The sequence below is a fragment of the Biomphalaria glabrata genome, chromosome 3 (assembly GCF_947242115.1).
Source record: "Biomphalaria glabrata chromosome 3, xgBioGlab47.1, whole genome shotgun sequence".
NCBI classification, from domain to species: Eukaryota; Metazoa; Mollusca; class Gastropoda; family Planorbidae; genus Biomphalaria; species Biomphalaria glabrata.
Genome location: NC_074713.1, coordinates 16,641,764 through 16,770,482, shown reverse-complemented (window position 1 = coordinate 16,770,482; position 128,719 = coordinate 16,641,764). Strand labels below are relative to the sequence as shown.

The 128,719-nt window shown below is 34.7% G+C and overlaps 8 protein-coding genes, 1 long non-coding RNA gene and 1 other non-coding gene across 22 annotated transcripts in view; 4 read left to right on the top strand and 6 right to left on the bottom strand.

The window, feature by feature from the left end:
* LOC106073919 (maltase A1-like) overlaps positions 1-5,590 on the bottom strand; it is an 11,224-nt gene extending 5,634 nt beyond the window's left edge. Inside the window, exons 1-4 of the mRNA XM_013234598.2 lie at positions 5,010-5,590; positions 1,686-1,868; positions 1,011-1,144; positions 546-665 (exon numbers count right to left, since the gene is read on the bottom strand). Of these exons, the coding sequence (XP_013090052.2) occupies positions 546-665; positions 1,011-1,144; positions 1,686-1,868; positions 5,010-5,463 (891 nt within the window). The 5' untranslated portion in view covers positions 5,464-5,590. The remainder of the gene's footprint in view (positions 1-545; positions 666-1,010; positions 1,145-1,685; positions 1,869-5,009) is intronic.
* Positions 5,591-10,939: 5,349 nt separating this feature from the next.
* On the bottom strand, positions 10,940-20,618 carry LOC106073920 (nucleic acid dioxygenase ALKBH1-like). Of its 9 annotated transcripts, none has more exons than XM_013234600.2 (11): positions 20,479-20,618; positions 20,072-20,192; positions 19,061-19,242; positions 18,734-18,848; positions 18,196-18,354; positions 17,648-17,747; positions 16,423-16,585; positions 16,067-16,145; positions 15,105-15,298; positions 13,581-14,198; positions 10,940-11,984 (listed from the first exon to the last, which is right to left on the bottom strand). In XM_013234600.2, exons 5-10 carry the CDS (start codon positions 18,316-18,318, stop codon positions 13,601-13,603), a joined length of 1,257 nt encoding a protein of 418 aa, XP_013090054.2. In that variant the 5' UTR covers positions 18,319-18,354; positions 18,734-18,848; positions 19,061-19,242; positions 20,072-20,192; positions 20,479-20,618; the 3' UTR covers positions 10,940-11,984; positions 13,581-13,600. The 9 variants fall into 9 exon arrangements, with proteins under 9 accessions (XP_013090054.2, XP_055879688.1, XP_055879687.1 ...); XM_056023713.1 differs by having other exon boundaries at positions 18,734-18,821; XM_056023712.1 differs by having other exon boundaries at positions 20,401-20,592.
* Positions 20,619-28,566: 7,948 nt separating this feature from the next.
* Positions 28,567-50,482, bottom strand: LOC106073921 (PRELI domain-containing protein 2-like). Of its 2 annotated transcripts, XM_013234603.2 has the most exons (7): positions 50,352-50,482; positions 50,012-50,094; positions 36,870-36,927; positions 36,518-36,591; positions 36,089-36,249; positions 33,800-33,905; positions 28,567-32,094 (listed from the first exon to the last, which is right to left on the bottom strand). In XM_013234603.2, coding segments are annotated over exons 1-7 (561 nt in total). In that variant the 5' UTR covers positions 50,353-50,482; the 3' UTR covers positions 28,567-32,016. The 2 variants fall into 2 exon arrangements, with proteins under 2 accessions (XP_013090057.2, XP_013090058.2); XM_013234604.2 differs by lacking the exons at positions 50,012-50,094; positions 50,352-50,482 and adding an exon at positions 38,369-38,962.
* LOC129925148 (uncharacterized) lies at positions 42,810-48,221 on the top strand. The gene has a single exon (XM_056023710.1). The coding sequence runs from the start codon at positions 43,168-43,170 to the stop codon at positions 44,071-44,073; it is 906 nt and encodes a 301-aa protein (XP_055879685.1). The 5' UTR covers positions 42,810-43,167; the 3' UTR covers positions 44,074-48,221.
* Positions 50,483-51,224: 742 nt separating the features above from the next.
* LOC106073922 (PRELI domain-containing protein 2-like) lies at positions 51,225-57,021 on the bottom strand. Its single transcript, XM_013234605.2, has 6 exons — positions 56,507-57,021; positions 55,989-56,046; positions 55,095-55,168; positions 54,504-54,664; positions 52,648-52,753; positions 51,225-51,512 (listed from the first exon to the last, which is right to left on the bottom strand). Exons 1-6 carry the CDS (start codon positions 56,579-56,581, stop codon positions 51,447-51,449), a joined length of 540 nt encoding a protein of 179 aa, XP_013090059.1. The 5' UTR covers positions 56,582-57,021; the 3' UTR covers positions 51,225-51,446.
* Positions 57,022-62,731: 5,710 nt separating this feature from the next.
* On the bottom strand, positions 62,732-79,722 carry LOC106073924 (uncharacterized). 2 transcript variants are annotated; one of them, XM_056023706.1, is made up of 15 exons: positions 79,371-79,722; positions 78,560-78,811; positions 73,271-77,151; positions 72,812-72,910; positions 72,531-72,656; positions 72,171-72,244; positions 71,907-72,011; positions 71,319-71,388; positions 71,081-71,170; positions 70,051-70,185; positions 69,689-69,819; positions 69,531-69,554; positions 69,365-69,443; positions 66,804-66,961; positions 62,732-65,328 (listed from the first exon to the last, which is right to left on the bottom strand). In XM_056023706.1, exons 2-15 carry the CDS (start codon positions 78,772-78,774, stop codon positions 65,281-65,283), a joined length of 5,235 nt encoding a protein of 1,744 aa, XP_055879681.1. In that variant the 5' UTR covers positions 78,775-78,811; positions 79,371-79,722; the 3' UTR covers positions 62,732-65,280. The 2 variants fall into 2 exon arrangements, with proteins under 2 accessions (XP_055879681.1, XP_055879680.1); XM_056023705.1 differs by having other exon boundaries at positions 78,560-79,722.
* A 195-nt stretch (positions 79,723-79,917) lies between these two features.
* Positions 79,918-98,274, top strand: LOC106073913 (zinc finger C2HC domain-containing protein 1C-like). 3 transcript variants are annotated; one of them, XM_056023707.1, is made up of 6 exons: positions 79,981-80,068; positions 82,031-82,179; positions 82,838-83,133; positions 86,065-86,882; positions 91,250-91,882; positions 94,455-98,274. In XM_056023707.1, the coding sequence occupies exons 2-6, from the start codon at positions 82,175-82,177 to the stop codon at positions 94,707-94,709; spliced, it is 2,007 nt and encodes a 668-aa protein (XP_055879682.1). In that variant the 5' UTR covers positions 79,981-80,068; positions 82,031-82,174; the 3' UTR covers positions 94,710-98,274. The 3 variants fall into 3 exon arrangements, with proteins under 3 accessions (XP_055879684.1, XP_055879683.1, XP_055879682.1); XM_056023709.1 differs by lacking the exon at positions 82,031-82,179 and having other exon boundaries at positions 79,918-80,068; XM_056023708.1 differs by lacking the exon at positions 82,031-82,179 and having other exon boundaries at positions 79,971-80,131.
* Positions 80,491-80,563, top strand: Trnaf-gaa (transfer RNA phenylalanine (anticodon GAA)). Its single transcript has one exon. It is a non-coding gene; the product is annotated as a tRNA-Phe (tRNA).
* Positions 98,275-112,749: 14,475 nt separating the features above from the next.
* LOC106062000 (collagen alpha-1(XII) chain-like) overlaps positions 112,750-128,719 on the top strand; it is a 26,402-nt gene continuing 10,432 nt past the window's right edge. The window contains exons 1-6 of the mRNA XM_056023679.1: positions 112,750-112,896; positions 118,961-119,170; positions 119,460-119,669; positions 121,845-122,071; positions 123,125-123,467; positions 124,447-124,670. Of these exons, the coding sequence (XP_055879654.1) occupies positions 112,770-112,896; positions 118,961-119,170; positions 119,460-119,669; positions 121,845-122,071; positions 123,125-123,467; positions 124,447-124,670 (1,341 nt within the window). The 5' untranslated portion in view covers positions 112,750-112,769. The remainder of the gene's footprint in view (positions 112,897-118,960; positions 119,171-119,459; positions 119,670-121,844; positions 122,072-123,124; positions 123,468-124,446; positions 124,671-128,719) is intronic.
* Positions 128,509-128,719, bottom strand: part of LOC106062001 (uncharacterized) — a 6,430-nt gene continuing 6,219 nt past the window's right edge. The window contains exon 2 of the long non-coding RNA XR_001216731.2: positions 128,509-128,610. This is a non-coding gene — a long non-coding RNA (uncharacterized LOC106062001). The remainder of the gene's footprint in view (positions 128,611-128,719) is intronic.

Here is a 128,719-nt window from a genome sequence, read left to right as displayed (position 1 = left end):
CAAGACGTCTGCTGCTGTTGTTTTACTACTTTGCTAAATAAGCATCAACAATATCCTTGTCAAGCATAAATAAATGATCTAGCTATATTTAAGGTGTTTGTCACTATAAGCAAATCATTAAAACAAGAATATGTATAGTATATTTTAAAACAATATGCCAGCAAATCACTCATCAAAATATAAGGTTTTATAGTTATCTATTGTTAACTTCAAACTTTAAAGCGACAAAGTGCAAAGTATAAATTCAATTTATACTACCATATCAGTTATGTACAATTTCTTTCCCTTGTTCAATACCAAACAAAATAATTAATTATCAATAGTTAAGTAATAAGTTAATTTTTTTTTTATTCTTGTGTTGTCAGGTTAAAGAAAAAATTGTGAAAAATTTCAGCTTGATCCAAAATTGGGCGTGGGAGAAATGTGCACAAGCTTTTTACCAGACAGGACAGAGTGAGTTGATACAAGCTTTGTTAAAAACGCACACAGGTAGTAAAAAAAAAAAAAGAGCATTGAGAACATCAAAAAATCTTTTCATAATTTACCTTAATTTCATCTACAACTGCTGGATTTTTCAAATTCAAATCTGGATGGCTTGCTGAGAACTGATGCAAGTATTCAATAATGCCTTCCTTAGCCCAAAGTGAATTGTTTTTTTCATCTTTCTGTAATCATCAAATTTCAAGTTCAAGAAAACAAATATTTACTCTAAGTTCTTGTAACAAGATAAGTCCTCTTTAAATCCTTAACAATAAAAAAAAAATATTTAAAAAAATTACAAAATATACAATTTCCATCTACATACTATCAGTAAATTTTAATACAGAAAAAGTGTCCAAAACACTCCATTTCTGTGGTTGGCATTAGACACTAAGGTAATGACACTTCTGAACCAAACAAAATTAGCTATAAACATCCACTTTTCACAAGAGGGGATACAAAAGAACAAACAAAAGTCTAAATTTATAAAATACTGGATTGTAATGCAATAGGAGTTGAGTTAAACTTACCCAATTTAATGATTCCTGAGTCTTATTGCTAATGTAGTAGTCTTTGTAAGGAGCTTCACCTTTCAAGAATTTCTCAAACCACTCATGTTTCTTACTTGAATGATTAGGAATAAGATCCAAAATAATCTTCTTGCCTGAAAATAAGAAAAACTATAATGTTCTTTGCTCATTCTTATGTTTTCATTGTCATCCTTTAAAGCTTAAAATTAGCTTTCTTGTAAATTAAATCAAGTTCCTTATGTAAAGAGATGACATGGAAGCAGATCTGCTACAGGGTTAGGGCGTGGAGACGAAAGGCCCAGGAGATATCTGAATGGAAGGATGTGTTGAAGCAGACCAGAGCCCTTCATGGGCTGTAGCGCCACTGGGATGGATGGACTTGTGTAAGGAGACAACATAAGGAGCTTAATTTTTTCATTTTGATTTGGCTTTATCACTGTTCTCTAGAAAATTATAAAAAAATGGAATAATCTTATAACTGAAGACAAACAAAGATTACTTTTTTTAATAAAAAAAAATATTTTTTTTTTCATGTAAGCCCAATGTTCTTTATATATAATATATATATATATATTCAAACACACAAGTTTATATGTAAAAATATTGAAGTGACTAGCTTTATGGAAGTACTTCTAGTTAAGAATCAGAAATTTTTTTATCAATCTCAACACAAACCTTCTTTTCTCATTTTCTTTATCCAATTAATGAAATCAGCTTTATTAACATTCATTTTTTCACTGAGCTCTTTATGGTCAATAATACCATTTTCTCCATCATTATCACTTTTAAAGATAGAACTTATCCAAATTGCTTTAGCACCAAGTGTGTCAGTTATGTAGTTCAACTTTTCTAACATTCCTGCAAAAAGTAAAATCAAGCTGAAGTGATCAATTTTCTAACACTTGTACATAAATCTAAAAATATTAAGTTTTGTACAATTAAAACTTTTGGAAATTGATATTTTGTGGCATAATGTGACAAGTGTGATGACTAGGAATAGAATGCCAACCTGTTGTGATTTGACAGAGTTAAGGATCACCACAAATAAACTTATCTAAATAGTATCATAAGAATCTAGACTTTTGACTAGATCTTCTAAAACATAATAGGAAGAGTGAGAATACTTTCAAATTTCTCAAATTTGAAAAAGTATTGCCACCATCAAACTATAAATTTTACTGTTAGTATACATATATATATACTAAAATAAAGGCACATTCCTCGTCCCGTATGCTAGGACAAATTTGTACAAATACTCCTTCTTCCCTAGTGCTATTAGAGCATGGAATGGGTTGCCTGAGCTATCCAGGAAAACCAGTGACTTGCAGAATTTAAGTCATTGGTTAATATGCATGACTAAATGCATGACGCGTAGGACGTAATCATCTTCTTTTTTGAAGTAACGTCTGTATTATATAAGATAAGATAAATAACCTTGTCCTTTGTCAAAACAATGTACAAATTTATATAAAAGTTGTGTATGTTTACAAATGTGTGTTAAGTTACATGTTTGTTAATGAAAAAAAAATTATTTTTTTTAAAAGCTAATATGTTTAGTCATAGTATGCAAAAAGGATATATATATATTTAAAAACAAAAAATAAAAGGCAGTTTAAAACAAATTGGTACTAATGTTATCATTTCTAGTATGCACAGTTATTTACAAACAAATACAAAGTGAAACAATGTTAGAAAAAAAATTGATAGATGGCTAAAAAAAACAATGCAGACCTTTAAATTAAGACAATTACTGATCACCAGACACTATTTATCTAAAGGCCTTGGTTTGAAACCTAGCGACAATAAGGTATAGTATAGTGGAGAGGAGAAGACTAGTTATGACTCCTTCCCTGCAACAGAGGCAATTTTTTCCCTTCTACAGGTCATCATCATCAAACTCCATTAGAGTGAGGGCTTGAGAGGCTCAAATCCTCTCTTGCAAAAGCCCTGCGTAGTGCATAAATGTCGCCATACAGATTGAGAATTTTGGGTTTCCCAGACCTGTCAAGACGGAGATCAGCAAGTCTGGGGCAGTCAAACAGAATATGAGGCAGGGTTTCCTCTTCTTCCCCGCAGCGGGGGCACCGTGAATCAAAATTTGGCCATAGCCGCGAGAAATATGAGCCAACAGGACAGTGGCCTGTCCTGCACTGTGCTATAATAGCTTGCTCAGGCCTGGACAGCCTCCACCACGGGGAAGTGCGGTCAGGGCGCCTCATTCGCTCCCAGACTCCACAGGCTTTTTGGGACTTATCCCACCCTTCTACAGGTAAAACTGTGACCTTGATGTGACCTCAATTTCAAGCTGAGAAGGGAGAAAAAAAGCGCCCACCGGTTAGATGTAGATTCTGTACATCTAGATTGTCAAGCAAAAAAATTATTTGAATGAAGCATTAGGCTTTATAGCGCTTACTAAATTCTAAGACTAATCTATAATCTAGATCTAGCTGATTCTAGATATACAAAGAAACAAAGACCTATGCCTATAGTTATAGATCTATATTATATATATTCTATTTGAATTCAGTATTTTCATTTCGCACTATTAATGAAAATAATGAAGATTTCTATTGTGGGAATTTAGACTTGGCAAAACAGAAAATCATCAATGCGGAACATGAGCTAATTAAATGATTTTGTTGGACGGTTCCCATGGTTCCGCATAATGCAGGATGGTAGAATGTCTGAAATAACCATCAAAATAAAGAAGCATCAAATTGATAAAAATATGGTGAAATATCAAGGTCATGGGATACTAAACTTGACTAAAGGCTCTAAATTATATTAGTCTTAAGTCTAAAAGGAGGGGGTTGTTCTGTATATCACTATACTATATCATAGTATATGGATATATGAAAAAAATAGATATGTGAAAATTCGTAAAACCGGAAAATAAAAAAATGGCGTCAAATTTTGAGATCCGTTTTTATTACTTTCTGTTCATAGTTCCTTGATTAAAATCGATTACGATTTTAAATTCATTGAAATTGTTGCTAAAAGAGGTGAGTATGGACACATTTTATATTGAGGAACATTTTTTTCATGTGGACTTAAAAAAAGTGTATTTTCTTACTTTTTGTTTAACTTGAAAGTATATATTATATGTATTTTTCTTTTTACTGATACTCATTTCAGGTAACATTTTGGAAGTTGATTTTTTTTTTACTAATAGAAAATATATCAGGCCATATTTCTGCCAAGTTTTATCACAATACCTTTATTTCTTCAATTGTTATCGATTATATTTATAATGTTGAAACATAAATTTGCAGTGATCCCTATGGGATTTTTTATTTTTTACTAAACTATTTTAAGACTAAAATCTTGCCTAGGCTAGTAGATATAGCAATTATGCATACTATAGGTCTAAAAAGCTTTTAAAGAGTTTATTTTATATTTTCTTTTTATAATTTTAAAGTGCATTTGAAAAAAATTGTTTTAGACGATTTTTTAAATATTTTGTTATTTTCTGCTATCACAAAGCCACCATTTTGTCCACATCTAGAGCCAATAATTGCTTATTTCATCAATATTTACATTCTAAACAAGTGAAGTTCATAAATATAAATAAAATCAGATTTGTGAGCTAGAAATTTACTACGAATACTAGATCTACTATTAAATTTCTTATAATGTCTTATTTAATAAGTAGATCTATCTTCTACGAAACTCAAATCCAACTATTTGAGGGGGGGGGGGGGCGCGAGATGCTCTCATCTGACATCTCACTTGCTCCATGTCAACAATGTTAGGTCAAAACGACACAAAAAAATTGATAACTTTCTAACTGTTATACAGTCATAATTTATACACCATTGGAAAGTTTTTTCAAGTATTTTAATGATGTACTAACGAAAAATTTGTTTTTTCAACTTGATAAATTTTTTATTTCACATCCTGGACAATCCTGGTCATCCCTAATTAAAAAAATGTAAAATAAATCTATAGGAGGCAGCTTTACTTTAGTCTAGAGTCTAGATTCTAGGTAAATCAACATACCTGGGTGGTCACCTACACCATCACCATTTGAATCTTTAAATGACTTGGCCAAAACTTTGTAAACAGTTTCAGTGTTGTACCATTTCTGGTCGGGTCTTGGTGGGCAGCGAGGCGCCACTACAATAATTGTTATGGCCGTCACAAGCATAGCGATCCATCCAACCCAAAATAAGATGAACAAGATCCATCGCAGTCTAACCCAAAATGGATCATTGGCATACCTTAGAACTTCATCTTTTCCTAAGCCAGTAAAAGACACTTCACCATCAGAAGATGCAGGAGTTCTATCTCCAACAACTGTTGTTTTGTATTCGTCGACGTCGGGAATATCGCCTGCACCGCCATTTTTAATAAGATGAGCACTGGATTCGTCAGCATCTATGTCTACTCTGGTAGAATCATCGTTTAGTGGAGATTTTTCCTCAGATTTTAACACTTCTCCTGGCTCAGTCATTTTAGTTTGATCTAATTTTGTCACAATTACGCCCTGGACATTGGTCTCATAGACTCGTCTCTAGACCTCTATATTCTGATGCAATAGGTTTGCAAGGAAAATGTATTATCCTCTTACTTTATTCTGTGATCCGGGTTCACAGAGCTTGTTGTAGAAAAAAAACACAGAAAAACTTATCATTGGTGGAACATGATTGTCACGTGATAGTTTTGTGTGCGTGTGTTTTAATTCCTGTATTGTTTGTCAAGTGTTGAAAAATTCCGTTGTCTTGTTGCCACTGCATGTCCTGGGTCTCCACAAGAAAGGGTCCTCCTTAATAAAAATACAAGCATTTTTTTTTAAATTATATATCATATATTTGTAAACGTACCGTTATTTCTCTTACACTGACTTACACCCAATCTCGGATCAAGTTGAAATTTTGCGCAATATTTCTTGTTCCTGACAAAACAAGAATCAATATATAAAAAAAAAACACAGTTAATTAACTACTAGTAATTAGTTATTTTGTATGGTATCGAACAATGGAAAGAAATCGTACTTGACAGATGTGATGGTATAGATTGAATTAGTCCCTATGAGAAGGCTTGAGCCCTAAGCTGAGTGAACACGTTTTTTTTATTAATGCACTCAAAAAGCGATTACGATAACATTCACACAGCTAACCCCTTCTCCCCCCCCCCTTTTTTTTTTCCTAACTGGTGCAGACAAGTGATAAGATCATAGGACATCGAGAAAGTTAAAAGCATGAAATTGCGCTAAACAACAACAATTTGTAAAAATATATCTTAGTCGCACAGATTTATTATTGTTAATATAGATCTATTACAGATTTAGTTACATGACTGATCCAAACTAATTTATACAATTACACTTAATCTAAGCTTTTTTTTTTTTTTAAAGTTTTTTAAAATACTTTTTGTTTACCTATAATAGGCCTACTGGTACTTTAAATCTTACGGTTGGCAAAACTATATCATGGTTAAAATATGCCCGCTAATGTAGCGTGCTCGTAATGTATAATAGGCTACATGAAGCTCCGGATTTAGCCTACGTCAGTGCGTACGTCAACCATGACAGGGCCTTCGATCCTTCGGATCATCTTCACCTATCCCTTTAATTTATCTGTGTTGGAGCACCAAGGATCCGTTGATCGTCTTTCTCCATTCCTTTATGTCTTTTGCCTTGGATAGAATTTCGTTTTATGACAGGCTGTCCATTCATAGGGTAGGCCTATAATACACTCCAGAAGCTAAAAAAATATGCTTTTTTTTTTTAAATAAAATATAAATATTTTTTTAAAGAATGAAAATAAGGTTATATATAGCAAGCTTTTAGATATAGGATTATTATTAATAAGTGGATTTCTGTTATTACTTTTTAAAAGTGTATAGGCATCCTGCCGAATCCATAAAAATCCGGCCCAGGGTCTCCACATTCTTAAATCCGACCCTGATTACACATAAATCTACTCATTCTTTTCATAAAATCATCAAGCTCTAGAATAGTGTTTCATTAACAAGGCATGTCAATAATTTCCCTTTTAGTCTCACTAGAACATTTTTTAGGCCTATGTGGTATTTGGAGAACCCGAGACAGTAGCAGTCACAACAGACGGTCTGGCAGTCACCCGTTAAAAGTAAGAAGTGTTTGCTTTTTTTTTTCTTGGTGCTGTTTGTGGTTGTCCATAGAGATGCGGACTTTTAAAGGCATATTTGGAGGTATTTAGAGAAAGCGTACGGTAGAAAAATTCTTAGTAAGCGCCTCTCATATAAAAAAAAAAAACAATATCTAGGTGGGAAAAAAAACAAGATGGCCTATCCCACACGCGTGTCCGCATCCGGTTTAATCTGGTTACTAGGAAGTGTTGCATTGTGACGTAGGATAATAACTTGAAATATCCGGAATAGCGCGATCTAAAAAATCTATATCTAGCCAACTTGGGCACTTGGCGAGCGACACCCGAAGAAGTACACTTAGGTCCATAATTCACACACACACACACACACACACACACACAAGAAAAATACTTTATGCATCTAGAGAGTATAGAGCGATTATTTTGCTCTTAACGACCGATGAATGTAAAATAAAAGTAATACATTCTTTCCCCGATATATCGGTACAACTGTCAAATTTCTATGAGAATCGTTTGAGCCGTTTTCGATTACACAATATCTACCCATGAGATTCCATGTTTTACCAATATGAATGTGCGACCTGAATAGAGGAAGTGTAAGAAATAATGCAGAATTCGACCAAAACGATTTGATGAAATGTTTCAAGAATTTGAATGTTGCGCTCACCAATGGATCTGGTTAAGATACTGATCCGGATGATCCGAAGGATTTATGCAATTAATAGCCAATATTTTCCAACATTGTTCCAGAAATTTTATCGTCTTCTCTTGATGGTCCAGGTTTTATTTATCATTGTTTAAATACTATTCTGTTCCAAATGTCGCTTTTGCCAATGACTAGATCTATTGGATTTGATGAAAAAAAAAATATTCCAAGTTGAAATTAATTAGAAACCATTTTGAAAGATGACGCAAGAACGCCTGAACAATCTGGCAATGATATCTAGATCTTTTTCTTTTTTCGAGACGTAAGATATCTGAAAGAATGTCTCAGAACCTTACTGCGACGCTAGTTGAACGCTCTGGGAATTGCACTATACGAATTTCATTAATTTATTGATTTAGATAAAGATGCAAGTAGTTTTTTTTTAATTTAATGCGTTATTTTTTTTCTACGCTTTTAAAACATTATTTGTCTATATCAGTGATTCCCAAAGTGGTCTATATAGACCCCCAGGGGTCTACGAAGACTTCCAGGGGGTCTACGAAAGTGAAAAAATAAATTGGGGGTCTATGAGATGTCCACGGGGGTCTACGGTAATAGATTTCATTTAAGCAGTTCGTGACTTTAATTTTTACATTCATTTAATGTAATTATTTTGTAGACTAATATATGATGTGTACCTTGGTAAATCCTTTAAATATTTATCCTGCTAATCAAACCAAAGAATTGTAGTATTTAGTCTCAATACGTATTTAAAAAACTTCATTTTGTCTACATGTAACAAATGTTTAACAAAAAGAAATGTAGACTGTCCAGTGTTGGTTATTTAAAACTGGGATTCATTCCGTCCTTGTCAAACAAGCGGTTGCCTAAGTGACTTTTTTTTATAATGATACGAAACTATTACGCTGTAGGATCATCTGAGACAATATAAAATAGATAAAGATTTGAAAAATTTTCTAACCCTCAAGGATAAAGTTCTGAATAGACCCACACAATCTCTCTTCAACATCATATAGAGAAGATGTTGGTTTGTGAGTGTCTTACAATATCTCTTAACTTATAGCAAAATACGGAAAACACTATTGGTAAAACATGGATTTTACCAGCCGTTGTAGTTGTGAAAACTGTTTTACACACACCTACATCTGATATTATTAAAATAATTTCTTTAAGCAACAGTTCTATGGCACATCGGTGGCATGAGTTATCAAATTAAAAGCTTCTTATGTGATTCTTTGCAAAGGAAATATATATAGGTTGGGATCAGTGGCGTCACAGGCTGTGACAGGGTGTAGCGCTGTGTGCTGCAAACTGCCTAAGGGTCGCCAGCTCCTTATTTTTCCTCAGGTTAACCCACGTACTGGATTCTCAGACAATAGACCAAGTAGAAAATTTATATACCTTGGGAGTGTAGTCAGTATATGAGGTGGAACAGATGAAGACATTAAACGCCGTATAAATCTAGCGCGTCAGACATTTACACAGCTAAAACCAACCTGGAAATCTCCTCACATCTCAAACAAGACTAAACTATGAATCTTTAACTCTAATGTCAAGGCTGTCCTACTGTATGGTTCTGAAACATGGAGAATTGCGGAGGGGACAATAAAAAAGTACAGACATTCATCAACAGATGCCTGCGAAATATCCTAAAAATACACTGGTACGGTACGACAAAGTAGAAAACACCAAACTGTGGGAGATAAGTGGACAGAAAAATATAGAAGTGCAGATCTTAGAGAGGAAGTGGAGATGGATTGGTCACACCCTTAGAAAAGACGCCAGCAACAGAGCTAGGCAGGCCTTAGAGTGGAACCCCCAGGGAACAAGACGCAGAGGAAGACCAAAAAGAACATGGTATTAGTGTATTAGAAGAAGCCGAGAGGACCGGGAAGAGCTGGGAAACCATAAAAAAAACTAGCAAGAGACCGTGGAGGGTGGCGTGTTTTTGTCAAGGCCCTATGTTCCATGAGGAACCCAAAGGAATGATGATGATGATGAAACCATGACAGCTTTCCCATGTTTGGGTATAGTTGCAAGGCAGCAGCGTTTTGAATTCATTTTTCCTTCTGCTATGTGGCTAATGAGCCCTTCCTGCTTGAAGCCTACTGGCTAAGGCGCCAGTTACTCACCTTCACCCTTCTCCTTTAGTGAAAAAGGTTACGCGGACAAGTGAAAGATCAAGAAATACACGAGAAACTCTTTGCGAAAACTTTTACACTGATTCTTAATACAAATACATGAATTAATATTTAATGTTGGAATGTCTTCTTCATAGAATGTATGAAACATGACATCCGTAGGAACAGATGATAAGCCTGGGTAAAGAAACATTTCCAGTGTGTTTGATGACTCCAGCAATACATATTAATTGCTAATTTAATTGGTTTACATTTCATTTGAATTTAATCAATAAAAATTAGTTATTATTTAATACTTAATTTGTAGCTTTAAATTGCATTTTCACTCTTCAACTCACTAAAATTAGAAATTAGTTTTTTAAAAAATTGCAAAAAAAATGCAATATAAGTTAAGCAGGGGGTCTACCGAAAAGCAGAAAACATGGCAAGGGGTCTACGAGACAAAAAAGTTTGGGAACCACTGGTCTATATCATTTAAGGCCTCCAATTATAGCCTTCTAAGGCCGGCCCTGGGGTAACTCTAACATATTTGCTTATGCTAATTAAGGGGTTACTGGAGTATGAATTAAAAAAAAATTTTTTGCTTTAATTTTGTTTTATATTATATCATATGACAACTTAACGAAAAAAAAAATTTAAAATTGAGTAATGCTTCATGGTTGCTATGGTAATGGCAGCCATCTTGAATATAGACAAACATTTGTTCATATAGTAAAATTTTCAAAATTGATAAATTTCAAAGTAAGAATACTTAAGTCTTTAACTTTAAAGCTTTCTGGGAAGAACTAGCTAGATTTTTTTACATTTTTTTTTAATGTTCTGCTTTTTATATTTAAAAAAAAAGGATGAATACATCCTCATTTTTTTTAAATGATCATTTTTTTTAAAACTAGCTGAATCTCTGTATTATTTATCTCTGAAAAAGTATACCATATTTGACACATTTATTTCAATTAGTTCCAGAGATTTTAGAAATATTCTACGAGGGGGGGGGGGGGTTTCAACAAAAATGCATTTTGAGAAAAACGCTAAAAAAGATTTTTACGTATTAAAAAAATATTTATTAACCAATTTAACCGCTTTCAAATTATATATTTTTCAAAAATGTATTGATAAAAAAACAGTTTTAGCAATTAAATAGTCCACTGCATTCAGTAACACCTTGTCTTCTTGTTGGTATTTTGTTTTTAGGTGCCTTTTTTTAAGGATTCATTTTTCACATAGAAGCTCCAGACATACTGCATTTAACTGTTGATTTTGGAAAACTGTTTTTTCTAAAAAGAAACAATTATTCTACTAATGTTCAATTTATTTTAAACTGATGAAATCTCATCAAAGCCATCAATTAACATTGCTAATAGACACACTGCTATTAGTACCGTTGCTAAAGATGACAAATTTGACTTTGAGAATCTTTGCCAAATTATTGCATGAAAACTTTCATAAGCATTTTATATAATATGCATCTTACTAGCAAATGAGGAAAATAAGTCTCCTAAGTATAGGATAAATAAGTTCACATATGTCACAAGTAAAAGTCAAGAATGCAACTTCTTGACTGTTGCTTCAGAGCATGAGCTTTAAATAACAGTTTATAGGCTGATGCATTGACATAATTCCACAGAGGAAAAGAATTGAGCTCAATTTATTCCACATTCCTTGCATGCAAGAACAGAGTTCATCTTGAGGTAAGAAAATTTAGCAGCTTTTGATCGGCTGACCAAGTTCATCGCAGTTACAGCACAAAACTTTCATACATAATGTAAAGTCTCTTTATTTATTTTTTTTTTGTCTCAGAAGTCAATGACTCAATGATAAAGAAACTTTTTAAAACAGTTTGGGCGGTAAAATGATGAGAAGTAGCAAAATGTGCACTGAAGAATTGATAAGGTCATTAGTTGGTTCTGGTGCAACATTATCTTTTCTTTTATTTGCACATTTTGGCTGAATTGTTTGTAGAATAAGCAGGGTGATCATTTACTCTTTCAAATAGACAAATCATCCATTCCAACGCTGAAAACAATTTGATCCATCTCTCTGGTTGGTTGGAAGAGTATAGATCTAGAGGCTGACACTGAAAGGAAAAAAGATTTAGAATAGATATCTACAATTTAGAGATCTACATAATGAAAAAAGCACTTGTAGTCAAGTTAGCAATTTGGCAAATAAATACATCTAGATCTAATATTTATTTATACTAGAATCTAGATTTAGTCAGATCATTCTGTATCTAAAATGTAAAAAGACTTTAAAAAATGCTTTGAATAGCTTTATTATCCAAATGCTAAACTATCAAACAACACACTAAATGACATGACCTCCTTTTGCCGAGATATGTTGGCGGCCATAGAAAATATTTCAAACTGGGCTGCTCTTTCTCTTAGTTTTAAATTGAGATTTCTAATTGTCATTTGAAAAATAGTGGCGTCTTCAACTGCATTCTTATTTTCATCACTGATAGTGACCCACTTTTTACACATTCAAAGACAAAGTTAGTCTTCATTTCACTACGTACTTATATGTGAGCATGTGAAAAATAGCGAGCGCCTCTACAACCAAAGCGAAAGCCACCTTAACCTGCGATATTTGTGGATGGGAGCAGGGGCAGACTGGGTATCAAAATCGGCCGGGGCATTACCATATAATCCGGCCCACAATGGTATGTCATATCGTGTGCCTTGGGCTTAGCCAGGATTTTTTGGTGGTGGGATTTTTTTCTGTTTGAGTGTGTGTGCATTGAAAAAAAAAAATATGGTCGCAACCAGACCGGCTCATTCGGTGCCGGCCAACCGGGCATTTGCCAGTTTGCCCATATAGCCAGTCCGCCCCTGGATGGGAGTGTCTCTCCAAAATAGGGCTCCACAACCACATGAAAAAGTGCTCGAGATGAACCATAGTCGCTCTACGACTGAAAGAGGACAACTACATGTGAGCAACTCTGTTGCATGCCCTTAACTTCGACTCATATTCTTGTCCCCTCAATCCGCTAATCTCTAAGCATTACTTAGCAATCATTTTTTCGCTGCTCAAACTATGAATCTGCCATATTTGTTAATGTTTTTGATGTCAAAATGCTTTTTAACGTTACACAAAATTTAGAAGTACACAAATGAAAAGAAATGACTTGAAAAAGAGACTTTGGATAAAGCAGCTACTTATTGGAAAGAATCACTTTTCCTGTGTTATTTAGATTAAAGAGATTATCTGTTTTTAACAGGTGTTAACTGAAGTTGAATTAATAAATAGTCTGACTGTTGGTTTATTTTATGAATACAACATAACTTCTAGTAGAGTGTTAAGTTTGACAAGGTGGTGGTGGTGTCATAATTCATGATACTGTCTAGCTGGTGATATATTCAAAACAAAGACATCATTTCTTTGTTTCTAACGGCTTGAAATTCCATGGCACATACTATTGAATCATTTATATTATATCTCTGACCAGTGTCAAGAGTGAAGTCATGGAGTATTTTGCAAGACACTTGGGTGTTAATGAAAGTTTTTCCCAAATGTTCAATCTCACTATTTTTCAAGATGTTTACAGGAGCAAAAATGTAACTATCTTGATTGTTTTCTCATGAAACAAAATAAAGCCATGTGTGATGATAGTGGTGAAAAATATGATGCTGCAATAGTAAATGATTCACTTCTATGAATTACATATACATACTTGGCACTTGGATACTGAGTTCAAGTTGTTTCTGGCTTTGAAAGAACACCATGAAGGCTATTAACTCCATGAGGTAACACTTGACGTATATTAAGGTTTATTCTAGATGATCTGAGATATCTATTGAATGGCTCTATATTCAATCCAGGCATTAAAGAGTTAATTCTAGAATTCACTTCATCAATACATAGTTGATAAGTCTCATAGAAAATGAGGGGATTGTCAACACATGAAGCTTCTTTATCTAGCTGTTGACACGTGCTGTTTTGTTGTAAAAGTAGGTTAGTATCTACAACCAATGACTGATTGCTAGCAAGATCTTCTAAATACTTCTGTTCATGTTTATAACTGAGTTCCTGTATGTCAGAATTTGGAATGTGTGCATGAGGTGCTACTGTATGTTTTGAACAAACATCAGATATCTGACTGATGGATGATGTTTCACTGGCATTGCTGTAAATTGCTGGCAATGATGATGGCAGTATTTTTGGCACTGCGTGGTAAGCAAGTCGTGATTCACCACTCATTATACAAATATCTCCACTTCTCACATAGACAGCCATGGGCTGGACTGACTTGGTTTTACCTCCAAGAAGAAATACTGCTGTCTGGCCAAAACTGAAAGGAAAAGAAATAGAATTTATATTTTTTTAAAGTATTATAAAGCAATCAAAATAGTATCTTATAAATTGCACTGCTGGTTGTGTGTGTGTGCATGTGTGTCATGTAGTTCGTATTTGCATTTACATCATCATTATTTTAGTAGAAATGCACAGGTAGACTGTCACTGAGTTATTTTATATATTATGATTGTGGCTGTGGTTATCAATGTAGGCGTGGTGGTGACATTGGGTTCTTGTTACAAATCACAGAATAATGAAATGACGCTGGGTGTAGCAGACACAATAAGTTTAATATAACACCACATAGTGAATACACCATACAATTCGACCCAGGAATGGTCAGTATTAATCCAACAGTAATATACGAATATCACAACTTAGTACTTATTCTATAACCAACTACTTTAAACATCTAACTCTACTGCTTATATCTTAAGTGACTCAATACAAGTGCTTGCTACAAGATCTCTATGTGGACTGACTGCCTTTAACTCTCTGGTTCACCTAAGGTCAAAAGTGTTCACCTTAGTGCAACATGGGTTGTGAATAAGATTCACAATATGGAATTAACATATACAATACAGAATTAGGGTTTCTACTCTATGGCACCAACTTTGAGGTGGTGACATAGACATTTGTAGGCAAACTGAATTTCAATTAGTTTGGAACAATTAAAATTATAAAATATGGTTTTTATGACAGTTGAAATAGTTACCTAGTGAGCAAAGTTTTGATCTGGGTCCTAAAAGTTCATAGACATATAAATCCTTTTTTTTTTCAATACAAGGAAATCCATGGGACAGGAAATATTAAGTTCACATTTTTTTAATGTGCTCTTTTTTTTTTGAATATGGAAATCTTACTTTAAGGACTGATTAATGCATAAGCAAAACAAGCAAACCTTATTGAGAACAGAGGTGCTGAATGGTCAAACTCTGAGTGGTCAGTGTGTCCAGCCAATGTTGAGTCAGTGTGGTAGTAATTGATGATAGCTGCCTCTGATTTATAGTGTTTGAATCCTAAACTGGCTGCCAAATATTGAGCCAGGCAGTTGACATCTCGTGGGAACTCTGCTTTATTATCTTCCGCGTAGTCCTGTTCAATGTACAATGCTGTTAATCTTTACTCTAAGATAAATAATGAAACATGAATAGGATTGGTAGCTTTAGTTCTGAGACAAATGATGAATAAACATGGCATTAACATATTATGGTACAACTATGGTACAGTAGTTAATGAGAGATGAATGTGAAAGAATATGTTGTAACAAAGATAAGCCTTGACAGGAACTTAAAATCCCTGACTACAGAATATTTGAGTTCTTGTCAGAGCTTATCTATGTTTAATCATATTTTCTTTTGATAACCACTTCATCCTAGTGCTGCTCTTATATTTTAATGTCTTGTTTAATTATTACTGAAACTTAAATGGGCTATCTGAACTAGCTGATATGTCAATGCTTTACATGCAAGGACATTATGTAACAGTAAAAAAATAAATATATCTTTCAAGGCACAATGAATATTAACACAGTTGAAGAAGTAGTTCACTTGTTTTATAGCTTATGATTTATGAGCATGTGTGGGCCAGCAGCCTAGACAATCAGATATCCACCCTTTTGTAGTACTATTCTCTCAAGTCTAGATGACAATACATAAGTACAATGAAATAACACCTATTTCAACCAAACTATCCATTTCTTGGCTTTATTTAGCATGATTCATCTCCACAGTAAAAACATGTCTCACATCGCTCAAGTATGCAATGGACATGCACACAGAAAATAACTCAATTGCATTACAATCAGAGTTGTCCAATACTGTTGTGGTAAGAGCTCATATTACACAATACAGTAGTACAAACCTTTGAGGTCCAATTGTAGTGATAACCCAATGTAGTCCAACGCAGCTGTCTTAGAGGATCATCTTTACTGATACTTTGACTTGATACAATATAAGATATTTGAAACACATATATTAATACTAGATTGAAAGATATATTGGACATTTTATGTCTCTGTTGTTAGTTTCTAAAAAATGTGAACTTGAAATAGTCATGAATGTTATTTATTTATTGAAAGTATAACCTGCTATTGTATTGTGAACAAATACTTTTGTAAAGTTTTATATTAAGAATAAAGAAATATAGTATTTTGTCAAAAATATTTATAATACTTAAAAAAAAAAGTTTTAATAAAGAATAAAACATTTATTTATTACCAATTTTTGCCTACAAATGAAGTCCAAAAATTACAACCCTTTTCAGCTCCAAGGGCAGACAAATTGGTTTCATTACTTTTGTCAGAAGGGAAGTCCTGCAAACATCTTGAGATCCAGTAGTACTGATATTTCTCCACAAAAGGATTTGGTATAATAAAAAAACCTTAAGAATTCCAAACAAAATCATATTTAAGATTATTTTTTTAAAAATTCAATTGTACAATAATTGGGATGCTAGAATATGACAAAGGGGGCAAGTTAACTGACTGGTAAAGCATTTAAATTCCAAACTGAGAGATCCAGGATTTTTACCAGGGTCTTCCCAACCCTAATGGGTAGAGGACTTAAGATGGGGAAAGTAAAGGCAGTTGGTCATTGTTTGGCCCCATGACACCCTCGTTAAATATCAGCCATCATTTGCCCTATAGATCACTTACTTCACTAGTATATGACAGAAGCTGTTTTGGATTATTGCATTGTTTTAAGGAGTAATAGAAAATTATTAATGAAGTACTTCAATAAAAGTAAAGTAAAGTTCCCCTTTCAGACCTTGTGGTCTATAGGGCAGAGGAAGTAAAGGTCATGTTTCTGTGGGCTACCATTAACGAGGGTGTCATGTGGCCAGCACAAGAACCAACGCCTTTACTTTTCCCAAAAATAATGTCAGGTACCCATTAGAGCTGGTTTCAGAGGCGCCCCGAAGATCCCAAGATTAAAAATCCCAGTCTTACCAGGATTTGAACCCTGGACCCCGGTACAGAAGACAAGCGCTTTACTGCTCAGCCACTGCGCCTCCTAAATACTTCAATGATAATCACAAAATAACAGGCTCATGACTGCCAAATTAAGAAAATTTTATACATATATCACTTTAACTAACAATATAACATATAAGGAATCACTGTACCTAATTGTGTAAATATACATATATCACTTTACAAAATTACTTAGTATGTACAGAAACACTATAACTATGTGCAGATATCACAATACCTAATAGCATAAAATCTTAAGATATCATAATATCTAATTATAAATGTAAAATAAACAGACATCATTATGCCTCATTCGTGTCATGTTTCAGTAACAGAGGGTTATTCAGATAATTAATCAATAATAGGTAACATATTTATAGTTCTGTAACTTTAAAAAAAATATTTTAGGCTTGGTTTCAAACATTGGCAACAGTGAATATTAATTAGTTAGAATGTATAAATGTTGTTACCAGGATATTGAGAAAACTGGTAGACTTTCCACTCATGGCAAGGTTTCAGGCCAGCAATAGGCTTTAGATCTGTGGGATGTGGGGAAATGCAACATATATTCTGAGGAATAAAATCAACAACATTGTTTCATGATATAAAAAACATTCAAGAGAAGATGACACTATACTCTATTAATGGCAAGAATTTATATTGCCTCACTAAATATTACCATCACCATTACATTTAGCATTAGTTTTCATAAATAAATACACATAGACTTTTTCCTGAATTATGATATGACAGCCAAATTGAAAAATTAAGAATTTATAAATAATAACTTAGTATACAGTCATGGTCAGAAGAGGTGATAGAGTTGGTGTCACTCCCACCACAATCAACCTATCTTAAATTAGTGTTACACTATAAAAGCCAAAGTTATAAATAAAACTACAAAAGTTTGTTCAAGCATATAGCTGTGTAAAAAAGAAATATTTCCATTCTGATGTCATTCCCTTACAGGTGACACCTCTCTAAATAGGCCACTAATCATGATAATTTTTAATCTTACATCTAAATGGTTACTTTCCGCTAAAAGGTCTACAACATTGCTCAAATCAGGTGGTGGATTCTTTGCTTTATAATACTTGAACTCTGGTGTGAAGAGATCTTTGCTCTCATCAGGAACTTGCATTTTTTAAAATACTTATGACATCAAATTGAATCAAATCTACAATAAATTCAATAATACACTGAGTCAATTAGTAATAGTAGATCTAGATCTATAGTTTATACCAAAGGTGGCCAACCTCTGGCACATGCGCCAAAAGTGGCACATTGCACAATTAGAAGTGGCACATTTCACTATGAAAAGAAAAATCAATGAAAAGCATGCCTGTTGAAAAAAAAAACAATTTCTAAAAAAATTGGTTCAACAGAAATTTAATTTACTAGCTTATATGATGCCCAAATCAAGTAAAATATTTATAAAACTAATCAGACCAAAAAACACATAAACTTTGGTTTAATCTTAGTGTTAAAATTAGCATTGTAGTAAATATGTATGCTCCTTCTTTTAGAGTTAGTATTGGACATTTTTTTAATGTTACCTATTTTAGCTTTTTTATTACTGTCAAGAACTTGATATCAGCTCTTGATGGCTATACGTCTAGGATGATTCTTACTGATGTAATTTAACTGATAAAACACACACATCACAGATGACTATGGATTAAAGACCACAATATTCAATAATGGTATAAATCATGATCTCTAGACACAAATTTGCATACAAAAAATAAATATTTAATTAACAACTATAGTTACATATAATACGACAGTATATATGTAAAAAAACAACAACAAAGAAGTTATTAATTAAAATACTATTATAAAGTTTAACTCATGTGATTCTAGAATTAAAATTTAATAATCACATAGACAATGATGCTTGGCTGTAGGTCACGATAAACTCTCTCTTTCTCTTGTCTCTCTCTCTCTAGTCTCTGCATGGATCCTGGAACCCAACGTCACAGTCCGCTCAATACTAGAGTGATATCCACTTGCGTAGCAGGCAAGGATACACCATATATATAGATCTACCTTCTCTGACCGTCACCTAAATTATAATTAAACATAACACTAATAGTCAAGTATTTAAGCTTCATGCTTAAATATTACTTCTTACGTGTATTAAAACAAATAGATGAATAATAAATCATTTCATCTTACCCCGTGCTCTAAAAGAATGTGCACCTATAATGCTGTCTCTAATCAGTCACAAAACAACTGGCACTTGACATCTTCTAACATCGGTTTGGTCCAACACCAAGCTGTGGTTATCTCGTCTGCCCTTTTTCGCTCTAACTGTTACTGTCTTTATAGACCCTAAAGTTATGTCTAATTAATTATCTAATGATCATGTTATCACCCAGACTATTATCACAACATTTTCCCCTAGATAAACATAAGGCTTTGCTACATGTCCCACCCGTATCCCTGTCCCCAATTGTCTGCTAAATGACAGCATGATCTGTAAGAGACCGTTTTACCATGCTTACACAAATAAAATTTAATAACTATTCTGCCACACACCTGTGACAATTACCAGTACTAGAAAAAATTATGATAATAAAGTATTTATTGGCCTTAAGGAAGGCTTAAGTCCCTGAGACATATTTTACGTCTAAGAAATCATCAATCAAATAAAGTTAACTAAAGTATACTAAGCCGTCAATGACTGGTGGTAGAGTTACTGGAACTGTAATCTTGCTCAAAAGAATTTTAGATTGTACTTTTCTGAGATATCATTGCTTTATTTATACACCAAGTGGCAGACTGGCTATATTGGCACCTGGTGGGATGGTGCCTAAATGGACCAGTATGGCTGCCAAATGGGCCACTTTAAAAGTAAGTACATCAAGTAAACGTGATTTGCCTCGCCTTACCTTTTATAAAAGATCTTTGCAGACTTTACTGTGTAATACGGGTACTAGCCACATATTTCCATATTCCAAAATAATGGATTTGTTTGTACCCCTATGCCGTGCTTCTATGACTTTCAATCCTCTAAGAAAAACAAAAGATAACAACATAAGAGTAATAAGACCTATATTTTTTACAGTCCTATAAAAGTTGAACTAGTTTGATCGATTAGTTCCAGGATTTCCAAGGTATGATGAAGTCATTGACAAATCACATTAATTATTTAAGCAGTTAATTAAAGTTAATTATTATAGTTTATAACTTTATAATTTATATTTATAGTTAATAATACTAGCTTTCACGAAGGAACATTCATAACCAGATTTACTTCTGGAGATCATATCATGTTAGACGACATAGAAACACTAACTCATATCCACAAAGGGTAATCCTGTAGATCAGCGCCCCGCGTCATTTTCACGACATTCTTTGTTGTCAAGGCTTGATCAGCAACTTGGCTAGATTTTTTTTTGGCTGGGGGAGGCGTGTCATTTCGAAAGTTGCCAACTACAAATAAACATTTCTTTTACAAATCTAACTACTATTTTTTTTTATAAGAAAACGATTTTATTTTATGCAGATCTAAAAAAAAAACAATTTGATAAATTATTGTAAATATATATTTTTGTTTTTGTATTTTTATTTCAAATGTTTAGAGTTTTGATCTAGATCTATGTCAAATATATATATATATTTATAGGCATATATATATATATATATATATATATATATATATATATATATATATATATATATATATATATATATATAATATGCTCTTATGCTGTGATTGATTTAGATCTATGTCCAGATTTATTAGATACCCCACCAATATAAATAATTATTATGTCTTACGTTTTTCTTTAGGCTCTGTTACTCATTTTTTCCAGAATTTTTTTTTTTTTCAGAATTTAAAAAACTTAAAATAGTAAAATACTGTGATCAAATTACAGCCATTGACAAATATAAGATACAGAGATGTCAATGTTAGTAGAACTTTACCATGACAAGATTTTAGGAGACTTTAAGGATGGAATGTATGATCTATATGTATGTGCTATATATGTGTGATATTATATATATACATATATATTAACATATATATACATATACACATTTATATATTCAGTTTGTCCTGCCATGTTTGATGCATTGTAAAACATACACAAAACTATGCATTTTTCAAATAAATTATTGGTACTTGATTGTGAAAATAATAAATATCTTGCCAACATCCCAGCCAGAACAGAGAACAATGTAATCTTTTTTTTCCAAAGATTTATTTTAAACATCTCAAATATGTCGCTATTTCATATTTTTTAAATAAGAAACATTCTTTTACAGATGCCTTCATAATATTCTCTGTGGTGAAAATGTATATTTTTAGTACTTATATGTATCTTATATATGGTCATGGTGTGCATTTGTGCTAATTATATTCATTAGATTCTAGTGATTTAGCGTAAATCAAGACATTAAATATATCGAGAACATTAAATTGACTAAAATTCAAAGAGTTTTCAGGTAAGGTGAGAATTATTTTCACTACATCTTAGATCTAAAGGTAGACACTGTCACTAGGTAGGCCTAGATCTATGGACTGTCCACTGCTACAAGTAGCCCTAGATTTTAGGTGAGGGCAATTTTTAGGAGGATTTTATGAGACTTTTCATTTTTTAGGAGCACTACGAATCTTGGTGCTGTAAATGCAGGGGCGGATTGGCTATATGGGCGTTCGGGCAAAGGCCCGGTGGGCCGGCACCAAAATGGACTGGTGGGGCCACAGGAGCAAATGGATGCCACTTATGTATCAAATTGTTAAAATGTTTTATGATATATATGCTCTTATAAAAGGGACGCTCCTAATTCTACAGTGTAATACTAAATTAATGTAGGCTCTAACACATTTTTCGAAATAATGTAATAGCCTACATGCGTAGACAGTGCTACTAGTATAGGCTTAATCCTTTTAGGATCTACAGTACTACACACTGAGTGATTAAGATAAGGCCTATATTTATTATAAGGAATCCAATATTTGCACGCATACAGTTACCGATACATTATCAAACTTAACCTAATGATTTTGAAGACAGGTAGTCCTAGAATTGGAATCTCGTTCTATTATTAGATTTAATTAAATCAAGAAAAATTCAACAAAAACAAAATCGAACACTTAAAACACAATGTAAACCATGTGCAATGTTAATATTTATTTTACCATAACAATACTCTTTGAAATAAAATACAAAAATACAAGTTTATAAAGGTCACCAAAAAAAAAAATTATTACCTTATTATAATATCAATACACAAACTTATTTAGTTGATGTTTAAAAAAAATTTAAAGTTCTTGCTCTCTCTTTTCACAGACACATATATAAAAAACACATATGCCACACATACATAAACTTATATACATTTTAAAAACAGTTACTGACGTTAGCATCAATGCATAGGATATGATTCAGTAATCCCCACCAATAGTTCACAGAAAATATGTTTATGCCCTAAGGCAGTTCTGAACATAAATTCATTTAAATATGAATGGAAGAGTCCGTTGCTTGTTCCGAATTGATGTTTTAATTTTCGTTTTGCTCTCATCCACATATTCTCGATGTTTTGAGTGTGTGTGTGTATCGCTGTCGTTGGGGTCTACGAAGTTGTCTTGATGTATTACTACAGAATGACTGTAGACCCCATTATTTATGTTTGCTATATTAGCATAAGCAGCCCATCCATCAGATACTATGTGCGTACCAGGCAAAATGTGTTGTGTTATAGCTTGTGTTAACGTTGCTGCAGTGCGATCAGGCACTTCGACTAAAAAACATTTTTTGGAAAGTCTTTCAACACCTCCAAACACCCAGTGGCCTTCTCTCCACTGACCTCTATGGTATTTTCGATGAAAGTATTTTGTCTGATCAATCTCAACAACAATTGGATCTCCATTTTCGTCGATGCCACCAATTTCCAAAAGTCAGTGTCTTTCTATATAGTTTTCACATTCGTCTCTGCAAAAATTGCACCAGTCTATAATAGTTTTGCAAGAAATATTTGTTTCATGGATAATGTTAAACTGAGGCATGTCATAACACCAACAGTAAATCAACTGTAACAACTGTTCAAGTGCTATGCGACTACCACTGAAGAACGAATCGTCTCGAACTGATTTTCGAAAATCACATCCCCGGCATGACCAACGGAAGCCGTCGATTCCTTGGGTGGGCATAGGCGACCAATGTTGCTGGCTGATGACAAATGATACAGTCTCGTATGTATTTCTAATCAATCGACGTTTGGCTAACCAGGCCAGGCAGTTTTCTTTTGTATTGATTGCTGCTGATAATCTTGTTAAAGTCCACCTCTCCTCTTTTATCTGCTGATCAGTCATGATTTGATCTAAATTTACTATTCGAGTACGTCTTACAGCCATTTCTGTATTGTGCACTTATATAATGTGTTACAAGAACTTTTATGAGATCACAAGCACAAAGCAGATCGTAAAGAAGTACAAAATAACAATGCCTAACAACTGTTAAAAAAACTGTTGTTTGAATTCTAGAGTGCCGTAGTATGTTAAGATGGTTGTGAGTCTCTCTTGTATAGATTCGACTTGGTTCATTTTTTTTTTTGGGGGGGGGGGGGGGGTTGACTGGTGGGGGAAGAATGTTAATTTCAGAAAATTCATTTTCACACATTTATCTACATGCCGAAGGATGTCAACCGTCAGTGTAGATTTAGTGTATAGAATTGTCCCCTATCGTATGACTACGTAACCAAACCAGGTACAACTTTGTTCACTTTTTTCGATTCTTTTCTTACGGACTAGTGCTTCCTACCTGCAGGTTAGCGGTAGTACAGTTTCTATTTTGTTGCCCATCATTCGGAGCGGTAAACAATTAAAACTTAACATAAACATAGGGATGAACAAGGTAGTTTATGTGATACCCGTATGGCAAGTTTACAACATTAGAGCCGGTGGAATTTGGGGCTGGGCGAGGGGAGATAAATTGTGAAAGAATTCAGTCTTGGTCAAGTTGGGTGGACACGTTTATAACTGACAATCTTACTTTCGGAAATTCCCGAACGCGATAGTCATTTCAAAAGCGATCTAAATCTAGTAGTCAAGAAAATTTACATTTAGCCTATTTATTATTTACTTTGAAAAATTATAACGGTCAAACTAGAGTTTTTCCCATGTGCTAGATCTAGTATTTTTTTTTTTTTATCAGCGATGTACATCAACTTTTAATATTTTTAGTAAATTTATTTGAGCCGTTTTGATATCAGCGTCCATGCAGATTTCTGAAAGTTCCACGAAGTTCTGACATGAACAGAGGTATTGTTAAAAAAAATTCTCTCGACTGCTAGGTAAACACTAGTGAATTTGTATATGCAAGCTTCGTATCGTCACAAATGTCAAACACAAAAAGAGCGCAGATATCAATAGAATAAAACGCAATGAAAACGTGAAAAAACATGCAGCATGTTTTCTTAAATTTATATACCAAAGATGATCGATGAAAGCTGTAACATAATAGTATTATATGTACATTTGCACACTAGCGCGTCAAGCTAGACTACGGATCCATAATATATGGAGCAGCAAGGAAGTCGTACCTAAAAATACTGGAACCAATACAAAATGCTGCCCTGCGTCTCTGTCTCGGCGCGTTTCGCACATCACCTATCCCAAGTCTCCATGTGGAGGCTGGAGAACTCCCCATGGATATAAGAATGAAAAAGCTTGCAATGCAGTATATAGTCAAGCTAAAATCCAACCCCACGAACCCTGCTTTTGACTCCATATTTAACCCCACAGAGGTAGAATTATACAATCGAAGGCCTAACGTCATACAGCCGTTGGGCCTTCGAATGAGAGAACCCATCCAAAATTTAACCCCACCCATTGACCAAATCTCTAAAATAGAAACCCCTCAGAATCCTCCTTGGCTAATGAATAAACCCAAATTAAATTTATCCCTCCTTAATTTCAAAAAAGAAAATACAGACCCAAGCATACTACAAGTCCACTTTAAGGAACTGCAGGAGAGCTACTGAGATTGTGGCACCATCTACACAGACGGATCCAAAATGGATGGAAAGGTCGCGTGTGCCTGCTCCTTTCGGAACAAAACAATCTCCCGTAGACTCCCCGATGGCTGCTCCATCTTTACGGCCGAATTGCACGCAATATCGCTTGCACTTATGGCGGTAAAAGCATCAGAAAGGAGGAAATTTATAATCTGCTCCGACTCCAAATCTGCATTGCAAGCTTTGGGGCGAATGAAGACTGACATCCCATTGGTACATAAGAGCCTGAAGCTGTTGGACCAAATAACAGCCGACCGTAGGGATGTCACCTTCATCTGGGTCACCTCCCATGTTGGCATTGAGGGAAACAAAGCCGCAGACAGAGAAGCAAAGAGAGCCCTAAATCATGCGGTGTCAGGAACCCAAATTCCCTACTCGGACCTGAGACAAAGTATTGCCTCTGCCACCTATCGAGAGTGGCAGGACCAATGGGAGGCTGAGACTCACAGTAAACTCAGGCAGATTGTGGCGGATGTCAGGTGGCGGCCCACATCTAAGGGTCTGACAAGGTGTGGTAGCACGACCATGTCCAGACTTAGGATTGGCCACACCTACATCACGCACTCTTTTGTACTGAAGAGAGAGGAGCCCCCACTTTGTGAGTACTGTGACTCTCGCCTCACCGTGGAACATATTTTCGTTGATTGCCCCAGATGCCAGGATGTCAGGGCGAAATATTTTAGAGCCACTAATTTAAAAGCACTATTTGATAATGTCGACCCTGGGAAGGTACTGGGCTTTATCCGGGAAGTGGGGCTATCTACGAAGATCTGATTTATGAATTTGTGAACATGCACTATTTACATTAGATTTTTACCAAATATTTAAATTTTTACTACCTTTACTATTTTAACTGTGAATAGACCTTGATTTTAATGATATGACTGTATAGAATCTGGCCCTTGTTGTTTAGAGAGAGAGTAGTCCTTAAGGGACTGCAGGCACGACATGGCCTAAATTGTGCCGATGTGCCTCAAATTACAAATTACAATTACGGGAGGCTAGTTCAGTCCCCGTTTAGGTCTCGATAAGAACAAGTAGTGCCAGGAGTGTAATAGCGTAGTTGTGATGGAGTGAGAATCGGATATTAGTTTCGTTTATGGTCACACTAGTTTGTTTGTTATTCCTGTCGATTCGGGAGACTGTTGAACAGCCAACCAACCAACTAACCACATTCAGGCATCAAACAAATCAAATTAACCAACCAACCATCCTGTCATCCTACCACAACTTACCAACTACCAACACCATCAAACCAACTAATAAGCCATTCATTCAGCCAACCAACCAACACCATCAAACAAACAACTGCCAACCAACCATCCACAGCAAACATACAACATTCAACTATAAAACACCCTAACACAACCATCCAACCAACCCAAGCCAACCAACCACTGCTAATCCACAGCAAACCACCCACAACCAACAACCTACCAACACCATCCGACCACAACCAACCAACCAACACCATCAAACCATCCAACCAAACACAACCAACAACCACTGCCAACCAACCCCATCAAACCATCCAACCAACAATAACCAACCATCCACAGCAAACCAACAATATCCAACCAACCTACCAACCCCACCAAACCATCCAACCAACAATATCCAACCAACAAACAAACCTTCTAATACCATCAAACCAACCACAACCAACCAACCAACACTATCAAACCATCCAACCAACCACAACCAACCAACCTACCAACCCCATCAAACCATCCAACCAAAAATAACCAACCAACCACCCACAGCAAACCAACAATATCCAACTAACCTACCATCAGACACCTTAACACAACCTCCCAGCCAACCATCTATCCATTCAACCACAACCAAAAAACCACTGCCAAACAAGAAAAAAATCACAACCAACCATCAATCAAATCAACCAATAAACTATCCATCCAATCAACCTACCAACACCATCCAACCACTGCCAACCAAAAAAACACAGCAAAATAATAACATCCAACCATCGAACATCCTAACACAATAACCCATCCAACCAACCACAGCAAACCAACAACATCCAACCATCAAACACCCTAACACAACCATGCAATCAACCATAAATCCAAGCAAATAACCAACCACAAACATCCATCCACTCATCTATCCATCATCAAAATTTACCTTAGTTTCTATTATTAATTACTTTATTTATCTTTAGAACACTTGCAACAGCCTTTAGTAAACAAAATGTGAAAAAAAAAAAAAGATCCTTAAAATACTACAAGTTGGCAACACCACTGTACATTACCAACAAACAAAATGGCGGCGTGCAGGTCATATTAAAAGTCGCTAACGTACTTTATTTATGTCATTCAAAATGTAAAGGTTCTTTTTTTTAATCCAAATTTATTAAAAAAACACTAATTACATGCATTAAATGAATTAAATTTTATCCTGGCTAATTATCGACATTTTATGAACGCGGGACGCTGATATACAGGATTACCCCACAAAGATGCAAACTTAAACTCTCTTTAATTCTTGGATATGAATATGCGCCTAAGTTTTGACTTATTCTGATAATTCAACAATAATCACTTTTCGACGGGGGCTACCATTTTGAACACATCACGTGACCTTAGATTATCTCCCTTTACGGCCCTTCAAAGATCTGGATAACTGGACTCTCTCTAGATACGATTATCTACTGGCGCTGGAGCCATTTTGTGTTATATTTAGCCTACATTAAATTCTTTTAAAAAAAATTTTTCGATCTTGAATATAACAACCTGTTTTTTGTGTGTGTACGTATAAGTTTTTTTTTTTCATTTTATCTGCTTTGTGCCTGTAGCGCCATGTGACGCTTACAGAAAAGTGTGTGGGACAATACCTTGCTAATAATACTCTTAGTCTACCGGACTTTAGCTATACGGAAGTGAAACAGAAGGCAGGAGAGAGAGCATTAGAGTACCGCAACATTAGTAGAAAGAAGGGTGAAAATGCAACTGCGCCAGGTGATTACATATGCCCAACCTGTGACCTCAGCTGTGTATCAAGGATTGGTCTCTTTAGTCACACAAAAAGTTGCAAAAGGAAAAGAGCTTCTCTCAGGACGTAAAAGAGAAATGTCTAAATAGATGTCATTGTTAATGATTTATTTGTTAACCATTGTTTTAGTTAAAAAAAACTTTGTAACCCACTTTCTTAATTCCTTATAATACTGGTATCGAAGCTCAGAATATACCTTAGTTTATTACACCTAATAGTCACAAGTGCATCTCAGCATTCAAGCACAACTTAACCACAAGTGTCATTCTCCTCCAAAATAGCATATTGAATCTAATTCAAAATGCACCCACCAACGTAAAAGACAAAAAAATGGAAGTAAAAAAGGAAGTACTGTTATAAATTTTTAATTCTATTGTGAAATAAATACATTTTATTAATCACTGATTAGTTGTAAATGTCAATAGCTTAATTTTTTTTTCATTAATGCCCTTAGAATTCAACAGGTAATAGGACAATGAAGGCCTTGATGGAACCTGTTCATAGTCAACTCTTGACAAAAAGAAAAATACCATAAAAAGAATAAGGATAGAGCTAATCAAAAGGTGAAGGGAATGAGAAGGTAGAGAATCAAGGGTCTGGGACTCAGTGGAAAAGAGAAGTGAGATTCCATCAAGCAGATTTACTGAGGCCCAACCACAAGAGCTAAATCACTCATTGGAGATTTTCCTGATATTCTTCTCTCCTACATTTGTAGCATTACCAATGGATTCTTTCTATCTGGATCTCTAATTAGTGGTGATATAAAAAAAGAACTACAAAGAAGCTACATATTTTCCTAAATTTGCATATACTGAATATTAGTCTCAGGATGTAAAAGATTTCTACTGCTAACCTAAGGAAGAGGACCAAAAAGAAGCCCATAGACCATTTTGAACAGGTCAAACCAAATACAAACTTGCAAGTATGCGAGACATGCATTGGTATAGAATCTGCAAAAAAAGATGAAAAGATAAAAAACAAACTAAAAAAGTGCAGAATTTAGTCAACAGAACAAAAATACTTTACATACTATACTCTGAGATCAAATGAATTATATATAAACAATTTAAAATGTAATTATTTAAATTTAATACCAGATATATTTTTCTTTTTCAACTTTAATATTATCAACTCCAGGTGTTGAACACTATAAAATACTGAAGATCAACATAAAATGGAAGATTGAACAATTACCGGTGTCAACGGAGAAGAAAACAAAATCTCATTATAAATGTCATAAACACTGGAAGTAATAGGACATTAAACTTTAAACAACAATATTTAAATTCATACAAACAATTAAATAAATAATTTTAAGTAGTCATTAAGTCTGTCATACAATATCACTGAAGACTTTTCAAAACAGTTTAAACAAAGCCTGTTGGAAATATACAATGTCTACACTAGTAAGCGGTTTTTGTTTAACAAATTTCGTACATTCCTTCAGAACTTAAGATTGTTATGTCTGAGGCCAAACCTGCAGGGTTCAAACTTGGGACCATCATGAAGACAGACCCCAAGCACAAACCACAAGACCAGGCAGCCATCAAACTATTGTTGTTAGTACATTAAATAGATGATTTTTTTGTCAATTTATATGGGGAGAAAAAAGCAGGGGATAACTATCTTCTATCTTGAAGGAACAATCTTTATGTTGCCCAATGTATAACAGGATTCTTGTAAAATCATAACAGCAGATACAAAAAAAGTTTAATAGAATAACATGTCTTTTTGGTAGTTTGTTACTTAAGGAAAAAGCAAATAAATATGGTTTTAGAAAAGAAGATATACGAAATCAAACTCTTTTGATCCTAAAGTACCTATTCACAACCTAATAATTTAAAGATTAATAATAATAAAGAATTAATAAATACATTTTATTAATCACTGATTAGTTGTAAATGTCAATAGCTTAATTTTTTTTTCATTAATGCCCTTAGAATTCAACAGGTAATAGGACAATGAAGGCCTTGATGGAACCTGTTCATAGTCAACTCTTGACAAAAAGAAAAATACCATAAAAAGAATAAGGATAGAGCTAATCAAAAGGTGAAGGGAATGAGAAGGTAGAGAATCAAGGGTCTGGGACTCAGTGGAAAAGAGAAGTGAGATTCCATCAAGCAGATTTACTGAGGCCCAACCACAAGAGCTAAATCACTCATTGGAGATTTTCCTGATATTCTTCTCTCCTACATTTGTAGCATTACCAATGGATTCTTTCTATCTGGATCTCTAATTAGTGGTGATATAAAAAAAGAACTACAAAGAAGCTACATATTTTCCTAAATTTGCATATACTGAATATTAGTCTCAGGATGTAAAAGATTTCTACTGCTAACCTAAGGAAGAGGACCAAAAAGAAGCCCATAGACCATTTTGAACAGGTCAAACCAAATACAAACTTGCAAGTATGCGAGACATGCATTGGTATAGAATCTGCAAAAAAAGATGAAAAGATAAAAAACAAACTAAAAAAGTGCAGAATTTAGTCAACAGAACAAAAATACTTTACATACTATACTCTGAGATCAAATGAATTATATATAAACAATTTAAAATGTAATTATTTAAATTTAATACCAGATATATTTTTCTTTTTCAACTTTAATATTATCAACTCCAGGTGTTGAACACTATAAAATACTGAAGATCAACATAAAATGGAAGATTGAACAATTACCGGTGTCAACGGAGAAGAAAACAAAATCTCATTATAAATGTCATAAACACTGGAAGTAATAGGACATTAAACTTTAAACAACAATATTTAAATTCATACAAACAATTAAATAAATAATTTTAAGTAGTCATTAAGTCTGTCATACAATATCACTGAAGACTTTTCAAAACAGTTTAAACAAAGCCTGTTGGAAATATACAATGTCTACACTAGTAAGCGGTTTTTGTTTAACAAATTTCGTACATTCCTTCAGAACTTAAGATTGTTATGTCTGAGGCCAAACCTGCAGGGTTCAAACTTGGGACCATCATGAAGACAGACCCCAAGCACAAACCACAAGACCAGGCAGCCATCAAACTATTGTTGTTAGTACATTAAATAGATGATTTTTTTGTCAATTTATATGGGGAGAAAAAAGCAGGGGATAACTATCTTCTATCTTGAAGGAACAATCTTTATGTTGCCCAATGTATAACAGGATTCTTGTAAAATCATAACAGCAGATACAAAAAAAGTTTAATAGAATAACATGTCTTTTTGGTAGTTTGTTACTTAAGGAAAAAGCAAATAAATATGGTTTTAGAAAAGAAGATATACGAAATCAAACTCTTTTGATCCTAAAGTACCTATTCACAACCTAATAATTTAAAGATTAATAATAATAAAGAATTAATTTAGACTAGTTCGACTTGAACAACACTACATAATCTCACATTTATTGCACAACTAAATTGTCCTTCCAACATCGAAACAATTCATTTGATTTTGTATAAAGTATGGCCTATGTGTACTAGTCACATTTAGTATCAATGAGACTGTCAACAAAACTGAACACCATTAGAGAAACAAAATCCTATTTTTAAATCGTGTATATAACTCAACATTAAAAAGAATATCACATCATGCAAAAGTGTAATACATAATACAAACTATTAAAAGAAAAAGCATAACTCAAACATACGTATCTACTATATAGAATTGTTTAGTAGAGGCTATTGTTTGATTCCAAAAGATAACTGCATATTTTTATATTTTCTTTAGCTAAAGATGTTTTTTAGTTTTTTCTTAGTTTTCCATTTTAATCTGTTGGGATAATGAGACATTTTCATCATTTCAAAACTAGCATGATCTCTGACTTGTGTTGCCCTTTTCAGAGTGACATCTTTCATATAGAATTTCTTCCATCACCTTTAATGCCTATATAATGAAATAGAAACATTTCACATTAAACAAAATTTAAAAGACATTTAGTAATCAGTTAATTTATTTATTCTCCTTTGTTGCTTTTGAAAAGTTAGCCTGAACCACCCCCCCCCCCTTCCCTTAAGCTTTTCATAGAGCCTTTATCTTTAACATACTTCTGTCTGTCCTTTTGTCATAGTGCATAATAGATGCAATAGAAATTTGCTGGTGTAAACAACTCTTTATATTGATAACCAGAAATTTAAGAGATAAATCATACTCAAATAAAAATATTATATTCAGCATTCCAAGCTAACAAGCTTGTATCATTCTATTGTTATTTTTACTTTTCATTCTATTGTTCAGGGTTAGTAGCACTTTTCCATGACAAAATTTTAGGAGGTTTTTTAAGGATGAAATGTAAGATATGTGTGTGTGTTTTCCATCCGTTTGTGTGATACATAGTAAAACATACACAAAACTAAGCATTTATCAAATCAATTATTCTTATTTGATTTTAAAAATAATAAATATCTTGCCAATATGCCACAGAAAAAATGTTATCAGATATGTCCACAGAAAATGTAATGAAAGTTATCTTTTAATCAAGTAACAGCTTGACTGTCATCCCAAAACCTCAAACAACCATTTTTTTTTTTAAAGATTTAATTAAAAACATTACAAATGGTTGCTTTTCTACCTGTATGGTGACGTATAAACTATGCAAAACAGCAGTATTTCTGTCCAGGTCTTTTGCCAGAGAGGATTTGAGCCTCTCAAGCCCTCACTCAAATGGAGTTAGATGATGATTGTAGTGTAACTGAATTGTTTCTTTTCTGCGTGTGTCCAGCGTGCTAGAAGGTCATGTCCAGTGTGTGTGCATGTGTTTATAGTAGTTAAGCAATGTTGTGTGAGATGTGTTTGTGATTGTTCACTGTCTACTGCAATTTTGTCGAATAAAGCCATGTTATTGGTATTCTAGTACTTCTTATTCCATTACAATTTATTTGACAAGATTATGTGTCTGGATTAGTGTTGGAATTCTTAATCAACAATGGATCAATTACTCAGACCAATACTGCCATCACTGAATTGGTGACATCGGCGGCTCTAGAGCTGGAGACTCAGCCCCTGTTTTTACTTCTTGCTGTTCCCCCTATTGTACGTGTGTGTTGGGAGTAGCCATTGGTTATATAGTCACATGAAGCAATATGTGAAGGCCAGGAGTTGTACTGGTTATCAGAGGCTATTTGAGACACATCCCATTGGAATCATTTTATAGGTAGTGAAGTGCATATATCCATTTCCACTTTTGGCAATGACCAACTAACACAATTTTTTGTAATGCTTCATTATTGCAAGAAGTCTTTCCACTAAGCTCTGCATAATCAAGTTATTCTTTTAACAGTCCAGTTAATGGTGAAAATGTTCATGTACATCTATTTTTTTATTCAACTCTTTACTGACTACAAAGAAACATTTGAGAGGCACTAGTGTGGGAATTCCTGCATAAGCATGTTCAAAGTGTTCAAAATAAAAAGACATAAATTGTTATTTTTACTTTATCTTTAAACATCAATAAAAATTTTTTTTAAATTAAGTATTTAGAAAAATGTATGAGATTGAAACCCCCCAAAAACAAACTATAAATACACACACACATTTATCATGTACTGGTACCGGTAAATCTTAATATTTAACAGCTTAAACATTGCAATACCTTAGTAGCTCCAATAGTAAAGCATTTCTTGGCAAACATTTCCAAAACTCTGTTCAAAGGTCCTAAATGATTCACATTAATTCTACCATGCTGCTCAAATATGGTCCTATATCACAAAGGTTAAAAAAGAGGCCATTTAACAATAGCACATGACTGAATGACAAACTATCTGCTGCATGCCAGGCGTAAATATGAGTCAAAGCAAGACCAAAATACTAGTTCATAACCCAAGCACTGCACCTCACACAACCATTAATGACCAACCACTGGATATTGAAGACCATTTTTGTTATCTTGGCTCCATCAACTCCAAAAATGTGCAAATGGATAAAGACACCAACAACACGATAGCCAAGGGCAATGGGCACCATGTTACGGCTGCAGAAAAGAGTATGGGAGAATACCTTGTTGACTGCCAATACCAAAGCCCTAGTCTATCGGACCCGTGTGATGAGCACTCTGCCATATGGTAGTGAAGGTACCCCGTCAAAATAGCGCCGACAAAAATATATTTTAGTCATTTTGAAAGAAATACTTTAGATATCGTAAAATATGAATAGAGCCAAATTTTTTTTGTTTTAATGTTATAATTTTTCCGTCATTTTGCAGGAAACACTTTAGATATCTTAAAATATAAATAGGCAAAAATCATAATAAGGTAAACTGAATAATTTCAAAATATAGCATTTATTTACATTATAAAAGTGTTCTTCGAAAACACACAAAGACACTTGTCAAATATACACATACAAACTTTCACTAAGTTAAATTATAGGAAATGTCACATAGAAATTAAATCACTGGCTTGTTTCCATACATTGGCAATATAGCTTCAAGTCGTCTGTTAAGTTGGAGGTACTTTGTCTTACTTGCAGCTTTACTTCGTTCTCCAGCATTGTACCCCAGAATCTTGATCTCAGTGTTCTCCTGTTCTCTGAGGAAGTGAGAGATTAACTTGTACACATTAGGGTGATGACCATCAATAGACAGTTGAAATGCATGGTGCAATCCCTCCACTGAATTGTTTGTTCGTGGTAGATTGTCCTTGGAGTCACTGCGGTTTCGTCTCTGGCAACCAATATAGTTGTCCGCCCAATAGTCGTACAAGATGGAATAGACAACCGACAAGTCTGGTCATAGGGAACACTGTGCTTACTGTATTTTGACTTGCCTTCTCAAAATCTAACATCACACTCAGTTTCCAGAAGTTTCTTGAAGAGTCTAACATAGTCAGGACATTAAATTACTAATAATCCGTTACTTTTATACATATAATATATAAGTCTGCGCTATTTTGTCTGGAAATTTTGTGCTATTATGTCGGCGTTATTTTGTCCGCGCTATTTTGACGGGTCACCGGTAGTGAAACATGGTCAACCTACTCTATGCAGGAAAAAAAGCTGAATATTTTCCACCTCTGATGCTTAAGGCAGATTTTTAAAATAAGATGGCAAAATAAAATAACCAATGAGGAAGTGATGCGAATAGCAAAATGCCAGAACATCTGCGCAGTTATCAGCAGCAAACGCTTTGGCTGACTTGGTCATGTTCACAGAATGCCACAAGGTCAACTACCACAAGACATTCTGTATGATGATCTAATAGAAGGTAGGAGAGCTGCTGGGCAACTACTTTTAAGGTATACTGTTGTATTCAAAAGTGACATGAAGTTTTTCAAAATCAACACTAACAGTTGGGAAAAGATAGATCCACATGGAAAGCCAGCATAAAGGAAGGGTCCTGGACTGCAGATGACATACACACCAAAAGAAGAAAGATGGGTGAAAGTGCAGCAGAGCCTGGTGATTACAGATGCCCAACCTGTGACCGCAGGTGTGTACCTAGAATTGGCCTCTTTAGTGACATGAGAAGTTGCAAAGGGTAAAAAATCATCTCTCAAGAGGTAAAATGCAATAGAACATAATTTTTTAAAATTTTCCATTAGACTGAAACCAATAAAATAGTTTTCCAACTTTAAAAAAAAATATTTAAAGGACCATGTTATGTTGATTATCACAAAAAGAAAATGTAAAGACTGCTTCAGTTAAAAAATTTCCAAATCAACACTCCTATGTTTTATTGGTATATCCATATTCATTCTGTATGCTTTTCAAATTTTATAAAATGGGGACTATTGAGGATATTAATTTTAAACTTTTTTTTCTCTTATTAAGGTCAGTAAAAACCTATGGCATTTAATGTTATGGAAATGATGAATAACTAGTTAAAATCTATAAAAAATTATTAAAAAGACCACTAATACATAACTAGTTAAGAGAATACACTAACCAACTGGGGTTTTCAACTGAGGGTGTAAATGTTGATTCTTCACTCAACCTGGCATACTTTGAAAATGAAATGTTCCTAGACTCAATCCGCAAGTTACTGTTGTGTAGATTTAACCATGTTTCCTCTTCAAATATAATTTCTTGTTCATTTAGCACATTTATCTACAGAAATAAATAATATATATACACACATATATATATATATATTCATATCTTATATACAAACATTTTAATTTTGTTTTCTCAATGTTATATCCTAATTTTTTGTTACATAAAAAAACAACACAACATGATCTGAAATGGATCTGTGAATTGGCGGGAAACACATTAAAAATAAAAGATGCATGGAAAGGAAACATGAAAAACCAGACCTATCAATTGCAATAGCACAGGAATAGTATGTAATAATAATAATGATGAAATTCCTTACTACTCTCATTATCTGAGGGACAACATTCTGACAAAAAAACCATCGCCTCCTGTAGTCTGCTCCATTATTAAGATCTATAAAGCAGTAAACAAAATAAAGAGTTAATAATTCAATAATACCATTATAATCATGGTCCTTATTTTTAAACAAATGAGAGTTTGTACATTAAAATCTGTCAATATTTCTCCTTAATTAGATCTATTAAATGTGAATAAAATATGAACATTTTCTTTTGCAGTTAACTTTATATTTCATTTCAGTGAAAAAAATAAATTAATAATAAAGACAGAGAACAGTGCTGTAAGTAACCAAATTAAATATATACAAGATTATTTTATATTGATTATCTTACCAATTTTATGTTCCTTAGTCTCTACTTTAATTACAGTAGGTTCTTTGTCTGTGGGATACTTGCAAAGAGAAAATAAATGATAAAGAACAACCAAATTTTTTTTTAAAGTGGTATAATAGATGACAACATCATTAAGACTTATAGACTTGGTCATAAAAACCTTGCATGGCTATGTTTAATTTTAGAGCATCTTATTCTAAATGATATTCCTTGCAAGTTAATATTAAATCATTATTTTAAAAGGAAGTAGGGAAACAAGTGAGGGTGCCTTCTGTGTATACCTAAATTTACAGCTTATGGACTTTAAAATCTGAAATAGATGATAGGTATCAGCAGGTACTAGTATTCCTATGTTTCTGTCAAGTCTAAAGGCATTACAACGTTTAGGCTGGTTTAGCTAATCTAGAGTTTAACAGATCAGTTTGATGCCTGATTCTATTGGTTCAACAAGGGGATGAAATACCTTAATTTTGCTCTATCAAGGAACAGTCAGTTGGTGATAACCTTTGCATAATTTGGTTCCTGTCTTAAACATACTTTTCTTAAACTGCACAAGTAATCTATCTAGTGTTCTCCCTTCCTGACACTCTTTTGGTACATCAGTAGTAGCCTCCTTCATAACAGTAGAAGGACTCCCCCTTCCACAATTTAGAGCTCACTCACACTTCTTTGGCCTATTAGTTGTACATATTTAAAAAGAAAAAAAACTTATCCACTTGACCACTTTACACAATCACACACATAATTTATGTCATAAAACTTTTTTCATCCCATCATTTGTAGTTTGCAAGTGTTCTTGTTTATTTTAACTAGCAATAATAAATAGTTTATTTAAAGCAAATTTGGTTGTGTGGTATGCACTCTGGACAGTTGCCTCAATGTTCCTGTGTTCTAGCCCTGCCCCCAAACATCCGCAATCCTAGGGGAGATTAGGGCTTGGATGTACCGTAGTAATTTTCAATTCTGAGATTGGACCATGGGGCACTGAGCATGCTTATAATATGAAAGACACACATTACAAAAGAAATTTAAAAAAATCAAATGGAAAAAGTGCTTTTACATCAACAAGAGTTAATTTCTGTTCTGCTTCGATAGCAACATAGTCATAGGACAGATAGACAGCATGTTTAACATTCTTGAAAAGGGGCCATCGATGGAAAGTTTTACAGACAGATTATAAAACTAAAAGCCTATTTTGGATAATTGTAGATATATGTCTTTTTCTTTAGTTTGTAGCTAATAAAGGCCTTGTGGTCCAAATGTCCTTTGGCCCTGCCTATATTAGGCTTACGTACCATTATATGTTTACAAAACTTTTGCAAAGCAAATTAGTGTTATTCTTATTAATCTAGATATTTAGAACTAGAATATAAATGCCATATAGATCTAGATTATAATCTACAGTAATCTACACTATTCTACACACAGTGACTGTAGTCTACAGTCTTGACTCCTTAAGACTAGTCTAGTCACTGACACTGCTTAGTCACTGTGCTTACCTTGGTCAAGTGTATTTCTGCAACTTTATCAACTGGATATTTAAATACATGTTTTACGTTTATTATAGCGACCATAATTAGATCTAATTTTATATTAGCTAATCACGCCGATGAGATTAACTAAAAGTAATGTCTGATTGACTGAACTAGATCTATACAATATATATATAATACTTTTTTTATAGAGACTATTTACTATTAGATCTTAGTATCTAGAGATCTGTTCTAGACTAGATCTTCTAATAATTCTAGGTTATGTATTTAATATGAATTAATAGACTCTATATGTAGAATCTAGAGCATAGCTCTAACTAATGCTCTATAAACTCTATTCTAAATCTAAGATTCTTAGTTAGATCTAGATGTATTGTATGCATCTATTACAGTATCTAGAGTCTAGATCTATTCTAGACTAGAGTCTAGCTAGTTAGTAGGGTAAAACTTTACATCGCAGGACCCTAGTTTTTCAGGTCAATTATTTGGCAGCTGTCTATCCGCACGTATGATGACGTACTGACGTGACCTCACCTGCTCGCGCGCAGAGCGCGCCCGGTCACTGCCCTCTCTCTCTCTCTCTCTCTCTCCTCTTTTAGTACGTTAAATCGTAGATCTATGTAATATAGATTTAGATTTTTTTGTACAAATTATTCTTGGAATAACTATTAATGTTTAGATGGTATTTTATGTTTTTAATTGGGGAATTTTAATTAATATATTATTAATTAATTATAGACCTACGTATCTTTGCTAAAAAATAATATTATAAATCTAATCGTGTGTTAACTGTTTTTTTTTTTTTTAAATACGTTTTGAAATTCATTTGTTTCTGCCCTCGTTTTTTTTTTTAGAGTATGTAATCTTATTTTTCTACTTTAAAATAATTATAATTATTAAATATGCAAGCACAAAATGTGTATTTTTTATATTTTTAGGTTTGCGGAAATATAGGCACAGGATTGACGCACTGCCGTAAATCCATAACTGGATTTTTATATTACGAGTACGCTAGAAAAGAACATTTTGTTAACCATGACGAGGTTGCCGACTGTCTCCTTCTGTCTTGAAAGACAAAGGATGTAAATAATGTACTCACATGAAAAACTAGTTTGTGTTTATTTTTGAGTCCACGAACAATCGGATCCTACTAAGTAAGCCGATTCCGAAGCGGCAAAGTTAGCCACTGTTCGTATGTCTGAATGCTCCTGTTTTAGGGCTATCTAACAGGGCTGCTTTTTTGTGCATCCCCTTTTTTTATGGCAACTTCATTTCTTTTGCTATCGGCGAGGTTCGTACCAGCACGCTCAGTTTGTTCTGTTGTCCATCCTGCGCGATGTTCTCAAACTATTTGTTTATACCTGTAGTCGTCAAGATAGGGACGGCCCAGGAATATATGGTGCCGCAATTTGGAAGCAAATGTCAAGCAGATGGGCAAGACGTGGGGACAGTTGGAGAGAGTCTAACTTGACTCGCTGATTCTTAAGATGAAGGTTTATGTTTCTCATCTTTGCTGCCACTTGCAGTTTTCTCAGTCTCGTAAATGGTCCTGACGTTCCTTGTACTGATCCATCTTCTTCCAGGTCCGCTGTTTGGTTTTTTCAAGTTCTTTATTGTTTAGGTCAAGTGACCCTAGCATCATATAAGTAGATAAAATTTTTACGGAATAGGCTACTTCCAAATATTTGAAATAAACTAAGATACACGTCCAAAAATCTCTATAAAAGGTTTACAAAGCTGTGCGTTTTCTAGTTTGTGAACCTAGTATAAAATGCAAAGGTTTATAGACGCCAACTAAATTAGGTAACTTTTGGTGTGCTTGGAGTGAATGGAAAAATTCAAATCCAGCAGTGCGCGGGGACCTGGGCGGGTGTCTTGTTGGGGGGGGGGGGGCTGAGCCGCAAGGTTAAACTACAGGGTGCGTCAAAAAAATGGTTCAAAGTTCCTCTAGTCCTGTAGCCCAGATGGCCCGCTCTGAGTCAATCGGCTGGTCGAGCTGAGCTACCAGCATAGGTCATCGACCTAAAGGGTCAATCAGGGAGCTGCTGTATCGGACACACGTCGGATGCAGCAGCTGACTGGGTATAGCATCGGTATAGCCCTGGCGGGTTCATTCTGGACACCCGAATGGCTCGACCCCTTGTTGGACTCGATGGCGGGTGGGGAGCACAAGTGATGAACAGCCACAATTGTCTATGGACAACAGAAAAAAAACTAATTGCCCCAGATTTATGTCTGGGCAAGAAAGGAAGAATGGAAGAAAGAAAGAAGGAGGGCACAAGAAACTCTATCAGGCTATCATTTCTGGTGGCCAGGTGTACAGAAGAGGGGAAAAGCCTAACAAAGATGAGACCTTTTCTCATCTACAAGGCATTTAAGGCAGTAGATGGAGAGTTCAAGAGTGTATCAAAGTTGCACGAGTCTTCTGAACTTCTCGTAGAAGTTGATAGCAAGATACACTCTAATGGGTTGGAAGGATTAGTCCTCCCGTAGAGCCTTGGCGAGAAACTCTGCTGTTAGACGTAGTACCTTCAAGCTCCCATACAGGTTAAGTGACTGCAGACAAACTATCCCGCAGCTCTCGGAGCTGCATACACTCTTGCAAGAGATGCGCCACTGTCTCCACCGATTCTCCACAGTGTCGGCAACGGGCATCAAAATTTGGCCGGAACCTGGCAAAGTAAGCACCAACAGGGCAGTGCCCCGTTCTACACTGCGCAATGATAGATTGTTCCGACCTTTTTAGCCACCACCATGGATCGTCGCGGTCGCGTTGCCCTAAGGCCGCTATTGCTTCCTATCTCTCTTCCATTTTCTGCTTGGCTCCTTCCCGAGTGTACAGAATGTTTTTTTTTTAAAGCACTAACTGATATCTGTAACTGGTTATAAAACTCTAATATATATTGGCCCCCCCCACTCACCCTGTAGTATGTTGGCCGATTTGGTGGGGTAGGGAATTAGTATATAATTTTCATATTATATCGCTACCCTTCTGATATCTTGGCGAATTCGGTGGGATGGGAGGGTGATTTCATCTTCTGCTCTTCCCCACTCTAGCCCTCTGAATGAGGGGGCTGTCAGAGTTTATGTAATTGCACATGAATTTATCATAATTATTTTAAGAAAAACTTTCTTTTGGAAAATTTAGAATTTATACAAAATTATTCAGTATAAGAGTAAAAATTGAGATGAGTTCTGAAAGCTAATATTCTTTATCTAGTCGCATATTTGCAACCTTTAATCAATCTGATATTTTCTGTTGTATAAATACTTTTGGGATTATCACTCACAATTTATGCTCCCACATTTTTTTTTTTTGTTTAGAGCTTGGAATTATCGTTCTGTAACAAAACAAAGTTACAAACAGGCCTGTTGAACAAAATGTATCACTTACAAATGAGATTATTACTTAGGTGTCTGTGAGGGTGGGTCGGGGTTGGTAGGTGGGGGGCTCCATTCTGTCTAGCGCTATGTCTAGTGCCAAACTGTCCAATGGGGAGAAATGGAGGAAAGGAACGACGTAGGTATTAAGAGGATTGACCTTAATTACTGGATGGCATAGATATGTTAAAAAAAAGTGGACAAGATTAGAGGGCGATAGCCACATAGCCGTAGGGATAGAGCCAACATTGGCATGTATGTAAATAGAATGTATATACGGCGTACCGGCACCTTTTTCAATTTCGGGAAAAAATATTACTTCTCTTGTATTTTAGCGTTTATTATTACTGAGTACCGGCACCTATTTCTTTAGAAAAAAAAAAAAGCACCGAATAGAAGTAAGTATGATGCCTATCCTATAAGTAAGTGAAGGTTAATTGACCCCACTTTTTTTTTAAAGGGGGGGGGGGTGGAGTCAATATGCCTGTGTTTTATGGCCGACCGTCTAGCGAGTTTGATAGCAGACGTGAGAAGAACTATTGCGCCGGAGAACAGAGATCCTATACGTTGGTTACGGTAAGACACAACGCCGACGGCGCAGTAAAGCACGCGTAGCAAATAAATGGGAAATGGTGAAAATGTTTCAAATAACTAAACAAATGGGATTTTATATAGCTTATTTAAATAAACACACTTTTTATTTAATTATTCTAATAATTAGCTAAATAAATAAACAAAATCTACGTGTCTCTCTTTCTATGCATCCATCTATCTATCCTCTCTCTGTCTAACTTATCTCTCTCTATCTGTCTATTTATCTCTCTATCCATCTATCTATCTATCCTTTATCTCTCTAACCTATCCATCTCTCTCTCTATCTGTATATCTAAAAGGTTTCTTTTTAAAAGCTATACAGTTGAAGATACCTGAATCTTTTTAAGTAATAAATGTAGGTTTACATACTCAATACATACAATACATGCACGCAGGCCATATAAGACAGATGGCCATGTTGCGTAACTCCCTCGCCACATGCTAGACTGTCAACATCCACCCATCCCTTCCTATCACCCCCCCCCTGCTGTTTTTTCATGTAACCCTCACTTAAATGGTCAAATCACACACATTTGGATACCCCACGACAGATTTGCATGATTGGTTTGTTTGTCTTAAGTCACGTGTCCACGTTTTAGTTAGGGCAGTTTATTATCAAGCCATCCTACAGTGAACATCGCATCGTCGCTTTCCCTTTTTTATTTCTGATTGATTCGGATACAAAACCCAGTGTGAGTTTCAATCTTTTCAATTCTTTAGTTGTCTCATATAGTTTCATGTCATGACATACTAGATTCCGTTAGCTTATCTGCTTCTCGCTGCGTAGCTTTGTATGTGTCATGAAGGTTTGATTGCTCTATTTTAGTACAATGCATATCACTGAGATTGTCGACATTGTGAGTGACGTAGGAACTGCGCGAGAGTTCCTTCGAAACCACAACATTCTGAGGAGAACTCCGCCTAATTGTCCTGTCCCTGAATGTGGCCGCAGAATGTCTGAGATAAGCAGCGCCGATAAAAAGGATGGCAAAGTCTTTAGATGCTCCACTCACAAAGGAAGAAAAGTTTCTGTCAGGGAAGGAAGTTTTCTCTCAAAAGCTAGATTGTCTTTAGGCGAATTTATTTGGCTTGTTTATTTTTGGAGCATGTCCACTTCCAACAAAACAGTGATGGAGACGTTACACTTTTCCAGTAAGACAGTTGTTGACTGGTTCAACTTTCTTAGAGGGATATGCACTAGATATCTCACTCTCCATCCTATACGTCTTGGTGGAGAGGGACATGTTGTGGAAATAGACGAGACGGTTGTGGCCAGAAGAAAGAATCATGTCGGTCGTTACACGCCTCCGAAATGGGTCTTTGGGGGTATCGATACGACTACAGATGATGGTTTCATGGTATTTGTTGAGGATCGTTCAGCAAATACTCTGCTTCCCATTATTGAGCAGTATATCGAACCTGGAACAATGATCCATTCGGATGCATGGGCGGCCTACAATGGAATTGCTCATTTGCCTGTTTTGCCCCCGTATCAACACAATGTCGTCAACCATTCGACAAATTTTGTTGATCCGGCAACCGGCGCTACCACTAACCACGTTGAGAGAATGTGGAAGTCAATGAAGCAGAAATTGAAACGGATGAGCGGAACATCTGATGACCTACTGCAGAGTCATATTGATGAATTTCTGTGGAGACAGCGAAGAGGCAAAACAGGCAATGATGCATTCAACAACATTCTTGAGGACATCAGTTCTTTCTATCCTGTGCCATAACTTTCCCAACTGATTCTTTTTTTTCGTAGTTTCCTATTCACTTAATGCTTACTTTATTACATTGGAAGTTAAAACTTACGTCACTTGACTTTGTCTCTATAAATATTTCTTTGATCATAAATAGGTACCTAGCTGTAATTCACTTAAAAAATCAGTGTAGAAATGGGGAGACATATGTTATTTAATACAAATGCTAATTTTTTATTAGGCATAAATAGTTTGTTCAACATTCATTATCTATTAATACAGTTGATATCAATTCACTTCACTGATTTTATGTAAAAGCCTTAGAGTTGCTTCTAGTCTCACTCTAGTGTAGCTGAAATAAGTATTTAATTTAATGATGACATTTGCGAAGTCTATGTGGACCTAAAAGTAGTGGCTCTAGTTGAAATAGATCATTCTTCATGCATACACTTAATGATGTAGCTCGAAACTATGTCTATCCCAAATTAATACCGAGCGCTCATTTAGTATCGGTTCCCGAAGACAAAAGTGGACATCATGGTCATGGTAATCTATGTATCTTTCTTTACACAAAAGCTTCTTTACAATTAATATTTGAGCGTTGTATGTTTTACGGTGGATTTCACAACTTGAAATAATTAAAAAAAAAAAACATTTGTAGAGATCTGGCAGAAATAAGACCACTGTTCAATGAAACTGGAATTTTTTTAGTTTTGGGGTAAATTTTTAGCGTGTTATTTCCACTGTGACTACAGTGTAGGCCTACTTTCCTAAATTTTATGCTTGAGAGCCACACGTTTGAACTGAACCACAAATGTTCTTATATTTGAACATCTTCTAGTGTAGGCCTACCTTTCATCTCTTTTTTATTTTTACATATATTCGTTTATACGGTTTAGGTGCAACTGCAACTTATTTCATTTACATTAATACAGCAATCATCAGCACTGAGCCTTTGTATTGTATAGCATATGTCTCCTCTACCGGCTTTAAATATATAAAAAAAAAACAGTTACATTTTAGTTAAAATGCCGGTAACTCCACCGTTGTCTGGTTCCAAGTCCAGAATGTGAAAGGAGGAGGGGCGAGCATATGTTAGGCTACACACTACTCTTCATAAACATCTAGCTACTATATCTGTACTTATAAGGAAACCCATTAAGTTTAATTTAATTTGAAAATAAAATAAAGAATATGTTGCACATATACGAAACCCAGTATGATTGGTTTACTTTAAAGTACAATTACATTAAATCAATAAATTAAAAAATATATAAATATAGGCCTATAACCCGTACATATATAGGATAACGGTACCATACATTTGTGACACAAAAAACAAAAAAAAACAAATTAGAAAAAAAAAAGATTAATTCATTCTCATTATTTATTTTTTATAGCCTTTTTAATATTTTTTTTTTAATTACATAATATAGATCCAGAGTTTTCATGTCATTAGAGAATGACTAGATCTATCACGAACTATTACATGATACTACCGACACCGTCTAGCCGGTAGTGACCTTGTGACCTGATTACCGTAGCGATAGACAGCGCGGTGCTGCCACCTGCGTAATATCCTTCAAAAGGGTCCTGCGATGTAAAGTTTTACCGTTAGTAGTAAGTAGAGACTAGAGTCAGAGTGTCAGTGGTCACTAGAGAAATAACTTATAAGTAGAGGCAGAGGAGAAAGTAGAGTTCACAAGACTGACTAGTCACTAGAGTAGAGTATCTCACTAAATGACTAATCTCAGTATAAATTAAATATGAGTATTATAGATCTAGATCTAATACTATCTATTCATTGAATTGACCACTTTAGACTTAGTAGATCTATCTATGTAGGTCTATAGAAGACTATAACATTATAAAATGACGTCTGGTTATTCGACCCTAGATCTATCTACTATCTCATTCATTCATCATTGACAATCTAGATCTAAACTAGAGCTATGTAGAGCGATCTAAATCGATGTGGGTTTAAATTTATTTTTTTTTTCGTCCGCACGTTTTGTATCATAGGATTTGGACGAGTGAATGAAAAGTATAAAACAATGAAACCATTTAAAAAGTAAGAATAAAAATAATAAGGAAGTAAGAAAAGAGTCAGGCAGGCAGACTTTCCGGTGAAACTTTACGACTCTCCACTATCAACCCTAACCTTATAACTTATAACTAGATAAAATGTTTTAGGATTATATGCCAGAAAATATGGAACGAAAAAACATGCAAAAGAATGGACCTAATCATTAATTATTCCATTGCCCAAGAGAGGAAACTATAAACAATGCCAACGCTATAGAACGATTTGTCTTATCGGTCATTCAAACAAGATAATGCTAAGAATAATTCTCAGTAAACTAAATAGAAAGCTGAGGAGGTCCTTTCCGAAGAAAAGGCATGCTTCAGAGTAGGTGGAATCACCGTTGAACAAAATTTAACATCAGACTTTTAAATGAAAAATGTCTTCAACACCAAAACAAAATTGGTACACAACTTCATAGACTTCAAAAAAGCTTATTTTGAACGTGTTTGACTTAATGGCATGTGGCAAGTGATGATGTTATCAAAGCCCTATATCAAACTGAGAATAACTCAGTACTTCTGAACAAACAAATAGGAGAAAGTTTGAAGACATCCATAAGAGTGTGGCAAGGATAGATTCTCTCTCGAGCTCTTTTGAACTTTTTTCTGGAGCATATTTTGATGGAAACCCTAGCTAGAAGAATTTACTCCTAGCCTGACCATAAATGGGCGGCCTATTTCCAATCACAGATTTGCAGATGATATAGAAAATGAAGATCAGGTACAAGATCTTACCACAAAACTATGGATGCTGCAGCCAGAATAGTTGTCATGGAAATCAGTGCTGAAAAGAACAAAATATTAGTTTGTGGTGGAGATCGATAGTAGATGTTGCATACAATTGAATGGCCAAACAGTAGAAAAAGTTGACTCATTTAAATACTTAGGGTCGAATATAACAAGAGATGGAGGATCAATAAAAGAGATTAAAAAAAAACTTTAAGCGTGGCATCTGCGCTGCCATGATCAAACTGTGGAAAATCTGGACAAGTAAAATCAGCTTACCAGTAAAATTAAAACTGTATTCTTCACTATAGTAGTCTCTGTAGTCCGATATGGTTGTGAAAGACACTGAAGCTGAAAGAGGAATCCATGCTTTTTAGAGTAAATGCTACAGAAAACTGCTGGGTATCAGTTATCAGGAAAAGAAGACAAACGAGTTTGTACTACTTTTACAAGTCAACACTCTGGCTAGCTAGAAGGAAAAATAACTCAATACCTACTGTAAAGAGACGAAAGCTGAGATGGTTCAGTCATATTGACTCATATTGTAAGACATGTCTCACTATCGAAAGTCATTCTTCTCAAGGTACAGTAGAGAGAGCATGAAGAAAGGGTCGTCCAAAGAAAAGCTGTCTGAATAACATAAAAGATGTCTCTAGAGTCTCTAGCTAGTTAGTAGAGTCAGAGTGTCACTAGAGAAATAACTTATAAGTAGAGTTCACAAGACTGACTAGAGTATCTCACTAATCTCAGTATAAATATGAGTACTATATATATGATATATATATATATCAAATGAAATATACGCCTCCGCTTGTTCATACCAGTTTTACTTAAAACATGTGAAATTTCAGATAGTTCGATTGTATTTAATGATTTGATTATCAAAAGAAAAAAAAGAGTATTTTGTCCTTATTTATAATAGGTGTTTTGTATTTTTTCTATGATTGTAAAATGTTGAATTTGTGACCTAAAGGATGATTTTTTTATATTTTTTATGAAAAATTTTCTCAACTAGTTGCCCATCTGGGGTTTGTTTCTAATTACCTTAATAGCAGCATTTAGGATTTTATTGAAGTTTATTTTATATTTAATGTTCAGAATTCTGTAGGCAGACTAGGCAGAAATGTTGAAATATACCGGTACTGCAAAGTATTACATTTTAATAAATAATCTTAATGTGATGCCCCTTTTTGGTGATGTAATCAACAATATGCAGTGTAATTTAATTTGTCTAAGACAGTACAGAGGTATTTAAAAGTTTGAACTATTTCAATGTTCTCTCAAGCTACAGAAACAATATGAAAAAGGTTAAAGAAAAAAAATGGGTGTGTCGGTACTTATTAAAATAGTTTTGAGTTGACATGGTTGCAGACGCCTCTCCCAAAAACCATAACAATTTAAAAGTTCCTTATTGGGAAAAAACAATTAACCGCTTCGCCCCCCCCCCCCCCTTATTTTGTCAGGATGAGCCCAGCAGTTTGAGAAATGCTGGCTTAATTGGAATTTACTTGATATTTCTTTTTTAACATATATAATTTTTAAATATATTATATAATTTAAAAACAGCCTAGTTCTAGATTATTCAAATAAAATAGCAGAATTTTCCATGCTCTATAATATAAGCTTCTGATACAAGTCAGAGGGGTAGTGGCTTCAACACATCTCTATTGATGAATTTCTAGCATTACATTGTGTATATATATTATATAAGGTATGTTACATCATATGTAAAACCACTAAGCCTAATTCTACATACCTTTGGGTGTACTTAATAAGGGAGTAAGATTGTATAACACCTCTAAAAGTCACCCTCCCACAGCCACAAACACGCCAGACAATATGCACTGAATGGTTAATAATTACTTGCTATATCAATATTTTCCACATTCTAAACAGAATGGCATCTTAAATTTCTAAAATGCCAAATCCTGAGTAGTTATATATTATATCTATATATATATCTATATATCTATATATATATATGTATGTAAAAAAAAAAAAAAGGAGCCATATAACACAGGAAACAAAGTTACAAAGACAGTTTGTGTGGAAAATCTGCCCCCCCCCCCTTTTTCAGAAAGAACTTCAGAATGAAATTCTATCAAAGAAAAATGACAGAGAAGAATGGAGAAAGAAGGTTGACAGATCTTGTGTGGTGCCCCAGTGGTTCAACAGACCAAAGTTAGATGTGAACCTGGCCTAACTAATGTCTTATAATGAATATTGAATTAATCTAATTGTTTTTTAAATGGTCTCAAGAAAAAAACATTTCATAAAAAAAATAAATTTCCTTAAGTTAATTGTAGTTTTGATTACTGTTTCGCACAGCAGTAAACGCGATAATATAAAAAAAAATACTTATTTATGTCCAACTTATATGCATACTAAATAGATTTTTTCTTTTTTAAAAAAAGTAAACATTTAATTTTTTTCTGTAAATGTAGTATAGTTAGTATGACAGAACTAACATAACAGCAATACATTTGTAAAAAAAATTTTTTTGGATAAATAATCTAAATCCATTTGCATAAATGTGTTAAAAATATGGTAAATGGCTATCTCCCATACTAAAGTGCCTCCAGTGTTTGTTACTAGTGAATAATTGTAAAAGTTGTGTGTTTTTATGAAAAAACTGCTTGCATATGTGATTTTAAAAATTCGATTTTTCGCTTTCAGAAAAGAAAAAAAGTAGCCGTTGCATCAGAACTTTGGATGGACTAAAATATTAGGATGCCGGATTTTCACTATCTTTTCTAGTTTACGAGATCTAAACGGGACGGACAGACATGCCACACAAAACAAAACTAATAGCGTCTTTTCCTTTTGGGGCCACTTAAAAAACCTGGCTAAGTTCAAGATGTATCCTCCTGCAAGAGAATCAAAATCAAATATAAAAATCTCATTATTTAAAATAGTATCATACATCGGGATTCATTGAATCTCTTTTTAATTACATTTTGATCTTTGTCAAAATATTATGCAGGTCTTATTGCAGCTAAGGATACCACTTCTGTTAATAATATTAAATACTTGGTACATCAGAATTCTGGTCCAAAGTCCTAAATGTGACTGTCACATTAACTCTGGTTGTCCAAAGGTTTGGGCAAAGAAAAAATGTATCTGTAAACTCCTATTAAAACATCCATCAGAGAACACTGACCATATCTAAATGTTGTTGGCCCTCATGGTGATATAATGCTGCAACCATATATAATTGTGATGTGCTAGTTTTAACAGCTAACACTGAAATAAAAAAAAAGGTTTAAAAGGACTTCAACCAGTTTAGTAAATTACTGAGATTGGTAAGGATAATTTTAAAGATTTTAGTGTTAGAAAATTTAGAATGAAAATATTTATCATTTTAAGAAGTTGAAAAATAATTTCATAAAAAAAAAAAAAAAACTGTCACAATAGCATATCAAAGATCTACTTATGTTTTGTAAAAGCACAAAAATGGTATTAAATTATCAGGTAGCATGAAACCAATTGAAATATCTTACTTATATATGTTTGAAAGATCTAAAATAGAAATTTCCACATTTGATGTCAAATTGAATTGTGCTTAGATTTATCAGGAAGTTCAATGCTAGCTACTAGCACCGGTGCAATACGCTGCCTGTAAAGAAATTTCTACTTAACCAAAATCTAAAAAATGATTTCAGAAAGAAGTAAAAATATAACAGAAAGTGTGCATTTGAAAAATCTATTTAGCATTATAGTATGGTATAGTATGGCTCCTCTTTCACAAAACAATAAATAAGAATGCATTTTGAAAATTTCTTCTCTGGGATGCATATTTGGGCTCATAGATTTAAAATATTTCTCTATAATTGGATGGAGGATCTGAAGCAATGCTAGTTATTATATTTTGTGGGCAGAACATGGAGTAGCTGCCCTTATTTCCACATGGTATGTCATGTACCAATTTAAGTCGAGTGGAAATGGGGGCATCCTAAATAAAATCCTGTTAAAAATACCACTATTCACTGGATTTGAAGTCACCAAACCCAGATTTATTATAACAACATTAAATAAAGTTTATTTCTTGGTAAAGAAGTTCAGCTTTAGCCATTTTCTGCAACATGCTCATATTTTTATCAATTTTTATTTTTTTCATCTAAACAGGCAACTCTTGACAATTAATAACCTTTTATGGAGCCAATTTATAAGCACTATTTAATCTTTTATATCAGTTCTACTCTTATGATAAGTTGAATTTTTTTTTTCTACCAAGTATGTTGCTGTCACCCATGTTCATATTTGTATCATCAAAATAAACTTCACAACAGAATAAATAAAAATATTTACAACTGAAAGGGAAAAAAGTTATATGAGGCTCAAACTTTTCAATACTGATATAAAACAAACACAAATTCTAGAGTAAAAACAATTGAAATAATATTGATCCACTATCTTGCTTATATGATTTATTTTACATTGAACACATGAGTTCAAGTTCTAATTAAGAAAAATACATTAGCTAAATGCAGACAAACTGCAGATGAAAGGCAAATCATAATTGCAGCATGCAGTTTGCATTCTTTTATTGTTCCATTAAAGCCCTGTTCCAGTTTGTGTTAATCCAATATGTTTTCTCACATATTCAAGCTATTTTGAGATAATGATCTTTCATACAGAATTTCCTCCATAATTTGTAAAGCCTATAAAAAAAAAACAAAAAAAACTTAATATATATTTATAAAAAAAAACTTAATTGAGGTTATGAGTTTTGAGTTGAAAAAAAAAACCCATAACCGATGAACTATAAAAACATCTTCCTTTCAGATTCACTTCAATGGGGAAAGTAAGTACTATTGAGGTTTTAAGCTGAAAAAAAGACAGAAACGAGGAACACCTTCCCTCTAGATTCACTTCAATGGGGAACGTAAGTACTATTGAGGTTTTAAGCTGAAAAAAAAGACAGAACCGAGGAACACCTCCCCTCTAGATTCACTTCAATGGGGAAGTAGTGATGACTTATTTATGCCTCTGGACTTTTTTTTAAGAGAGTGTATTAAAACATATCTGACTGTAAAAAAAAGAGAGTGTATTAAAACATATCTGGCTGTAAAAAAAAGAGAGTGTATTAAAACATATCTGGCTGTAAAAAAAAAAGAGTGTATTAAAACATATCTGGCTGTAAAAAAAAGAGAGTGTATTAAAACATATCTGGCTGTAAAAAAAAGAGAGTGTATTAAAACATATCTGACTGTAAAAAAAGGAGAGTGTATTAAAACATATCTGGCTGTAAAAAAAAGAGAGTGTATTAAAACATATCTGGCTGTAAAAAAAAGAGAGCGTATTAAAACATATCTGGCTGTGAAAAAAAGAGAGTGTATTAAAACATATCTGGCTGTTTCCCAATGCTATGTCTTTTTTTTTCTTCAGATAAATGATTTTCTCTAAAGTTCCAATATTTTGCAATTCCTAGGGGGCCTTGAAATCAGGAATCTTCATTCAGCTAAAACCTCATGGTATTGTGGTTACAATTACTTTCAAGATGATGAAAGTGTTGTTTTTTTGTGTGGTCATAACAACCCTCTCCTGATATGCCTGAAAGAGACATTGCAAATGGGAGACTCTTTTTCTCTGTAGTAATGTTGCTTGGTATTGCAACACTACTTATTAGTGAAGAGATGCTTTGTTAAAAAATAACAAAAATATAATTCTATGTGAATATATGCAATAAAAGTAATTGCTCAGTCCCTTAAGGATGTTACAATGAATGTAACAAATTACTAAATATTGATGCAAGTTTAAATTAAAATGTTATTTTTTTAACTTTCCAAAACATACCTTTAATGCTCCCTGCGTAAAGAATTTCTTAGCAAAGATCTCTAGCACTCTGTTGAATAAACCTAAATGATATACAGTTATCTCGCCATGCTGCTCAAATATGGTCCTAGTGTTGGAAAAAAAAAAGAAACCAATGAATAAAAAAGAAAACATCCACTTTTTTGAAAACTAAAAATACTCCTAATTTCAAGAAGTTATACCATGAAGATTTAAATAATAATAAATGCTACAGAGAAATGGCAACAGTAAAATAATTTCTATGGCACAGTCATAGGCCGCCCTCAGTAATAAGACAACTATACATAGCGCTTTTCGAGATGAAAACATATGCATTGGGTCAGAACATTGTCCTTTACACAGCAGTTCCCCCATCACCACCCAGCTGTTGGGTTAACAGTGTCTGCCAGAGATATTTATGTAAACAAGTAGGTATTTAGAAAGGTTCAGAAAAAGATACAAAATAAAGATGACAACTATATATAGCGCTTCTCATGGAGAACGAGATGAAAACATATATGCATTGGGTCAGAACATTGTCCCTTACACAGCAGTTCCCCCCTCACCACCCAGCTGTTGGGTTAACAGTGTCTTCCAGAGTGGAGCACAGTGTGTTATAAGCTGTCAAAGGGTCACCGATTCATGATTTTTTCTCAGGGTGACTTCCGAAGCCTTTCTTGTTTTTGGGTTTAGCTGCAAAGAAGCAGAAGCTACTCAGAGTAGCCAAGCAAGGATAACAAGCCCCTCCTGCCCAAAGATTTATGTTTTAAGTACCAGATACTCCTCTTTATCCCTTCTCCTGTCAATGTTAATTGTTCTGTTGGACCCATTATCTGAGCCGTGATGGACAGAGTTGGACTGGTTGTCTAGGTTATTTGAGATGCAGGCCATTGGAAGCATTTCATAGGTAATGGTAGTGGAGTGTTTATATCAATAGTACCTCTTATGGTATAACAACTTTTCTTACAACATTGATGTGAAAAACAGCATCAATGACATTGCATATATCTTAGTCCAAAAACTCTATAAAAAACTAAAAAACTTTTAGTCAGTGGTTGTTAAAATTATGGTATATTAGCAATCAAATAGGAAAATAAAATTGAGTTTAATCTCAGCCATCTTGATTCACCTACTGTCATGCTGGATTGCACACATTGCTATTAATGAAGCATATGAGAACTGACCAGGTAAAAAGTTCACATTGAGTATGAGCAGTGCTTTTTTTTTGTAAAAAAAATAGGTACCAGTACTAAGTGATGGATTGCCTAACTTTTAACTACTAATAAATTAATAATAAACATGAAAATACAAGAAAAGTAATAATTTTTTCCCCACACTGAAACATGTGCCGGTATGCCGTACCGGTGCATACCGTCACAAAAAAAACACCGAGTATGAGTAAGAAAAAACAAACGTTTATTGTTAGATTGAAGTCTTGTAGACCTTGGAGAGATACTTATGTAAACAAGTAGGTATTTAGAAAGGTTCAGAAAAAGATACAAAATAAAGAAGATTGAACAAAAAAATGCCAATTATTATGTAAACAATCTAGAAAAGTCTTTGAAAGAGACTTTTCAAGGTACATAGTTATCAAGACAGATATGGACATACAAGAGAGGTAATACTGTAATGAAGGATATATTGTTTGAATACCGCACCTCATTAAGTGTCTCACAAATACAATTGAACTTAAGCACATAGAAAATACTTTAATAGCAATAAAGACATCAATTAATCATAATGCTTATAGGCTAGAGGGTAACTTGAAATAGTTTGTTAAATGAGAGTGGTCTTCTATATTTTCTGCCAAAAGAAGTAAACTTTATTAGGTGAAAAATAATATGTTTCATTTATGTTACCAGTTAGGGTTTTCATCAGATGGCTTAAATGTTGATTCTTCCCACATTTGGGCATAGTCTGAAAATGAGATGTTCTTTGACTCTACCCTCAAGCTTTTGTTGTGTAGATCCAACCATGCTTCCTCTTCAAATATGATTTCCTTTTCATCTAGCAGAGATATCTGTAGATATATAATATCATTAAAAGAATAGAACAAATTAGAGGTAATATTATTTTATTGTTGTATTAAAATATTACTATTACAAATTATCAGTATTGCACAAAACAGTAGTAGATATTTTATTTAAATAATTTTTAGGAATCTACATATACAGCACACATTAATATAAACAATTTTGAAATTAATTTTGTTTATGATTTAAAAAAAACAACAACAAAGTTTTTTATAAAAACATCCTTGAAAAGCTCAGAAAAATGGTCATTCAGTCAAAATCAGTCTCATTATCTTTCGCATAGAATAATCCCAACAGTAGCACACTAAAAATTATTATGTAAAATAAGAAAAAACAATTAAAGTACTTCATTAAAAAAATTATAAAAGAGAAAGTCAAAGGAAAGGTGAAAATTGGATGATAATGAATTAAACTTACTATTCTCAGTACTTGAGGTACATTATTCTGACAATAAGCCCACCGTCTTTGATAGTCTGTCCCTTTGACATGATCTATACATTTTAATTGAACAATAATTAATAAATTCATAAATGTAAACAAAAAAAAAGTGATTAAGTTTTATCACAGATTGACATGTGCTACAAAAAGCTTTGTGGCTTACTTAATGGGTGGGTGAAGAACAATTCACCTTAAGTGTGTTACAATTATCAGCTTAACATTCTTAAATAATTTTTGAGGCCCATCAAAGCTAAGTGTTTTCATAATTCACCTTAAGTGTGTTACAATTATCAGCTTAACATTCTTAAATAATTTTTGAGGCCCATCAAAGCTAAGTGTTTTCATATTGAAATTACTAGTCTCCATTAGGATATGAACTTGAACGGGCTTCCAAATGAGTGTTTTTTTACATTAAATATTACTCAAAATGCAGGGATCCCCCCGCGCCCCCAATTGATGGCAAATTCCTAGCTAAGGCACTGTATAAAATAAAGGTAGGCCCTACTGGTAATAAATAATTTCTTAAAGCATATATAAGAGAAGTGTGTGAGTGTGCAGAACTAAATTAGAAATTAAAAAGTGAAATATATAAAACAGCATTAAGATTTTGTATAACCCACCTCAATGCTGTCATAACATGTTTTTGTGGACTAAGTCTATTTAATTAGCCTTTATTAATTGCTCATTATTATGAGGTTTCTTTGCTGCATTTAGCTGCTCAAGTTAAATCCAAAATAATAAAAAGTGTTTGAATATTAGTGAGTCATTGTGCTCAAGCAGAATGAGAAAAGAAAGAAAGGAGAAAAGAAAGAATGATATAACAGAGAGGCTGATATTTTGATCATTAGAACCATCATAGTTAACTTTTCTTACCCATCTTGTGCTCTCTGATCTCAACTTTAATTACATTTGGTTCTTTCTCTGTTGGATACTTTAAAAATTGAAATATGAAACATAATTTTGTATTAAACATGAAAATTAAATACGAAAAAAATAGTCTATTGTTGATATAGGTACTAGATGTATTTATAGTATTTAGAAAGATAGGCCTACTAACTATCATGGCTTATAGATCTAGATTAGATTAGAAATAGTAAATCTTAATCATAATTATTTCATGATCGAGATATCAGATCTGAAACAATACTTCATTATCATCCATTTAAAATTGAAATTGTCTAAAGCCGCATGTCTTTCTTCTCTTGATCAAGTTGATGTAGACTATAATAAATGCTAGATTTAGCATCTCTAAACTATCTAAACTAATCTAAGTTTCTATAACTATACGACTTTCTATAACGTATAATTACTAGATCTATAATTATATAGGCTACTAATATAGACATTTATAGATCTACTGATCTACATAGATGATAGAAGTTCAAGTCTACCTTAGTCAAATGCAAGTCTGCAACTTTATCAACTGGATATTTGAAGACATGTGTAATAGTCATATGTGCGACCATGATGACAGTTAAACAATAGGCCTATTGTAGACAATGACCCAAGACTAGTTTCTATTTCATAGACGATCTAAACCAAATTTATCCATTTTATTGATTATGTCTATTTTTTAAACGTTCAAATTTTGACATGCAATGTTGTATTACGCACATATAAAAATTACACCGGAAAAAAAGATAATGAATAATTTTCGTGAATGTTTAGCCTATTTTTCTTCGGAAATTAACTAAAATTAAGGGGTTTGAAGGCGGGACCATCGCTGAATCAGTTCGAATTTAAGCGACCAGGCAGCCATCCTTTCATTTAAATCTAGCCGGAAAAATCTCTATCCTCCGCCCTCCCCAATTAAATTCTTGGGTTCCGTAGATAATTTTAAAGTCGTTAATAATATTGTACACTAGAAAAGATTCTTTCTATAATTGGTAGTTGAATGGTGCAGGCACTTAAATGTAGGCCTAACTATAACCATGTTAACCTACTAGTTTACAATAAGGAATTTGGCGCGAAAAGTTATTTGTTTTGTTTATTTTGGCTTAGGTTTTAATTAGCGACAATACGTCATAATAAAAACAAAAAATATATAATAAGTAAAGTTCCCCTTCCACTTTCGGACATTTCGATATATAGGGCAGATGATGTTAAGGTCATCTGTTTCTTTGGCCAACGGTTAACGAGCAGTGTCACATGTGGCCAGCACAACGACCAACTGCCTGTCGCGTAGTATAGACAAGTGTCTTTTTCTTTCTCCTAACTCTGTTTTTTTTATTTCCTCTACTCGTAGTAGGCCTACTTGTACGGGGCGAGAGTGTCTTGTATTTTTGTTTTGAATTGTTTTGCTACGTCACAAAGTCCGGTGACATCTATTGGTCATTCTTTGTCATGAGGCAGTTCACCCTCTTTGATTGAAACGGACGGTGTGTTGGCCCGTAAAACGTTCTTTGTCTGTACTAGTTTCTCGGACATATTATTCAGTAGGCTTTTTGGGACCCCTGTTTAGGGTGAGTTATTCGTTTGTGATATCTATTATTTTATGTTGTATGAGGTTGTCACTATTTCTATTTTTAGTGTAGAAGTTGAGAGTATTGTGTTTATTTCGTTTATAGGGTGCCAGTGTTGGAGTTGTGGGCGTCGCTTGCCGTCTCAGAAATATATATTACAGTTTTTCAGTGTCAAATTGGCGATCATCTGAGGTCTAACTTTACTATTACCGAGGTTGGCAGTTTTGTGACGCCAGTCGGCAAGAGTCTGGTGGACTATGAAAACTTGTAGACTCCCCGCCCTTGCTAGTAAGGGGGTCTGGGGAAGCTCGCAGCGCTCCCCCAGCACGGGGCGAAGCCCCGTCGCCGAGCACTATTTCTAGTATTGAAGGCCAACAAAATGCATATTCTGAGGTATCTACAGTGCAAGATCTTGCTATTAAAAAGTTTTATTTCAAAAACCTAATGTGCTATTCTTACTGACTTAGACCCTCTCGCGCCGTTTGGCGCATTTTCCAGCAAGCTGTTTCGACAACTCTTATTATGCGTAATTCATTTTGTCGGAGAACATGTCCCGCAAAACCTCATGCGACGCTCTGTCACAACCTTACTAAGGGTTCGACTCCCAGTGCGGCATATGATTTCTTTACTTTAGACCCAATCTCTATAACTGACTCCTAAAATCTGTCTTAGCCATCTTTGTTGAGCCACATTTGAGTGTTTTTCAATTTCGGCAGAACTATTCACACTTTATTAATGAGCCCAGCCACTGGTAGAAATTTGTAACCTCTCTTGACTACGCTCTTGGAATTACATGCCTGTATTTCGCTTTAGATTTTATATCGAAAAGGAAAGTTTTATCGTCTAAACACTCTAAATCATCTGTTGAGGGGTTTTAAACTAAAAAATCTTTGGAGTTTTTTTTTTTTGTTTTTTTTTTAAAATTCAAAACCCATTTAGCTACGGTCATAGAATTTGGTGACTGTAGTTTGCTTTAAAATAATATTGAAGAGAGAGGCTTTCAACTCAAAACGCTCTGTAGGGGAATTTTGAAGAGTTATTTTTTAGCATCAAAACCCTCTGAAAGGGGATTTAATCTCAAACCCCCCTTTGGCTACGCTCATAGCATTTTGAGTGCGTAATTTGCTTTTTTTTTTAATATTGAAGAGGTATTTTTCAGCTTCAGACCCCGCTGGAAGGGGGTTTTAAACTCAAAACCCCTTTGGCTAAGCTCATAGATTTTATAGTGTGTAATTTGCTTTTTTTTTTATATTGAAGAGGTACTTTTTAGCTTCAAACCCCAACTGGAGGGGGTGGGGGTTAAACTCAAAACCCCTTTGAGAATTTTGAGTGTGTAATTTGCATGTTTTATATTGAGAGGGGGTTCATAGTAAATTTTTGGAGGCGGTTTTAACGTCAAAATCTTCCTTAGCTGTTTTCTTGGAATATGGGGATTGTCGTTTGCATTTTTTTTAGTTTTGTTTATAGAAGAGGGGGATTTAACTGCAAAACCCCTGGTAGGGGGTTTTAAACTCAAAACACCTGGTAGAGGGTTTTAAACTCAAAACCCCCTGGTATAGGGATTTTTATCTCAAAACCCTCTGATATTATTTTTTACTCAAAACCCTCTGGTAGGGGTTTTTAAACTCAAAACCCCCTGTTTGAGGGTTTTTAACTCAAAAACCCCTTCGGCTGTGCTGTGGTAAGTGATGATTTAGTATTAAAATCTCACCTAAAATAAACCCTGACACTGCCTTTACTTTGGTCAACTAAAGTCAGATACCCATTAGAGTTGAATGGACTCAGGGGCCCCCTGAAAATCCCGAAATTCAAAATCCCAGTCTTCCCCGAGAAAGAAACACAGGACCTTAGGTTCGGAAGCCAAGCGCTTATCCTCTCAGTCACCGCGCCTCCATAATAGGATTAGTTATGTAATAAAGAAAACAGTAGGCCTACATATGTTAGCGTCATTAGGCAAGTTTTGTTCACTGAGGTTTGGGACTTGGGGATTGAGCGACGACAGAGATGGATTCCTTCCATTATCTATTCAATGTTTATGAACTGACATAATCGTTCTAGCTTGTGACTTGTATCATTACATTGGTGGCCTTCGCCTGTGTTCAACTGTTAGTTTTGGTTGTTACCTCCGTTTCGAACATAGGCTATAGAGATGATCAAGACGCAGCAGAGATGTCCAACAACCTCCAACCCATTAAGTCAAGCTTTTTCCTGCTTTCTGAGCTTCAGAAATTCACTCTTCTGAACAGGGGCGGACTGGGTGTCAAAATTGGACCGGGCAATTCTATAGGCTTACCGTTCGGCCCAGAAATGTGATGGGCATCCAGTTATTTAAATTATACATATCCTCAAAATTATTATGTAAAGTTTGATAATGTATCGTAAAGTTTACGTAACATAATGCATTTCTACACGTATAAGGTAGCCTGGGTAGCTAAATGAATGATATAGCCTAGTAGGTCTACATAACTTTTGAAACTATTTCGTAGTACAAAACGATTAAATTTTTAGTGAGTAAAGTATTACAATCTTGTTACCATATAGACCTACATTAGCATCAAGTCCAGTGTTTAAAGATACCCTAAGTTAATATTGGAAAATGCGTTAGTTTATTAGGCCTATAACACCGTTGATTCCGTAAAGATCTTTATTTGAAATCCCGGCGCACAGATAGCCCATTTTATAAGAGAATACTATAAAATCTTTAACAATTTAATACGAGCCTTAGTGGCATTTATGTGCCCTTTTTGGTGGCCCTACCGGCCCAATTGGTTACCGGCGGGCATTTTCCCGGTTGCCCATATATCCAGTCCGCCCCTTCTTCCGAAGTAGGCCATATAAAGCACGCTTTCTTATCCTACCAATGGTAGAGGAGCGCGAGTCAAACTAAGTTTAAACATGGAAGTGAGAGGGATCGATATTGATGCATTTTACTGAATTCTGAGCTGCAGAAATATTTTTTCCTAGCATCTAGATTGCAATATTCATCTTAGTTAAGACACACACAACAAACACAGGTCAAATCAAATAAAATGAAGAAGATGCAGCGCTGGCCAATACCTAAATAATTCGAAGGACATCAAAGGTTCATAAAAGCGCGCAGATTATCTTCGTGTTAAGTTTGTGTCACGTAGTATTTATTTGTACCGGTAACTCAAAAATCGTCAACAGAACGATTTACGAAAGACAAAAGAAGTTTTACCGTTCTGACACGAGAAAGAGTCGCAATGAAAACGGTTTAGCCCAATATACTGGTACCCCAAGAGACTTAAAATCTCTGGTCTATGCTTCCATCAGTTCTATGTTCAAACATGGTTCAAATACCCCTTTGATGAAAACGGTTTAGCCCAATATACTGGTACCCCAAGAGACTAAAATCTCTGGTCTATGCTTCCATCAGTTCTATGTTCAAACATAGTTCAAATCATAAAAGCTCTCCCTGACTATCGTTAAACTTTCTCGTTCTATCGAAGAGTTCCGCTATGCCTATAGTTGCCTGCATTTATAATTTTAATCATCACTCTTAAAGTCATACATGTTGATAATTATACACAAGAATTGTTTTAATTAGAAAGCAAGCTATAAACTCATTTTTATAACAGAATTTTTTTCACATTGAATAAAGGTCGGAAATTTTACCTCATTTATTCAACTTCAAATTGACTTATGTTTGTTTTATATTCTTAAAGCGGTAAGCGCTGGACTGTCGTTGGGTCGTCTCGATGCTCCCGGGTTCGTACCCTGTCCGCTGCCATTCTCCGTCGTCGGGAGGTTTGTATTTAATATTTTCAACTCTGAAGGGACATCCGACACAAGTAAAACGTTTTTAAAAAAACAAACACATTTTTTAAAGGCTAATAATGACCAATAGATGTCGAAATAGAAAAATGTTTTAAATCTGTGAAATAAATTTTTTTTTTTTTGGTTATCTTGCTTTTAAAGCTGGAATCTTAAACACTATCACGATCATTTTAGATTCAACGCCTACAGGTTCTGGGCCGTTACACGATACATGTAAAGGCTTACAGATTCTGACCACTCAATTTATTATTTTTAAGCCTACACATAATTTCTAAATTATTTTACCAGTTTTAGTATTGCACCACTTGAATATTAACAAGGGGTGATGAGTACAAAAAGGTTTAACATATCAATAAATATCATTCATAACTATTTTATTTACTTATTTGTATCAATTGTGTAATTTTTTTCACAAAAAGTAAGTTTTCCAAGTAGGTGGGTCTGTCAAACGCATGTAGCCACCCCCCTTTCAATCAATCATCCAGTGCAACTATCACCACCAGTGCAACTATCACCATACTCGACTGATTGAAGCGGTTGATTGGGAACAAAAACATTAACCAATATAAAAATGAAGGCACAACAAGGGAGGACCGTATTGTGGACTGGAGTAAACAAATAAAATGTTACATGACAGGAAGTAGGATAAGTCCTAATGTCAATTATGATATTTGACTGACATTCTGGTTGGCTACATTAAAGAGCCATATACACACTTAACACTATTGTTCAACTCCTAATTTTCTTAGCTTGCCTTGAAAGGCAGACTTACTTTAGTTTAAATAATTAGTTACTAATCTAAATCACTGTATGTTACCTATTGAATTGTGTTCACTATAGCCCATGTTTGGTTTGTTGTTGCTGCTAAAGATTATTTGTATCTTAGATTATTATTGAAAAAAAAAACAACTAACATTTATAAACTAGACATTGAAAATGTCTTCATCAACATGAATTAAGAATTTAAAAAATTACTAGTTTTTAAATGTCTTAGTTGAGTATAAGATAGAGGAAGTTAGTACTATATCTTTACTAATTGAGATTTAATTGTTAAAAAGATGTTGACATACTAATATATTACCAGGTGAAGGTAAATTTAGTTAAACTATAGTAATAATTGTATAAAAAGTTAAATGTTGCAACATCTTTATGTATTTTCACAATTTATATAGTTTGTTTCAAGTCTTGACTAGATATTTGACCTTAATATTTTTGATGTGTGCAAGTTTGTCTTTTCGCTTAGGGAAATATTTTTTTTTTTTCTGTTCATTTGATAATAATGAAATGAAGACACATTTATTTTGTCATTTATTTTTTCATGACCTGGAAATGAAGATAAAACAAACAATAACTTGGTTAAGTCATCCGCAAAATTTAATATTTTGTAGGGCTTCATCTGGTGGAATTAGAATGTTAACTTTGCTTGTAAATTTAGCTTAAAAACTGACACCTATTTCCAGTATTGATCACAATGGCAGAAAAAATCACAGATATTTATGAGTGAGTCTGTATATCAACAATATTTTCAACCAACAGAATTTGTTTTTAACTTAAAAAAAATGCAATCCACAAACAAATCAAAAACTTAATGTATATAAATAATTACAGTCAAATACAAATAATAAAAAAATATGAACCATTGCAAAATAAATATCCATATATTTCATCTAATAAGTCAACATATCATGACTGAAATAAATTTGATGTCTATGGGCCATTACTGAAGAATATGCCAGCATGTAAGTATGGTTAAAAATGTGAATTATTTTTCTAAGCTTTAAATTTAGAAGTTTTAAAAGCAAATATAGCTCTGCATTTAGATTACTAACAAAAATAATAAGCTAGATGAAACTGCCCTGCAAAAAAAAAATAAAAAAATTTTGACATTTTGCTAAGTCAATTAATATCAATTAATTATCTTTAGTAAGGAAACAAAAATCCAACTACAACATTGCAATGGTTATGTAACATTGCAACTGAAAAAAATATGAAAAAATCATTGCAAGTTTATAGTTTCTTATTTAATGTTTAGATATTCCATATTTTTACATCCACCAAAACAACTGGAACTTAAAGAACATGATAGTTATCTAGTGAATTTCTACATAACTTTGTAATATAAATTTCATTCATTACTAATTTCTCGATCATATGTAAACATAAAGTTCTACATAAATTTCCTATACTAATTCATTTCTCAATTATGTTAAAAAACAAACAAAAGATGTATTTTACATAAGCAAGCAACAGAGATAAATTATTCTATCCACATACATGAATAATTTTTAAATGCTTTTTGTATTTCTAGTTTACAAAAGAAACCAACAAAGGCAGTTTAATAGGATATTTTATGAAAAGATTTTCCATCAAACAATTTTTTATTTTAACTTTTAAAATTTAGTTTTTATCTCAAAAACTCTAGTGTGTAAATGGTGTAGAAATCAAGGTCTCAAGAGAAGTATAACAGGAAGTTTACTTTTACAATGGCTTCTTGAAAATTTAAGATTCTACACAGAACTACAAACATGTGAATGGAATTAATTAGACATTTGAAGTTTATATGCATGAGAACTTCTCGATTGAAAATCTATACATAGAGGAGATGAAATTGTTTCAAGGTCCACAAATCAGTTGGTTCTGTCAAGTCTACTTTAGTGAATTTATTATTGACTTTGGATTGAGATGTGTATTTCTGCATGATACTGGTATATAGTGAGTGTTCAATCTTTTCTTTATTTTAATTTAATTTTTATTTAATTTATAAGATGAATTCTGTCAGTTCTCCCACTAAACAAGTATCTCCAGCAGACTTTAGACATTTGTTTATCAGATTGAACGTATGAAAATACCAAGATGTATTTACCATTTGTAAGATAGTTCTAGGTTTTTGTCAGTATAGTAACTTTGTTTTTTATATGGACTCTTTTGCACAATATTTTTGAATATTTGATTTACAATGTATTGAAATATAGCAATAAAAAAATGATACCATTTAAAAAAAGGGTGCCCCATGCACGTCCCTTGTACTCAAACATGCACACAATCATGATGGCTCTCTACACAAAAACTGCATCAATCTGAAAAAAGCCTTTTTTTTTCAATTGTAGAAGATCATAACACAAAAAAATACTCATTATATTTTTTTAATAATATCCAGAGCTTCTGGAAGAGAGGAATTGAGCCTCTGAAGCCCTAAGTCACATGGTTTGCTCATCTAGAAAATAAATGATACACAATACCATACACAACACATGAAATAAAAAAAATATAGCACCTCCCTGGATGTATAAAATAATTAAATATTATATTCAAACATAATAAAATAATAAAACTTGCTTGTCAATAAATAGTCAATAAATATTTACAAAGAAATAAAAAAGAAAATTGTTCACTTTACTGATTATAAAAAATCTCTTGATAATTTAAACAGTTTGACAACTGCTGTACTTGTAGCATATTGTTTGAGCTATAAATAAACAAATATACAATCTCTACAGTTGTGATATTAATGTTCAACATCAACTAAGATACATCATTAAGTTTCCAGTCTAGACTCTCTTGTAACTTAGTGATAAACAGGTCAAGTTTATAGTACTAACAGCGCACTGGACTAGCACAGATAGGGTCTGAAATGTCCTACAGACTACACGCTCTTAGAGAAAGCAACTAGTTGATAAAATGGTAAACTTTAAAGTACGACCAGCGCAATGAATTAGCTGAACTAGCCTATGTAAGCCTGCTGTTCCAATCTGATGTCTGTAAATAAGAATCTGAAATGTCCTCCAATCACTCTGATAGTTTGGCAGTGGAGCTCCATGATCAGAAAGAGAAGTCCGAATTTTTTTTGCTGTTCTTGTATTTTTCAAGTCACCAACTGCTTAAATCATCTATGATCTTCATGTAATTCAAATATTTATTTTCTGAGAAAGTTTTGACAACTTGGGATAACATCTCTGAAAGAAAAAAAAAGTAAATTATTATAGAATACATTTTTAAAAGTTTCAACATACAATGATGATTTGGAATTATTTCTATTTTTCATGAAATAGATCATTTTTCATTTCCCATCTTTCAACTATTAAAACACTCTATAGTAGTTGATTCATAATTTTATTTATTGCCATGAAAATAGCATATCCATTCAACTTTCAATATATGCAGCCATTTTTTGTTCTAATTAAGATTAGATTTACATTCTAATCTAATTATTGATGCTTCTTACAAAATCTCAAAAAGATTTTTTTAATAGATGATTTGTACTAAATTTGAATAAATATGATTAGATCTACTCTTACAATAATCACTGGTTTTAGGCAGGCAACACCATTTCAGTCTTTAAAACCATTTACAGTACATTAAATGAAATTTTAATCAAAGCTAACATTTTATATGTACCTATTAATTTTATTACATACAAAAGAAAAAAAACAGAACTGTGTGTTAATAATTTAGTGGGAAGGAAGCATGGTCAAAAGGCTAAGTACGCTAGAACTTGGCTTGGCAATGAAAAGGCTTGAGGTTCGATACCAGAATCCGGCAGAGTTGTGTTCACTGAGCACCAAAATGCAGCATGGAAAACCTTCTCCCAGACATCCCCTCCTCACTTGTCCACAAATGAGATTGGACCATAGTGCTCTGAGCATGCTATAAGCATGAAAGTAGCGCTAAACAAAAGCTATAATTTAATTAATTTTTAAAAATTTTCTTTTTTTACAAAAAAAAAGGGCAGCAGAACCTGCTTTGAGCTGACTTAACTTTCTTGGAAACAATACAATATCTTGAACATGTTTTTAGTAAAAATAAAGTTTACTTCTAAACACCTAAAGCAGTATTTCTTAAACTGTGTTCCGCGGAACACTAGGCTTGAATAGGTGTTTATGAACTACTGGAATACCTGACTAGTAGACTACCAATGTGAATAATTTCTAAAAAATAAATAAGCAAAGTGATCACCTAAATACTCACAATGTGCAAAGTGTTCCTTTAAAGAAAAAGATTGGGAAACACTGACCCAAAAGTTCAAGTTCATTTCATTTTGGGAAGGTGTTAAATGACAAGGACAAGCATCAAATAACTTTATTTTCTTCAAGACCGTTTAGATTTCCATGAATGTTGGAGCCCCCCCCCCCCTTTTTCTCCCCAACACACATACACAAGCCTTTGCTAATATTCCAATGCTCAAGAACTGCTGCAGCAACCAAGTGATTTATTTCTGTGCAACAACGACCCAAGAGCTTTTAGTAGGTTCTGTTTAAACTGTGATACCATGACAAGCAAAATGACAAACCAATTATCTTGTTATTAAATTTAAATTAAGAAGATAAAAAAAAAGATATGTACCATGCATTACTAAGTGAAGTTACAATGACTAAATTAGCTAACAGGTAAGTTTAGATAATGTCAATAAATAAAATGATTTTAAACTTACTTTGTAAGGCGACTCATCATCTAGAGTCACAAGATCTACTAAAGGTGCAATAGAGGGTCTACCATGGGCACATTGAAATGGAAGATCGCAAAGAGCAAGGGAAGACAACAAATCCTGACACTCTTTTGTAGACAAGCTATCTCCAAACTTAACAGCCCCTGAAATATAAACAAAACATTACAACTTACGACACTCTTTTGAAGACAACCTATCTTCAAACATAACAGAATATAAGAAATAAAATTGAGAACTTATTCTATTGTATGATATTTTATAGTTCACCTAAGCATAGATATATGTTAAGCCAATTGCAGTTAAGTTTTTGCTTTTCAATATTTGAAATTTTTCTTAACATCTTGCTTATATATATGTGTGTGTGTGTACATAATTAATCTTTATTACATTCTGACCCTTTCGGAAGAAGTTTATTGTTTATTGTAGACTCCCCGCCCTTGCTAGCAAGGGGGGCTTGGGGAGCTCGCAACGCTCCCTCAGCGCGGGGCGCCAAGCACTATTTCTGGTATTGAAAGCCAACAAAATGCATATTCTGAGGTATCAACAGTGCATTATCTTGGTATTAAAATGTTTTATTTCAAAAACCTAATGTGCTATTCTTACTGACTTAGACCCGCTCGCACCGTTCGGCGCATTTTCCGGCAAGCTGTTTCCGCAACTCTTATTTTGCGTAATTCATTTTGTCAGAGAACATGTCCCGCAAAGCCTCTGTCACAACCTTACTAAGAATTCGACGCCCAGTTCGGCATATGCTTTCTTTGATATAGACCCAATCTCTATAACTGACTCCTAAAATCTGTCTTAGCCATCTTTGTTGAGCCACATTTAGTGTTTTTCAATTTCGGTAGAAGACTATTCACACTTTATTAGTGGAGCCCAAGCCACTGGTAGAAATTTGTAACCTTTCTTGACTACGCTCTTGGAATTACATGCCTATATTTGGCTATAGATTTTATATCGAAAAGGAAAGTTTTATCGTCAAATCATCTGTTGAGGGGTTTTAAACTAAAAAATCTCTGGAGTTTTTTTTGTTTTTTTTAAATTCAAAACCCCATTTAGCTACGGTCATAGAATTTGGTGATTGTAGTTTGCTTTAAAATAATATTGAATAGAGAGGTTTTCAACTCTAAACGCTCTGTAGGGGAATTTTAAACTCAAAACCATCTGGAGGGGTTTTAAACTTTAAAGAAAAAGCCATCTGGAGGAGGGGGATTTAAACTCAAAACCACTTTGGCTACGCTCATAGATTTTATAGTGTGTAATTTGCTTTTTTTTATATTGAAGAGGTACTTTTAACTTGAAACCCCAACTGGAGGAGGCGGGGGTTTAAACTCAAAACCCCTTTGGCTACACTCATAGAATTTTGAGTGTGTGATTTGCTTTTTTTTTTATACTGAAGAGGGGGTTTATCGTAAATTTTGGAGGGGGTTTTAAAATCAAAATCTTCCTTAACTGTGCAGTTGGAATTTGGGGATTGTTGTTTGCATTTTTTTGTTTTGTTTTATAGAAGAGGGGGATTTAACTGAAAAAACCTCTGGTAGGGGGTTTAAAACTCAAAACCCCCTGTAGGGGGTTTTAAACTCAAAGCCCCTGGTAGGGGGTTTTTAACTCAAAACCCCCTGGTAGAAGGATTTGTATCTCAAAACCCCCTGATAGGGGTTTTTTAAATCTCAAAACCCCCTGGTAGGGGGTTTTAAACTCAAAACCACCTGGTAGAGGGATTTGTATCTCAAAACCCCCTGATAGGGTTTTTTTAAATCTCAAAACCCCCTGGTAGAGGGTTTTAAACTCAAAAACCCCTGGTAGAGGGATTTGTATCTCAAAACCCCCTGATAGGGGTTTTTTAAATCTCAAAACCCCCTGGTAGGGTGTTTTTAACTCAAAACCCCCTCGGCTGTGCTGTGGTAAGTGAGGATTTAGTATTAAAATCTCACCTAATATAAACAAAATGAAAGCAAAAATCAGTCACTTAATGCCGAACCCCAAAACCCCCCCACCCCTTCTGGCTACGCCCATGGGTCCAACAGAAGTTCTTCAAATGATAGGAATGATGGTAAGCTTTTTTTTTTTTTTTTACTATGTAACGTGTTTAGCTAATAACAAGTATATCATTTTAAAAACTTTGATTAATGAATAGAAAAGCAGCTTTTAAATACTTTTTGTTAGTACAATTGCCACAGGCGCCACTAAACAAAAGTTGGAATGACATTTCAATATTAAATGTTAACAGATTGAATAGTTATTAAATGATCACATACAAGTGAGGTCTGTATACGCAAATTTGACTGTACTTATAAGAAAAGACCTACACTTTTAGCTTCCACATAGTAAATACTAGAGATAGTAAATCTTTCCAGGAGAAGAATGTTATTTTAAGTTTGTATATATTTTTTTTACATTTAAATTTGAATACAAATTCATAAAAATGTCGTTTTGTTTTCCTCAGAATAAAAAATATTACAAAGACCAACACATACGTTGATGCAATAAGTAAGATCAAGGAATAAATCTATGTATAAGTAAGTTACCTTATAAAAGTCTCTTACCATGACAAGCCTGAGAGCACAAAACTCTATGAAGTGAAAGAGGCAGACGTCCACCAGCTCCATTTGTTGACTTTAAAAGCTAAAGATAAATAACATTTTTAAATTAAAAAAACATTTAGCAAATGTCACAATAAAAGTCTATTTCTTTATTTAAAAAATAACTCACCTGAATGTGTTCAGAGATTAAAATCTGATGACAGAAACAGGAGAGTATTATTAGTTATGAAACAAGCAGATATAAATTAGAAGAACATTCAATGCACAACTAAAAGACAACAGCAAAGAACTTGCATAATTATACAAGTTGTCTTGCAGAGAAAGTACCTGTATTTTTTCCAGAATCGGCTGTTGTTTTAATCTTTTTTTTTCTGTGGGATATTTTTCAGCCAAGCAGCTTGGCACAGACTTGATATAGATTTGGTCTCTACAGGTATCATCTGGTAAGAAATGAATTCCTGGGAAGATGATTAGTTAAAAATCATACAAATTTTATATCAATGCTAACTAAGACAATCATATGAACTTAACAAGATTTTGAACAAAAAAGAAAAAAAAAAAAAGAAAATGTTGAATGAAAGTGAAATTAATTGAGACATTTATGATAATGTCAAAGTAACTAATAAAGCTATGTTTTAAACTCTTTTTTTTGTAACAGTGTTAACGAAAACATCTACTGACATTATTACCTATTCTGTTAAACTCTTGGTAGAATGTCTTCATAATCCTGAGGTCATCTCTATCTATTAACATCAATATTGGCTCTGGAAGGGCGGACATTTTAACTTGGTCTGTTATGCCACCATCAACTACTTCATAGGCCTCTAAATTTATTAAATAATAAACACTGATAATATAATATGATATGAAATGTTTAATGTTTATAACCAAATAAAGGTGATTCTAATGAGATTAAAATTAAATTAAAATTATGGCTTTTACATAGCCCTTCTTTCATGCTTAGAGCATGCTCAGAGCGCTATGGTCCAATCTCATTTGTGGACCAGTAGGGAGAGGGGGTATCTGGGAGAAGGTTTTTCCATGCTGCCTTTAGACGCTAAGTAAAAACAACTCTGCTTAAGTCAGGTGTCGAACCTCAAGCCCCCTTCAAAGGTAGCCAAGCCAAGTCAAGCGTACTTGGTCTCTCGACCACGCTTCCCACTATAATTAATTAAGATTAATTAGTTATGAATTAAACAGCATTAACTAGTACACTTGCATTTAATTGTAAAATATTATTTCCAGCTATTACTTAAAAAAGTACACTTACCTCCTAATTAGTATTGAAAATCTAGTCTAAATAATTTAGCCACAGAAGGCTACATGAACTTCTTTCATTTTTACACTTGTTGCAAGAAGCAACCTAAAGGGTCTAAACTACTTAGATATCAATTTCTCATTATTTGCTAATTGTCATTACAATCAAAGAATAAATTTGGGAAACCATTCAGTTCTTTGATATAAAGTAAAGTTTCATGTCTTAAAGTCATAATGATTCAGAAAGTAAATAAAATTAAGTTTATTAATACAGAGGTCCAGCAAATAAATATTCCAACTTTATTTTCAAATTTACATATCAGGATATGAACAAATGGCATAATGATGAGATTTGTAGGTAATAAATGCAAACTACTTGAGGATTTATTTTTGTACATAGCTAGTTGCTATATTACAATGCAAACAACAAACCATATCATTAATTGTATACAAAAAACTGACCTTGAGTAAGTTGTTCCAAACGTACACGTTCATGAACTGCATGTTGATCAAAAAGAACTAACATGCTATTATCTTCAACACTCAGCTTGACTACAAAAAAAAATGTGTTTAAAAATTAAACAATCTATTGCTTTTTTCTGTGTGTATTACTTTGATAATAGTGTTTAAGGGAGATAATGAATTTTATTTTCAAGTAGAATCCTAAAAAGAATGAAGGATAAAAAGAAATCTCAATTACCTTTAGAAGGTGCTGTTGCTTTAGTGTTAATAAGACATGCAATAAACTTTCTATCAAGTTGACCAACAACCTACATGAAAGAAAAAAAATCATTTTCACAATTAAAAAAAAAAAGTAAAACAAAGATTTAACATTTATATTCTGATTATTATTAATATCAGCAGGTTTCTGAATGAGACAGCTGGAGATTTATTACAAAGGCTACTGAATACACATTTGAGACCAAAAGGTAATGTACAGTTGAGGACAGATGTAGACAGCAGAAAGAGACCCTAAATTGGCCACCGGCAGACAAGGGTTATGTCTGCGCTGGATGTGGAAAAATATGTAGATCACAGCTAGGACTGCGAAGTCACATGAAATTCTGCACTCCTCCTTAATCTTTAGACTAGAAGACAAGCCTTATTATTATTATTAATATTAAAATTCACTCAAGTCCACTTTGTAGACATCTGACAGAGTGGGTAAATGAGTGCTGTCTTTAGGAACTTAGGAAAGACAACTCAGTTCCTGTCAAATAAAAAAAACTCATCTACATTATAAAGTATACTTGAGGAATACAAAGCTATGAATATTTTGTCAACAAACCTTAACATTTTTCAACATGTCCTTAGTAAACTCAATCATATTGAGTGAATTGAAACAAGACCTTGCAATCTGGCCAGTAGGGCAAGTCTCTACATTCAGAGTGGGCTAGTAAAGTAAAAAAAAAAAAAAATTTAATTTTTAATCAAATTCTATAATAAGCTTTCAGGTATATGTGACTCTTGTATTAACAAATAGAATAAATTTCACTTTATACAATATTAGCAAATGAACAATATATAGGAAAAGCTAAACAGTCTATCTTACTGATTTGTAGTTGAAGAAAACTGGATTTTTCCACTGTGTTATGACTTCAGAAATTTCAATGACCTGATTTTTTTCTGCAAAATTATAGAAAATCTCAATTAGTTTAACATAAAATTTCAATCTATAAAAATACATTCTTACCTTATAATTTAAAGATATATTCAAATGTTAATACTGTAAATTAAAAAAAATAAAATAATATTCTATAAAAACATACTAGGGTTATTCAGAGTCAACTGATTTTGTTTAAATTTGAGAGTAAAAAATTATAAAAGGTGTTGGTATTTAATTCAAATAGAAAAAATAGTTCAAAGGTCAAATATTAATGAGTTGTAAGGTTGAGCTCTATTAATAGCTCACCACATGTAGGTTTTTCTCCTTCCTTCCATTTTGAATCAGCTTCAGTCTGTTCCTGGTCAATGTAGTCAGAAACAATACTTTGCAGGCATTCTTTCTGGCTACCAGAAAGTTGGCCAGTCATAGCTTCTGAAAGGTTTTAATGATTTGATTCATAAGGTCATGCAAATGTAGATTATTTAGGGTGAAAAATTATGATGCATTATGTTAATTTTCAACCCAAAGATACTGTACTTTAATAAATTCAATAAATGTATTATTTTTGTTCTCAAGACAGAGTTTACCATTCTTGTTGCCAGCTGGAGGTTCATGGAGAGTTAAATCTGACCACTGACTTTCACTGATAGTGTTGCCTGATTTAATGTTGACATACATTTTTTGACCTGACAAATGTATACCAAAAAAAAAAAAAGAATATTCAATAGTATTATAAAACATAGTCACCAGAAAAAAATTCAATTTTTATTTCATACATCATAAATTATTTTTAATCTTCCAAAGAAACCAGTGAACAACTGATTAAAAAATAAAAAAAAGCTTAAATAAAATTATTTAACACTTATGTATAAAAATTAGCACAATAAAAAGGATTTAATATTTTGTTATTGGTATAATAAGATTATACATGTAGGTTCTTATTAACCATAAGTATTGTTACAGTATTACAATAAAAAAACAATTAAGCAGGTTTTTGTAAAAGAAAAAAAAAGTGAGATAAATTGATAAGGATTCATTCTACTAACCACTAACATCATCTGTTAGCTCCTTCCAATGACAATCTTCTATCCCATGAGAAGTCTTATTTACATAGTCTTGATCTATAGAAAATATAGCCTCAGTGTTCTGTGAAGGTACATTTGGTAACAGTGTAGTCTCAACTGACATGACTTCTGCTACAGAGTTTTGTTTGAAGCAGCTGTAATCATAACTTTCTGAGGCCGATGTAATGCCAGGGGTCTCTTCTACAATCACCAAAGCTTTGGATCTCAGTGATCTAAGAGTGCTCAGTGGCTGGGGAAGGCTATGACGGTCATTGCTAATACATATATCTAACTGAGCCTTGACTTGAGATAATGATCTCCCAATCTCAGTAGATTCATTTATGGTACATTTTGTATTACTAACATCAAAAACTTGGTTATCATTGATAGCCTGTGCTGGGTTGAGATTTGTAAGTTGCACATTTTGTGCTAAGGTGTGCTCATTGTTCTGTTTTATTAAAGTTTGATCAGTAGCATCTTTTAATACATTTTCTGTTGGTTCATTCACTGTATCTATATTTGTGACATATTTGTCTGGCATTAATTCTTTTAGTGTGTTCTGAAAGACAAAACTTTTATTGGCCAAAAATGGCTCTTCCGTTTCATTAATTATTGATCCAGTGACATAATTTTCATTGGTAGACTGGTTTGCACTAAAATTAGATGTGCTGGCAGGCTTTTGATAATTATTTAGTGATTCTTGAATGCACATGTTCATTTCTATTACAATAGTTGGAGAAGAATGCATCAAATTAATTTGTGAAGCTTGATCATTAGTAGTCTTGAGTGCATGAAAGTTAGAAATATCACAGACTGGCAGAGAGAGGTTGGCATCATGGGGTATTTGATGACTATTACTAAGATCTTTCACTTTTGGCAAATTAACCACTTCTTCAATTTCATTAACTTTGTCTTTATTTTCAATGGACTTACAAAAACAATGTGGCAATGAAAGTTTCTTACCACTGTCTGTCTCCAAAGTCTCATTGCAAGTGGTTTTAGGATTATCTGTTATAGAAGGAGCACAGGATTTAGTTTTATCATTAAAAGATACATGGCTAGAATGTATGGAACTTCTTTCTGGTACTAATAACCTTGAGGTTTTTTCTGCTTTGAAACTTTGTTTATGCACTGTAAAGTTGGGAATTTGAAAATAATCCTTTGTAGAAATTGTTTCTTTTAAAAAGTGCAAACAGTTTTCAGGATTTTTGACACATTCAGGTGAACTTTCTATATTGACTTCATCATTACTATAAAAATTTTGTTTTTGAATGTCTAATTTTTTGTTTAGGTCAAGGTCATTATACTGTAAATAAATGTCCCTGTTTTTTGAGTCAATATTTTTAAAGTTACTTTTTTGTAAATGTGTGCATCCAAATCTATCAGTAAGATGTTGTTCTGAATAAATCCTATTTGAAAAGGACACAGCATCTTCTATTGAAGAAACTACCTCATCCTGTTTTGTTAGTCTGTCCAAGTGTTGAGATGTGGATGAGGAACAATGTGAATCTATCATTTCTTTCAATGAGGGTAAAGCCACAGTGGCACAAGAACACTTGCTAGAGTTAGTCTTGTGTTCAGATTCAGTCAGAGACACTGACTCTGTAAGAACATCCAAAGTTCTTTCAGATGCTTTACTTACTGTGCCAACAACTGAACTATGAGGGTAACAAGAGCTTAACTGAACACTGTATGGAGGACGGCTTATATGATTGTAATGTAATTTTTTTATTTTGCTGAATTGAGAATCGTCTGATCTATCATCTTGGTATCTTTTGATTTTTACAGCAGCTTCCATATCTTCAGTGTAACAGTTCTCTTCAGTTTTCGTCAAATTGTTTTGGTTGACAGGTCTCCTTTTCTCAAAAGAAAATTGTTTAATTAAACTTGTGTTTCTGTCTGTTTCTGATGGTGCAGTTGTAATAGAACGACCTTTAGCAACATTCTCACCCTTCATCAATCTGGCTAATTTTGTTGCACGAGTTACGTTCTCATCTTTAGATCTCTTCAAATTAATGTTTCTGTCACTCTGGCCAAGTGATCTACTTTCTAAAAAAGCATTTAACATTGTGGAACCCTGTGGCTCACAGAATTCTGGTAATGTTAAATTGATCATGGTTTTATCTCTGTCTAATGCTAGATCTTGACTAATAACTGAAGAATCTGGAAGTATTTTTCGAACTGGTGTTTTATACAGGTCTCCAAGACTTTGAACAGCTTTCTTTGTAGATGCACGAAGCTTCTGCAATGTACTGGTGCTTGCCTTTGCAGATTGTAGGGCGTTATTTGCAGAAGTGTTTCCCCGTAGCTTCTGCAAAGTTGATGAGTATTTACTTGATACACTAAAGACAACTTTCTGCACAGGTTTTTTTAGCACCTTATCCTCCTTCATTATGATACTTTCATTTTCTTCAGTAGTACTTACAATAAATGGTGTTTCAGAATCACTAGTTTGATGCAGCTCCAAACTGTTATATGGTTCTATGCACTCATTACAAGATTCTAAATGTTCTTTATAAATAATTGCATGACCTCTTTCTGTATTTTTAGGTGGCAAAAAGTTTATTTCTTGTGCACTAAAATTATTTTTATTGTGTGTAACAATCTGATTTATTTTCAGCATATTTTTATTGTTATCATCATGTTGTAATAAATTTTCTATTCCTGATTTTAGGGAGCAAACTTTGTCATCATCAGAAACTGATTTTAAAGAAGTTTTAAGAAGCTCTTCTTCGCAGCTGGTGTCAACTGCCTTTGACTTTTGATCTATTCCAACACAACATTTATCTTTAGCTGGTTTCAATGGTACAATTTCTGCAGTCAACAATTTTAATTTTTCTGTCTGCAAATCTTTAGACTCAGAGTTATTGCCCTCATTTTTCCTAATAAATCTATCTAGCTGACTAAAGTAACTATCAGATGATTCATAACATTCTTCACTGCTGCTATCATTACCATTCTCTCTGTCATCATTCAAAATAGATGAGAAATCTGATATTGACAACAGATTTTCTTTTCTTAAGAACCCATAAAGCATATCTTGAAGTAGGTGAATCAGTTTAGGCCAATTAGTAAACTCAACAAGAGTCTTTTGTGGGTCAAAGGTAATGTCATAACTATAAAAGGGACATTCGACATTGATTGCAAAAATAGCAAACCTATCACTCTGCTTTGTAGGACTAACAGAGTTAATAGTGCCATTTTGAAAGAGACTATCTGTTGCATCCATCAATCCTTTTTTTCTTAATATCAATGATCGAGAAAATATTTTATTGACCTGGTGGTGAATGCTTGACTTAAGAACAAGCCTCTTATTGACAAAGACAAATTGCAAATCTTTACGACTATAACTGTCAGTGCTAACTATACCAGAAAGTTTAAACTCATCCTGTTCTATTGAAACCTCTGACATGTTTCTTGATTTTGCAACAGGAAATATGGTGGAAAATGCTGCTGCTAACCCGTTACATTTATGAGTTTGAAGAATGACATGACCAATGGAGTCATCTCTCAAACTAAAGCTTATCTGAGGCCACATAATGGCTATTCCAGCCAAGCGATATCTAATCCTTTCCATTTCAAGGCCTTCCTTGAAACACTTTCTGCGAACTGGTAAATTGTAAAATAAATTATGAACTGTAACTGTGGTACCATGAGATGGGCGAGGCACAGAGGACTGTGAGATACCCACAGCTTTGCCTTCTTTAAAATATTTACAATAAGTGATTCCAGAAGACCGAGGTCTGGAGACAATCTCTAAAAATGTTGCTGCAGCTTGAAGACTTGCTATAGCTTCTCCACGATAACCAAAGTATTTGAGATTCAGTAAATCATCTAAGCCTTTACACTTACTAGTAGCATACCTGAAATCAGAAACAAAAATTTTTGGAGGAAGACATTTTATATTTCATTTTATTTTAATCACTATGCAAATGCTAGGAAAGCATGATTCCTTCCTCTCATCAACCAATAAATTCATTTCATCTTGCAAAGCTTGTAGATCAAAATATTGTCAAACAAAAATAATTGTGGGATAATAAAGTTAGCTATGTAAAGAAAAGAACCCAGTTCAGATTGTTGGTCTGATGGCTAAGACTAAAAAGATGCACTTTTTTCTCCCTCGTAATTATAGCTGCTTCATTTTATAGCTTATAAATCTAGAAAGCAATTTTTAAGACTTAGTTCCTATGATTTACAGATGTACAATATAAATAGAGGAATTATGGTGTCAGCCAGACAGGTAGACATGGTATCATTTTCTCCCATAGAAAGTCTCTTCAACATTTGTAATTGTTCTAAAACTATCATAGTTTGCATTTAATAATAAAATTAATATGCTTTTATGTGTTTAACAAGGGTGCTCAATCAAATAATGAATCACAAAATCACATTATTTAAAGTGTTGACTTGTTTTTATTGGATTTAAGTTGCATCACTTCAGTGAACATTTAATCAGATCTGACAGTGTGCTATTTTTTTGAGAAATAATAATAACATAATAATTTAACTCCCACACAATAAAGATTTTAAAATACTCATTAATTCAAAATTTAAAAAAGAGTTCGGAAAAAATGTGACTCATAGTATAGGTGAGTGGCATCATAATATTTGCTTTGATCGTATTCAGGAAGCCCAATTTTCTATAAATGAAACCATTGTTACTTAATGATTCCCAAAAATCAATAGTGAGTCCTTTCTTTTCACGTACAGTTAAAAAAATCCATTTCATTGAGAACTAGCAGCACTTTTACTATTACCTTTTATAGGGAGCAAAGCATTTTGAATCTGATCAACACCCTAACACCAATAGAGACAAATCTGTTATAAAAATGTCAGTTGAATCATAGTTATATGGCTATTTTCTAAGGGTCCAAGTTTGTACAAAGTTTTTACAGCTGCATTTCTAACTCTCAGTTGAAAGGAGAATTTTAGAACTGTGAAGTAAATAAGTTGGTCAAACTAACAAACATAATATGGGAAGGTCTTAAAAATGGTTTTAAGGATGCACTAAACCAAAGACTGTTGCAACAGATTCTACATACTCTACATTTTTATTTAGAAATAATGTGAAGACTGATTAGTGGGCCAGATTCTAAGCCTGGCCAGTGGGCAGGACATGTAGCAGCACTTGTCAAAACTTGTGTGTATTGTCATTTTGAAATATTTGTTGTAGGCCTACTGCATATTACCTAGATCTATTTAATAACCTAATTATTATGGGAGCAAAGGATTATTTATTATAGGCTAAAAATAATTATAAGAAGTCAAAACCTTTCTCCTAAAAGAGGCAGCTGATCTTTAGAAATTCCTGCACCATTATCTACAACTTGAATCTTGAAACATTCCAGATCAACTCGCACAGCTATGGTGGATGCTCCAGCATCAACGGCATTCAACACAAGTTCTTCAATGGCTTGAGCACAACTGGTAAGAGCCACACCAGTTCTTAGTAAAGATTTCACATCATCAGAAAGGTGGCGAATCATTTTGCTTGTTTTCCTTGATTGTCACTGAATGTGTTAACTGAGAATGAGGATCATGATAACACTAACAATAACATCACTAACAACATTATGATCATAATGAAAGCAAAATAAATTTAAAATTTGTAGATAGTATAGAGTCAGTATAGACTATATACTGACTATACTATAATACTAATAGAATATACCACTATAATATAGAATAAAGATCTAGATTCCCTAGATTAGTCTAGATTCTAGATAGTAATAGAGTCTAGTTAGTAGTAGATAATAGATTGACTAGATGAGATCTAATTCTAGATCTTGTGCCACTGCCATCATGGTGCACTGTGAGTGTGACTGTGGATGATCTGGGCAATTCTCGTGAAATGTCTACTCTAACTAATCCTCTCTATTATAATTATTACTTATACTAGATCTAGATTCTATTTCTCGTCTAGCTAGCTATACACTGTGACTGTGCACTGACTGACACTATAATTATAATAGACTTGATTCTTGATCTAGAATTAGTAATTAGAGTAGTCAGTAGATCTAGATCTATATAAGATTTAATAGATCTATCTATTATATCTATACTACTGTTTGTCTAGGGCTACCCTATCAATTGTAGATCTAGATCTAACTATCATCTATAAAATAAGGCCTATACTAGGTCTATACTATATCTGTGTAGTACATACTGCCTATCTATACTATAGACTATACTCTATAGCCTGGCCTATATATATAAAAACTAGGGGCCTTTGATGGGAAGTTTTACCGTATAATCTATGATCTTATCTAATAATAATGATAAATATGATCTTATCTAATAATAATGATAAATAATCTATCTATATAGATATATAGATAGATTATTATAGATCTAGTCTCTAGATCTATCAGATCTAGATTTAGATCTAGAAAAAGAATCTAGATCTAGTACTTAAAAACTATTTATTAACTTATTCATTGGGATTATGAACAGCTTGGGAAAATTTTTTATAAATTTTATAATCTGGAATCCGTCCAATGCATAGATAATTTTACTTTCTAGATCTATCTACCCTATCTAGTTATCTAATACAATTTGGGATTCTTTTTGAATTAGTAATACACTATTTGGTTGCCCAACTATATTGCTCTATATTTTGTTTTATCAAAAAAATAAAAATAAAAATAATAATAATTAGGCCTACAAAATGTGGTTGGTTCTGCAAAGTTGCTATGTGTTACCCGGGTAAACAACAATGGCGCTACACCATAATTAAGTAGCACGAACAGCTAATGAGAGATTTGCATAAATTATTGACAGGTAAAACCAAACGCAGTGCATCAATTTTTTTCTGTTATCTTAAGGATTTGCGTTTCCTTTAGGGTGAGTTTTATTAGATTCATTTTTATCGAAAGTAGACTGTGTAGCATATATATCATTCACCGTCGGCGAAATTAATGTTATAATTAGTATTAGTTACATGCCAGGTAGGGTTTACATTTTGTAAGCTTAGCTTTAACAAATTAAAGTATTTTAGTATTTAAATTCTAGATCTATTTATAAATATTCGTATTATTTTTAAACCATTGGCTTTTTATAAATGATGTTGATAATGTAGAGCAATCGCAAAATGTCAAGAGATTCATAAAAATAATAATTTACCATTTTTAACACTTTAATATACCACAATGAGCTCACTAAAAATAGCATACTCTTTCTTACACTCTCTAATTTTGTAAGAAGCCGAAATAGCTCAGTTGGGAGAGCGTTAGACTGAAGATCTAAAGGTCCCTGGTTCGATCCCGGGTTTCGGCAAATTTTTTTATTAATTAAAAAAAATAATATTAACATTAATATGTAAAATAAAGAAATGTGTTTTTATTATTTTAATTTGAATCATAGCTAATAGATCTATTTAAAAAATAAATCAAATAAAATGTGAAGTCTTTCAGCTTGTTTCTACACACAGGCTGGTTTGAATTCTATTGATTAAAAAATTATTATTGTATTTCTTAAAAAAAAAAGATCATTTTAAAAATGTTCGGATATTCGTTCAGAGTTCAAGATAATCTAGATCTTTGTCCAAACCTCCCAAAGTACGACGAAGGATGTCAGTGGGCAGGGTATGAACCCTGGACCATCGAGACGACGGAACGACAGTCAAGCATGCATAACGCACGACCAGGCAGCCATTCAGCCATCAATTTAAGTGGTCTAAACATTGAGAAATTTAGAATAGTCCGATACCTTTAAACATAAGTTCACATTGATTCCTGCAACCTAGGGACACGCATAGGACCTATTCATCTTCTTTTTTTTTGTTTTGTTTTACAAGATACAAAGTTAGCAATAAGATATGTTTTTCTTTTATTTTAAGAAGGCGAGCTACTTAATCAATTACAGACGTTTCTTCATAAATTCTTATTTCGGCCTACACGAATCCATATGTTTACCAAATGCTTTCATGTTGAGACCTTTTGAGTCTTTATCGCTATTCTTTGCGGATTCAGTGTTCACGCAACCCGTTTCATTTTATATCATTCCATGCCATAGTGACTCTTGGAAAGATTTAGTTATTTCTATAATTATCATTTTTTCCTGCTGTGGAAAGACATGCTCCAATTTGATTCTCATTGGTATAATTCTTCTTATTGTCTTTGTAAAATGTCAAATGTAAAAGTATCTTGTGTTGTTTGTATTGTTCTATACACTATGCTATCATCTACAAACAGTTTAACTTTCATTCCTCAAGTAATACTTTCTGAAAGAGAGGGGTAAAATCTATAACCTGCCAATTAGGTCTTTGAATCTAAGTATTTACTCTCTAAGCCTATGTAGTCCTACCTAACTAATGTAAATGTTTTGAAAAAAAAAACTTAAAAAGGTTAACATAAAATATGGTTTGCTTTTTTTTAATGAGCTTACCAGATATCTGTGTTAATTAATAACATAGGCCCTAATAGTTTAATAAGCAGCTTATATATATACACACACACATATTTGGAAAGCTGGTGCACATAAGAAACCCTTGGCTAAATATGACGTAGAGCCAACTGGATGTTATGACAAACTTAATCAGACACTTAATGTGAAGAAGTTGCAGGATATAAACTTGCCACACTATTTCATCCTTCTACCAAATCGTTGAAAGAAAAAAAAAAGATAGGGAAAAGGGTGATTTGAATTTAATGGTGCATGTATTGACCTTTCAGTTCACTTCATTTTATGTACAATTTTTAGTCAATTTTTTTGGTTGTGCTAATTTTTCATATTTTTATTCAGGCATTTTAAAGTTTACTTCTGAGCTTTGCTTTGAAACGTCGGATTATCTACATTTATGTCCAATGAGTTATCTATTTAAGTCTTCAGTTAATTCCTTCATAGCCGACCCATCAACCCTAATTAATCAGATTAAAGCAGACCGGAATGTGGTAAGCATTTGTGTCGAAGGAAGGCATTTATGTGAGCACTTCCAACCAATCCCTTTTCTACTTTAAGCCTTTGAAACATCGAGTACTGTAGGCCTACTTGAGATGTGGAACACATTAAATATATCAACAAACGTTTCTAATAATAAGAAATGTTTACAAGCCAATAAAAATGGAAATCATGTGAATGCATTACTGTATTCTTCTGTGGTCGTAAATATGTGGCCTTGTGAGTGTATCGATATGCTATCATGTAACTTTTTCAATATAATGTAATGCTTTGGAAGAATGCTGTCAATTATAAGGCTTACTGAAAGCAGCCACTGTTGCTAAGTCCCTTGATGTTCTTTTACTTGCCAGTTATCGAGCCTCTATTTATCTTTTCACTTTCTTCAAGCCTCTATTTATCTTTTCACTTTCTTCGAGCCTCTATTTATCTTTTCACTTTCTTCAAGCCTCTATTTATCTTTTCACTTTCTTCAAGCCTCTATTTATCTTTTCACTTTCTTCGAGACTATTTATCTTTTCACTTTCTTCAAGCCTCTATTTATCTTTTCACTTTCTTCGAGCCTCTATTTATCTTTTCACTTTCTTCGAGCCTCTATTTATCTTTTCACTTTCTTATAATTAAAGCCCCCTATTTCTATTTATCTTTATTTAGTCCTAGCTGTACGGCGATGTTAAGCAGCCAACACCCTCCACTTCCACCCCAGCAGGACTTTCATCACCGTACTCACCAGCTGGTGCCGGGCATCAAGGCGACCAACGCCATGAGGAACTTGGAGGAAGGCGAGGGTTACGTGGGGGACGGGATGCTGCGGAAACCTTCCAGGCTTGAGCAGATGAGGTCCGAGTACCAGAAGATGCTGCTGAAGAAGAAGGAGGAGAAAATGCTGCAGGTGTATGAAGAGAACCAGAAGAGGACTACCATGAGAGCTGCCAGGGCTGGCAGCGGAGGTAGGTGTAAAATATTTCAGGCTGCGGTCTTCCCACAACTGACAGTATCCTCCTTCAGTAAACTTGATATGCCCAAGTATTCACTGAGTCTTTATTTGTTTATTTATATTGCCAGAGGTGACTTAAAAATTATTCTTAATTTTTTAAAATTTCAAAACAATTTCATAACATCATTTTGTAATGAGAAACAATTTTTGGCAATGCACCAACATTTAGTTCTTAAATTCAAGAGCTCCCTATCTTCTGCTTAGTGGCCTTATTTTGAGAAAAACTGGTATAACAAATAAATGTCTAAGACATCGATCACTAGCTGGACCTTTTAGAAAATTTTTAATAAAACCATCTAACTTTAATGGGGGCTACAATATCATTGTTTGTCAATACAAAGGGAACCAGATATCTGGCGAGCGAAAGCTGGAGCATGTCGATCATAGAATGTAATAAAAAGTCTATGCCGAGCAATGGTGATTTCAACAATCTATAGATCTATGTCAATACAATAGTGCGTTTTAAACATGAACAAAAAGAAATACGGTACTAACATTTTCATTGGTCCTACCTATCCGGTCGCTTCTCACTCGTGACATTTTCAAAACAAATTTCGTACGATTTAATACATCTTTTCCTTACCCATCTGGCAAAGTAGTAAGTCACATGCAATACTTCTTTTGGGAGGAACATTCTCATGCCTCTTTCCGTGCATTTCTGAACCAATTCGTCAAGGGCAGAATAAACTTATGGCAAATGTGTTGCATGATCAGTACACGAGTTTTTAAAGAAGCTTTTGATTATGTTGGCAGGCTTTTCTCCCGGGTACGCTATTCTGCCTCAACGTGACGCTCTGGTGGAAACGATAATCCATGCGCCGTTCCTCAAGGAACCTTAACACTGATGGCGAGTCCTGCACGGTTAGCTTGGTACAACATAGGAAAATGGCGGAGGTTCCTGGTGTACTCGACCTTAGGCCATGCATTCTAGTCCATGCGCCCGGAGTGCCAGATATATCGAAAATAGCAATGTTTCATATAGGCATTGACTTGGATCTCTTCCAGACAGAACGGTTGTTCAGGCAGGCTTACATGCCTAGAGCTCGAAGAGCCTTCGGCTCAGCTCTTTTAACAATCAAACGGTAGGCTTCTCTTGACACAAAGATTCTGGAAAACGGTTTAAGTGCAGAAGTAACAAAAAAAAACTTTAAAAAAAATACTTAAAAAACAAAAAACAAAACAAAGCTTATAATTGTAATAGTATCAATTAGTTTGGATCGTTCATGTAATTATGTACATGATTGACCTAAACATACTCTATGATCCTATCACTTGTCTGGAACAGTTGTGAAAAGGGAGGGAGAAAGGGTGAATGGTGATCGTTTTTTTAAATGCTTAATAAATGATCTCAAGGGGACTAATTCAACTTTACCACCACATTTGTCAAGTATGATTTCTTTCCCTTGTTCAAGATACAAAACAGAATAATTAATTACAAATATTTAATTAACTAATTTTTTAAATTGATTCTTGTGTTGTCACGTAAAAGAAATAATTGTGCCAAATTTCAGCATTTGGGTGTGGTAGAAATAACGTGCACAATCTTTTTACCATACAGATAGACAGAGTGAGTTGATAGAAGCGTTGTCAAAATACATTTTCACACATAATACTGTAACATGTACTGGTAGACAATCTGCAGCAGTGATACTGGCGTTGTGTATTATCTGGGCAGTACAGTCAATGCCAAATAGTTTCTTGTCAACACCGACTGCATCTTGTTTTCCTCGCCTACTCACTCCACCACTCACATTATCGGCCTGCAACTTTCTCTGCCAGTCCATGTTTTTGTAAGACATTTGCAATAAATCTGCGAATAGTTTCATCCGTTTCTCCTGGAAATGATTCAATTTCCCAATAATTTAACAAACACAAAGAATCATATCATCAGGGAAAACAGTTTCACGTCTTCGTGCTTCGTAAATATAGTCACACACTGAGCATCACTTTACGTTGTTCACGATGAAAGGAGCCAAAACGTTTGTAACGATTGCTTCCCATTCGGTACTGCACATGTGGATTTCGACGTGCAGTTAATTGATCTAAAACAATTATTATAGATAACTGATAATAGGCAAAAGTACATTCTACGGCTGCAACCTTGACTTACTATCTCTTGTTTCAATGCTAGAGAAGTACTTTGTGAGAGACTCACTAGAAGCTTCCATTTGTGACGACCTGCATTCTGATGTTTATTTATATCACTGCGTTCACCATATTTATATATATATAAACTGTAATCCACATTTCTCTTATCGCAATCCATTGTCGTTGATTCCTTTTGCCTTCTTTTTACTGGGATCTCTGTCTTTGGGTATCTGTTGAACATGGGCGTTCGTTTTGTCCCCGATATTTTTTGCGCTGTCACTGACAGAAGGGAAAGCCAAGTCAAGGAATACTGAAAGCTAGAATTGATTAATAGAAAGCCTGACAGCGATCAACTCGAGGGAAGACGACATGCAATGAGTCGACCGGAAACGTGCTGACGTCTATTTCTGAGAAGACACGATGTATCAAAGAAGTAATCACTACTCTTGCTCAAACGCAGAAGCCCGCGAAGCGTCAAACGTCATCAAGAATGATCACAAATGAACGCCGAAAGGCGGTAACGTTGAACTAATTATTCAAAAGTCGCTAAAAAAAGATCTTGAAATAAAAGGTGTTACACTGATCGAATTTTTTGATGAAAGCGGGACATTAGCTGTCCCTCCCGAGCATTTTACGAAAAGCATGATAGATGTTTAAAAGTGTGTCTGTCCCACCTAATTCAGGGACGTCTGGTCATCGTATCTATGCAGATAGCTACATTTTATTTTATTTGTTTGTTGCTTGTCTAGACAAATGGTTACATTTTATTTTATTAGTTTGTTGTGTGTCTTTTCAGGTGGTTACAATGCTATTGCTACTCGCCAAGGAAACGTCCGAGAATTTTTTAACGAGCGACGCAGACTGGCAGCTAACGGGATGCCTGTTCCAGCTATAGATAATCATTATCGGCAAGTCAAAGGGCATTCTTCTCCCGCGGACTGGTCCAGCAGAACGGGCAGTGGCAGCAGCATCAAAACTCAAAAATCCAGCGCTGGCAGAGATCGCGCCCACCCCCTAGCACCAATACAGCGCGCCCAAGACCATAGTGACTCAGGAATCCAAAACGGCAGATCTGGAATACCCTTACGCAGACAGACAAACGATCAAGGAGACGGCAATCCGTTTGATGACAAGCCCAAAATGGTCAAGCACCCTCCGCTTCCGGTAAAAAATTATCACGTGGACAACAACAACAATGGCGGAGTCAAAGCATCTGCTCTACCACGGTTCAATCCAAGCAACAGGACGCAATCCCACCCCAACCTAGCTAGATCCCCACAGGTCAACCGTAAAATTTCATCAGAGGAGCCGGTTTTAGGCGGTAAGATGACAGAGTTTCAGAAGTGGCAGATGGAACAGAACAAAGCAAGAGAAAACAGGCTGCGAAAACTGAACCACCGCCAGCACGAGGAAGACAATGAGGGAGCTTGGCCTGACCCAGAAGATGACCCACGATTCGCTGGCGGCCTTCCGGTGGACGATGAGCAGGATGACGAAAACAGCGCAGCTAACGCTAAGATCAAAGAATTGGAAAGACAACTTCTGGAAAAGATTGCTAAAGAGCAGTCCGAGCTAAAAAGAATTCAGATGGAGAGAAAGAAAGAGGAGGACGAGGTAAAGAGTTACTTTGGGTTAGAGTATTGTGTTATTGTCGTTTCGTTACTGTTTCAATCGTGTTATTACTTGAAACTGATCACTTCCCATAAAGTTAACTGGGGAAAGTATTTAAAAAAAATATATATATCAGTGAATTGTGTGTATGGTTTTTCCCAAACTGTGTGAGCACTGTGTTCCGTGAGACTTAAATAGGTATTCCATGAACTGTTGGAACAATGAACTAGTAGGCCTACACATGAATTATTAATAATTAACCAGAAAAGTTCATTTTATTTGTTCCTCAAAATAACGAAAAAAACACAACAACAAGCTACTATAACATGACTATAAACTTTGAACTAATCTAGATTTATTAATTTGAAACAAAAATTCACAGATCAACCTTTCAATAAATTTTCATCAACTTTGTCTGAAGAGTGCCTTAATATTTCTAAAAAATAATCTGTTATTCTATTTCACTTATCTCCTACAATCTATTTGTGAGAAGCATTATTTTTTTAATGATGTTATAATAGGGTGAAAGTATAGACTAACGTCTAGGCGGCTTGATGCCCCACCAGATATTATTATTTAGCTTATGAATATTGTGCCTTTTATCAAGAAGTGAAGCTCTTCAAGGACACAATACCTTCAAAGTCATGCAACTTTTATTATTCAAATGCTAATGTCTGTATATTTTTTTTTTATAGCTTCCTACCTGAAAAAAACATATCTAAAGGTATAATATAGTTTAACTATTATATTTTCTTTTTAAATAGCCTAAATGGATAATAATCCGATCTATAATACGAGCGAAGGTTCCTAATACATTCACAGAAAGTGGGTAGTGTTCCCTTAAAGAAAAAGTTTGGGAAACTTTGGTCTAGTGTAAGCTCTATGTATGATGTAATAAATAGAGAAGCGTTTATTTTCTAAATGTTCGGAGTATTATGTCAGAAGGGTCATTATTTTCAACACTTTCTCAATGATAAACAAGACCCAGTTTACGATATGACAGACTGAGCCGTTGCCCTCAAAGAGAGAGAGTGAAGGTCTTTCACAAATCCAAAAATATTTTGTTTATTATTAATATACAATATTGAATATATAAAAAACTGAAGAAAAATGAGATAGACTTTACAAGTGCTCAATTTCTTTCTATTAGAAACCTGCTTTTAGATTTCTGATTATCTTATCTTCTTCTTATCTTAGCTTATATAATACAGACGTTACTTTAAAAAAAAAGAAGATAATTACGTCCTACGCGTCATGCATTTAGTCATGCAAATTAACCAATGACTTAAATTCTGCCAAGTCACAAGTCACTAAGTGAACTTGTTGAATGTAGACATTTTTAGCGGCCCCCGAAAGGGGAAAAGACGCTATTAGTTTTGTGCGAAATGTCTGTCCGTCTGTCCGTCCGTCCCGTTTAGATCTCGTAAACTAGAAAAGATATTGAAAATCCGACATCACAATATTTTAGACCATTCAAAGTTCTGAAGCAACGGCTACTTTTTTTTTTCCTAAAAGCGAAAAATCTAATTTTTTAAATCAGTTATGCAAGCAGTTTTTTAAAGAGAAAAAGCTAATTAGTATGCATTATAAGTTAGACCTAAATTAAAACGAATAGTAATCTTGTAAACTTCATTTTCGTGAACTTTTTATTGATTTTGAACATTGAAATAAGAGATTGGGCTTTTTCAAAACAATTGCATCAATTAAAGACTTCAGTTCGGCCAGGAGAGGCGCGGTAGCTGAGCGGTAAAGCGCTTGGCTTCTGAACCGGGGGCCCCGGGTTCGAATCCTGGTGAAGACTGGGATTTTCAACTTCGGAATCCTTAGGCACCTCTGAGTCCACCCAGTTCCAATGGGTACCTGATATTAGTTGGGGAAAAGTAAAGGCGGTTGGTCGTTGTGCTGGCTACATGACACCCTCGTTAACCGTAGGCCACAAAAACAGACGAACTTTACATCATCTGCCCTTTAGACCACAAGGTCTGAAAGGGGAACTAGTTAGGCCAGGTTCACATCTAACTTTGCATTCACTTGCATCTATCCTTTGATCTGCTGTACCGTTGGGGCACTACACAAGATCTGTCAACCTTTCTCCATTCTTATCTCTCATTTGTCTTTGATATAATTTCATTTGGATGTTTTTTCTGAAAATATTGAAGCCTGCCTGAGTGGACCACTTCGGGGGCCGATTTTGAGTTTGTGTTTCCACACAAACTGTCTTTGTAATCTTGTTATATTTTGTGTTCATTGTATGAAAGCTGAGCAGACGTTGAAGACTTCTACAAATGATCTGATCATCATTTGGTATTTGTCAAGTGCTACATTTCATTTCTATTCTTGTGAATAGCAACACACATAATGTCATAATAACAAAGCTTATATTAACTCACTCCGTCTGTCTGTCTGGGTGGAATCTTATACACTTAATATTTCCCACTTGCCATTCATGAATTTAGTTGATAATTTTTTTGTCGATGACAGCACGTGAATACATTAAAAAAAAATAACCATTTAGTTAATACCTTAGTTGTCATTAATTAATTTAGTCTCATATAGAAATGCACTAAGCTAAGAGAGATACTTCTCAGTTGGAGAATTAGGTCGTTCGCTAAAATGTTAAACTATAGTGTTTTTTTTTAGACAATAAAAACCATTGCGCACTGAGCATTCTATAAGTAAGGTAGTTGCGCTAAACAAAAAACATTTATGAAAACATTAACAATCGAATACATTTATTATTGTTAGTCTAGATCTGATAAAAACTAATTACATGATAAGTATTTTTTTCTTTTAATTGTTTTTTTTAAACAGAAACACAATGTTGTTGGTTACAGAAACACAAGTTTTGATTAAAAGCTGTATAAAAAAGATTTTCTTCTACAAATTCATAACAATGCTATTGCAAATCCTGCGATTTCAATAGACATATAACACTCGTTCTAAAGTAATTACACAATTGAAAACTAAAATATTAACTTAAGTTTCAAGCCAAAATTGATTGAACATTGTTGATTTAATTAATTGTTTGTTTCCTATCGCACTAGTCGTGGCTGTGACTAGAGGTAAGACGAAAGTAACACTGGTACTTAATGGTGTCACGAATGTCACTTGTCACTTCTGTCACGTTGTCACACATATTTTGCCGTGACATTCTATTATGTGTATCACGTGTCTCACAAGACGTATGCTCTTCATTCAAAGACTAAAGAGCTGGTACTAGTTTATGAATTACGATAGAGCCAGTCTGTGTGTCAACAGTCGCTGTAATATTATCAGTTCGTGTTTTCGAATCAGAAAATTCAAAATTAAAAAAAAAAAAAGTTTTGTAATTTTCTTTTTAATTTCAACTTTTTATGTTTTAATTTTATTTATGGTCACCTGTACACTGTATAAAATACAAAACTTAAAAAAATTTTTTTTTTCTAGTTCTGTATTCAAGTTGACAAAGTTAAAATGAAAAGCATTTTCGAGACACGGGAAACATTCAGTTCGAAGTACATAACTCAATTCATTTAGTGAGAAAAAAAAATGAAGCTATATCTAAGTGGTGTGGTGACCTAATTACATTAATGTGAACCGAGCTAAAACCAAGTGGGTCACTGCCCCCCAAAAAATACAAAACTAAATTTCTGATGAAAAGATACGTCCAAACAAGTTCATTCAACGTGTTGACTCTCTGTGCTATCTATGCCATATCTTGTCCTGGCAGCGTCAACATTTTCTCTAAGTGGTGGAGCGTAGTGATGTTGACCACAATTAGATTTGATCTCAGGTGTGCCATGCTTTTAACTAGTCATCTATCAATCAATACTTGAAATGGAATACACCAGTGGGCTGAACCCTAATAAAATCTAGGTCGGCAAGAATTATTGACGTGTTTCAAAACAATTAGACTACTCGATGATTAGTATAATTACAATAGTGTTGTGAAAATATCTATCTATCTATCTATCTATCTATCTATCTATCTATCTATCTATCTATCTATCTATCTATCTATCTATCTATCTATCTATCTATCTATCTATCTATTTATCTATCTATCTATCTATCTATCTATCTATCTATCTATCTATCTATCTATCTATCTATCTATCTATCTATCTATCTATCTATCTATCTTTCTATCTATCTATCTATCTATCTATCTATCTATCTATCTATCTATCTATCTATCTATCTATCTATACATCCTTCTTTCTCTTTCTCATTCTGTCAGTGTGTCCATCCGTCTATCTACTTACCTGTCTGTCTGAAGAGTTAGTGCTTATGTATCTTTAGAATAATATAATTTATGACACATTTAATTTACTAATTATGATACAGTAAGTAATGTTTATGTTTGAATTTTTATATCGTGTGTATTATAGGAGAAAAAAGAGATTGAACGACAGAAAAAGAAAGAGGCAGCCGAGAGAGCAAGGCTTAAGAAATTGGAAGACGATAGAAAGAAAGAGGAAGCGCGGCGCCGGCAGCAAGACGAGGAAAATGAAAAATTGGAAATGGAAAGAGAAGCGAAGCGGAAGATGGTTGAGGAGCAACAGAGAAAGGGGAGGACCTCAAAAATGGAAGAAAGAAATAAGTTAAAGACAATAGATCAAAGACTGAAAGAGGAGTTCGATGATGAAGAGGAAAATGAAAAGCAGTTCAAGAAATTTCAGCCCCGTCCACCCGATAAAGTCAGCAGCCCTGCGAAGAGGTTCGATCCCAACCCTTCCAGATCGAAGGCATCGGTGCACGACCAAGATGACAACCAGCCGCCGACATCTGACGCTAATTACTATCTCAGTGCAGCGGCGTCTTCGGATGCCAATGGCTCGGTGGGCCGCCTGGAGAAGTGTAGCTTGTGTGGTCGCTCGTTCGCACCTGATCGTCTGGGAAAACACGAGAAAGCCTGCATGAAGGCCAACAAACCCAGGAAGGAGTTTGATTCCTCCAAGAAAAGAGTTGAAGGCACGGAACTAGCCAAATATGCTGGGAAAGCTAAAAGGCCAGATCCTCCGGTAAGTAAAAAATATATATTTGAAAAGTTGTGAACTCCAGTAATTTGTTAATATATTTTTTAAATGTATACATTTTTCCTTATATAACATCAAGTCCTTTTATTCTTTTTTAAAACTATTTATTTTTTAGTTCAAAAATTAAAGTTGAAAGAAAATTAAAAGTTCTAGGCACAGAGTAAAACAGATATAGAGGTACAGATGTAGAGGTAGCAGATGTAGAGGTAGCATATGTAGAGATCGCAGATGTAGAGGTAGTAGAGGTAGCAGATATGGAGATGTAGAGCTAGCAGATGTAGAGGTAGCAGATGTTGAGGTAGCAGATATGGAGATATAGAGGTGGCAGATGTAGAGGTAGCAGATATGGAGATGTAGAGCTAGCAGATGTAGAGGTAGCAGATGTAGAGATAGCAGATATGGAGATGTAGAGGTAGCAGATGTAGAGGTAGCAGATATGGAGATGTAGAGGTAGCAGATGTTGAGTCGCAAATGTGGAGGTAGCAGATGTAGAGGTAGCAGATGTTGAGTCGCAGATGTAGAGGTAGCAGATGTGAAGGTAGCAGATGTAGATGTAGCAGATGTGGAGGTAGCAGATGTAGTAGGGGGTAGCAGATGTAGAGGTAGCAGATATAGTGTAGCAGTCTCTTTGTTATTATAGTCATTCGACTATTTTCATGTTCTGAACAACACTCTGATGTTTAATGCACTCAGTGCAGAGTTATCTATCACAGATTGGGACTAATTTGTCAACAACAGCAGAAGTGAATGTTGCTCTATTGATCAATGGACAATTTTTTTTAACTAGATTGCAATCAATATGACAATATGCAATGCGCATGCGCTTGAGTGTTCACAATATTGATGAAGAATTTTGTTATTTTCCTCTCTCTCTTATACACATGTTTTTAGTGCACACTCTCTCTCAACATTTAGTGCACACTCAGTCTCAACATTTCAGTAGAGACGTTATGTTAACATTTCGTGCAGACTGAATGCATGTACATTTCGTGTAAACTTTGTCTCAACACTTTTTTTTATAGCCCCCCGAAAGGGGAAAAGACGCTATTATTTTTGTGTGGCCTGTCTGTCCGTCCGTCTGTCCCGTTTAGATCTCAGAAATTAGAAGAGAAAATAAAAATCGGACATCATGATATTTTAGATAATTCAATTCAAAGTTCTGATGCAACGGCTACTTTTTTTCTTTTCTGAAAGCGAAAAATCAATTTTTTAAATCAATTATGCAAGCAGTTTTTTCATAAAAATACACCATTTTGCAACTATTCACTATTAATAGTAACAAACATTTGAGGCTTTGTAGTAAGAAGACTACACATTACCATTCTTTTAACACATTTATGCAAATGGTTTTAGATTTTTGGTCAAAAAATTATTTTTTTTTTACAATCGTATTGCTAAGTTATGTAAGTTCTGACTTACTAAATACTACATTTACAAAAACATGTTAACTTTTTTTTCTAAAGAGAAAAATCTATTTACTATGCAAATGGACATAATTTAAAACAGCAATTAATAAGTAGTTTTTCATATTATCGCGCGAACTGCAGAGTACCCATCCAGCCATGGAACACAAAGCTAAAGGATTTTTAAATTTCTTTTTTTTACGGAAATGTTTTTATTTTCCTTGAGGATTTGAAAAAGAGACTGACCCTTTACAAAACAATTAGATACTCATTATAAGACATCAGTTAGGCCAGGTTGACATCTAACTTCACATTCTCATTCACCTATCCCTTGGTCTGATGGACCTTTGGGGCACCACACAGGATCTGTCAACCTTCTATTTCCATTCTTCTCTGTCATTTGCTTTTGATAGAATTTCATTACGATATTCTTTCTGAAAATATTGATACCTTCCTTATTTACCTGCCTTTGTGGACCACTTCTGATAGAATTTAATACCGATATTTTTCTGAAAATATTGAAACCTGCCTTTTTCCTGCTTGGGTGGACCACTTCGGGGCCGATTTTGAGTTTGTGTTTCCACACAAACTGTCTTTGTAACCTTGTTTATATATAACTCGTGTTACGATGGGGCTGATTTGTTGGTATGTCCCAATGTTTACAGGAAATGTTTGTTTAGGCAGAGATATAGCAACAATTGTCAACAATCCTCTTTACGAAATAAAGCATTTTCATTCTCTAAGTAATACACAACATAATTTAATTTTAATAATAGATCATTTAAAGTATTTAACATGAAGCTTGAAACTTATGAACCGAAAGACTCCGATATAAGGTCTTTAAATAGTAACCTCTCGAGCAGGGAATAAAGTACAATGTAAAAACGTTTTCATTCTCCAATGTTCTGTTAAAAAGAAAAAGTGAATATTCGCGAAGGCTATGTGTAAGTGAACTTCCTGTTTACTTTTCTCTCTCGGGACCATGACGCGTACATCATGTGACAACTAGATTTAATAGTTTCCAAAGATCTTGTCTAAAATTTCTTATCTTTACTTTTGAGGGAAAAAAAGTTATGTTTGAAAGCTTTTGTGTAGTAATTAATTTAAAGAAAAGCTGTTCCAATGATTAAATGCTAATATTATGTACTCTACAGAAGAAAAAATCTAACTGGCGTACCCAGCATCAGAACTTCATCGAGTCTCTCAGATACGCCAAAAAAGTAACTCAGATCGAGAAAGAAGGCGGGGACTTAAGAAATCTGGCACCGCCTCCTCGCACCATTGACCCTGACCTTGTTCCATGTCCTCACTGTGGCCGGAAGTTCAATGAGACGGCTGCTGAACGTCACATCCCAAGATGCAAGGACTTGAAAACACGGCCCCCTCCCATAAATACCAGACGAAAGTAGTCCTTAAAAGAAAAATCTCAAATTAAAAACAACAACAAAACTAACTTCTATAGCTATTGTAGGTCTCATTGCCAATATTTTTGTCTTTATTTTTTTCCCAACAAAGGGGCATTGGTTATCAATGCGTGTTGGTTTGTTTCAAATTATTTTAACAAAATGAAAGTATAAAAAAGGTAAAGAATTTAAAAAAAAACACTTTTTAATAAAAAAAAACAACTTTTTAAATAATCAGTATTACAATAAGACTTTGGTAAAAGAGGCCTTCATTTAGATCTACGTAGCCTACTACCAATTTGTTTAAAAGAGCCAATTTGAAAGCTATGGGCTCTATGAAAAATATTTTAAAATATCAATTAGCATCTGACATATGGATTTATTTACACTTAGTCGATTTGAAAGTGTTTTCCCAAAGTTTTTTTACACCAGAATATGAATGGATTTTTAAAACTGTGATGAAGTTTTGTGTCTAGGAAGGAAGATTTTAAATAGTCCTTCTTTTCGTCATCTCTAATGAATTTTAAAGATTATATTATGTCGTATATTTTTAATTGTTTAAATTGATATTATATCTTTTTGAATGTAAGAATAAGTGTTTTTTTTAAGTATTGAAAAACAAAAAATAAAATACTCTAGTCACTATGGAACGAATGAATCCTATTAAATTAGATCAAGCATGATAGCTTTGTCTTGGCAAATATGGCTGCAATGTGTTTTCCTTTATTTACATTTTAACTGTGTTGCTATGGTAACATTGCATATAGGCCTACTGATCGTTTAACCAAAGAGGAGACAAATCAAAATTTTATTGTAGAATAACTTTTTTTTTAACATTCGGGCGGAGGAGAAGAGTGCAAGGGGCAATGAATCACCGATAAGCCCAACATTTGAATAGAAGACGTAATTTTCGCTAGTCTTAACTTCACTGTCAACAGATGTCATTTGAAAGTCATTACACTTGTAGGAGCTATTTTATATCTTTTTTTTAATAATATTTCAAAAATGAACTTAATCAAATGTATTAAAAGAAAAAAAAAAATCAGTTTTGGCCCTTGTCAGCGTCCTGTGCAAGTTGAACTGCGGTTCAATGTTGAAGCTAATTATGTACAAATTAATAATAAAATGAGCCTTGAGACGCCTTGTGTATAATCTAGTAAAAGACTTAGATCTATTTTCAAAGTATCTTATCCTTAAGGAAAGAAGACTTGAGATGGTCTCGTTGTTATTTTTGCGCTACCTTCATCCAGCCAGCTTCGTGATGCTGAACTTAACGACTTTTTTTGCAGTTTGTTCCGTGGGAAAGAAGCGCGACGTTCTCATCTGCTCCTCACAACGTGTTGGTTATGCTGGGTTTATAGAGGCAGTAACATCTGTCTGACAATCTCTAATAGCAGAGGAGTATAAATATTGGGTGTATTCTATTTAGATCATAATTTAAATTTGTTTAGATTTAGTGGCCTATAAATGTTTCCACTTTCCTTGCTTGACCCTTAAATATATGCATGCAGGTAATGTAGATATTGTCTCTTAGATTTTATATGAGATTTTTAGTGGCCCCCGAAAGGGGAAATGACGCGATTAGTTTTGTGTGGCCTGTCCGTCCGTCCGTCCCCTTTATATCTCAGAAACTAGAAGAGAAACTGAAAATCGGACATCATGATAATTTAGATCATTCAAAGTTCTGATGCAACGGCAACTTTTTTTCTTTTCCGAAAGTGAACCATCTAATTTTTAAAATTATATATGCAAGCAGATAAAAAAAAAATACACCACTTTTCAATGAAAAACTTCAGGGGAGGTAACTTTTAAAAAAATGTCATGGACTTCTTCATGAATAAATCAAACTTCATTCATAAATTCGCGCATTGGCACAAAAAATTTGCATCTAAGGTCACATAAAATATATTTTCCATTTATTAACTAACTCATTGAATAGAATACTGATTCAAATGTTGTTTTTAAAATCGATATTAGATATGTACTTCATTTTATAGCGCGCAGTTTTGACATATCCTCATTATACATATTTTGACAGTCTAAATATGAATATATAGAGCCCAGATCTAGACATATTTGTAATAAATGTATTAATAATTTGAACAAAATTGTAATTATTAATGCAGATTTATTTATTATGTAAACAACAGTATCACATTAAGAAATGAATCCGATACGAACAGCATAGTACACCATTAGCATTAGTAATGGCATTACCCGGTAACAAATGATCATAACATTGGCCTAGGTCTAGTAATTTTAAGATTAAACGTGTAAATTCATACGAGTTCTAGTCTAGATATAGTAGATTCTATATTAGATCTATGTCTAGTTTGTATGACAATGGAGATATTAATTTTTATTTTGCTAGGGGAATGTCTAGTCGAAGAAGACCTACTCCAAGTCTTTCAAGTCATTTCTAGCTAGCTCACTACCTAGCTAAAATAGGTCAAAATTTTTTTTTCGTGTTGCCAATTTATATAATTTTGTAAGAAGAATAAATCTTTTTTAGTTTCTCTTTATTCCATGTAACGTGTTATTAATTTTGAATGTATGGATAAGTTTAATAATTATTATTTTAAGTGTACGCTAAATGAATATTTGGAGATGCTATGGCTGAGTGGTAAAGCACTTGGAACCATCAGAAGTCCCGTGTTCGAATTCTGGTGAAGACTCTATAGGTAGACCACTTCGGGGATCGATTTTGAGTTTGTGTTTCCACACAAACTGTCTTTGTAACCTTGTTAAATTTTCTTTTTTGAAGTGATGTTATCAGATATTTTTGTTTTCTCAGTTATAAGCCAATGATTTACTTATTTAAAAAAAACTCTCTCTCTCTCTCTCTCTCTCTCTCGCTCACACACACACTTACACACACACATGTAGGTCTTCCTTCGTGGTCGAAGATGAGCACCACATTTCTCATTTCCTATGACAGTCAAGTCCAATCGTCGCTGTAAAAGCCGTCGGCATACGTGGCATGGGTAAGTTGGGTCAATTCAGACAGAACTGCTTCTTCTCTCAGCTTTTTGTTGGCTCTGCGTTCTTTCATGCTGGCTTGTCTCCTAGCTTCGTATCTCGTGACTCAGACACTCACGGCTTCATGCCACGAGGAGCGATCGAGAGCTAGTGTTTCCCACACTCACACTCACACACTATTTGCAATGCCATTTCAGTTATTTTAAGCATGGCAAGATTAATATAACAGTGCAAGCGGGGGACATAAAAAACAATGCTTCCTATGCACCATCTAATAAAAGGTCACCAAAGTTATGTTTTAGTCGTAATTTAAAGGAAAATGACAGAGTGTTACGTGGCTAGGAAAACTACAAGAGTGACCTACATGTTGTTGCCACATCGCCCACAGATGAGTCCGTTATCTCTTGTTTGGTTCCATATTCAATTATACTTTCGTGCTCTGCGACAACTTTTCTGTGTAATCAGTTTCATTACAAATGTTTCAGTTGTCCTAGTTTCATAGAAAACCTTTGGGTGACCTTGACCTCTTAGTAATTTATTGTTAATGTTATATCTTAAAAAAAAAAAAAAACTACACTAACATTTGTGAAAATGTAATCTGTAGACCTTTTCATCAGTCTTTTAGGCTTTTAGCATAAGTGATTCTCAAATGCCAATAAAAACCAAGCACCTGCTTACCTTTTTAATTGTTTTAAAAACCTTACGATGTTCCAGACTTGTTTTTGGAGAATTAAGAATTCCATTGAAAGAAAAACCGGGGAGGGGACAACGTTACTACTATAAAATGCATGTACATTATAAAATATAACGAACATTTAAAAAAAAAAGTTACAAAATAAATATTAACTAAATCTTGGTTTTCAATTCTTGCTGTTTGTTTAATTCTTTTATATTATATATCAAGTCTGTCTGTCTGGTAAAACGTTTTTAAATGTTATGTCTCCCACACCCAATCTCGGATCAAGATGAAATTTTGCACGATTATTTCTTTTACCTGACAAAACTAGAATCAATAAAAACAATGAACCAATTAGTTTATCAACTATTGGTAAATAGTTATTTTGTTTTGTATCGAACAAGGGAAAGAAATTGTACTTCACTGAAGTGGTGTTATAATCTGAATGAGTCCCTTTTATAGGTTGCCGCTTTAAAGTAAGTTTGAAACGAACAATAGATACCTATTCAATCTTATATTTTCAAACGCACCTCACAAGCAGAGTGATTAGAATGTCGGCTTGAAGAGGCTTGAGTCGAAAGTTCGAATTCAGGTTGTCCCTCTCTCTTTTTTTATTATTTAGAAATGCTTTAAAAATGATTATGGTAAAATTCACCCTGATATCCCTTTCTTTCTCCCCCCCCCCTAATTTTCACAACTGGTCCAGACAGGTGATAGGATCATAGCGTATTGAGAAAGCCAAAAGCATGACATAGCTCTAAACAAAAACAATTGTTAAAAAAATTCTAATCGCACAGATTTAGTGTTGTTGGTCTAGATCTATTACAAATTTAATGACATGGCTGATCCAAACCAATTGATAAACTACACTTCGTATAAGCTTTTTTTTTGTTTTTTTTTCAGATTTAAAAAAATGTTTTTCTTGTTAAATGTTTGTTTGTTCTAGACAATGGTTGGCTTTATGGTTAGCGCCTTGAACAGACGAGACTGTCAAACCCTCAGGAATTTGTTCTCTGCATCTTTATGAGAAACAGTTTGAGATTCCTTTTTACTTCAACCCAGAAATTAATCGTTACTTCTACATAGGGCCGGCCTTAAGGATTGCGGGGCCCTATGCGAAGAGGATTACGAGGGGCCCCGTCTGGGTAGGGATAAGGATAATAGTTATAAATTAAGATTTTGTATTAATAAATAAATTCGTCTTTGCATTTTATTCATTCCATTTCAAATTCAAAATCATGATCAAATTAACTTTACGAGCCGTGCGTGTAGCGATGCAAAATGTCGATTGCATTTGTGACATGGTGCCCATTGCCTTGCCTTGCGCCTACATTATCATATATCTATCTAATTCTCTTCGTGGTCCAACCATGCGGGACACTACTATGAAAATTCATGGAAAGATAACTCTTTTATTTCTGCAAGTCGGACAAGAGTTACCCCACGTAACTCTCACGGTGACAGAGAGCGAGACTCAGTAAAAAAAAAAGGGGGGGGGGGAAGAACAAGTAATCTTCTCTGTATTCACTCGTCACTAAATAGCAGGGCCGGACGGATAATAAATGAAAATTAAGAGTTTTTATTGGAAAATAAATTCGTCTTTGCATTTTATTCATTCTTTACTACGTACATAATTACGTTACGAGCCTTGCGTGTAGCTCAGTCAAACAGTATATCATAAAAATTCTCTTTCCTATAAAGATCCCGCTCATTTGCCAAATTGTTCAATATATCTTCGTGAATTGTGACCTCAAGTAATTCTTGATTATATAAAATAGAACTAGCATTCTCATTTTAGTTCTAGATTTAGATCTCTAGACAGGGCCGCATTTAAAGGAGGGCAGGTAGGGCTACAGCCTCGGTTCACCACCTGAGATGAACTCCAATTAGTGACAAGGCTGGAAGGATCAGTCCTCCCATAGAGCCTTGGCGAGAAACTCTGCTGTTAGGTGTAGTGCTCCCATACATGTTAAGTGACTCTGCAGACAAACTACCCCGCAACTCCCGGAGCTGCGGACACTTGCAAAAGATGCGTCACTGTTTCCACCGACTCTCCACAGTGTCGGCAAAGGGCATCAAAGTTTGGCCGGAACCGGGCAAAATAAGCACCAACAGGGCAGTACCCCGTTCTACACTGCGCAATGATAGATTGTTCTGGCCTTTTTAGCCTCCACCATGGATCGTCGCGGTCCGGGCGACGCAAATGCTGCCAGACTCCACGGGCTTTGTTGGAGTTTAATTTAATAATTTACACCTTGAATTAGCGCGGGGCCTATGAAAATGTGGGGCCTACTGCGGTCGCATAGGTTGCAGTGGCCTAAGGCAGGCCCTACTTCTACATAGATTTCAAGAAAGACTGGCCATGCTAAATCAACAGAGACTTAAACCGACACCTTCGAGGTCACGGAGGTCACGCTTAAACCAAGTCTTCCGCCGACGAGCAACCCTATCTTATCTTACTCGTGTAAAGTGCCACTTGGTGCGGTCGGGGCTTGTGCTTATTGTACGAAGAGGTCAAGATCAAATGTTTTCCTTTTCAATTCTGTCTATTACTAACTGCACACTTCCTGAAACATAATTTAAAAAAAAAACTTTGTCTAAATTAAACTGGATTTGTTAAATGTGTTGAAGTATTTCTGAAACATAATTTAAAAAAAAAAAAACTTAGTTTAAGTTAAACTGGTTAGTTGTGTTGAAATAGAGATAAGCCTCCGACGAGTTACCGTGGTTGAACTCTCCTAGGTGAGGATGAAAATGGGACCTGTCGACTCAGTCCAACAAATCTACATTGCCGCACAATAAGGGGGCTGTCATAAGGGAGCAATAAGAGTAGCGGCCCTTACACGACTTTATGACGGTTACATTGGCGTACCCTTGCGAAGGACTGCCGCTACGTATATGACGCAACCCAATCGTAGGAATAGTTACTGTGGAACCTTCTGACAGGACTTGGGGATACGAACATCCGGTTCAAAGCTTTTCGTTAGGAAAAATCCTTCTCAACGGTCTACGGGATAAAAAGGGACAGATTTGGCGCTCTGATTTCCTAATGGGACTTTTTTTCAACATACAGATAAGACCAACGATGATGTTTATTTTTTTTAGCCTTGTTGTTTGTACATGAACATGTTCTCAGGAAGAACTCACTAGTATTAGCACTCCAGAGACATTCTCAACGCAGTAGCATAGTAAGGGTCAAGGTTCAAGAATATGATAATGGGCCCTTTATGACAAAACAATATTTAATCATCATGTATGTATGATACGCTCAGCACATTTTTCCTATTCTGATAATACTTTTTAGAAGTAATAGTTTCTTTACACTCAGCTCAGTTACAACCTCTTACAAGTGATAGGGTCATGACACTTTAACGATTTTACGACAGAGAGGAATGGAGAAAGACAGATCTTGTATGGCGCCCTAACGGTCCAACAGACTAAGGGATAGGTGAAGTTGAATGTATATAAACACATGAAGTTGAATGTATATAAACACATGAAGTTCAATGTATATAAACACATGAAGTTGAATGTATATAAACACATGAAGTTGAATGTATATAAACACATGAAGTTGAATGTATATAAACACATGAAGTTGAATGTATATAAACACATGAAGTTGAATGTATATAAACACATGAAGTTGAATGTATATAAACACATGAAGTTGAATGTATATAAACACATAGAAAGTGCTAAAAATAATCTAAGTAATCCAACCAACGTTGGCTAATGTCAAGCACATAATTTCTATGCTTATGTTATTTTATTCAAATACATCACGGACACAAGTTTTAAAGTCTTATTAGTTTTCTACCTCAAATTGTGAAAGAAAGAGTGTCAAACAGATTTTTTAGTTTGGTAAGAGAGATTGTGAGATAGAGATTGTGAAAGAAATATTATGAAATAGATTTTTTGAAAGAAAGATTGTGAAAGTTTTTTGAAAAGAGAGATTGTAAAAGAGATTGAGAAAGAACTTGAGAGATTAAGAAAAATAGGGACTGAGAGAGATAACAACGGGGAGTGTGATTAAGAAAGAGATGGAGAAAGAGATATACATTTAGAAAAAGAAATAGAGATTAAAAGAAAGATTAAAAGAGCTAGAGAAAAAGAGAGAAAAGTAAGAGTTTAAGTATAAAGGCAGGTAACTGGTTTTGAGATCCTAGCTTATGATCTGCTAGTACTTATCTTATATAATACAGACGTTACTTCAAAAAAGAAGATGATTACGTCCTACGCGTCATGCATTTAGTCATGCATATTAACCAAGGACCTAAATTCTGCCAAGTCACTGGTTTTCCTGGCTAGCTCAGGCAACCCATTCCATGCTCTAATAGCGCTAGGGAAGAAGGAGCTTTTGTACAAATTTGTCCTAGCATATGGGACGAAGTATGTGCCTTTATCTTTGTGTCTTTCAGAGTATTTTATTAAATTTTGTTTTTGTATTTGAAGATTATGGTTTAGTGTATTATGTATAATTGCTACTTTACTTTTGAGTCTTCTATCCTGAAGGCTTTCTAAATTTAGTGATTTTACTAAAGGTATTACTCTAGTCAAATGTGAATATTCGTTTGTTATGAATCTCACTGCTCTATTTTGTGTCTGTTCCAGTTTCTTAATGTTTCCTTGAGTTGAGGTCTCCCAAACAGAGGATGCCTATTCTATTATTGGTCTAACCAAGGTTAAATAACATTTTAGTTTTATGTTCTTATTTGATTTATAGAAATCTCTTTTACTTAACCCTAATGCTTTGTTTGATTTTTTAAAATAATTTCATCAATATGCTGATTTCATGACAGTTTTTCATTTATTATAACACTTAGGTATTTTTGCATTTTTCGTCTGTGCTACTGGTTTACCAGGAATAAGATAAACAGAATTTATTTGTTTTAGTTTTTTTTGTGTTACTCTTAATAACTGACATATTGTAATTCATCTAATTCTCTTTGTAAAATTTCTGTATCTTGTGTTGTTTTTATTGTTCTATATATTATGCAATCGTCTGTAAATAATCTGACTTTTGTTCCTGAACTAATGCAATTTGGTAAATCATTAATGTAATCGACCTAAGACTGTTGAGATACACCTGAGTTTACTATTATTGGTGTTGATTTAGAGCCATTTATTATTACAGTTGGTTCTCTCCCTATCAGAAAATCTTTAATCCACTGATGCAGTGGACCATCAATGCCAAAATATTTTAATTTTTTAAGCAAACTATGGTGGTGAACTTTGTCAAAAGCCTTGGAAAAAACTAGTAAGATAGCATCTATTTGCTCACTATTATCTAAACCTTTTGAAAAATCATCAATTGGTCCTATTAGTTGTGTTTCAAATGGTCTATATTGCCTAAAGCCATGTTGGTATGGAGTAAGGACATTATGTTTGTCTAAGTGGTTTATAATGGAGCTACATATTATGTGTTCTAAGATTTTACATATGATGCTGGTAAGTGATACTGGTCTGTAGTTTCCTGGGTTAGATTTTTCTCCTTTTTTAAATGGGGGGGGGGGGGGGGGGTGGTGGTGACATTAGCTTCTTTCCAGTCTCTTGGTACTCTGCCCTGGTTAAGCGATGCCTAAAAATGTATTTTGAACACTGGTGCTAGCTCATTGCTTAGTTCTTTGAGTAATCTAGCTGGAATGCCATCAGGTCCAGTGCTTTATTCGGTTTGATGTTTGCCAATAGTTTTTGGATTCACTTTTCTTGTACTTCTATATCTCCTACGTTGTCTACTTGGTTCAAATTAAGTAATATGTCTTTGTCTCCTGGGGATCAGAATGCTGATGCAAAGTTTTTATTTAGGATGTTAGCTTTAGTTTCATTATCATTATGTGTAAAATTATCTTGTCCTTTTAATGTCCTGTTGTTTCCATTTTCTTAGACTTAATGTATGACCATAGGTTTTTGCTGTTATCTTTAGATATTACATTGTTTATGTATTCACTCTGCAGCTGTCTGCTTACTTTTGGGGTTAGGTTTTTAGTTTCTTTAAATTTTCTATATAGGTTTTCCTTCTGTTTACAAAGCTTCTTTAGTCTATTATTAAACCAACATTTTTTTTATTTCTCTTCATATGTATTTAGTTGGTATATGATTTTCTATTATGTTTTTAAGTTAGTTTTTAAATGAAATTCCAGAGGTCATCGACTGGTTGGTTAATGTCTTTTTCTGATAAGAATATTTGTTGAAAGTTTAAAGTAGAGATGGGAATCGAACCCAACTTTTAAAGTTCGGGTTCAGTTCCGTCAGATTTAAGTTCGAATTCGTTTGGGTTCCATAACGAGTATAGTTCGGGTTAGGTCAGATCTAAAGTTCAGGTTCGAGTTCGATGATATGAAATTAGGTAATAACAAAACTATGTTTGATTCATTTATTTATTATTGATGCCAGACCTCATTTGGGCTGTGTGCCATTTTACTTTCAGACACTCGTGTCTTTTTCACTAAACAGAAAGTATAAAAAAAAAAAACGAAGCAGGGCCACGCCGTTTTGGCGCGAAGGTCGTTTTGGCGCGAGCCGTTTTGGCGACGGGACGTTTTGGCGCGAAATACATTATGTACGTTTATTGTATTATTTCTTTTAAAAGAATTATTCATATCTATGTTTTGCATGAGTGTTTGTGTTAAGACATATTTTTCACGTACTAAATGTAAATGTGTGTTTGTTTTTCACATCATTTTCTTTAATAAATATTTTGGCTTGTGTATGTGTGTTTATTAAGAGGCACACTTTTATTTTCAAAAAAGTTTTTTAAGAAATTACTTTAAAATAAAAAAATAAAATAAAAAATGAAACGATGTTAGACTAAAAATTAATGCACTTATTTGTTTACATTAACATTGGTTTATTTAATGACTGTATGGTATCTACATTACCAAACACTTGCTAATAATAAGTAAAAATATAATACATGTTTTTCAAAATACTTTAAGTTAAGTATACATAGACACCATGGTTATTTGTTTAAGTCGCTGGAATTCAAGGGTTCATTAAAAAGTTGTGTGCAAGTCCCCTGAGGCATTCAGTGATGTTCCTCTGTTGATATGTTTGTACAATTACATTGATTCTTTTGTCTGTGTCAACATACTTTTTTCGTTTAGCATGTCATTACCATTCAGGAATTTGACTTATTATAGGCCTATATTCATGAAATAAGCAAAACCTTTATAATTAAAAAAAAACAATTCGCTAAACGGTGTTAGAATTCATACTATACATACAATATTATGGTAGAGTGAAATGAACATTGTTATAAAAGCTACGTGCTTATTAAATTATCGTCAAAGGATATCTCGCGCCAAAACGTCCCTTCGCCTAAACGGCGTCGCCAAAACGTCACGTACCGACAAAAACAACAACAAACAAACAAACAAAAAACAACAACATTTGTTTAAAAATAAAACACTTTTATTTGAAACCTGTGAATATAATAGACCTTGCGATCTATAGGGAAGATGATGTAAAGGTCACCTGTTTCTGTAGCCCATAGCAACGAAGGTGTCAAGTGGCCAGCACAACGACCAACCACCTTTACTTTTCCCCATCTTATGTCAGGTACCCATTAGAGTTGGGTGGACTCAGAGGCGCCCTAAAGATCCGGAACTTAAAAATCACAGTCTTCACCAGGATTCAACCCCTGGACTCTCGGTTCGGAAGACAAGCGCTTTACCAATCAGCTACCGCTGATATAATACTTACACTAATTCACTAATCCCTCTGCATTGATGAATGATGAAAGACACTAAGTCGAAGTACTAAATCTAGATGTTCGTCTATGAGGTAATTACGCCGCATTGGTATCGCCCTTTTCCGCCAGCTAAATGAAGAGTTACAATTTTGTTTAGAAGTCGATTATGTCAGTTTTTACACGAGAAATTAACTTGTTTTTCTTGTAGTACGTTGAGTTCATTTAGATGTGATGTTATGTCACATTAAAAAGGTTTTTGAATCTTTCTTCTCCTAACTTTACTTGTAAAATAAAACGTCTTCATATTTGGACTCTATTTCTCTCAGAAAATTCTTATAAGTTTTGTGGTTCAACGTTTGAAATGTTATACAATTTACAGTGCTAAACACATTATCACATGATTCTGATTCAACATCTTGCCACAGCAATTCCGTTTGACTTGACAATTTTTCTAGTAATTCTTGCGGCAAACTCGACATATAATGAAAACTATACATGCGGCGAGGGCGGCCAAACCCTGATGACGGTGTTGGATCCAAGCCAACTGGAAGTCCAATACCCGATACATGGCAAGCCTTTCAACGCAAGGAAACCGACTCTTATAGGCACGTGGAATGTAAGAACCCTGAATCAATGCGGTAAACTGGCCCAACTTTTAAGAGAGTTTGACTCTTACCGGCTGGACATCCTAGGGATCTGCGAGATGCGGTGGACATCAAGTGGACAAATAATCAATGATAGCAAGACAATAATATATTCAGGACATGACAAGGAGCACATTGGTGGTGTAGGAATCATCATGTCTAAAATAGCAGCTTCAGCGCTAATTGCTTGGAAGCCGGTCAGTGACCGCATCATTACAGCTCGACTCCAAACAAAGCAAATTAAAGTCACTACCATCCAAGCTTATGCCCCTACAGAGGATGCAGAAGATACCATCAAAGATCATTTCTATAATCAACTACAAACCACTCTTGATGAAACACCTACTCACGACCCTAATTCTACTGATGGGAGACTTTAACGCCAAAATCAATCCCAACCGATCTGGCTTTGAATATGTAATGGGACCATATGGCTCTGCAGAAAACATCAGTGATAATGGCGAGCGCTTGATTTCTCTCTGCGCATCCAACAGACTTTCAATTGGAAACACGTATTTTAAGCACAAACAAATACACAAAAAAACATGGCGATCACCAAATGGAGAAACCTTCAACGAGATAGATTACATTTGCATCTCCAAACGATGGAGGTCATCTCTGTTAGACGTGCGGACCAGCAGAGGAGCTGATATCGGCTCAGACCACTACCTTGCCAGTGGCAAATGTAAGCTCCGATTGAAACGCCAACCAAAACGAGCCACACGACCCCGCCCATTTAATGTAGAGAAGCTTAAAGACGGCAATACTGCAGCACAGTTCCAATTGAAACTAACGAACCGCTTTGAGGCTCTTGCAGATATATTGACCCTTGAAGAATAGTGGGCCAAGTTCAAAGATACCACTATTGGGTGCGCGGAAGAAGTTATCGGAAGGAGGCGAGGTTCATACAAGGAACGGTGGATACAAGACAGAACATGGAAATTGATAGATGAGAGGAAAGAGGCCAAATGTAGACGAGAACAGAAAAATGAAACACAGGATCGCAGCCTAGCGGAAGAAGCCTATAGGGAAGCAGATCTGAAAGTAAAGAGAAGCTGTCGGCAAGATAAACGGGACTGGATTGAGCAGAAGGGACAAGAGGCACAAGCAGCTGCAAGCAGAAATGACACAAAAACCCTCCATCGTATTGTCCGAGATCTCACTGGAGCAAAGAGTGGACATGGGGCACCAATAAAATGATCTCACGGTCATGACAGACCCAATAACTGCTGAGGAGGTTACCATGGCCATAGCAGTGCTAAAGAATAACAAAGCACCAGGACTAGACATGATATCAGCAGAAATGCTAAAATATGGGGGACAGTGCATTGTTAACAGAATGACTGATCTCTTAAATCTCTGTTGGCGAACTTCAAAAGTCCCAGAGGACTGGCAAAAGGGAGTGATTATAAAGCTTCCAAAAAAGGGCAACTTGGCAGACTGCAACAACTGGAGGGGCATTACTCTCCTCTCTGTTCCGGGCAAAGTTTTCAGCACTGTTTTGTTGAGACGGCTTCAACAGTCTGTAGATGAAAGGCTCAGAGAAGAACAAGCAGGTTTCCGAAGAGGCAGATCATGTACAGAGCAGATTTTCGTTTTACGAAATATCATAGGACAAAGTCTTGAGTACCAACAACGGCTAACGATCAGTTTTGTGGACTTCAAAAAAGCGTTTGATAGTGTCCACCGAGAATCACTATGGAAAATAGTTAGAGAATACGGTATCCCAGAAAAATTCGTCCAGATCCTACGACACCTTTACAGTCAGTCTAGTTGCTGCATTAAAACAGAAGAGGGAACAACAGAGTTTTTTACAATCGAGACAGGTGTGAGACAGGGGTGCATCTTATCTCCCTTCCTTTTCCTCCTAGCCATCGACTACATAATGAGGAGAGCAATGAACCAGACTGCCTTTGGTATTCCATGGCATGAACAACTCCGATTGACGGACTTGGACTTTGCTGATGATGTTGCCCTACTCGGGGCTACAAATAAATGCATTCAAGAAATGACGGAGAGCCTAGACAGAGAGGCACCCAAAATCGCCTCCGCATAAACTTGGATAAGACTAAAATTATGCGAGTTGGATATAAGGCAAAGGGTGTCTCCGTCAGACTTGGCGAGTCAAAGCTTGAAGAGCTGGACAAGTTCACGTACCTTGGCAGCATCATAACAAATGATGGAGATGCTTACCATGATGTAGCATGTCGAATAGGAAAGGCAGGGAGCATTTTCCAAAGGCTGCAGCCTATTTGGACTAGCCAAGCCATTGGACTCGAGACAAAAATACCCCTTCTCAACACAATCGTCATTCCAACTGCTACATATGCATGTGAGACGTGGAAGTCATCTGTCAAAATTGAGAAAAGACTAAATGTGACTCAACAGAGATGGCTGAGACGGATTTTGGGAGTCAGTTACACAGACCGGATCTCAAACAAGGAAATCCTATGCCGAACTGGGAGTCGAACACTTAGTGAGGTTGTGACTGAGCGTCGCATGAGGTTTGCGGGACATGTTCTACGTCAAAATGAATTACGCACACCAAGAGTTGCGATAACATGGAAGCCAAAACGAGGAAAGCGCAAACAGGGAAGTCCTCGTATTACCTGGCGACACACCTTCATGGAGGACCTCAGAACAGTGGACACCAGGTGGGAGGAGGCTTCAGACTTTGCCAGTGACAGATCATTATGGAGACAGCTTGCCGCCCAATGCGCCGAACGGCGCGGGAGGACCTAAGTCTAAGTAAGTAATTCTTGCTGCCAGTTTGCTATGACATCCAGCCATACTTCTGGCGCTATCAGTAGTCACTCCCACTCCCAAAGAAGAGAAAAAAATCCTCACATGATGTTTGAAACTTCTTTGAACAAGTCTTTGACATTGATGATCCCATGCACGCCCCTCATAGCAGCTGTGATTTAGAATTCTTTTCGTACCTTGAATAAGTACCAATAGTTGAGTGGTATCAGATAAGTGGGCGGCAATTGTAAACATTTCAAACTCTGCTGCTCTATCTCTTAGTTTCAAATTGAGATGCCTAATTATCATGCGAAAAAAGATTGGCGGATTCAACTGCATTCTTATTTTCATCACACATTTCTTCCATCACTGAAACCTCTTTTTATGAATTCGCTGACGAAAAAAAAAGGTTTCATTTCACTACATAAAATTTGAGCAACCCTGTATCACGTCCTTATCGCCCAGTCATTTTCCCGACCTTCTTGGTAAATATTCATGTCAATTCTCTAATGTCTAGGCCTTACTTTGTGGCTCAAACTAAGGATGCCACCATATTTGCTTATGCTTTTGATTTCATAATGCTGTTTAATTTCTACATTCAGAGTCTACTTTTCGTTTCTTCAAATCTCCTATTTCAATAAAACATATTAAATAGTACAGCACCCTTCTCATTGATTTACTGCGCGACTTTACAAAACCTGCTAACATACGGAATAACTTGTTGGCTAGGCAACGCCTCATCTAAACTGTTGCGACGTCTAGAAAACATCATTAAAAAGCATCAAAAATTACACTCACAACATTACCACATTTAAAGGAGCTTTTTGAACAAAAGTGCCTAAGAAAAATCGAAAAAATCTTGGAAGATAACGGCCACCCGCTTCATCAAAACTACGTCAGGTCGTCGCGAAGTGGGCGACTGCTGTCAATCAAAACAAGAACGGAGCGGTACAAAAACTCGTTCGTACCTCACTCGGTCCGACTCTATCACGGTCACTCATTGATCAGGGAACATGAAATGCACCAAGATACCTGTGTGTAGTCGCTGAATGAACTCTTTATGTTGTTTGTATTATTTATGTGTATTTTTCTGTTGTGTTGTCTTTATATGAGAAAAGAGTCCTTGTAATCACAACAAATTTCCGTAAGGATCAATAAAGCAGTCTTAGTCTTAGAAGACAACCCAAAATGATTCAGGAAAGATGCATGCACAAGATGTTAAGGACACGGCCAGCTCAAGACAGCAGCAGAATTTTCTAAGAATAAAATAATTATCAAATCATGTCGCTGAAAACTAAGTTGTTTTTTCTTACAAAAATATTACAAAATCTTTGAGTCAGTTCGTTGAGTTCGGTTCGTACTGATCAGTTTTAAAATTTGGGTTCAGTTCGGTCGTAAGTGAGGTTCGGGCTCGGTTCGTTTCCCATCTCTACTTTAAAAGCAAAAGACGCCTGCCATATGAGATTTAATTAAGTAGACTAAACAGGTAGACTCAAATATCAAACGATTTCAACTCAATATAAGGGAACCAAGGAGGATTATCTCCGACTGTCCATACATTATTCCTAAATGGCCATTTGTCAGTCGAGAATGAATTCTTTAGTGTTTGTGTTAATTACGCATACCAAGAGTTACAATGACCAATACGAGGCCAATACGAGGAAAGTGCAAACAAGGAAGTCCTGGTAAAGCTTGGTGCCACATCTTCATGGAGGACCTCAGAGCAGTGGAAGAAGCTTCAGTGACAGATCTTTATGGAGACAGCTTAGCGCACGCATGTGCCTAACGGCGCGGGAGTATCTAAGTAAGTAAAAGTGCTGGTGTGGTTTAATATCGTCTTCACTTAATAATTCACCTTTATTTTTGTTGCAAATCATCTCTATTTCTTCGTAAAGATACATCACTCAACACGCTGTCATTTAAAATGCATCGTATGCATTAATTGAAAAAAAAAAAATCAAGGGAGATAAGACAAGTTGATGACGGCAAAAAAAAACAACACTACACAGCGAACCTTTCAGTCTGACTTTGATGTAACATAGACTCTTGCGTTTCCTTATCTCCTCTCTGCAATTCGTGGAAGCGAACATTTTGACTTGAAGAGTCTTTCTTTGAAAAAACTGAGCTGTGGTCGCGCCAGTTCTTGAGACTGTAATAGAATTAATAACTTATTCCCTTAACGCAAATCAAAACGAAATAGGGATATGGGCTGGTCATGGAACTATGGGCTGGTATAAAACGTCAAATGCCATTGAGCGGCCATTGTTACAATGTAAAACAAATGAATAAATACTACTTAAATCAATATATTTGTCTGGTCATGCACTAACCTGTATAGTTTTATTTTGTGCGTGCTAGAAATGACTTGCTTTGTTATTTACTTATTTGAAAACGAGATTTCGTTTAGATTTTTTTTCATTCATTGTTTGTGTTGTGCACATGGCTTACCGACCATTCTCACTAAGACTAATAGGAGAATTCGCAAAGCTCTTGGATGAAATCTTACCAACAGCAATACAAAGAAGAGAGAGTGCGAAGATGTAATAAGCCCACGAGGTCACATTTAAAGGTGCTAGAAGTAAACCCAGACCTATAAGGCTACAGAGAAAACATATTTACAAAGCTTATATCAACTCACTCTGTCTGTCTGTTACAAACTTTGAACACGTTATTTCTGCAACTTCCCATTCTCGGATCAAGTTGAAACTTTGAACAATTATTCATTATTCCTAACAAAACACGAATCAATCGAAAAATTAACCAATTATTTAATTAAATAGTGGTAATTAATTAATTTTGTTTAATATCGGTAATGGACAATAAATCTTACAATATTGAGAAATATGGCTGTAAATGTGGAGTTCTTACCCTCAGATTTTTTTGAAGAATTTTGAAATATTTTTGCTGGTTTTTAAATTGGATTAATAAGCCACAGCTCTTAACCTACATACGAGTTTGAGTCCAAAATATCGGAAAATCCCAAAGAAGATGACGAAGAAATCCCAACGTTTTTTAAACTGTAGCTCTAGCCTCTGTTGTAAGCTCTGCAATGCAGTGGAAAAAGATGAAAATTAATGTAGCATAAATGTTGTGACATTCAAAGTCACGCTGTAAAAAAACAACTAACAAACAACAACCCCCCTTTTCTAAATTAGACATAACACAAAATTTAAGCAGTTTTTAAAAACATTAATTAGCATCGCTGATTTTTTGTAGGGTCTTAGGATTCTAATTTGAGAAACGCTGTTCAAAAAGAAAGAAGGGCTACATTTTTCTTACTGGATCATCTATGTTTTTTTTTTTACCTTTCATTTTCGCCATATGAAGTATTAATGAATTATAAAATGATTAGACATTCGATCCTATCTGGCATTATCAGGGTCACACCAGAACAAGTCAGAATGATAAGAGGGATTCAAATATTGGCTGTTATATTTTTCAGCCTATTTCGCTTCTCAGGTAAAACATATGGTAGTCTAATCAGGACCGGTCTTAGGGCACTACAACCTATGCGGCCGCAGTGGGCCCCGCACTTTCATAGGCCCCGCGCTAACTCAAGTTGTAAATTATTAAATTAAACCATTTTAACTTATAACAGAGTTTCCGCGGTCTCCTGATTTTCCAAGAGCTCCTGGAAATCTCCTGAAATTACAAAGTATACGAAAAAAGTCATGAAAATCTCCTGATTTTATTAAAATATCCTGAAAACTCAAAACATGTTCTGAAAAATAGACAAAATTGTAATTTTGGTGTGTCATTCAATATGCAAAACGCCAAACCTACTCGCGATAAAAAAAAAGGCATTGTCAGCTTTCATTTAATAAAAATAATAAGGCGAATTTTAACCAAAACAGTAAATTCCAATATTTAATTTACTGTGATAGTAAATGGCATTTAGATATAGATCTAAATCTTATCTTATCTTCTTATCTTATATAATACAGACGTTACTTCAAAAAAGAAGATGATTACGTCCTACGCGTCATGCATTTAGTCATGCATATTAACCAATGACTTAAATTCTGCCAAGTCACTGGTTTTCCTGGCTAGCTCAGGCAACCCATTCCATGCTCTAATAGCATGGATATCTTAAAAAAAAATCAAAAGCGATATTTTGCTCGTCGATAGTAAATCTAAAAGGCAGATCTGAATGTTTATCGGCTTTATGTTGGAAATCTACCTTCTATTGTAGATGGCTCGTAAAGCTGTTTTGATCATGATTTTGAATTTAGTAAAGTATGAATAAAATGCAATGATGAATTTATTTTCTAACAAAAAATCTTAATTTTGTTCACTTATTATACTTATCCCTACCCAGACTAGGCCCCGCTCAATCCGTTTCGCATAGGGCCCCGCTATCTGTATGACCGGCCCCTGTCTATCTTTATATCATATTCATTGGTAAGTTTGTAGATTTTGTTTTCATCAAATACAAATATAGAGGCATCGATGTATATCGTCACATATTTTTGTATAATGTCTCCCAATAGGCTTTCTTAGATTAATTCTCTATATTATTACACAATTGTAACTATATATTAGAATGATTCCTCTAAAAATGTCAAAAACTCTTTTCATCACAAAAGTCAAATTTATAGGAAGATCTCGAAAAGGTCATTAGAGCCAGGTTTACCAGAAACCTGTACCTTCAAAGGGGAACGAATATTAGGAAAAAGTTTGACAAAGTAAAGCAAAAAGGAGGGCGAAGCTTAACATAAGAGGACAAAAAAAAGTAGGAGGACTAAGTTTAAGAAAGGAGGACAAAGTTTAAGAAAGGAGGACAAAAGAAAAAAATAAACTTAAAAAAATATGTGATGGTTGAGCATGACATATAAAACAGAAGCACCAGGCTCCGTTTATTAGTTACAGAAGAAAGGGAAACAAAACATAGGTAGGCCTCACCAGGACAGTCGAGAGTCCATGGTTCATGTCCTTGTCGGAGCCTATGGAATATTTTGTTCCACCTTCTTCGCTCATCAACTGTTGCCAGTCTATGTCTTACGTGCTACGCCTATTCCTCCTTTGTTACTACACTAAAGACTTAAACTCCACTTTGGGCTTGAAATTTATTGGATGAAACGTTGCGGTAAATTAAAGGCTGTAAATCTACTGGACATTGTTTCTTATCAGACAAAGCGACTTTTGGTAGGAGTTTATCCATCAAGTAAATCTACGTGTGCAACTCCGTCCATTCAGATTGTATCACTTCTAGACAGTCTATTTTTTTTTGTTTTTTTTTTGTTTTTTTTTGTTCAATGTGAGCTGATAACAGGGAGTCAGTTACATAGATCGGGTCTCAAACAAGGAAATCCTTTGCCGAACTGGGAGTCAAACACTTAGAGAGGTTGTGACAGAACGTCGCATGAGGTTTGCGGGACATGTTCTCCGATAGAATGAACTACGTATACCAAGAGTTGCGATGACATGGAGGCCAATACGAGGAAAGTGCAAACAGGGACGTCCTCGTATTACTTGGCGCCACACCTTCATGGAGGACCACAGAACAGTGGAAACAAGATGGGAGGAGGCTTCAGACATTGCAAACGACAGATTTTTATGGAGACAGCTTGCTGCCCAATGCGCCGAACGGCACGGGAGTACCTAAGTCTAAGTAAGTCTAAGTAAGTGAGCTGATCAACAAAAGTTGGAACGATTTCATTTTTCTCTGGAGTGCAAAACAAATAATCACAGAGCTTGGTTTTTTTTTTTTGAACAGCTTGAAAAATAGCACACTTGATCGTGAAGGGGTGGTCATATGGGCGTAGCCAGGATTTTTTTTTCGGGGGGGGGGGATTTTTTCTCTCCCCCCCCCCCGACCCCCCCCCCCCCCCCACAGGCGAATTTTTTTTTTATATTGTTATAAACCTGGTGGTGGCACAGATGGGGGTAATGGTGTGTGTGTGTAGTCAGCCGACGCAAATCGCCCCAGGCCAGCGCTAGACGAGCGGTCAACCGTGACGAGCTACGACGGTCAGCCGAGACGAATGTCAACACGGCGGTTCGGGAAGGATCGACGGCGGTCCGGGAAGGATCGACGTCGTGAACAGAGCTCAGGAGCGTCACGAGAGTTGTAGTCATCTGACCACCTAGAAACGTGGAGCGGCGTTCTGTCCGGTTCGAGAAGGCCAGTTGGGACCCTATATAAGAGCGGAGGTGTCGCAATCAAGGCGGTTCACGGCAGGGGCTCAGAGCCCGGTTCACTACAGTCCGGTCGACTACAGCACAGTTCAGCGGTGTGGTTCTGTACGGAGCATTACGACAGTTCAGTGCGGAGTACTGTCAAGTACAGTTGAGACGACCGGCGTCTTGATCTTGGTCTGCGATCGAGTCCGACACAACGAGCCTAGTGTGTGAAGTCAGTCCTGAACTGTTGAACCCAGTGCAAGCCCGGAACGAGACGGAGAGGCCAGTGCAAGAATTGATACGGCGGAACGGTGTTATCGGAGAGATATTTGTAAAGTGTACGTGTTGCCAATAGTACAGTATTGGCTGTTATTTATTCAACTATTAAAGTGTTACGTTACTTTGGAGCCCTGAGTTGTCAAGTTCTTTAAGTTGGTGGTGTATGGTGCAGTTTGCAGAGAGCCTGGATAGTGAGATTCGTAACAATATGTATTTATGTGTGTGTGTGTGTGTACATAATCTTCATGGCATTCTGACCCTTCATTCTTTCGAAGGTTCTTCCATGAGTTAGTTAGAAAATTGTAGATTCCCCGCCATTACTAGCAAGGGGTTTGGGGGAGCGCTAGGAGCTCCCCCAGCGCGGGGCGAAGCCCCGCCGCCAAGCACTATTTCTGATATTGAAAGCCAACAAAATGCATATTCTGAGGTTTCTACAGTGCATTTTCCTGCTATTAAAAAGTTTTATTTCAAAAGCCTAATGTGCTATTCTTACTGACTTAGACCCTCCCGCGCCGTTAGGCGCATTTGCTGTCAAGCTGTTTCCATAAAATTGTAGATTACCTGGCTATACTAGCAATGGGGTCTGGGGAAGCGCTAGGAGCTCCTCCAGCGCGGGGCGAAGCCCCGCCGCCAAGCACTATTTCTGGTATTGAAAGCCAACAAAATGCATATTCTGGGTATCTACAGTGCATTTTCCTGCTATTAAAAAGTTTTATTTTAAAAACCTGATGTGCTATTCTTACTGACTTAGACCCTCCCGCGCCGTTCGGAGCATTTGACGTCAAGCTGTTTCCATAAAAATCTGTCACTGGTAATGTCTGAAGCCTCTTCCCACCTGCCATGAGGACCTCCATGAATGAGTGGCGTCAAGTTGTACTAGGATATCATTGCAACTCTTCTTATGCGTAATTCATTTTGTCGGAGAACATGTCCCGCAAACCTCATGCGTCGCTCTCTCACAATCTTACTAAAGGGTCGACTCCCAGTTCGGCATAGGATTTCCTTGATTTAAACCCGATCTCTATAACTGACTCCTAAAATCTGTCTTAGCCATCTTTGTTGAGCCACATTTAATGTTTTTCAATTTCGGCAGATGACTATTCACTACATTTTATTAAGGGATCCCTGCCACTGGTAAAAATGTGTAACCTTTCTTGAATACGCTCTTGTAGTTTGCTTTTGATTTTATATCGAAAAGAGAAGTTTTATAGTCAAAATCATCTATTGGGGGTTTTCCATCTCAAAATGCTCTGTAAGGGGGATCTTAAACTCAAAACCATCTGGAGGGGTTTTAAACTTTTAAAAAACGCCATCTGTACAAGAGGGGTTTAAACTTGAACCCCCAACCCCCCCCCCCTGGCTACGCCCATGGTCATAAACTTAGTCATTTTCTCGCTATTTAGAAATATGTTCATGTGTTGAAATCAAAGGTGTGAAGGATCTTATTCATCGCTGGGTAATATGAACTTGAAGTGAACCGCTCAGTTAACAGTACTAGTAGAAAAAAAGTTTGTACACGTTCTTCCTCTCACACCCAATAACGGATCAAGTTGAAATTGTGTACATTTTCTCTTGTACCTGAAAAAAAAAAACAGGAACTAATAAAAAAAAATCAATTATTTAACAAGCTATTGTAATTAAAATTTTTGGTATCGAACAAAGGGAAGAACTTATATTTGACAGATGTGGCGGTATAAGTTGAATTAGTACCCTTTATAATTTGTGTTGAGAATTAGGTTGTCGCTTAAAAGTTTGAAACTAAAAATAGATAGATATGAAACATTGTATTTTTCATAAGCTCTTCGCTGGCGCAGAGGTTAGTGTATAGTTTTGATCAAAGAAACAAAACGCGTCTAGCAATATCGACCATTGATACAATTACATTTATTACAAGTTGTTTTTTTTAAAAAGGATCTTTTTGTGTTTTTCTTGTTATTTTTTAAAATTTGATATTTTGTTATAAGTTTTATTATGCTCAACCCTGGTAAATTAGCATCAGAGAAATACATATTATTATTATTTTTTATATTATTTGTTTGAATTTAAAGTCACTAATAAAAGTTTGAATTGAAATACTTAGATACCCTGAGAATAAAATTTATTGTATTATTTTTTAGAAAAAAAAATCCTTTGCAAAAAAAATAAATAAATGAATTAGTTGCCACTTTATGTTTCTGGTTGTAAAAAAAATAAAGTAACCCTTTCTGTTTCTGTGTCCCACGGTTACTTGTTTTATCTGGTGGTATATAAAATGACTTTTATTCTGGCCAGTTTACTCGTTAGACGATGTTTACCTCTTAAAGACATTATATGATGCAATTTGTGTGTACTTCCCTTGGAGACTCAAGGAATAAACCTTATTAATTTTTACAAAGCTTATATCAGCTCACTTTATTTGTCTGGTAAGAAGTTTGTACACGTTACTTCTCCCACACTAATTCTCGATCAAGTTGAAACTTTGCACAATTATTCATTGGCATAGACAAGACATGAATCAATAAAAAAAATAAACCTCTGGTCAATAAATTACTAATAATTAATTATTTTGTTTGATATCAAAAAGAGAAATTAATCCTTCAGTATTCACAAATACGGCTAAATATGTAGAGTCTCGTCCCATGAGGTAATCGAACACTTTATTTCTCCCACACCAATTCTCGGATCAAGTTGAAACTTTAAAGAATTATATACTGTACTTAACAAAACATGAATCCAATTAGTCACATAATTATTGATAATTGGTATTTGTGTTTGATGTCAAATAAGGGAAATAACTTCTACATTATTGAGGTATATATTTGTAAGTGCGGAGCTATTTCCTTTAGATAAATTTATTTTTAAAAGGGATTTTTATATTTTGCCTGTTTTTGTGTGTTTTTTTTCGTGAAACATTTTTAGTTTACTTACAGACGCCTCTTAGACCTGGGCACAATCTCATTATAAGTAAAAATAATTGAGGAAATAAGAGCTCCCGAATGAAAAGAATACAGCATTATATACTATACAGATCAAAGAAAATAAAATTTAAACCTAATTGAAATATATTTGCTTACTATTGTCAAAATATCAAGTCGCGATTTTATGCTTGTTCAAATTCTAAAATTTGCTGCATACATTACAGCGAGCCAGAATTATTGCCAGATTAACCACTGGCCAGACGGACATCACCCTCACCCCACTTCCTGTGACAGGTACGTAACCTGTACTAACGGACTGATTGCCATTGCGACCTGTCCACCTGGATCATCCTATGACGCAAGACTAAACAGCTGCAGCTACACAACTACCGAAAAATGTAACGACGCAGTATCCATTCCCACCGTAGCACCAGGTGAGTGAATTGACATGACATAGAATCTAATACCACAATGAAACCAGGTGAGTGAACTGACATGACTGCCAACATTACATTTAATTTTCTTGCTAAAATCAGTCGCAAAAATCTCATTATCGATAATAAATTGTTCCAGATCTATCACTTACATGCACCCTTCACTGAATATTTATGATATATGTATTAGATGTTACATTGATAATGCTAGAAAAAAATGAACACACACACACTCGTATAATATATATATATTATAAATATTATGTATATATTGTCTTTGTACGTTTAGGTGAAGAATGGTGCAGAATCAATGACTGGGCTACAGGCAAACATCCACACCCTAACACTTGTGACAAGTATGTGGAATGTTTCAACCACATTACATTCATTAGGGTGTGTAATTCATCAGACAGCTATGACCCTTCAAAACAACAATGTGTCGACAGGACCCTGGCACGTCCGTGTAATGACAACAAGCCTATTGTGAATATCTCAGTAGGTATGTACTATAGTTTCTATTCTGATTTTACTAATCTCTCTCTCTCTCTCTTTCTCACACACACACACACACTCTCTTTCTGTCTTTCTTTCTCTGAATGGCTATGTTTGTACAGTGCTACCAGTGTCGGTTCCTAAGTTGTTTGCTTCATTCACTCTTGCATGTGTGACGAGATGTTAAAATAATTATTTTTGGGCTCGTTTATTAAAGTCTAAGGGAAATATAATTTACTTATCCCGCTCACATATACAACATATATAACAGGCTCACCACGACTTACAGTTAGAACAGACTAGTAGATTAAATTTATAAATTTACATTAATTAATAACATAAGTTTACTAAAGATAACTAATAAAAAAAATTATCTGAATTAAGGTGTTAATGGATAAAGCAAACTTTCATCATAGATTGCGTTGAGACTGGATGAGTGTTACTATTGTCTTGTCTACTTACTTTCTAAGCTGCTAACACGTTGGGTCTCCTTACAGTAGACGTAGGACTGACACTCAGAAGGATGAGTCATCCGGCTCTGTCTTAGGACGTCGGCTCGGGATGTCCTCTATGCTGTAGGCCAGGCAATATGGCTCTAGGGTCAGGCCGCTGCCAGTTTAGCAGTAGAGAGGGTTGGTGCTGCAGTCTAAGTTTGTGTAGTTATCACAAATAGTTACAGCTACCAGGCTCGGGATATGATAGACGATTAGGAGCCTCCTAAAAGCATTGAGTAGGGGTTCTCATAAGCCTGGCAATTAATAATATGCAGGCATTGGTATTAATCTCAAAAAGTCATTTAAAACAATTAAAGTGCACACCTAATGATGAACAAAATACAAGAATACAAGGGAGTTGACCACAATAAGTGTGTTATCATACAATGTAGAATGATACTAGTCAAGATTCATCCATTGAATATAATAACGCCGCCAGGCACGATTTGCATATATACCTTACATTATACTGCTATTAAACAATTTTAGTTCAAAAACCTAATTGCTTTTCTCATTTACTTAGGACTTAGATCTTCCCGCGCCGTTCGGCGCATTGGGCGTAAAGCTGTCTTCACAAAAATCTGTCACTGGCAATGTTTGAAGCCTCTTCTAACCTGGTGTCCATTGCTCTGAGGTCTGAGGTCCTCCATTAAAGTGTGACGCTAAGTTATACGAGGACATCCCTGTTTGGGCTTTCCTCGTAATGTCATCCATGTCATCGCAACTCTTGAAATGAGTAATTCATTTTGTCTTAGAACATGTCCCGCAAATCTCATGCGACACTCTGTCACAACCCTACTAAGTGGTTGACTCTCAGTTCGGCATAGGATTTCCTTGATTGAGACACGATCTCTATAACTGATTCCTAAAATCCGTCATCCATCTTTGTTGAGCTACTTTTAGTCTTTTTTCAATTTCGGCGGATGACTTCCATGCTATTCACTGCACTTTAGTAATGGGTCAAGCGACTGGTAAAAATTTGTAACCTCTCATGGCTACGCTCTTCGAATTAGGTGATTGTAGTTTGCTTTAGGTTTTATATCGAAAATTGAAGTTTTTTCGTCAAAACCATCTGTTGGGGAGTTTTAAACTAAAAAATCTCTGGATTTAAAAAAATAAATAAACTCAAAACCCTTTAAACTCCTTTAGCAACGCTCATAGAATTTGGTGACTATAGTTTGCTTTATAATAATATTGATGAAGGGGTTTTCAACCTCAAAACTATCTGTAGGGGGATTTTAAACTTAAAACCATCTGAAGGGGCTTTAAACTTAAAGCCCTTTGGAGGAGTGGGTAAACACAAAACCCATCTTGGCTACACTCATAGAATGTGGTAACTGATGTATGCTTTAGTCTTATATTGAAAATAGAGGGGATTTCAAAATCAAAATCCCCTTTGCCTATGCTCTTGGAATTTGGAGATTGTTGTTAGCATTATTTTTTGTTTGTTTTACAGAAGGGGGGGGGGGGGTTAACCGCAAAACCTCCTGGAAGGGAACTCAAAACCTCTCTTGGATGCGCTGGGGCATGTGATGGTTTAATATTAAAATCTCACCTATAATAAACAAAATCAAAGCAAATACTCTCTCAACTCTTCTCTTTCTTGACTCCTTCTAGACAATTCTCTCTTTTTCTCAAGATGTGCCACTTAAGTAATATATCATGTTCTGTTTTCTGAATTCTAACAGTGCCACACTGTGCTAACCAAACCAAGGATGATGTGCTTTTCCTTTTCGACTCTTCATCTAGCATCGCCTATCCGGACTACGAGATACAGCTGAACTTTGCTTCAAATTTGACCACGAAATTCACCTTGGGCGCCTCATTGGCACAGTTTAGTGTCATTGTCTTTTCTATAGTCGCACAAAGCATGTTCCCATTTAACCGTTACTATGACCACCATGATTTAGAAAAAGTAAGTGAAACTTTGATTAAAAATAAACAGTTAAAGGATGTGACAAAAATTCGTAAAAGAATCAAATCTTTCAAGCCCAAACAAAAGTATTGACATTTACAAACAGCATCTACTCCATAGCCCTTGTTTTCTTCTATATGATATATTTCATACTTCAAACTGGTTCTGTATGGTTGTTAAGGGATAATAGGTACAAGTGCACCATTAGCTATAAAATGGTTCAAATGGCATGCATCTAAAATATCCTCTGACAATCAGTCCAACACCTGGCCTTCACGGGTGGCTCGAAAATTGAGTCCGGTAGAACTGTTATCACTGACAGGAGAAGGAACAAAGGTGAGCAATTGGCCGCTTACTGGCGTCTAAACCGGTAAGCTTCGGGCATGATCAAAAGGAGGGTATTAGCTGAATACCCAACTGGGAGATGGAAAACTCTGAATCCAAACCTCTTCTGCCTTGTGGCTAAATACGAGAAATGCTTTGTGAGTCAACCCTTAGAAAAATCAGAAGCCGGTGGCACATTAAGCAGTTCCAAGCACACAGTGTTGCACCATGGCAAAACCTGCGGCGCCACTAATCCCAACCAAACTCTATCGTGTTCCTGCTGCACATGAAATGCATGGATAAAAGGGGGGAGGGTCTGCTATGTGGGCGGCATTATTCCGGTATTAGCTTATGACCAGGCTTTCATTTCATTGATATGTGATGATCCATATAATATCGTTCTACACTAATGGAGCCAAATACGTTTTATTATTCTAGGCTGTATTTTAGTATTGAGATTGTCATAAATACGACGGGTTTAATAATTTATGCTGTATTTAATATTCAGATTGTCGTAAATACGACAGGTTTTATAATTTATGCTGTATTTTAGTATTCAAATTGGGTAAATAAGACATGTTTTATAATTTATGCTGTATTTTAGTATTCAAATGGGCCTAAATACGACAGGTTTTATAATTTATGCTGTATTTTAGTATTCTTGTAGTAATGAATACGCTGTACCTATTGTTTCAGAGTAGAATACATAATGTTGGGTTATTTCCTCAGGCTATTATGAACACGACGTATGTTGGATCAACCACTAACACGGCACAAGCACTAGACTTTGCAAGGACCACTTCGTTCACCTCGGCTAATGGTGCCCGTTCAGGAGTCCCTCAGATGGCAGTGGTTCTGACTGACGGGCTGTCAAATGATCAAGATCTTACCAAAATAGCAGCCGAGCGCTTAAAGGCGAATAACGTTGGAGTTTTAGCCATAGGAGTTGGCAACTTCAGCCAAACTGAGCTGAACGCCATTGCCAGTGGACCACAGTTTGTAAAACAAGTAGATAGACACACCTCGTTGCCATTGTTAGCAGAGGAAGTGTACATTCTAATGTGCAATTTCGGTAAATACACATACCCAATTTCGATGTAATATAAAAGAAGAAATTGCACACAATCTATTCACGATAGAAAATTTAATACTTTTGAAATAAATTTTGGGAGACTGATATACAGGGGCAGACTGAATGTCAAAATTGGCCCGGGCCTTTCTATACCATTCGGCCGACACATTTGATGGGCATCCAATTCTAGGTCCTTAAAATCATACGTTAAGTTTGATAATGTGTCGATAACTGTACAAATGCTCTATAAGTTCATAAGAAATATAGGCCTCGTGTTGCTTTTTAATCGCTAAGTGTTTAGGCCCTAAGACGATGAAACCTACAAGTATCACTGTCTACGGATGTTGGCTATTACATTATTTCGGAAAATGTGTCAATCAAATTAACATTGCATTGTAGAGTCTGTAAAGGATTTCTTGAAACACGACGTTCAAATGGTAATTTTTATAAAATCTTTAACAATTTAGTATGTCATAGTGGCATACATGCTGTCCTTTTGGTGGCTCTTATCGGTCCATTTGAATACCGGCCCGCCGGGCATTTGCCCGAATGCCCATATAGCTAATTCGCCTCTGCGTTTATAGCTTGCAGGAACTTATGTTGCCTACACTTTTAGTTTCTAAATTTTTATTGTTACTTATTAGGTTACGTTGCACACTAAATTATTGGTCATGAAACCTATATATTGGTATTCCTTTGACCAATAGTTTAGTTTTTGTTTTATTCATGTCTTGTCTATGCCAATGAATAATTGTGCAAAGTTTCAACTTGATACGATAATGAGTGTGGGAGAAATAACGTGTACTCACTTTCCAGACAGACAGACAAAGTGAGTTTACATAAGCTTTGTAAAAATACCATAATTAGCCAGTTGAAAAAAAAAAAAGAAAAAAATATCTTCGTAAATTTAGATAGAATATCTGTTAAGATAAAATTTGTTCATTTCAAAATTAATTTTTTTGTTTCGTATTCAACTCAGCTCAGCCCAATTTTTGTGACAAGGCAGACGTGATATTTCTTCTGGATTCTTCTAGCAGTATAGGGCATGCCAACTACGTGGAGCAGCTTCGGTTTGCAGCCGACATTACACAGAATTTCAGAATTGGACCAGACGATGTCAGGTTTGCAGCTGTGATCTATGGATCAGACGCTCATCGACTTTTTGACCTGAGTTCTTACTTTGACCACAATTCAGTTTATCAGGTTTTAATTTTCTTTTCTTTAAGCTTTTAAAGCATGAATAAAGTAAAATTGCACAAATAGAAAAATTAACTTATAAAAGACAGCCCGAAAGTTAGTAAAAAACAGACTCTTACGGATGGATGCAATGATATGTTATGGAGAATAAATGATTTGTAATAGAGAGCATGGTATGTTTTTGAGAAGCAGCTATAAACCGTTTGGCTATCTTTCAAGAGGGCTTGAGTTTGAATCCTGAATCTGAGTTGTTTTTTGATAAGGGCCTAAAAGCAGCACGAATATCTTGTTCCAGATTCCAAATTCCTCAAAAAAAAAGATTGGACAAAAGCGTAATGAGTATGCTATAGCATGGGAAATGTACACTAGAATAAAAAACAAAAAAAGATGGTTAGGATTAGTTATGAATGCAGTTTGTGAAATGAATAAAAAAATAATAGTTTAAGTAATTTGATGAATATGAATGAGTCGTTGTATTGCTTAGTTCTCGCAATCTAAATGTGACAGACAGAAAAAGCCCACAAAATTAACAGCGGGAGCGGCTGAAACAAACCTTATAGTCACGAATAACTTGTGCTATAAGCAATAATGTTTTGTTCAACTTGCTAAATTCGGTCTCTAGTCTTTGTGCCGTACAACCAGACTATATCTTATCGGTCTGCCTGGTCGTCTCGATGGTCCCGGGTTCAAACCCTTCCAGCTGTCATTCCCATCCGCCATGCCGAGGTTTTGGCTAGGACGTAATAATCTTCCATCCTGAACTTACGACAGACACCAATAAGTCAAGATAATACTCTGATACTTTTCACGTCCGTTAACTCAAAAATTATAATTATAATTTTTAATACCTGAGTTATCCTCCTTATATAACTGGTAAAACAGACTCAATGGAGAAAATTTGTAAATAAACTACAAATCATTCCCGAAAAATATACGTCTATTTAAAAATACAATTAGCGGATGATGTGGGAAAACAACAACAACATCTGGGTTTTACGCTGATCCGCCATGCTAGTCTTGCTTGGAGATCATCGCTCAGCATCGCATGTTTCCCTCCAATAAATACAACTTTTGGTTTTTTGAAAGCAAACGATAATTTTAAAAATGATGCATGCTAATTGTTTTTAATACTCAGAGGACAATTTTAAAACGATATTAACTCTTTGACTGCTGTGTTTTGTTTTCAAAAAAATGCTACTTTTTTTTAAAAAATAAGAAAATGTTCCAAACATGGCTAAAACAAAAATTTATTGTTTAAGTACCAATGATGCTATAGTAACAAATTTGGTATCAAAGTAAAGGTAAATGAATGGAGAATGTGAAAATGTAAACATCTTTCTATTTAAATATAAGATACAAATTATAATCTAAATAATATGACACTCAGAAAAAAAAAATGGATGCCAACTTTAGAACTTTTGAGACCTAAATTTAGATTTTGTTCTTTGTATTACTGTTGAAACAACATATTTAGACTATTTACAGCATTTTCAAAAAGAAATGTGATAAAACAGTCAATAAAAGATGATGAATCATTGATTATATTATTATTTTTACCTTGTTTTTTAGTCAGAAAAAAAGTGAAAATTATTGCGCTTTTCATTTCTACCAATAACAATAGATACCAGTACTAAATCTATCAACCAAATGCACTCAAATATTATGTACATTTGAATCGATGGGATATAGATCTAGATTTGTCTTCTTTTTATTTGCATAGAACATCTTTCATTCTAATACTAGACCAGTGCAAGACATAGGCTAGCGAGAGATCAAAGCCTAAATCTCTAACTAGATGAAGGACAATAAAAATCCTAATTCATTTTACCTAAGATTTAGACATCAAATAGATCATTATTACTGTTCCTTTGTGATATTTTCAAAAAGAAATGTGATAAAATAGTCAATAAAAGATGATGAATCATTGATTATATTATTATTTTTACCTGGTTTTTTAGTCAGAAAAAAAAGTGAAAATTATTGCGCTTTTCATTACTACCAATAACAATAGATACCAGCACTAACTCTATCAACCAAATGCACTCAAATATTATGTACATTTGAATCAATGGGATATAGATCTAGATTTGTCTTCTTTTTATTTGCATAGAACATCTTTCATTCTAATACTAGACCAGTGCAAGACATAGGCTAGCGAGAGATCAAAGCCTAAATCTCTAACTAGATGAAGGACAATAAAAATCCTAATTCATTTTACCTAAGATTTAGACATCGAATAGATCATTATTACTGTTCCTTTGTGATAAATTATGGATTTAGAATAGTTTTATATTTTACTTTTATTTAGTAGTAAACCTTTTGGAGTGCAACTTGAACCAGTATAGTGATGGTGATGATTTTTACCAAAAAACAATACTAAAAAAAATTGCTAGAAAATATACCAAGAAAAGGCCCAGCATGGTGGATGAATATTGGATTTAGATCTGCCATTTCTGTTGTTTTCATTTATCTAAGGGTTAGATCTATAGGAATCTACAAAGGTGTAAAGATAAAAGCATAGATCTAGTCAACCTTGATCTACATTCAAGACCTAGCCCTAGTCTAAGGCTAAGGCCTAAGCCTATAAGCATATAAGGCAATACTAGATCTAGATCTAAATCTAAATGCTAATAATGTCCAAGTCTGCTTCATCCTATGCTAAATCTTGATCAAGATCTTCATTATTACAATTCATAGAAGTATAAATAAAACAATAATAAAGCTTCTTCAGTAGTAAACATTGTGGGTGTGTCTTGGACAAGCATAGCCATGATGTTGTAGATTTTTACAGATAAACAATACTAAAAAAAAAAAGAAAATGGGGAAAAAATGCCCACAGTACAGTGGATGATTATTTGATGTAGATCTACCATTTCCTTTCTTTTTATTTACCAGAAGCTTAGATCTAAAGATATATCTAGATCTAGAGTCCAAGTCTAGAGATAAAAGCTTAGATCTAGTCAATCTCGATCTACAGACTACACCTAGCCTACTGACAATAATAGATTTAGATCTAAATACTAATAATATAGATATAATCATATAAATACGCTAAATTTAGACCTACCTGAATCTAATCTAGATCAAATTCTTCATTATTACTATTTATTTGTGATAATTTTTAGAATAATTATAAAGTTTCTTCAGTAGTCAACATTGTGGGTGTGTCTTGGACTAGCGTAGTCATGGCGACGTTTTTTTACATTGTAAAAAAAGTAATAAATAAATGTCTAAATAAAGCCAAAAGCTTCTAATTTCTATGTAAACAAAGGATGAAGAACTCTTTTATAAATTAAAAATAGTTCCACTGTTGTTAGTTAAAATTTTTAATTTAAAAATGCAACGAAACAAAGGTAGGGTAAGAACGTCTATGGGATAGACGTTCCGTGCGTTTAGGGCAGACAGACCGTCTATGGGATAGACGCTCCGCACTCATTGAGTTAAAAAGATTAACTGAGTGTAGTAAACATATTGCACAGTCTGTATGTCTCTGTCATACAATTCAATTATAAGTTAAACATAATCTAACGCTGAATTGTGAGGGTAGCACGATTACCTCTATGCCAAACTTGTTGTTTCCCAATTAACAATCGTTGATTGGACTATCCGAATCAGGGATGAACCAACAAAACACCCCTAAAGGATATTAATAAAACAAATTGGAACCAAACGTGAGATTTTTAACAAATAAATGCTTGCACTTGACTAAGAGTAGCAACATTAGTAAAATCACTTAAATTTGAGTGTCTTCAAGAGAAAAGATTAAATACATACAACAGTAAACCATAACTTACAAATACAAAAACATTACCTAATAATATATTCAGAAGGACTCAAAGAATAATGTTTATTTTTTACTTTAATATATTGGTAAATAAAATCCATACAAGTGCCCCATTTTCTCCAATGCCGTTTGAGCATGAACTTTTCCATTTTGCTTGAACTTCTGGAATAAAATGGAAAATAAACATTTTTTTTTACGTATTGATAACTTTGCCATGTCTTATTACATGAAAAATAACTTTTGTAGAAGTTTAAGAAATAAGTTTTTCATC

What these genes read in the sequence shown, in the direction of transcription:
- LOC106073920 (XM_056023711.1), bottom strand. Translation starts at nt 18,318, where the DNA reads ATGCAAGTTCCTGATGAGAGCAAAGATCTCTTCACACCAGAGTTCAAG. An exon ending in TCATTTGTAGGCAAAAATTG is followed by an intron (nt 16,146 to 16,422) that starts GTAATAAATAAA and finishes TATTGTATCAAG; the next exon opens with TCAAAGTATCAGTAAAGATG. An exon ending in ACTACAATTGGACCTCAAAG is followed by an intron (nt 15,299 to 16,066) that starts GTTTGTACTACT and finishes TACATTGAACAG; the next exon opens with GACTACGCGGAAGATAATAA.
- LOC129925148 (XM_056023710.1), top strand. Translation starts at nt 43,168, where the DNA reads ATGCATATCACTGAGATTGTCGACATTGTGAGTGACGTAGGAACTGCG.
- LOC106073921 (XM_013234603.2), bottom strand. An exon ending in TCCCTCAGATAATGAGAGTA is followed by an intron (nt 36,250 to 36,517) that starts GTAAGGAATTTC and finishes TTATTTCTGTAG; the next exon opens with ATAAATGTGCTAAATGAACA. An exon ending in TCAGTTGAAAACCCCAGTTG is followed by an intron (nt 33,906 to 36,088) that starts GTTAGTGTATTC and finishes TTTGTGATATAG; the next exon opens with GACCATATTTGAGCAGCATG.
- LOC106073922 (XM_013234605.2), bottom strand. Translation starts at nt 56,581, where the DNA reads ATGGTCGCACATATGACTATTACACATGTCTTCAAATATCCAGTTGAT. An exon ending in CAGACTTGCATTTGACTAAG is followed by an intron (nt 56,047 to 56,506) that starts GTAGACTTGAAC and finishes CAATTTTTAAAG; the next exon opens with TATCCAACAGAGAAAGAACC. An exon ending in TTACGCAGGGAGCATTAAAG is followed by an intron (nt 51,513 to 52,647) that starts GTATGTTTTGGA and finishes TTTTTTTTATAG; the next exon opens with GCTTTACAAATTATGGAGGA.
- LOC106073924 (XM_056023705.1), bottom strand. Translation starts at nt 78,774, where the DNA reads ATGATTCGCCACCTTTCTGATGATGTGAAATCTTTACTAAGAACTGGT. An exon ending in CTGCCTCTTTTAGGAGAAAG is followed by an intron (nt 77,152 to 78,559) that starts GTTTTGACTTCT and finishes TTCTGATTTCAG; the next exon opens with GTATGCTACTAGTAAGTGTA. An exon ending in TTTTCTTCAACTACAAATCA is followed by an intron (nt 72,012 to 72,170) that starts GTAAGATAGACT and finishes TTACTTTACTAG; the next exon opens with CCCACTCTGAATGTAGAGAC.
- LOC106073913 (XM_056023707.1), top strand. An exon ending in GAAAGAAAGAGGAGGACGAG is followed by an intron (nt 86,883 to 91,249) that starts GTAAAGAGTTAC and finishes TGTGTATTATAG; the next exon opens with GAGAAAAAAGAGATTGAACG. An exon ending in CTAAAAGGCCAGATCCTCCG is followed by an intron (nt 91,883 to 94,454) that starts GTAAGTAAAAAA and finishes TGTACTCTACAG; the next exon opens with AAGAAAAAATCTAACTGGCG.